Genomic DNA, 127938 nt, shown 5'->3' with positions numbered 1-127938 from the left:
TCTAAGGATAGAACAAGAAGCAATAGGCTTAAACTGCAGCAAGGGAGGTTTAGGTTGGACATTAGGAAAAAGTTCCTAACTGTCAGAGTGGTTAAACACTGGAATAAATTGCCTAGGGAGGTTGTGGAATCTCCATGTCTGGAGATATTTAAGAGTAGGTTAGATAAATGTCTATCAGGGATGGTTTAGACAGTATTTGGTCCTGCCATGAGGGCAGGGGACTGGACTCAATGACTTCTCAAGTTCCCTTCCAGTCCTAGAATCTATGAATCTATGTGTGGGGAAATAATAGCTTGCTCATGAAGAAAACACAGGAATTGATGACAAGGAAAAAATTCACAGATGTAAAATACAGCTACAGAGCATATAATTTTTTTTTAAACACTAGTGTCTACTCCAGTCACACACATCACAGTAAGTTGTGGTGAGAGAGAGTGTGATAAACTGCAGAACCAAGTGATAAAAATTTTGACCTGCCTCTGCGCCCATTAAGCCATCTCCCCTGGAACTACTACTCACCTTCCAAATCTAAAAGCAGTCTCAAACAACGCCTTAAAAAAGAAGCCACAAACAAATCCTTTTCTCCCCCAAGAATTATACTGGTCTGAGGCCCAGGCCAGGTAACATTCAGTCCCGGACCAATGATTGGTGCATGGTGTAATAACATGCAGATTGACAGGGCTAGAAACAGAAACTTTTATCACTGAAAAGGGTGAGAATCCCTGCTTTCAGCCAGGATACAGCAATCTGTTTCTAGTCCTGAGATACTGGACCCTAAAAGTGTGAATTTTTTTTGGTATAGAAAACCTATTTTAATTTAAATTACAAATATCTGCTTATGTAATGAAAGACTGTACCATAAGACATATCTAATTTAGATTGCAATGGTAACTTTAATGCTGGCATTTTTTGTCTTTCTAGTACTAAACTTTGTCATCTTAACTATTAAAAACATTTTTTAAAATAGAATTTCCAGTATCGTGGTGGCAACATTTTAAAAAGAGAACTTAAAAAAAAAATGCCAGCACACGCAACTGTAATATCCTCCTTGCATCGGGTGTCAACTGAGTTTGACCCTGAAATCTTCATATCTGTAGTACAGACCTCCACTATATGAGCTAATGTAGTAACTTGTAGTAACAGAAGTAGTCTGTTAACCTTTATGGACCAGTCACTAGAAGGGAACACGACTCACACTATGTAAGTGGGTTACAATCCAGATCCTCAACGATATTTAGGATCTTAACTTCCACTGATTTCAATGGAAGTAAGGGAGCCCAAATACCTTTGGATCTATGCCTATGTGACAGTTTTCCAGACCACAATGAAATGCTGGCAATCAGGAATCCTGGATTCTATTCCTGGCTCTGGGAAGGGAATTTTCTAATGGCTCAGTTCCTAATTTGCATGCTCACTCATCTGTACGTCAACAGCTTTTTGAAGGAGGATAGGCAGGAGTAACCTCTTCTGGTACACAGCACAGGCAAAAACATAGATTTGCCACCTGTATTCTACGAGGCAGTGCGGCTAAGCAAATAAGACTACAGACTGCCTTATAAAAGACTTGGGATCCCCTGGAGACAGCTCTGCCAGAAGTGTCTTTGTGCAACTGCTCTGAACTCTGATTCTCGTTTACCTTTTCTTTAAGAAGTGGGTTAAACATCACTTCCCTCTACCTTAAGAGGTTGTCATGAGGCTGTGGTCTCTAATGAGGCCTGAGAAATGTACAGAATTATTAACACATGCAGGGCTTAAATTCAGCCAGAGCTGTCAAGAGCAGAGCTCCAGTAAATATTTTCAACCCCTGTGGAGTTTTTATAGCATGTTCTGTGGAGGTGTAAGGGGGGTTCTAAAAAATACTCTATGAAAATTTAAGCCCTGAACACAAATCAGCGGAAAAAAAGAGATTACAGCAGTCTCCTGGCTTCCAGTTTAAGCACACTTCCCTTAGGCTGAAAGGTACTTTGATGAGGAAGCTCAGTAGGATTTAGGAGCGTGCTCAGCGCAGATGGAATATTCAGACAATTGAAGAACAAGGGTAAAAAAAGTTCTATTGAATGTGTGGGGATCGTGATTTTTTTTAAAGGACATTAACACTGCCAAATCTGCACAGCTGTTCATGGAGACAGCAAATGACACCTATCTTACCCCAAGACAATCCCCCTACTCCAAATCCCTGATGGGCTAGAGTTCTTCAAAAACAAATGGCTGGAAACAATTTTAATATTGTCAAAACTATGTATTTTTCACTAATCTCAATCTGAGAGGAGGCTGGATTGTTTTGGCTCAGATTTTGTTTTTTTAAATTAACTTGAGGAAGAGGTCAAGCAAGGAAAATTTCAGCTGGAACAGTTAGTTTGCCATAGCTATAACCCATTTTCAGCTTCTTGTAATAGAAAGTGTTGGGCAACATTAACATATAACATTCCTTTGCATCCTCCCTGTAATAGCAAAACCATGCTAGTGACTACATAGTTAAGTATGCACTGAGAGCTCCATGGCAAACCTTATTTTGACATACTCTAATGATTACCCTCAAAATTGCTTTGAATAAGCATTGCTTTGAATAAGCATTGCTTTGAATAAGCAATTTGCTTGAAAATGTTTAATGTAGGTCAGTAGATCACACTTTTCAGAACACTTCATAACCTTAGGATTTGTAATTTTCACATACTAGTTAATAAAATGTAGTACTTTTAAAATTCTGATGTAATCTCATGATTTTTCCAGTGTTTATTTTCTTAGCATATTCATACTTCCAAATCCCCAAATTAGCACATGAATACTTGGGTCTGTAGATTTGAGCACTTAACAGAACTTTTGGCCTTTTTTTATATAGAGAAAAACAACTGTGTAAGCCAGCAAGTAAAAATGCAGATGGGATTTCACCACCATTCGAAGACATGTACTGGGGGAGAAAAGGGTCTTATCCAGCATGCAAAGAAATACATTCTAGTTAATATTCTCTTTAAATAAGGGGGTTTGTCTCCTTCCATTCCCCCTTAAAACTGTCCTCCCCACTCCCTTAAATACCCATCTGCTATTTAACTCTATTCATTCGGTCTTGTCCCCAACAAATCTAAATAATCTCAGTGGATGTTGATGAGTACTAATTCCATATACCAGAGCTCTCTGCCAACAGTTCTCCCCCTTCATTGTCTTTCAACACGCTACCTCCCTCCTCCCTAGACACTTTTAAAATCTCCCTCAATCACCTCCACTCCCCAATAACCCTTCTGCAACAGACTTTCTCTTGCTTTCCTTGTGCTGTTGTCTACACCTCACCAGTTTTTGGAAACTTGGGAACCTGTCAGCACATGAAGAACAGGTTGGCCGGATTCCAACTAAACAAATTAGCCTTGTGTGTATAGATTTTCAAAAGAGCAGGATTAAATAGGTGTCTCTTTACATCCAGATGCTTTTTGCCCTCCCTTAGGTCAAAAGCCTGGAAAAAAAAAAGATGTGCTTTGAAGGTCAACAGACTTGTGGTCTGTCCTAACAAGGGGTGGGGCGGAGAATATCAAAATTGTGTTTTTATAACATTATTTGGTCTCCTCTTGGTCCCATTATAACAATGCTCTGTATATACCACATCTCCTCACCATCAATAACTCACCTTAAATCTTCTTAATAACAATAGTTCTACTTTTAGAGGCTGTGATTATTCAAAGCGCTTTACAGTATTAAAAGGGCACAATTTAAATATGTCTGAAAATGTTCACATGCTATATTTACAAAAACCAGCTACGCCCTCGTCTACGCTACGAGTTTAGGTTGAATTTAGAAGCCTTAGATTGATTTAACCTTGCACCCGTCCTCACGACGAAGCCATTTTTGTCGACTTAAAGGGCTCTTAAAATTGATTTCTGTACTCCTCCCTGATGAGGGGATTAGCACTGAAATCAACTCTGCTGAGTTGAATTTGTGGTACTGTGGACACAATTCGACAGTATTGGCCTTCAGGAGCTATCCCAGAGTACTCCATTGTAACCGCTCTGGACAGCACTCTCAACTCAGATGCACTGGCCAGGTAGACAAGAAAAGCCCCGCAACTTTCGATCAGCACAGGTGACCATGGAGTCCCATAATCGCAAAAGAGCTCCAGCATGGACTGAACAGGAAGTGCTGCATCTGATTGCTGTATGGGGAGACACATCTGTCCTATTCGAACTCTGTTCCACAAGACAAAATGCTGGAATATTTGAAAAAATCTCAAAGGGCATGAAGGACAGAGGTTATAACAGAGACCCACAGCAGTGCCGCATGAAGCCTACCAAAGAACCAGAGAGGCAAACGGCTGCTCCGGGTCAGAGCTCCAGACATGCCGCTTCTACGATGAGCTGCATGCCATTCTAGGGGGTACCCCTACAACTACTCCACCCCTCCCGGGCTACTTTGGCAGTCATCCCCCCATTTGTGTGATGAATTAACAAAGAATGTATGAATTTGAAACAGCAATGACTTTGTTGCCTCTGCAAGCAGAGATCAAGGGGGGAGGGGAGGGCAGCTGGCTTACAGGGAAGTATAGTGAACCAAGGGGGTGGGTTTTCATCAAGGAGAAACAAACAGAACTTTCACACTGTAGCCTGGCCAGTCATGAAACTGGTTTTCAAGGATTCTCTGATGCACAGCCCGCCTTGCTGTGCTCTTCTAACCACCCTGGTGTCTGGCTGTGTGTAATCAGTGGCCAGGCGATTTGCCTCAACCTCCCACCCTGCCATAAATGTCTCCCCCTTACTCTCACAGATACTGTGGAGTACACAGCAAGCAGTAATAATGATGGGAATATTGGTTTTGCTGAGGTCTAACCAAGTCAGTAAACAGCGCCAGCGAGCTTTTAAACTTCTAAAGGCACACTTTATCACCATTCTGCACTTGCTCAGCCTATAGCTGAACTGCTCCTTACTACTGTCCAGGCTTCATGAGCCATGGGAGAAAAGGGTAGGGTGGGGCAGGTGAGCAGCCTGAGGCAGAAGCCTCCAGCTGTCATGATATGCCAGGCAGGACTGAAACTCCATTAAGCAAAACTTAAAGAGTCATTCCCATTTTTGTCCAGGCACCCCCAACCAACCTCACTGAGGCTGGCTAGGCACCCCTGACCAAGCTAACCGAGGTCGGCCAGGAGCACCCACGGGACAATGTCGGCAGCTAGCAGTCGTATTGTGCTGTCTGCCATCCACAAGGCAAGGCAAGGGGATGCTGCTGTGTAGCACTGCAGTACCACATCTGCCAGCAGCACCCAGGAGACATACGGTGACAGTGAGCTGAGCTCCATGCTTGCCGTGGTACGCTGTCTGCATGAATAACCCAGGAAAAAAGGCAAGAAATGATTTCTTGCCGTTGATTTCACAGAAGGAGGGAGGGAGGCCTGACAACATGTACCCAGAACCATCCACGACAATGTTTTTGCCCCATCAGGCATAGGGAGCTCAACCCAGAATTCCAATTGGCGGCAGAACAGTGCTATGTTCCAAAAGTTGATGCTAGCCTCGGTACTGTGGATGCACACTGATGACTTAATGTGCTTAATGGGGACACACACAATCGACTGTATTAGATAGATTTCTAAAAAAATCGACTTCTATTAAATCGTCTAATTTCATAGGGAGACAGTCCCTTGATCATTATAAAGGATAGCAATTTCTCCTATTTCTGTTGAGTTTGTACATTTGGACAATACTTCCCTCAGTTTCATGCTTTGGCTTGTACTATCACAGTTGTTTGTGCAGACCTTTCAGATAGAGCCAGAGGAGAAAAAAAGCACTTCAGAAAAAAGGAAAACATGACTGCAAAGTCCACAACTGGCCCTGCAACTCCAAGGCAGGGGCAGATTCCGACATTTTATAAAATATATATGTAATTTCAAGTCCACTGTTGTCTCTCATTATCCCCATTTTACAGATGGAAAAATGGAGGCCCAGAATCATAAGTGACTTGTTTAAGATTGCTGTCACACAAGGCCTGATTCACCCACTGCTATGAGCCATGTGTTGCCATTGTCACTGGTGTGAGCTGAGTAAAATACTGCCATGCTGACTTGCAGTGTGTTTTGTTTTTCTTAGTAAGGGCTATGCACAGAGGTAACTGACCACACTAATTGCAAGAGCAAGGATGCACTGCTCCCAGGAAGAGTCTGTGGGAGGGACAGGAACAGAACCTAGGAGCTCCCCCCCAGTACATGCATGCATGCATATACATAGTAGGATACACCCTCTCTGCATGCACGCACACACACACACACACACAGGGTGTGACACCCACTCCCCCCAGCACACATGTATACCCACAAAACAGGTGGGATACCCCTTCCCCCCAGCACGCACACACAGGCTGCACCTCCTCTCCTACCACAAACACAGGGTTCAGTACCCCATCCTCAGCATAAACACACACACACAGTGCAGTACCCCCTGTCCCTAACACGTGCACATGGTGCGATACCCCAACCCAAGCGCACACATGAAGGTGTGGTATCCCCTCCCCACATCTCTCTCACACTCACACACTATGGTATCCCCTCCCCCTGCACACATACAAGGTATGGTAACCCTCTTCCCGCGCGCACACGCACACACACACAGAGGGTTGGTACCCTTCTCCCACACACACAGAGTGTGTGGTACCCCCCCCACAGGGTGTGGTACCCCTTCCCCCACACGTGCGCACACACACGCACACAGTGTGGTACCCCTTCCCCCATGCACACACACAAACGGTGTGGTACCCTTTCCCTCACACGTGCACACACACACACACAGTGTGGTACCCCTTCCCCCACACGCGCACACACACAGAGTGGGGTACCCCTTCCCTCACGCGCGTGCGCGCACACACATACACACACACAGTGTGGTACCCCTTCCCTCATGCGTGTGCGCACACACACAGTGTGGTACCCTTTCCCTCATGCGCGTGCGCACACACACACACACACACACACACAGTGTGGTACCCCTTCCCCCACACGCGCACACAGAGTGCGGTACCCCTTCCCTCACGTGCATGCGTACACGCACGCACACAGTGTGGTACCCCTTCCCTCACGCGTGTGCACCCGCGCACACACACACACACAGAGTGTGGTACCCCTTCCCTCACGTGCGCGCACACACAGTGTGGACCCTTCCTCACAGCTGTGTGCACGTCGCGCACACACACACACGTGTGGTACCCTTGGCCCACGCGCGCGCGACACACACACACACAAGTCGTGGTACCCCTTCCCCGAGGGGGGGGGGGGGGGGGGGGGGGGGGGGGTAGGGGGGGGGGGTGGGGGGGGGGGGGGGGGGGGGGGGGGGGGGGGGGGGGGGGGGGGGGGGGGGGGGGGGGGGGGGGGGGGGGGGGGTGGGGGGGGTTAACTCCTCCGCCCACACTCTCTCATCACCATCCCACGCGAGGCCCAACTGCCGGGGCGCAGAGCGGGATCCTGTAGGCCAGGCCGGCGGCCGGCGGCGCTGTGCGGAGCGGGAAAAGAAGACAGGGCCCGCCCGCAGCGGGAGGATGCGGCGGAACAGGGCCCCGAGCCCGCCCGTCGTCCCGCCCCGATAATCCCAATATTTATCACCGGCAGCAGGCGCTGCGGCCCGCCCGCCGATCCCCGCGCCTCGGCGGGCCGCTGCTGCATGTATTTGCTGCCCTCCGCGCCGCTTCGCCCAGCCCCGCCGCCCTCGCCAGCCCGGCGCGCTGGATGCGAGTGAGCTGGGCGGGGCGGGGCGGTCGAGCGCGGCCTAACCGACCGAGCGCCTCGAGGCGCGCCCTGAGGCGGCCGGGCCTGTCCCAGCCGGGGCCGCTCAGCCGCCCGCGCGTTAAATAAGGGTCTCCCGCCACGGGGCGGCCGGGCCGGCCATGCGCGGCCCGCCAGCCGGCGCCAGGCTCGTCGCCCGCGCGGCCCCCCAAACCCGCAGCTGCTGGCGCCCGGCTGCCCGCCCCCGTGCGCGCGCGGGTGGGGTAACACGTGGCCCGAGCCTCGGGAAGGCGCTGGATGTGGGGGGTTCCCCCCAGCGCGCCGTGCGGCTCTCCGCAGCGGGGGGGAATCGTCAGCGCTCGCTCCTGCTTGGGGGCCTGGAGTTTCTGTTCAGTGGGGAGAAAGACTGGTTTCCCCCCCACCGCCGCAGCCAAGGCTTGGTCCTGAAAGCTGCTGAGAGCCCTCCCGGGGGGACGAGTGTCAGGTGCTCAGGAACTTTTGGGATCAAGTCCCAGGGCTGTAAAGGTTGTCATTTAACCCTAGGTTTTTATACTGCTTTTACTTTAGTTCAGGGGTAAGCAACCTATGGCATGCGTGCCAAAGGCGGCACTCGAGCTGCTTTTCAGTGGCGTTCACGCTGCTCGGGTCCTGGCCACTGGTCCAAGGGGCTCTGCATTTTAATTTAATTTTAAATGAAGTTTCTTAAACCTTTTAAAAACTTTATTTACTTTACATACAACGATAGTTTAGTTTTATATCATAGACTTATAGAAAGAGACCTTCAAAAAACCCTTAAGATGTATTAGTGTCATGCGAAACCTTAAATTAGAGTGAATAAATGAAGACTTGGCACAGCACTTCTGAAAGGTTGCCGACCCCTGGTTTAATTGGAGGCTGTTGGTCCCATGTGTCTGTCCAGTCAGAAATACAACTTTTAGTAGCTGACACTGCCAGTTGTTATCCATAAAACTGTTTCTAGTGAGACCTCTGACACTTATTTTATCTTCAAGCTTGTTTTGTGATACTAAACCTCATAGGGGACTTCATCGTAACCGGTAATATAGGTTTTCTTAGTTCCTTAGTAAAGAAAGTTTTTAAAAATCTTGTTTTTAAATTGTGTATTTGTGTTGATAAATGCAAAGTAATGCACATTGGAAAACATAATCCCAAGTATACATATAAAATGATGGGGTCCACTCAAGAGAGACATCTTGCAGTCACTGTGGATAGTTCTCTGAAAACATGCTCTTGGCAGTCAAAAAGGTGAACAGAATATTGGGAATCATTAAGAAAGGAACAGATAATAAGACAAAGTTTCATATTGCCTCTTTGTAAATCCTTGGTACATCCACATCTTGAATACTGAGTGCAAATGTGGTCACCCCCTCTCATAAAAGGTATATTGGAATTGGAAAAGGTTCGGAAAAGGGCAACAAAATTATTAGAGGTATGTAACAGCTGCCATGCAAGGAGAGATTAATAAAATTGGGACTTTTCAGCTTGGAAGGGAGACTAAGGGGGGATATGGTAGAGGTCTATAAAATCATGACTGGTGTGGAGAAAGTAAATAAGGAAGTGTTATTTACTCCTCATAACACAAGAACTAGGGGTCACCAAGTGAAATTAATAGGCAGTAGGTTTAAAACAAACAAGTGTTTTTTCACACAGGGCACAGTCAACCTCTGGCACTCCTTGCCAGAGGATGTTGTGAAGGCCAAGAGTATACCAGGGTTCAAAAAAGAACTAGATAAATTCATGGAGGATAGGTCCATCAGTGGCTGTTAACCAGAATGGACAGGGATGGTGTCCCTAGCCTCTGTTTTACAGAAGCTGGAAATGTGTGATGGGCTGGATCACTTGATGATCACCTGTTCTGTTCGGTGCCCCTGGCAGTAGCCACTGTCGGAAGATAGGATACTGGGCTAGATGGACCTTTGGTTTGACCCACTATTGCCGTTCTTATGGTCTTGTGTTGCAATAGCAGCCAGAGGTTAGACACTGTAGAAATATGTGGTAAAAACACAGGTCCTGCTCTATAGAGCTTACCACTGAGGCAGTGACAACTCAGGACAAACAGGTGCGAGGATAAGGTGGCAAAGGAGGAATGTTTTTCACTTAGGCTATGTCTACACTCCAGACTATGTGGACATAATTTATTTCGCTCAGGTGTGTGAAAAACACACCTGAGCGACATAAATAACACTGATATAAGCACTTGTGTGTACAGCACTATGTTGGTGGGAGAACTCCTCCCCCTGACATAGCTTCTGCTGCTTGTGGAGGTGGTTTTATTATGCCGATGGGAGAGGTCCTGTTGGCATAAAATGTCTTCACCAGACGCACCAAAGTGGCGCGGCTGTATTGGTATAGCTGCCGTGCTGTATATATAGACACGGCCTTAGATTAGCTTGCCACTTGCCTACCTCTCATCAGCTTGTAGCGTTTCTGCAGGCACTGTTTTGCGGACATCATGGTTAAAATTGAGTCTTAAGGAGAGATTTGGTGGAGGCTAAATTAGCTACTTTTCAGATTTGTAGGGGGAATTTGTGCCAGGCATGGGAGTGTCAGGGAAGTACACTAACTTCTCACTTAATGTTGTAGTTATGTTCCTGAAAAATGTGACTTCAAGCGAAGCGATGTTGGGTGAATCCAATTTCCCCATAAGAACTAATGTAAATGGGGGGGTTAGGTTCCAGGGAAAAAAATTTCACCAGACAAAAAACTATATATTATATAGATACACACACACACGCTCTATACGTTTTAAACAAACAATTTAATACTGTTCACAGCTATGATGATTGTGAAGTTTGGTTAAGGTGGTAAAGTTAGAGAGTGGAAGGGGGAGGGATTTTTTCCGGAGGATGCCTTGCTGCTAAATGATGAACTAGTGCTCGGCTGAGCCCTCAAGGGTTAACATGTTGTTAATGTAGCCTCTTACACAAGGCAGCAAGAACACAAGGGAGGGGAGACAGCATAGAAGACAGAGACAGACACTTTGTGTGTGCGGGAGAGAGAGAGAGAGAGAGAGGCACATTGCCCCTTTAAGTAAGCTGACCCACTCTTTTAAGTGCACTGTCTTTTTAAGTGGATCAGGAAGTTGAGACCACAGCTGCTGCCCCAAGCTCTCTCTGTCTCGGTCGGTGTTCCCTGCCTGGGGGTAAGCAGGGTGCAGGAGAACACCCTAACATTAGTCTTGTCCCCCCCTGCACAGCAAGCAGGAGTCTCTGGGAGCAGCTCCAAGGCAGAGGGCAGGAGCCGCACATGGTAGTGGGGAGGGAGGGACAGCTGAACTGCTGGCAATTGATAGCCTGCCAGGCGGCTGCAGCACAGGGAACTTAGGGGAGTGGGGAGCTAATGGGGGAGCTGCCGGTCCACCCTGGTTACAAGCCCCCACCAGCTAGCTGCAACGGGCTGCTCTTCCTGAAAGCAGTGGACAAAGCAGGTGGCTACCAAACGACATTAGAAAGGAGCGTTGCGCAACTTTAAACTAGCATGTTCCGTAACTGAACAGCAATGTAATAACGAAACGTTAACTAGGACGACTATAAGTGAGGCTTTACTGTACAGAGATGTTTGTGGGAGAAGTTGACTTATATAGTGCAGAGTGGCAGAGATGGTGAGGTAAGATAGTGGCTCTGGTAATAGGCCTGGTTTCAACTATGAATGTCCCTTAAAGTCATGATAATAAGCACGTTTGATGCTATAAGGAGGAGTGAAATGATGAAATGTAAAGACTTTGGCAGCAGCATTTTGAATTGACTTGAGGATGGCAAAGTTGCAGTAGTCGAGGCTGCAGAAAAAGAGACCTGTTGTATGAAGATGTGATATAGAGGACCTAAATAAGACGTATTGCTTCAGCAGTCAGAAGAGAGCAAATATATATTGCTGTGTTGAAGCAGGTTTTTCTGTTACATAGTTGCATACATACTTGAGTCTTGATCCTGCAAATGCTTAAGCATGTGCTTAACTTAGCATGTGTGAGTACTCTCATTGAAGTCTGCATGAAGTTAATCATGTGCATAAATATTAGCAGGTTATGGGCTTTTGCTAGTTAACATGTACAGATGGCTCTACATGTCCCAGACATCTTTCATATTAGAGAGGTGAATTCTCTCATTTATCCGATTCTCCAGAGCAGCCCACTAGAAGGAATTAGCATCACCTTTAAATGACTAGAGGAACACTGTCAACTAGACCAGTGTTTTCTCAATCTCTGGTCCATGGACCTTTGGGGGTCTGCGGACTATGTCAAAGGGGTCCGTGAAGTGCTTTGACTGAAAACTGAAAAAGAATTCAGCTATATATAGAAACAGTAGATTGCCAAAGGGGTCTGCACCGCCAGTCAAATTATTTTAGGGATCTGCAAATGAAAAAAGGTTGAGAACCACTGACCTAGACTTCAGAAACTTAGATTTTGTAAATAAAATGTTGCAAAACCTAATATGAATAGAAATATTTTCACAAATTTTTAATTAAATGAAGACTCTTCTGTGTAAAGGGATATAACTCGTTAGGTTTTTTTTTTAAAGATTAAAAAAGTAGCTTTGATACTACTCTGCTTCTGAGTTCCTCTGACAGTTTTTGTGCTTGATAACCACATTTTCCACATAGCTGGTTATAAGGCCCACATGAACAGGAAGACAATAACAAGGTAAAACATAAACTAAAACAAACCAATTTTTATCTAACCTTTTAGTTAAAATTATCTTAAATGTTACTTGCCTGAGAATATTTTATCTACTATCACAAAGTTCTTAAAAATTTGACTTGGCTGTCTAAGCATTTGCTGCAGGGTGCCATGATTCCAAACAGTGTTCTTGTGCGTAAAAGCTTGAAAGTTAAATTGACAAAGGCCTTGTGTCATGGTATAATTCCCCACTCTGAACCTTAGCGTCCAAAAGATGGGGTACCAGCATGAATTCCTCTAAGCCAGATTACCAGCTTAGGACCTATAGCGCTGCCACCAACTAGGAGTTCCAGTGCCTGGTACACTCTGGTCCCCCCAAAACCTTGCCCGGGGAACCCCAAGACCCAGACCCTCTGGATCTTAACACAAGGAAAGAAAACCCTTTCCCCCACCGTTGCCTCTCCCAGGCTTCCCCTCCCTGGGTTATTCTGGAAGATCACTGTGATTCAAACTCCTTGAATCTTAAACACAGAGGAAAATGCACCTTCCCCCCTCCTTCTCTCTCCCACTCCCAGACTCTCCCTGAGAGAGACAGTAATCCTAACATAGAGAGAAATTAGCCTCTCTCTCCCCCTTCCCTCCTTTCTCCCCACCGATTCCCTAGTGAATCCAGACCCAGTCCCCTGGGGTCTCACACTAGAATAAAAAAAACAATCAGGTTCTTAAACAAGAAAAACTTTAATTAAAGAAAGAAAAACATAAAAATTACCTTTGTAAATTTAAGATGGATTAGGTACGGGTTTTTTAGCCATAGGCACTGGAATACCTCCCAGCCTAAGTATCCAAGTACAAATTAAAATCCTTTCAGCAAAATACAAATTTGAACTCCTTCCAGCCAAATGCCATTTGCAAATAAAGAAAACAAACATAAGCCTAACTCGCCATCTACCTAGTACTACTAATTTGGAATCTATAAGAACGCTGTAGCAGGAGATTGGAGAGAAACCTGGTTGCACGTCTGGTCCCTCTGAGCCCCCAGAGTAAACAACCACCAAAAACTAACAGCACACACAGAAACTTCCCTCCCTCAAGATTTGAAAGTATCCTGCCTCCTGATTGGTTCTCTGGTCAGGTGACAGCCAGGCTTACTGAACTTGTTAACCCCTTACAGTCAAAAGAGATATAGAGTGTTTGTTCTATTAACTCCTTCTATCTGTTTATGACACCTTGTCTACATGTAAAAAAAAAAAAAAAATTTGGTATAACCCTGCCCTGTATAGACACTCTTATTTCTGTATAATATTGTATTTCTGGATGATCTTTAACCTGTTCCCAAGCATTGTAAAGCTAAATTGAAAAAAGCCACTCTTTTACGAGAACAAGTGTGTCCACACAGGGAGATTATGCCTGCATAACTGAAAACCTCCCTGTGTAAACAACGCCTTAATAAAAGTGATAGCAAACAGTCTAATTTCAGCCCCTGCCACCACTTTAGAGAAATAAAAGCAAAACCAGAAAGCTTCAGTGGCAAAAAGTAAAGTTTTTTTTTACTATTTTTAATAATGAAGTTGCTACTAGTGGCAGAGAGGTTTTTTTCCCTAAGGTCGTTTCTAATTTGGAGGTTCAGGAAATGGACAGTCTCAGTAAGCATGAAGTATGGCCACACACAGATACTACTATGACAGTAGGTTTCACTTTTCTGTTCTGTTCCTTAAAATATGCATTGATAGTGAAATTCTTAAGTTTGCAGTAAAATATGACTCTGATAAAATTCAGCTAATGTTTATCTTGGTTTAATTATTTTACAGTTATAAATTATTATGACTGCAATACTTTACACAAGGTAGTTTAAATGCTGAAACACAAGGGTTCGCTTATATTTGTGGCTTACTTTGTGGTGAAAATAAGTGCAGCAACCTGATCTGATATCCTGTGCTTAGCATTTCTCACTTGCATGGTATATTATGCTTCATACATTTGATTTAATAATTATTCAGTGCAAACAACTCATTAAGAACCCTTAAATCTTCTCTGTTTAGTGCAGCAGAAATTTATTTACTTCCTTCTGTGGCTTTGGTAGTATTGATCGAGAATAGATCAAAATGGAGAAACTTCTATGAATTATTGCCCTTCACTGCTCTTGTAGAGATGACTCCACCGTATACATGACCTGGACTTTCATGTTGAATCTGATTCATCCTAATAAAACCCAGATCAGCTCAGGAATAAGATCTACTTGCCCATTATCTTTCAAGATGATTGAAGATAATAATAAAGTAATGACATTTTGCTTGGGTGTTCAAGGCAGTTTTGCAAAGCTGTATTGACCAATGCCTATCTAGTGTACATTATAGCCAGGAGTTTGTTATAGTGAAAGAGCTCCGCTGGTGGTGGTGGTGAGGGGGGTCGGGGGGGGACGGGACTGGCAACTCCTCCAGGCTCAGCTATGGGGCTCGAGGTGGGATCTGGGGAAAGGGTTCATTATAGCGGAAGGTTCATTATTATGAAGGGCGTTATAGCGAGGGTGTACTGTGGTTTGTAATTGTTACACAGTAGCAGGTGAGGCTCGTAATAGTCCTCTTTGCTTGGGGAGCCCAATATATTTGCATCTCCATTTTGCAGTTTTCTTTTTGTTTTTCATCTATCAGGAATGTTTCCTTTTAGTTTAGTTTTGCAGAATTTAATCTGAAACTCTGAAGGACAATGTGAATAGATAATAGGTATCTTGAGAATCTTCAACTATATTTACCCTGCCTCTGTCCTTGAGGACTGAAACTCTATAATGGTAAGATATGAGTGTAAATATTAATCATCTAGTTGTTAGACAAGAGGTACGTTTGGTGATGGCATAGCTTTTCTGCAGCTGTGGGAGTGTGAAGCTTTACAGCTTCTGTTTGAAAGTTCACGTTGTAGTGTAGACTAAAATTTTGCTTGAGGAAAGTGATAGGTTAGTTTGTTGTTTGCATCCTCAACCTCTTCCACTGTAAGTGGAAACTTGTAAATTTTAGGTTTGCAGAATTTTGTTGTGTGCTAACAGCTGAAGTGGGAGATGGTATAAAACTATTGCTTATTTTGAGTGTTTTTATTTCCTTTGTGTCATATAGTTTTTTATTAACTATTAATTTTTCTATCATAATCTTTACAAAGATAATTAATTTCTTAAGTTTGCCTAGCCCAGCACTGTAGTAATGTCAACATTAACATTAAATTCTCACTTGTTTTTAAAAAAATAAAGCATTTTTCTCCAAGCAGTACCAGGAACTAGAATTGGAAGGGACCTCAAGAGGTCATCTACTCCAGTCCTGTGCACTCAAAGCAGGACTAAGTATTATCTAGACCATCCCTGTTGGGTGTTTGTCTAATCTGCTCTTTAAAATCACCAATGGTGGAGATTCCGCAACCTCCTCCCTAGGCAATTTATTCCAGTGATTAACCACCCTGACAGTTAGGAAGTTTTTCCTAATGCCCAACCTAAACCACCCTTGCTGCAATTTTAGCCCATTCCTTCTTGTCCTATCCTCAGAGGTTAAGAAGAACAATTTTTCTCCCTCCTCCTTGATAACAGTTTTCAAGTACATAAAAGATTGTTAATTGTTCTCTCTGTCTTCTTTTCTGCAGACTAATCAACCCCAATAATCTTCCCTCATAGGTAATGTTTTCTGGACCTTTAATCGTTTTTGTTGCTCTGCTCTAGACTTTCTCCAATTTGTCCACGTTTTTCCTGAAATGTGACGCTCAGAACTGGACACAATATTCCAGTTGAGGCCTAATCAGAGCGGAATAGAGCGGAAGAATTACTTCTCCTGTCTTGCTTTCAATACTCTTGCTAATACGTTCCAGAATGATGTTTGCTTTTTTTTGCAGCAACATTACACTGTTCACTCCTATTTAGTGTATGATCGACTATGACCCCCAAATCCCTTTCCGCAGTACTCCTGCCTGGGAAGTCATTTCCCATTTTGTATGTGTGCAACTGATTATTCCGTCCTAAGTGGAGTACTTTGTTTGCCCTCACTGAATTTCATCCTATTTACTTCATACCATTTCTCCAGTTTGTCCAGATCATTTTGAATTTTAATCCTAAAACTAAGTCGGAGGTGGAGTCTTTTGTAGTAAACTGAGGAGAAACATTAGAGAAAATGTTTTATTTGCACTCTGGCGTTAGTAATTTGTTTTACCCCAAAACAGATTGCGATGGGATCCCTGGGGTACAACCTGAAACTGGGGTACTGCTGTGCCCCCTTTACTCTCCAGCATGGGCTGTCTCTCTGTGCTTTGCTAGTGACAAGCGGCAAACTTCTCCAGGTGCTGTTATCACTTAGCACAACAGCCTGTGGAGCCCCACACCTAGATACATTGTGTGAATGCTCCTGGAGCTACTCATGAATCACACAGAGAAAGGCACCAGCAAATCTTCCAGGACCCCACCTTTGCACTCCAGAAATATATCACCTTGCCCTGGTCAGAAATAAGTTCATTACTCAGTCTGCCCCTTCCTCGATGTGGAGTGGAGACATACTAGGGTGACCACACAGCAAATGTGAAAAATTGGGACGGGGGTGGGGGGTAATACAAGAAAAAGACTCAAAAATCAGGACTGACTCAATAAAATTGGGACATCTGGTCACCCCACGACACACTAGCCCAGGAGTGGCCAATCTGTGGCTCCGGAGCAACATGCGGCTCTTCAGAAGCTAATATGTATAGGCACCGACTCCGGAGCTGGAGCTACAGGCTCCAACTTTCCAATGTGCCGGGGGTGTTCACTGCTCAACCCCTGGCCTTGCCCCCTCTCCACCCCTTCCCGCCCCCTCCCCTGGCCTCCTGCATGCCACGAAACAGCTGATTGGGAGATGCAGGGAGGGAGCAGGAGGCTCTGATTGGCAGGGCTGCATGTGGATAGGAAGCATGGGGGGCGAGGAACTGATGGGGGGCTGCTGACGTATTACTATGGCTCTTTGGCAATGTGCACTGATAAATTCTGGCTACTTCTCAGGCTCAGGTCAGCCACCCCTGCACTAGCCTTTGTAAACTGAACTGAGGTTTCCCAAGCACTTCAACCAGCACATACTGTTTTAGGTAAAATGTAAAACAGATTTATTAATTACAGAAAGATAGATTTTAAGTGAATATAAGTGGTAGGCACAAAAGGTCAGAGATAATTACCAAAGAAAATAAAAGGAGATTGCAGTATTGGAGATCTGTCCTATGCACTGCCACCAAACTCCTGATTGACAGGGTTGTCAGTTTGGCATGCTTGACAAGCATTAAAATGAGGCAGGAGTCTGACAAGGTTAAGGGGAGTACTGTGTGTGCGTGTAACTGGACTGTCATCATGCATATGGATAAGGGGACAGAATTAAGACTGCATGGGCAACCTTAATTCTGGCATTTCCTAACTTGAGGGCTTGACTTTGCAACCTTAAACTTTGCTATTTTTTTTGTTTTGCTTATTTCTCTTAGAATGTAGGTACCTTGACATCCCAACTGTGGATAGAGTTTGTTTGAACTGTCAGAGCTCTTATGAAGATAACTGTCTAGCAAGATTTATTTTTCTAATTGTGTATCTCTGCAGTTCAGCAAAAGCAATCTCATGTGTTACTAAAAATATTAGACTCTAACTGTAGCCTAGGGAACAAGTGGAAATACTCATATTTTTTTTTAAAACCTGAACAAAAAACTGACCACTTCTGATGTGCATTGTTCTCCATATGTCTGAAATCTTCCCATGTCCTATTTGTGTTTGCTAATTTTTCCTGCAGGAGGAACCATGTTATGGATGATGCTCCTGGATTTTTACATAATGCCCAAGTGTTCTTGTATAGGCCCTTTCACTCACTGAGAGAGGTGGTTTGAAAATGGAAGTGCTTATTTGACCTCCAAGCATACATTTTTATCTGCTTTTATTACATTTGAAAATACAGAGAAATATAAATTATTGTAGTACTATACTTCATGACAGCTAGGAAAACTTGTAGTTGAACTTTTAAATTATACCACGATAAACTCAGATATCTTTGAACAGAAAACTATACTACTTTGATGATTTGAATTTGTTGGCCATGACTTTTTATTTTAATTTTTTTTAAAATGCAGGATTCTTAGATTGTGTATCAGTGGCTTTTGTAAGTTTGTTTGAATAGGTTTTTTTAAAAACAAAAAAGGCTTGTGGGGTGTATTGCATACAGTCTGTTTAGCAAAACACTGGAGAGGCAATCATATCAATGAAGTTGACCAGTTTGGGTGTGAGGGAAAGGAAAGTGCTATAGAAAACATTGTAAAATAAGTTTAAACCTGTATATATGTGCAGGCCTGTTGGATCTAGTCCAGATTCGCTAGTGGCTTTACTCCTATGGGAGCATGAATTCTTACTCACTCATATGCAAACTTTGGGGTTTCCTAGGGCCATATTGGGGGTTTCCAAAATTGTGTGGAGCGCTGATTAGGGGAAGCCGTGCCTCCCTAAAAAGCCAGGAGTGACCCAGCCCATGCCTCCTATCCAACCCCCCTGCTTTTCACTCCCTGACGGCCCCCCCAGGACCCCTGCTCCATCCAAACCCCTCTTCTCCCTGTCTGTTCCCAGAACCCCTACCCCTGACTGCCCCCCGCCGCCCCATCCAACCCCCCATCTCCTTCCTGACTGCTCCCCCCGGGATCCCTACCCCCCTTCAACCTTCCTGTTCCCGCCATCCACACCCCCCGAACTCACCTGCCCTCTATCCAACCCTCCTATTTCATGCCCCCTTACCATGCTGCCTGGAGCACCAGTGGCTGGCGGCATTACAGCCATGCTACCCAGTGCACCAGGACAGGCAGCCGCGCTGCTCAGCAGGAGCCAGCCATGCACCGCGCAGTGCAGAGCACCGGGTTAGGCAGCCGCGCTGCCCAGCATAAGCCAGCCACGCACTATGCAGCACAGAGCACCGGGTCAGGCCACGGCTCTGCAGCTGTGCTGCCTTAGGAGCTCACAGCCCAAGTTGAGGTTGCAGGTGAGGGGGAACAGCAGGGGAGGGGCTGGGGGCTAGCCCCCCAGGCCGGGAGCTCAGGGGCTGGGCAGGATGGTCCCTTGGGCTGGATGTGGCTCGTGGGCCATAGTTTGCCCAACTCTGCCTTAGATAATTGCATATGACAATACTTCAAGTGTTCTTGTAACCCGCTCTTCAGTTTAACAGAAAACTCCTGCTATCTTTGCCATAGCCATAAAGATGTACATTTAAATTTCTGTTTCTGCGGATCTGATATGTACTGTGGAGTCCCACTGACCTATCTGTTACTCAGACTGGACCAGCCAGTCTGCCAGATTGAGATGCTGCTTGCCTAACATCCATTTATTTTACTTCATGACAACTCATTTGGTTTTCAGGTCTTCCTTTATTCTAAAGAATTGTGTGTGAACTGAAGGCAAATCCAAGAACTGCTCATTCATCCAAGTTGGTCATTTACACACCAAAAAGCAGCAGTGGAGTTTGTCACTGGAGCAGTAAAACAAGGGGTGGTCTTTTTATTCAGGGTTTTGAAGGCCAGTTGTTGTCTTCCACAGGTGTCGTCTAACTCTCTGGTAAATCGTAGTCCTGGCCCTTTCTTTATTTTCCTTCTCTCTATCCTAAGGGAGTTCCTGAAGGTCTTCGTTGTTGAAACATGGAGATGTTTGTTTATCACGCTATCCCTTATATAAAACTTTACCTTAATGAAATCTAGGTTGCAGGTAAATCTGTGCTATCAGTAAACTTTATACAGTAGTGGGTGGTGGGTTTTTTTTTTAAATAAAAAATGTAATGTTAAGATTGCACTCTCATGCAAACCATTTGTGGTGAAACAATAATCACAAACTTAACCCTGCACCAGCACTATTGCAGTCATGTTGAATTTTTGTAAAGAGTAGCACGGTAATAGACTTGAGCTTAAGGAAGTGTTTAGTTAATAGAATATGATGCAATCTGAGTTGTTGACTTCACTTTTATTATTGATTTATGGACCAGCGGTACAATTCTCTTCTATAAATTTGTCCTGAGTGTTTTGGTTTGTTGTCTTAAATATTTTTATGATATAGTCCCACAGATTCTAACAATAGGCCTTCAGTCACTCTGGCAGCTTTGCAGGAGGAGACTTGTTAACACTAGGAGGAAAAGGCTGATTTCCTTCCAGTGGAAAGCCAGATGGTTCTCTCTCCCTCCAGACTAGCAAAGGAGGTAGCAGACCTTTCCTTAGGACAGAGAAATCTTGCCTCCTCCCTTCAAAATTTTTTCTTTGCCTACAGCCCAATTTTGAGCAGTGTCTGATTAATTTGGCTTCAAATTCTGATTATGGGGTAGTTATGTTTTTTCTCTGAGGTGCTGCTGTAGCTTTTCTAAGGGGGCAGGCAGACTCAAAAATGGTAGACCCCTCAGTAAAACGACCAGGGTGAGAAATGCTTGTCCTGTTCCTATTCTCTGCCCGATTCCATTGAAAGGGATGTTTGCTGTTTTTACAACCAAGGGAAAGCCTCATGTTGGCACAGGGTTGCCTTTGGAAAGCCACAGGATCATCATCCTTCCTTAGTCACCCACTGAGGAGAAAAAGCATAAAATAAAATTGCAATTGCTCTGCTTTAAACATTTCCAGGGACTGGGATTCTAAGACAGTCCAAGCCAAAGAGGGTATAATAGAGGCTTTCAGCATCCCTTTGAAACTGGGTGCAGACCCTGCCACAGCCACTCATGGGACTGAGTTGCTGGCCAAATGGTGGGCTCCCCCCAACTCTTCCAATTTGTCAAGGTCATTTTGAATTTTAAACTTTTTTTTTTTAATTTAATGTGGCAGTTAAATATAAACTTGGTGTTTGTTTGGCTAAATGGTTTATTGCTGGATATTTCACTGTTTTCTTGTGTAAGACGTTTCCTAATTATATTTTTTTCCTCCATACCGAGGAATCTGCAGAACATGGCTGTAAAACTCTATGGGATTTTAGTCTTTGGATCCCTAAGGGAATTAAGAAAGGATGTATGGCGTCAGTGCTTAAATTAGGCTCAAAACAACTATATGTACATTTGGTCTGTGGGTTTTTGTTTTTTTGGTGTATTATATGCACAAGTGGCACCAATTTAGAACATTGGTACATCGTGCAGTGTCATGTCAATGGATTCATGAGGACACAGAAAATCGGGAAGGGGAAAACCTAGGAACTGTATATTTCATTTCTTAATCTCTCTTCTCCCCACCTCCACCTCCCAAAAAAAAATCAAAAAAGGGAAAATACTGATTCCTCCCCCTCTGAGAAAATTGGTGTAGCAATGTATGTAGACAGAGAAGAGTAGAGTGTTGTATAAGTGCCTGGAATGCTGGCACAGTCTAAAGCAAGATCAGGCATGTTTATGACTTGATAGTTAAAATTGGCAGAGTCAGAAATAGCTAAATTGAGAACAACATCTCTATAGAAATTCCATATCTGGCTTCACTTTAAGTAGGGTCATGGAACGGCTATATCACACTGTCAATCCCATCTTTTTTGCTATCCTGCCTACAATGGCCAGTGCAAGTCTCTCCAATGGAAAATATGGGGGGAAGGGGGACGGGTGATTTGGGAACAATGGTGTATGTGGTGCTTGAGTAGTGTTTTAGGTAGGAGAATATTCCTTCTGGACCCCTAGAGGTATTGACCTTTAAAATAGTTTCTGGTTTGTATACAGGAGCAACAATTTGGTCATCTTCCATCAGATGTGAGAATCTCCAAAGTGACTTATGAATTAATCCTTTATGCCACCTCTGTGATTATTACCATTTTACAGATAGGGAAACTGAAGCAAATAATATTGTTCACTGCCCTGTATGAACACACAAAGAAGAAACATATCATGCCCCCTTCCTCATCTGTATGTGGGTTATGAATAATGGGAGTCTTTGCAATCAGGGAGTACAGTTGGCACATCACTCTAGAAAGGAGTTGAGAACTATACAGCAGCTATACTTCCCCCTGCAGAGGGAGTCTTCACCACACATTCTTTGCCACAGTCTAGCCCAAGGGTCGGCAACCTTTCAGAAGTGGTGTGCCGAGTCTTCATTCATTCACTTTAATTTAAGGTTTCGCGTGCCAGTAATACATTTCAACATTTTTAGAAGGTCTCTTTCTATAAGGCTGTAATATATAACTAAACCATTGTTGTATGTAAAGTAAATAAGGTTTTTAAAATGTGTAAGAAGTTTCATTTAAAATTAAATTAAAATGCAGAGCCCCTCCAGACTGGTGACCAGGATCTGGGCAGCATGAGTGCCACTGAAAATCAGCTTGTGTGCCACCTTTGGCACCTGTACCATAGGTTGCCTACCTCTGGTCTAGCCATTAGTGACGTATTTGAGGTCATATGCAGTGGTGGTGTAGCCGTGTTGGTCCCAGGATATTAGAGGGACATGCTGGGTGAGATAATATCTTTTATTGGTTTTATTGAACCAATAAAAGATACTACCTCATTCACCTTGACTTTCTAATATTCAGGAAACCTGTGGCAGAGAGATGAATAAAAAACCTCACCTCCTTATTACTAGTCTTTTGCACTAACCACAAGACCATTAATCATTTCACAAATACCATTGGAGGTACATGAAAGGGAGTGAATAGTTCTTACTTTTCAAAAAAAAAATCAAAGCACAATATTTTTAAATGATCTTCAGAGGGAACAAGTTTCATTGGTTCAGTTGACTAAACTATGGTGGCGGGCGGGGGGGCATCACTTTTTAAAGAGACCTGCCAAAGGAGGAAAATGCATTTGAGCCTTTTATTTGCTATTGTAGCAATAATGAAGGCCTGAAAATTGTCTGCTGTGTTGTACCCTTAGAAATAAGCAATATGAAGGCAGAGAACTGTAGTGGTGGAGTGGGAGTTTTCTCATCACTTAAATGGATGCTGTCAACTACAATCTTTTTAAAATTGACTAGAATTAAAAAAAATACCTTTAAGAAAATAATGATGTTTTGTTTTGCCACCCTGTTGATGATGATAAGAAGGGATGTTTGGGCAGATATGAAACCAGAAATGCTCAGCCTTTCCTGTTCTTTTCTCTGCTACTCCTGCCTACTGCTACTTTAGTCTTAGCTCTGCTGCTGCTATTTTTATTTTTTAAAAAGACAATTTTTATCAGGGGGGCGGGGGAGCTAGGGAACAGGGGAGGAGCGTAGAGTGGAATTTTCAGTTTTAAGGTCTGTCTAATGTATTTGCTTTAGTCTAATGAATTTCACAAGTAGAAAAGCCAGTTACACCTCTGCCCTGATGGAAAGTGACCTGATATAACACGAATTCGGATCTAACACAGTAAAGCAGCAGGGAGCCCCAGGCCCTTTAAATCCTCACCCGACTCCCACTGCCAGAGCTCCAGCTGTGATTTAAAGGGACCGGGGCTCCTCACAGCAACTGGAGCACCGGGCCCTTTAAATCCCCGCTGGGGCTCTGGCAGCCGGGGTTCGGGCAGTAATTTAAAGGGCCTGGGGCTCTGGCTGCTGCGAGGAGCCCTGGGCCCTTTAAATTCCTGCCCAAGCCCCATTGCCAGAGCTCTGACGGTGATTTAAAGGGGCCAGGGTTCCCTGCAGCAGCTGGAGCACCGGGCCCTTTAAGTCACCGCTGGGGAAGCCGGTCCTGTCTGGCATGGCATACCGGCTCTTGCCGGTACTCTGTACTGGACCAAACCTGATATAACGTGGTCTCACCTATAAAGCGGTGAGATTTTTTGGCTCCCAAGGACCGTGTTATATTAGGGTAGAAGTGTATTAAAGTAATCTAAGTAAAGATACCTTAATGTAAAAATGACTGTGTGTGTGTGTGTACATGTCCTGATTGTATCTTGTTTAACCTTTCTCCTTCAAAGGTTTGTAAACTGTGTGCACACACTCTGAATTTGGAGATGTGTGGGAAGGTCAGACAAACTAAACTTTCTCTTGTGAAACTTGACTAGGGCCCTACAGATTCACAGTCCATTTTGGTCCATTTCACGGCCTGGGGTTTAAAATTTGTTTTCAGATGTTTATGTCTGAAATTTAATGGTGTTGGAACCATGGAGGTCCCAACCCAAAAGACAGTCGGGGGGGGGGGGGGCATGGGATTGCCACCCTTTCTTCTGACCTCCAGCTGGCAAGGGCGCTGCCTTCAGACCTGGGCAGCCAGAGAGGAAGGCTGCTGGCCGGATGCCCATCTCTAAAGCCCGTGCCACTGCCACGAACAGCACAGAAGTGAAGATTGCAGGGTATAGGGTGATGAGTTACCATATGTCTGGTTTTCCTGGTAGTCTCCCACCTGAGTGAGGGGCTGACAGCTGGAGCCACAGCCTCCCTGTGCAGAGAGGTGACAGCTGAAGCCACCAAGCTTCCTGCAGCCAGGGGAGATCCCGGAGGTGGGTTTGAGCAGCTCAGCGTGCAGCCGCTGCAGGGGTAGAGGAAGTCTCGTCCATCCCCATCCCAGCAGCTGGAGCCCCTGTGCTGGGTAGTAACCCTTGGCTGCATGCCACATTTCACGGGGGAGATCAGATGTCACAGTTCGTGACACGTTTTTCACGGGCGGGAATTTGGTCAGGCCCTAAACATGACCATTTAAATGGAACTCTCTTTGTGATGTGTCTGCAGACTGACCAATGTGGAGTCTCCCCCTTTGTATATCAGGAAGATGGCAACCAACAGAAGCAAAGCGTTTCTGTGCCTTCTAATCAGTATAACTGCTTTTCTTATCACAGGCTAATTTCACTTTCTGCCTCTCTGCAAAGTCCACCAAAAATCTCTGTGTGAAAATGATATTTTGGTGACTTAATCTTTCTTGAGTGGCTTTTGTTCTTATTTCTTGCTTTTCATGTCGTAGGTGAAATAATCTGCTAGGCTGAAGGGGAAGAAAATCTGAATTTGGAACCACTTCATATGCCTTGGTAGTGGGTTCTTATGTTCTTTATGCGGCTAAGCTGAGAAAACCTTCAACTTCTCCAGTTTTCATTTGGGTTGATTACAAATATTCCAGCTTCTGGTGTTCAGTGCCTGGAGTCCAAGGCCCAGAAGGAAATCCGATATCCTCTGACGGAAGGACTTCAGCATGGCTATATTGAGACAATAGGCTGCTTTTCCTGGGTGGACTAGCTATTGTATCCGCTGGGTGTACGAGCTTGGGATGGTTCTCAGGGTACCCAGGACTGAGTCGCTGTGTTACCCTGTGCCGCTAGTGGGAGGAGCCTTGCCAGTGATGACCGGGTTTTTGCCTCCTAACACCACCAACCTTGTAGCCACTCTAGGGCTCTCCTGTGGGCTTTGCCAACTCTGCCTTCACCTTGCAGGTTAACAAATAGGTGCACCCCAGTCCTTGAGATCATTTGACGTCCAGCCCATGACACTGGCTATTCACAGAAATCCCAGATCCTCTGCCCCAAAGGAGCAGTGTACCACACTTTACTCATTTTGACTGTAAATCACTGCTTCTATATAAAGCACAGCGCTTGTAATAAAACAAAAGATTTATTTAAGAAGCAATAGAGATTTAGCTAGAAACGAGTGATGGAAACGTGATTACATACAAAACAAAATCATAAAACATGAACTAGAGTCTACAATTACTAAGAGTTACTTTTCCTATTTAATAAACTAGGTTTCTCCCCAAAGTTCAGTCTGTTGCAGAGCTGGCTGGCTTTCCTGGAACCAGGATCCAAACTTGCATGAAAACACCCCACTCCACAAGATATTTCTTCCAAGTGGTTTTGATTGTTTGCTGTTGTCTCTCCTGATTTTCCATTGGGATGGAGCAAGGCTAGACAAGTCAGCCTTGCGTTATATCACTGGCTAACCAGGAAAAGTGACAACTCCCTCCTGCTTGCACAGACATATTCTCCCTTAGTGACTAACTTTTACTCCAAATCCATAAAGCATACTTTCAGCGTAGCAACATTATTTCTGTACAGACATCTTTCAGTGATTGAGTCTTGATAATTATGAGCTTTCTGTGGATACCTTATCTGTTTCCCTTTATGGATAAATACTGTTTAAGACATGTGTTTGGTACAGTGAGTTTGTCAGGTCTGAGATGAGAGTTGTTTGTTTGCAAAGAATAGGGGACCCTTTGCCAAGGGGCTTCTGTGCCGCACCAGTCTGTTTAGCTTATTAGATAACCAAATGCAGTACCACACTCACCTAAAATTAATAAGTGGTTTACCTCCAGTGGTCTCCTCCAATTAGTTATTCATTTAGCCTTTTAAGTTCTCCTTCCGTGGTAGGGGATTCCAAGCTTGGGAAGATCCTTTTCCCTTCCCACTTCTTTGGCTTTATTATGTCTTTGAGGTTGAAGTGGAACTGAAACCTTCATATAAGAATGTGAAGTTGTCCTCCACAGTCCTCACTGGGCATTTATTCAGGAGAACTGAAGATAGGAACTGTGGCTAGTCTGAGGTCTGGTCTACACTGGGGTGGGGGGGTCGATCTAAGTTACCCAACTTCAGCTACGTGAATAACATGGCTGAAGTCGACGTACTTAGATCTACTCACTGCAGTGAGTCGACTGCTGACGCTCCCCCGTTGACTCCGCCTGTGCCTTTCGCTCTGGTGGAGTACCGGAGTCAACAGGAGAGTGCTCGGTGGTGGATTTATCGCGTCTAGTCTAGACGAAATAAATTGACCCCTGCTGGATCGATCGCTACCTGTCAATCAAGCGGGTAATGTAGACAAGCCCTGAGAGTCCAGCTATTCCTGGAGTCTCAGAGAAAGGCTTGTTCACTTTTTTAGTTGACCACTTCTCCATGTGCACTGCACTCAGACTCTTCTTACACAAGTGAGAAGAGGCTTATCAAAACTCCATCCTTCTGAGAACAGACAGTAAATGTGCAAGTGACAACTGTGATCTGTTAACTGGCAATAGACAGGGAAAACAAAGTCCTCTGATGAACTATTCTCTTCAGATTGTCAAAAACACTCCCCTCCCCTGCTCCTCCCAAATCACAGCTCATCACATTCTGGAGTAATGGAACCTGGCAAGGTGGGTGAGGAAATCCACCTGGACGTGTAGCAGTTAGAGGAGATGGTGGAATAATTGTTGCCTAGTTATTTCATATGCCTAAATGTTGGTTTTCGTTTGTATTTGTCCTAATGTACAATTTTTGTAATCTGCCCTGGAAATGGGAGAGCTAGCACAGGATGAATTCTCCACCCAATAGAAATTTCCACTTGTGAACGCCTTTCCTGTAATCCTTTTTTGTTTTAGAAAGCTTTAAGGAAGGCAAAGGGAAAACAAGGCAAGACAATGTCTCAAGTACTGGAATATAGTCAGAAGTGCCAGGAAGACCTGGTTTCAGATTGTCAGCTGACCTCAATGGAGTGCTGCTGGACCAGCCTCTGTGGATCTGGCCTTTGGCTTGCATATTTTCTTCAAAGTGACCAGGCCCTGCCCTTACGATTCACTGTGTGTCTGGATAAAGTTACATGCCTGTACTTTGACCGTCTTCCTACTCTTTGTATCTAACTGGCTCTTAAGTGGAAGAGTCTGAAGAAGCTCGGATTGTCAGATAAAATGATCAACTTTCAGTTGAGGAGAAAAGAGCACCTCTTCAGGATAGCATTGCGTATTTAACGGGTGTTGCTAGAGCAGGGGTAGGCAACCTATGGCACATGTGCCGAAGATAGCACACGAGCTGATTTTCAATGGCACTCACACTGCCCGGGTCCTGAAACTTCTTAAGCATTTTAAAAACCTTATTTACTTTACGTACAACAATAGTTCTGTTATATATTATAGACTTATAGAAAGAGATCTTCTAAAAACGGTAAAATGTATTACTGGCACGTGAAACCTTTAAATTAGAGTGAATAAATGAAGACTCGGCACACCACTTAAGAAAGTTTGCCGACCTGTGTGCTAGAGTAAGGGAACTTTAGCACAAAGGCCTCCCTTAAATGTCTTATACTAAGAGAAGGCTTCATATACCAAAGCATTTATCTGCTACGTTACACAGCCTTTACAGATATGAGGTGGTATTGTGGCCACCAAAGGAATCCATATTGTTCCATAGATGTGTTTTGGTTTAAGAGCAGCTGACTATATTTTTAGCATTGTGCAGTGAATAGGTCAGTGTACAAAGTTTCTCAGCTTGGGATAGTCAGGGAAGTAATTTATACTCACTGTCAAGTTTAGTCCTTTTGTAGTTATAAAAATGGAACTGCTCTCTTCCCAAACTTTTTCCATGACATACACAAATTATAAGCCAACTAATTATGGATAGGCTGAGGGGTAACTGGGTATAGCTCATAAGCATTTGTTTATCTAGCTAGAAAACAAAACTAGGTGTGTTTAAAAATCAAACCTCCAAATGACCAAAATGTACATTGACTTTTCTCCCTCTCCTTCACCCTTTGTGTGGTATTTGCTGTTTTAGGCTATGATTCTGCAGTGCTTCGATCCCGGTGTCTGTGCATGCCCACGTGTTTGTGATGCATTGGAAGACTGGGTCCTTGGATTACAAATTCTTTGGGACAAATTCTTTCTATGTGTTTATACAGCATCTGGCGCACTGGGGAACTGACTGCATACTTGGAGTGCTACCACAATAGAAATAACTTTTTGAGTCAGTGCCACTTCTCCGTGGTTGGTGGTTTATGTAACTTTACATCAACAGCAAATGACAGTGGCCCATACCGAACATACGAAAAATGTACAATGAAGTTTTTCAAAATGAAGACATGAAGTAAACTATTTAACATCCAATGCCTCACAACATAAAATAATAATAATTAAAAAAAACTGACCTGTTAAATGAATAACAAGCTAAATGTATCTTTTGACTAGCAAATTAAACATATTTTTTAAAAACCAAGTCCTCCAAATAACCATTAGAGGAGGCAGTCTATTAAACCAAACTTAGTTTGACAAAAAAATAGAAGTAAATTTCTGCTTATGCCCCTCTCCAGCTGCTGTGTAGTTCCTCATGTTTGTTGATTTACTTTGTTCTGTTAGGCTAAGAGTAGTGTTACCAGTATTAGCCTGGTACTGAATTTCATTTGATTCGGAGACCAGAATACTTGTTATAATTACATACTAGCTTTCTGATGTTGTATTTACTGGATCAGCACTGTTGTACTCTTGAGGTGAGTTGCCTTACTGGTCTTCATGGTTGAATTTAAATTATTTTGAGTGCTTATGATGCCGATGTAAATAGGATTTTAAAAAAATCTCTTTTGCATATTTCAGATTCATGGTTCCCACTTCTGGCAAAGATTGTTACTTTAACTGCTTTGGGTATAATGTATTTCAGTTTTCTCAGTGTCATATAGCAAGGTAGTTATGACTGTAAGAATCCATGCTGATAGCTTTCAGATCAGTTTTGTGGAAAGACAAATAGGTTTGGAAACCTGGTGTTCTATAGAGTTATAACCTTGAATTAATACAGATATGCAGAGCAATGAATACATGAGAGAGGCTGAGTTGCATGTATCTAAGTTTCTGGATATAAAGTAAGATTTCAAGCTAGAGCAGGTGAGCATTGTTGACTTCCCTGATCAAATAACGAAGATTTCCTCCTTTTAAATATATCTCTCGGGAGGGATTTGTCACTTGTACTACTGTTCTTTCTATTTCTCATCTTCCACCTCCCATTTCTGCCCATTCCCTCCCCGCAAACATCCCAGGCTCTGGGTGGTTTAAACATTGCTGTGGGTTAGTGTGACCTGTTAAGATTGTTCTGTAATGTCAGTTTGTCTAACAAAAAAAGCCTGGTTATTGTGCCAATGATTGCAAAACACAGTTCATTTCAGTATAAAGCTTTGACTAATCTAACTTTATTTAGTGACAGCTGGATCTCTTTGAGTAAGCCTTGGAACTTTTAAGCTGTGTGAAGTAAGGCGGGTTTTTTGGTGACTTCATTCCACGTAGTTAATCATTGCTGCAAAGAATAGATGGAGAGAGAGGAAGCTGGCCATTATCTTTCTGTAACAGAATGAGAGAGAGCTGTAGTGCTGCTGAGCTTCACTTGTTTTATTAATTTTGGCACCGTACAGCATCAAGAGTAAAGACAGCAGTACAGCCTGGGGAAAAATCTCCCTTCTCCCCTTTCTTCCAAGTGCAAATTTTCTTTGAGGGATGAAATGTCACTGATTATTTGACTTGATTATTAGATGGACTTTAAACATTTCTCTCTTTCTGTAAGGTATAGAACATTTTTTATTTTATTTTATTTTATTTTTTAAGAATTGCTATCACGGTGTGTGGGAATTATTCTGAAAACTTCTTGCTCACAGAATATGGATTTCTATTTCAGCCCCTGGGGACGCAGCCCATTAGTGGCCTCGTCAGATATGTCAAGGCAGTCACTCAAGACAACTTAATCAGTGACTCTCTCCTTTTAGTTTAGAATACTTTACCCTACTGAACTCTGATATAGTGGCAGGTCTGTCAGTAAAAACCCATCCCTCTACTGTAGGCCTGTGATTTGCTTGGGAACAGGGCTTCCTTCTTCACTCAGGATCTTCCCAAAGAGAAAAGCTTTTCTGTTCAGGTACTGCCATCGTCAATTGGGAACTGCAAATGTGCTGTCTTGCATTAGAACTATGGACTGTCACTCTCACTCCACCCTCATGGCCAGAGAAAAATTTTTCCTGATGGTGGTTGCCATTGGTCACATGATTACTCCAACTGCCCCTCAGTTGCTCCTGACTTCTTTCTGTAAGTGCTTCATAACTGCAGGTCTAACTCTTAGGCCACTCTGATGTCCTTGTTATATCTCATCTAAAGCCACTAGTAATGCCCTCTTTTTGGGAAGGGTGGGGTCTCCAAACTAGCTATTTAATTGGACAATCCAGGATACTTTTGAATCCTTATGTAAACAGGAGTCTTATTTATACTGACTCTTCCTCATGGGATTAGTTAATTTACAGTCTGATTGGTGGAACACCATTTCTTCCTGCTCAAGAAGTCACAAACATTCAGGCTCCTGTGCATTTAGATGATGAAACTACAATTTCTCATTTGACAAGGCTTATACCTCTCTCTATATTTGTAACCTTCTAGGAACTTACTAAATTTCAATTAAGAAAAAAACGCTTGCATGTACTACATTCTTCATTGTTGTAGCTATTGCCCCTGTGGAAGAGAATAAACACAGCAAACTCTTCTGTGTCTCATTTAAGAGAGATCATGCAGACTGTCAGGATAATGGAAGAGACTCACTTCTTCTTTACTTACTATACAGATAAAAAATAAAAATCTGCATGTAAGGACTTAGGAAAACAAAGTATAAAAACGGAAAAACATAAGTATTTCAAATGGTGTCTGGCATTTCTATGCAGTAAAGGTTTTAATCTTTCTTGTAAAAATGCTGATTGGAGGAAGTGATAGAGGAAATAAGAAAAGGAAAAGGGAGAAATAAAAATCAAGCTGGCTTTACTGTAGTAGCAGGGATGGTTTACAAAATAATTGATTGTTATTGCCATTCATTTAAAGGCAGAGAAAAAAAACATAGTGTGATACAGTGCAAAAATTATGCATTTCCACTAAATGTAATTGCAGATTGGCCCAAAAGCTAAGAGAATAGATCCCCCTGAGGTTTTTGCAACTTTTCTTCGGGATTGGTTTCTATAGTATACTTTTTGTGAGCTTTGTTGGAGTGATAACATGAAGCTGTTTGGAATTCCACCACCATAAAAGTTACTGTCAGCTGCAGATTCCCAGATACCCTGGTGTTTCATGATTTCCTGGTGATAGAATTTCACTACACTTAGGTTTGCACCATATGTCAAGAAAAACACCCCTAGAGTGGGGGAGGGTTGGGGAGCCCCAGAGAATGTGGTTGCTGAATATTGTTGCACCCAGCTGTACATTTTGCTTCTTTTTACATTATAGGGGTTTGACAATATGTTCTTGACTCCACACCAAATAGAGGCAGCATTATAAACTTAGAATACTAGATTTGTTTAGGTTGTTGTTAGAAAGGAAGCTAGCTGTGTAATTTTAAAGTAGTCCTGCTGTTTGTTTCCTAACTAGTCACTTTACCAGATAGGAAACTAAGATGGTGCTGCAGATTTCTAATGAATAGCTCCACAAAGTTTGGGAGGATGTGAAGCATGTTACTTTAATATACAAACAAACAGAATTTTCATTTAGATTGGGGAGAAAAGGTTCATCTGTGTCCTACGTGTTCACTTTAAGTGCTCTCTGCCATGAAACATGAACAGGATATGCATTTTATTGCTGTTTATGTTGAAAACTAACTTGCCCTTTCCACATCAGCACTGACCAAAGACATTCATGATAGTCACCTTGAGCAGGTGAATACAAACCCACTCTAAAATTCTGGATTTAGCTATGCAGAGATGACTTTCTCCCATCTACTTTTGTTTATTTACTATTATGATAATGGTAACTGTATATTGGCCCGATAGAATTCTTTTAAGGCTCTTGGAGTTGTCTTATTTTCTCCATGATAGAAATAATGGGCATAATGCCTGCATTGCAGAGTATCAATGGAAATTACACCAAGGCAGATAGTTTTTAAATTCAGTCTTAGTGCTTGAATATGTGGGGAGGGTGTATGTGCGTGAGAGAGAGAGCAAGAACATGCGGACCTTCCTAAGATAGCCCAGTCATTGAGTTTATACCTCCCTTCCAACAGATGGAGATAGGGAAAATCTCAGTGTTGTGGACATAAGTCCTGTATATGCTTGTCCACTGCTGGTCCTTGGGTGTCGCTGTCTTTACTTTAGGCAGTGGAAAAGCTGCACCTGATGGCACTGCAGCTAGATCTTCTCCCCAGTGACCCCGACTTGATGAGGTACGCAGCAGCTTCCTTGTCCATGACGGCACATCGCCTGGACAAGGAGCACAGAGAGGACCAAGCATCATCTTAAATTCAAGTGCCATTTTCGTTCTCTTCACACATCTTACCTTCTTTCTCCCTGCCCATTCCCTCTAGAGGGAGTTGTGGTGGCTGAGATGTGTGGGAGGAGCAGAGATCTGTCTAGTACTGCCTGTGCTTTTCAGACGAAGGAGCTGGGAGAGACTGCCAGGCCTGTGTAGCTGATGTTCTCCCCTTCCTCCATGGTGGCAAATCACCTCTCAGCAGCCTGCTCTTGGTTTACCCTTGCCAATATAGATCCTGGCTGAGGTATGCTAGTTCTTGTCACAGATCCACAGGTCACTGCTACACCCCAGCTTTTAAATAGTCCCGAAGAAGCCCCACTCTGCTTTACGGGTAGGTCATGGGGCCAAGCCTCCGGGCTCCAGCACTCTTGTTGCACACTGTGTTCGAGCTCCAGTAGAGAGAGACCGCCCATGTTCAGAGACTTTTTGCCTTCTTTAAGGATCAGTGAATCTTAGCAAGTATTTGCAGTGGCGCCAGATAGTTTTTTCAAAACAGAGAAGGATTTATTAATCAAGTGGGACACAGCATCAGGGAGTCCTTAGGTTAGCACAGAAAAACAAAGGTGATGGCAGAGTTCAGGCTGGCCACCATCAGGGCTCTACTCAGCTACGCTGCTGTGGAGTCCATATTTGGCTTGGTCTCCCTCTGTCTCTGTCAGTCCCAGGTGAGATCTCTGGGTCTCTCCAAAGGCCAGCTCCTAATACAGATATCTGATGCCTCTCACCTTGTTCTCCAGGTTGAGGCCTTTACTCTGCTCTTTTGGCTGTTGGCTGCTATTTGTAAATGACCTGAACAATGGGGTTCCTATTGTCTTTCTGGATCCTCCGTTGATATGGACTGATTAGAACAACCCATTCATGTCACACCAGAGAGTTATGTGACACAGCCATCTCCTGTCTCTTTCCCTTTACACTCAGTGCATAACAATGCAATGTAAAGCACAGAGAGAAACTGTAACATGCATAGGAATCATAAAAATTACCAAAATGCCTCACTTTGTCTGTTTACTAGTTGTTGAAAGCAAAGGCTGAAACTTGAGTTAAAGAGGAACAGATTTTTTGGGGCAGCTTGGAGCTGTGGTGTGTAGTCTTAGTGTTTTCGCAGCTGGGTTTCCATTGGGATATGTATGAAGAAAGTAAAATTTTTCTTCTGAAGACACTAAATTTTCATCTGGTAGCATTTCCCAGAGAAGAGTACAGTGAGCTAAATTTCCTCCTAAATCTAGGAGATTATAAATCCCAGAATTCTCCGGGGGAGGATCTCATCTAAGCTTACATGAAGTTGATGTTGGTCCAAGTAAAATGATTTTAATAGGCAATTCTCTCCGATTCTCTTTTGGGGAGTGATGTGGCATTTCTGGGCTAGATGTGTCTTGGACTAGCATGGACTCTTGTACAGCTGATTGTAGTCAGGAAAACTACCATCCTAACAGGAGGTGCAAAATCTTCCAAACATGAACAGATCTTAATATGATGAGGGCTGTCTTCCCATGTATGCAGACAGCTAGCTCCAATGTCTCTCTGCTACTGCTTATAGCTTTGCTAAGTTGCAGTAGAGTGAAAACTGACCAGAGTCTTGTCAGCTTTTACTGCTGTTATTCAGAGCCTAGGGGGCAGCTGTGGAAGTGGTGAGAATTGAGTCAGGTTCACTCTGCTGTTACTTTTGGAAAATTGAGTGGTAGTAGAGCCAAGACCTGGAGCTATTCACTGGAGAGGAACCAAAAATGGAGGTGGAGGGAAGGTTAGAGTGGCAGAAACTCCTTCCTCACAGCAGCCAGAAGGCTCTGAGGTGGAAGCAGGAGAACACAGAACTGTGGGCCTCCTTTCTTCAGAAAAGGAGAGGGATTGCAGGTTGAGTTTCAAATTTATCAGACCCCTCTGAACCGGAGGCTGTTGCAAACCATGGAAGCACTGTGACAGCACCTTTTGTAAGAATCCCTTCCTCTTTCTGAGCAGTGGGGAGATGGTTGCTGATGATTTCTTACCTGGGTATTTCCCCTCCCCCCCTTTTCCCTCCTAGGAAAATCCATTCATATTTGTCTATAACTAGTATAGTCTAGTCTCCTTACTGAGTGTCTGGTAAAATCACAAACACTATAGATGGGCATAGAAGTAAGGGAGACATTGATAGGGAATACAGTTTATGAAAATATTACACTGCCTGTAAAACTGTTTAAATATTTAGGAGCTTCTTGAAATAGGAGAAACAGTTGTCTGAGTTCCTGTGCTGAAGGGAATATATTACAGCAAACCACAAGAGAGAGAGTGACATTCTCATTTCATTTTGTGATGAAGGCGGTGACCAAAAAGTTACTAAACAACGATATGACTTCTTTGTATATATAAAAATACACACACACAAAAAGGGGCCAAGAAACTAAGGTTATGTTAAATGCTTAGCAGTTGGAAGAAAGGTCAAGATCTCTGTCGTGTGTGCTGCTCTGCTGCATACATGTGAGGACAATTGCTAAGGTACATACTTAAAAAGAAACTGGGATGCTATATCTCTAAGTGGCATACTCCTAGGTGATTATTTTAGAGCTCTGTAGTAACATGTAGTGCAGTTCATACTGTGTTGTCAACAACCTTAAGATTTGTCAGATCTCTGTTAAATTGTAGATGCATGTAAAAGAAGCTTCTGACTTTTCAGTATTGGTCCACTGGAAAGGATAACAAGTGTATTAAATTTACTACATATGTGCAGCATAGCCATTTAAGGTTACCACAAGAAACTGAACTGCTAACTTCCTCTCTTGGGTGTAAAATATAAGTACTTTAACATTCTTCTGTTCAGGAAGGTCCTCTGATTGTTACGGGAAGGTCTTCAGCCTGTTCGTGGCTCATCTGGCAGAACCAGACTCAGCAGGGAAGGAGATACTAAACCTGGAGACATCTTTGGTTATATTCTTCCTTTTCAGCTACAAGACAGATTTTGCAGATCATTCTCCGGCAGAGCACCTATTTCTAAAAAGGGGAGGGAGGGAAGATAAAGGCATCTCTCCTCCTATGGCTAGATTGTTTGTTTGTTTCCTGGGCTTGATTTCCCAATGAAAGGGGTTCTGCAGTTCCCTCCTATCGCTTTCTTGCAGGTTGAACGTTCCGTTCATACACGAGTGCTAGGGACCGCTGCCTAGGTTGCTGAGAGTAAGCAGGCCCATTCACAGGTCCCAGGTAGTGGAGCATGCCCTGACTCTCCCTCAGCACTGAGAACCCGTTATTATAAGTCTTAAACTACACTTCAGTCATTGTGAAAAAGTAGGCCTTGTAATACATATAGCTTACAAGAGCTGCCTAAACTGTTTCTGAACCATTTGAACACAGTTTTTGAATACTTAAACTGTTTCTATGTTGAAAGACTTTTCTATGTAGATATTAGCTGCAATATTATTTTAGTCGTGCAGATAATAGCATCGCAGGAAATGTTAGCAAAAGTTTCTGCTGGGTGTATGCAAAACTGAGGATTATACCTGAAAAGTTTCAAGTTTAGAAATTTGAGCACTTGAGCTATGCATGAACAAAGGTGTCGTCATATTTTTTTACTATATAAAGCGGGAGTGGGCAAACTTTTTGGCCTGAGGGCCACATGTGGGAATAGAAATTGTATGTCAGGCCATGAATGCTCACAAACTTGGGGGTTGGAGTGCGGGAGGGGATGCGGGCTCTAGGGTGGGGCCAGGGATGAGGGGTTGGGGGGTGCAAGAGGGTGCTCTGGGCTTGGACTGAGGGATTTGGAGGGCAGGAGGGGGGATCAGGGCTGGGGCAGAAGGTTGAGGTGAAGGAGGAGGTCAGGGGTGCAGGCTCCGGGCGAAACTTACTTCAAGCAGCTCCCAGAAGCAGTGGCATCTCTCCTCTCTGGCTCCTTTGTGGAGGTGTGGTGCAAGCCAGGCAGCTCAGTTCCCGGCCAGGCACGGTTCCCGGCCAATGGGAGCTGCAGAGCCGGCGCCTGAGGTGGAGGCAGCGTGCGGAGCTCTGTGTCTGCCCCTGTGTGTAGGAGTCAGAGGGGGGACATGCTGCTGCTTCCGGGAGCCATGCGGAGCCACAGTATGCATGGAGTGGGGCAAGCCTCCGACCCCGCTCTCTGGTGACAGTTTGAGGGCTAGATTGAAAGGTCTGACAGGCTGGATACGGCCCGTGGGCAGTAGTTTGTCCACCCCTGATATAAAGTCTGTTGTTTTCTCTTCTGTGTAACTTGAAAATAGGTGAACTGATTTTACTCCGAAAATTGTTTTTAAATTGCCTTACTGTAACCTTAACTACATTGTCTGGTAACGAACATTCTATAAATGAATTGTACATCAGGATAAAAATGTTACATGAAGGGCTTTTTTCTTCTGTCATGTACATATCAACTCGTTTTCGCACAAACTGACGACTTCTCTAGAATGTGGAGCTGCTCTGAAATCTGTCATGATCATTAAGGCATATGTTTATGTAGGAGAATATAGATGGTAACTTGTCCCTGTGGATAAATCCAGTCCATTTCTAAGAAGCTTTTAAAAACTGAATGTATATTGACAGTATTTCTAGCTGTTGCTTAAGTCAGACTATATTCAGGTATATTAAGCTTCTAAAATGTTAGATAAACTTCTGCTTTACTTTAAGTCACAGGAGGGTTGCAAGGTGATACAGTATAGCTACAGCTCTACATTGTTGGGCCCCATGCTTCTATACAACTTGAGTATCACTTCAAAACATCAAAATAAGAATAGAGTCTGCCAACAGGTTCCTTTAGGGGCTTAGGCGGTGTAACTGTCTCAACAGACTTGAAAGGAGGTAGAAGGAAGTGATGCACTACACTTCTGAAGTTTTCTTTAATGTTTAACTTATGATTGATTCTCTCTGTTTAATAGTCTCTTCATGCTGGAGAAAAGGAGATACTGAGGTAATTGAGACCTGCCCTTACATTCTGCTCACTTAGGAGAAACATTGCTGCAGGATCAGAATATCTCTGGCAGCATCCTCTGAGAATGGGACAATAGATGGATAGTATAAAGAAAAACTAGCCAGGCTTTCTTCACTAATCCGTTGTTACAGATGTATCCACAGACTATGAAATTTGTTGCTAGATAGCAGACATAATGTTCAAATTCAGTTGTCGTTCCTCGGAGGTGAATATTCATTTAAGAACTGATCTCTGAAAATATCATTTGAAGCATACTATTAATTATTTTATTCTCCTTCTATTAGCTGGTGAATATCTGTTTGAGTTAAGGTCTGATAAGCAGTCTTTTTTTGTGTTTGTACTTGTGATTTAACTTAAAGAGGTATCTAAATTTTAAATTTTTCATAATAGCAGTAACAGTGGCTGCACAAAGGATAAGCATTCCCCGCTCTCAGCAAAAGCTGAAAAATAAGTGTTTCCTTTATTTACTTCATTAATAATCTAGTTTCAACAGAATTACTAGAACAAAAAAGTAAGTGAAGATGAGGACAGAAGAGATGCAATACTTCTGTTGTTGACAAAACCACAGTGTGGCTATTAATTTTTAATTTTTTTTTTCCCAATAAGAACATCAGCTAGGGGAATAGCTGAAGTTACGCTTGGAGGACTAGAAGAGGAAAAAATCCTCAAACAGATTCTGGCAATGATAGAATTTGGAGACAGTAGAGCCAAAAGATGTCCCTGAATGTTCTGTATCTAGCATCCATCTTATGAAAGCCAGAGAAACAGCAAAGCAAACTGTAGTTTTTGCATTTTTTATGAATAAGATCCATAGAAAATCCACTTGAACAAGAATAGTTATCTGGATTATATTTATTCTAACTTTCTGAAGAAGTGGAGAGAGACTGAAGCATCCACACTAATGACTTTCACAAAGGGATTTTTAATATCGATAGAACCTCTGAAGAATGCCTAAGCATTCCAGTAAAATCAGGACACAGGAATTTCATATCAAGCCATATGCTGGCAGTACTACACCCTTTTGTTTGGTTTGTCAGCTGCATCCAAGGGTACTTGAAGATTCTGGGACTTCGTTTATCTGTGTTTTGGCATGCTTGCTGAATTTAGTAGGCAGTTTTACTATGGCAGAAATACAGACCTGACAAAAACAAGCATTTACACTTGGAGCCAGCAAACGCTACTCCAAAAATATCCGATCTGCTTCTATATATAAAGATAGTCTGTGCATGAGTCTGAGTGGATGTTGCTTCAGAGAGAATATATTTACAAGTTTTTTAAATGTATACAATCTTTCCCCTGCTCCTGTCTTAGTGCTGCTAATAATGTGCATCTATATTTTGCCTTTCATTTCAGCAGAAGGGGAAAGAAAAGGGCAAGGCTTAGTCTTGTCTTGCTTGCCAGTAATGCAGCTAGCTTGTGACTGACTGGCACTTTCACTCAGAGATAGCCAGCATCTGTGGATCTTGTCCTTGTGATTTGAACTTGTTAAAGCTCTGTTTTATTGTACTTACGTTCAGAAATAATTGGAAGACTTTTTTCAGTATGTAATTTTGTCCTAATTTTTCCAGACTAAAGTGATATTTTTTTTGGTCATTTAATACAGTGAAATTTAAAGGGACACATACCCTCTTCCTGGCTTATTTGCTGTGTTTTTTGTTTGTATCAATATCTAGCTGTTTAGCCTTAGGGCGGGCATCCTACTTTTGCTACTGATAATTTATCTTGTTGCTGGAAATAGGGTTTTTTTTGTGTTGTTTTGCTTAAATGGCTAATCCTGTTTTCCTCGTGAAGAAAGAAACCTGCAGAATGGACTTGTCTGTTTTGTTTTCTCTAGTAAATTTAAAATGTTTGTCAAATAAATGCGAAAGAACAATAATCTTAGGAGTTGCTTGTAACTGAAAAGTTAGCAAAAACCCTCCCTTTTCAGTTTATGCATTTGATAGCATGGATTGTCAGCTCTTTTAGGGATGAATGGTTGTATATCCTGTCTCCTCCTAGTATAGTGGTCCTGCTCTCAAGCACAGTGATGGGACAGTGGAAATCTGGGGAAGATGTCCAGCGGAGTCACTCGCTTCCTTTTATGGACCACTGAATAAAGCAAGAAAGCATTAGGAGAAGAAGCAAAGCTGGAATGGGGGTGTCTACTCCGTGGAACTGGGAATTCTCTGAAGGTTGGAAAGTAGGAGAGTGAAGAAGGAGTGAAACTAAGTGCAGACATTAGTAGAAATCAAAAGTTTAGCAGCTACATAAGAATAATCTCCTATCCTTGATCTTTCATAGAATATCAGGGTTGGAAAGGACCTCAGGAGGTCATCTAGTCCAGCCTCCTGGTCAAAGCAGGACCAATCACCAGGCAGATTTTTGCACCAGATCCCTGAATAGCCCCCTCAAGGATTGAATTCACAACCCTGGGTTTAGCAGGCCAATGCGCAAACCACTGAGCTATCCCTCCCCCTGAAATTTGCATGTAACTTCCATTTATACCCATGGAAGATGTGTTGTGGAGGTGGATTGAGGTTAGTTTGTTGTCCTGTGTTTTATTATACTCTGGTCCGTGAGCCATAATTAAAAATAGAATTGGGCTACAATATTAATTGAATGTTTTTGCTGGTAGACCAAGTGGTAGGGTTAGTTGTTGGGGGTGAGTGTCTCAGTGCAGTGTTGTTGCTGCAGTAAGAAGGAAGTCGGTCTTGTGGCTATGGCACTCATGTGGGACTTGAGAGAATTAGGTTCAACTTCTGCCCACAAATGAGCTTGGGCAAGGTACTTAGTGTGCCTGGGCCTCAACTGCCCTGTATGTAAAAGCAGGATGCAGTTCCTCTTCTCTCCCACCCTGCGGCTATCCTGCAGATTTAGATCGTATGCCTTCCAGAGCCTTTAGACATTACAGCATTGCTCATATATCTGTAACCAGACCAGCAAGATCTTCCTGCCATTGAAAACAGCCAATATACCGAGGGATTGGTACAAATACATGAAGTTTAATTAGCTTGATTGTGGTGAGTGTCAGTTTCCAGGTAACTGCAGGTGTATTCCCTCCTCTGTGATCCACTCTAGGTGTTCCCAGTCTCTGGGCAGGAACCCTTGTGACCACAGGTTTAAGGCTACACAGCTCCCTGCCTTACGCTATGATATCCCCAGCAAGCCAGACTGCCTAAAGGCCAGCCTGGCTATGTGTTACACTGTTCATAGCCCTGGAGAGAAAGTATGCCATCGCTTACAAGTTACTACACGACTCTATCTAAGCAAGCATCTTCATTGTTAAGGCCAAAAGCATTATAAAAATGTTAAAAATTCCTATATGCATGCTAAAAGCTCAGCAGAGGTCACCCATCAGTGCTATGGGGCCCTACTATGCCAAAGTCTTCCCAACCTTTCCGCATACTTGGGGACGGGGTCCTCTTTAGACAGGAAGTCCTGTCCATTTGCTGGGTCAGAAAAAAGGTCCTGAGTCAATTTAAAGGCAGCATTTTTGTGCCAAAAGCCCATTCTTTGTCTGTTGGTCTGTGGAAAACTCAGTTTGAATCAGTATATGCAAGCCTCCCCAGGAGGTAGCATCTCTCTGGAGGTGTCTACCACCTAGAAGATTCAGCTTAATCATGCCCCAACCAAATTTTGTTCCTGGAGCAGTTGTAGTAACCTTAGTCCCTGGAATTGCACACAGTTTCTGGCCCACGGTGATTCATTAATTCAATAGATTATGATCCCCAAAGATACTGCATGGGATTCCAATATGTGTCACCTGAGGTTTTCGCCTGTGAAAATTTCTGGTTATAATAAGGAGTACTACAGTAGATGGAACAAACAATTTTGTGGTTTTTATTGGGGATTGAGTTCTGCTGGTTGTCCATGGTAAACTACTTGTAACTTGTGGAAGGGGCACCAAAAGCCTTGGATAAGTGACTGTTTTCATAGTATACATCTAAGTAAATATAATTTTGACAAACTAATCTTCATCTCAGGTTTTCTTTTTTTCTCTTTTAGTTTCTCACAGGTTCAGAGCGAAGGGACTGCATGCTTCTTTTCTAGTCCTTGATGATTAAACTGAAACTAATTAATAATTCAGAAACTTTTATTTTCGGCTTGATCACCCCCTATGTCATGCTAGGAGCATGGTTCTACTTCATACCTTTTTGTTAACATAATTGTATTACTATTAGAATTAAGCGTCGTTGGACATTTGTTAATCTTTGTTTTTCTATTAAAAACACCATACAATATGTAAATAATGTAGCACACGCCAGTTTTATGTTCGAAGTTTTGTCTTACAAAGTATTTCTGAAGTTATTATTTCTGACTTCATTCTCTACATTCATGTTGGGAATTGGATGTGTTTGGTGGGGGAAACTTCCCTTCACTTCAAGGAAAACCAAAGCTCTAAGGAACACTGACATCTCTGATATAGGTCAGTGCAGTAAGTGTTAAATAGAATAATTTTAGTACTCCTGGAAATTATTTACTCTTGCTTACAGTATATTTTAATGTATTGATAAACACTCCTATCTTCTTAAGGAAGTGTGGTTTTAATCTCATTTGGCAAGCATTAAATGGGGTTGATGGGCATTAGTCTGTTTTACTTTACAGGGGAGGGAGAAATTATGCAGGCTATCTGCTGGAGAACCTTCAAAAAGCATTCGGAGTTTTACCAAGACTTTGAAAAAATCATGAAAATGTCAGTGTGCTTAAGGCCTAGAAGGAGGTTTTGAATTGTGCCAACATGTTTATGAATAACTTTTACATCTCATTGCAGTCCTACACAGCTTCCGGCTTCCTTCCTCATTAAAAAAGAGAAAATGCATTTGTGTGTTCAAGCATGAAAGAACTAAGACTGAACAATATATGCCATAATGACTCAGTGAGATGGATTTATATTAGATCGTAAGCGTTTTGGGGGAATGGACTGTCACTTATGTTTATACAGTGCACAGCTGGTCTCTGCATGCTAGTGCAGTAGAGATATTAAATAATAATTTTAGGCAGAAGCAAGCTGACTATTCTCTCTTCCCCCTCCCCCAAACACAAATTGGTAACTTCTTCCTAGTCCAGAGTTTCTCAAACAGGGGTCGCCGCTTGTGTAGGGAAAGCCCCTGGTGGGCTGGAACGGAGTGTTTACCTGCCCCGTCCGCAGGTCTGGCCGATCGTGGCTCCTAATGGCCACTTCCGGCAGCTCCCATTGGCCTGGAGCAGGAGTTCCATGTAGGCAGGTGTAAATGGGTGCAAGGGACCAATATTATTTAACCACCTCAACCTCTAACTAAAATCTTAACTAAGACGAGACTCTTCAGGGGGTTTTTTCTCTGGCTTTCTGGGTCATATTTGCATCAAGTACAGCATCAGCATAATCCTACATACAGGACATGGATTTTGTGATATGCCTGTCATCAGGAACTGTTGCTTGACTTGTGCATTAACCCATCACAATCAGCAAGAAGTGCCATCTGATCACTACATTAGAGTAAAGTGTTCAGGCTATAGATGTGAGTATGTTTGAGGAAACCTCCTCTTGTAGGAAATGTGTTAGTACGGATATCTTAGTCATTGAAGGGAGTCTGCCTTGTCCATAAGGGAGTGAATCTTCATTGTTTTCTGGACCGGGCTTCTTTGCTCCTGAAGCGTGTACTGATAATGAAGCCTGAGATGTGGCAGAGACCCTGTATTGTAGTTCTGACCTAGGAAAGATTTGACTATGTATAGTTTTGAACATAGGGTGTGTAGACTTTTATGGCGACACATGTGATAAGGTGAGAAACTAACTGAAATTTTTTTGCTTATCTCTAATTGGAAAGAAGACAATATACAATGGGAGGAGCGGGTCCATTCATTTTATAGTAATACCTGGCTGCCTGTCATTACTAGAACTCCTCAAATTCAGTGCAAGTAGATTTCAGCATCACTTACCTTTTGTATATTTACAGTGAGTAACATTGAACTGGGGGGACTATGTCAATCCAGCAGATTCTGACTCAATTCCTGTTGTTCTGTAAACATGCACAGTTCTCAGTTGTGTGCTCTGGATGGATTACAGCTTGTAAGCCAACGATGAAATATTCTACTGCTTGATGTAATAATGAGATGTGATTCCTATTTAATTTACTGCATTTTGCCTTTCAATGGTGCTAAATTTTAGGAAAGACACACAAAAAAACAACCCTGCACTCAAGTTCCAGGTATTTTTGTTTGCTTGCATAGCTTGCTGACAAGTTAACATAGCATCGCAAGCTTTCATAAAAAATATTCTAGTCCATACTCAGTATCCATTACCATCGTAATTAAGGTAAAGGTAAAGCAGGTGATTCTACTTCAACTGGGTGAACAGCTGAGTTGAAATTTCCGAGGAGGAACTCGCCTCTTATTAAAGGGAACATTACAGTAAAGACACCTGTGCCTCGGGACCTGTATCCAATGTTTAAGTTGCTAGGATTTGGCTGTGTGAAAGCACATTGATGTATATTCTGGTTCTCAGCAAGAATTCTGAACAATTATAAAATGGTAACTTTTGCGTCTATGAAAGTTTCCAGTTGAGATGCATTTAATAAAAAGATTGATATTGGAGCTTAACATTCCATGACAGATGGCTAGCAGCTTGACTTCTGATGAAACCACAAAAGCAAAAACCTAAATAATTTTGAAATATGTTTTTTGTTTTTAATTGAAAAATATGTTTTGAGAAGCAACAGGAAAGTGTTGCCAACCTTTTTTCCCTAAATGTCTCTCTTTTTATATAAAGAAACTTAGTATAAACATAAAAACTGCATGAAGCTAATGCTGTAACATTACCCTGCTCTAGAAATTAGCGCTGGAAAAGACCTGTTGAACATAGTCCATTTCATTGAGCATTCAGCTCCAGGTACTGTAGTTACCATTTTATAATAGTTCAGAATTCTTGCTGAGAACCAGAATGTACATTTACCTGCTTCCACACAGCCAAATCCTAGGAACTTTGCTCCCCAACCTAACAGACACAGGATAAAGGTCGTGAGGCAGAGATGTCTTAGATTTAGACACATTAGCTGTTCTCAGACTGGTACGCAAGCATAACCAGGTTGAACATGGGTTGGTTTTATGTATAGCATTAGTCTCAAACCGAGGATTACAGCTACACTGATTTAATTTATGAATATGTTGCACTGAGTATTCAATTTTAAGCCTGGTATGCTAAGTTTTAAGTAAATATAAGAACCACTGGACCCTGGTACTGCACCAGGCAAAATGCGGGGCTTATGGAGTTAAGGGTAGCAGCCAACTAACCATAGTAATCGCACATTAGAAGAAGGGATGAGGAAGTTTTGGCAAACAGCAGGACCACCTCTCTTATGGGGAGTGACGTGGAATACTTAATGTCCATTTGGAGCCAGAATGGATTGACTTTATTGTGATTTAAGTCTTTGGGCTCCACAGAAACATTTAATTTTTCAAAACCACTACAAATACTTGCTTTATTAAAAATCTGCACTAAACAAATTCCCGTTAAAATGTCTGAAAAAGAACAGTTAAGGGATCCAAATAGTGCCCCATAAATTCTTCATCACTTATTGGCATACCAACAGAGTTGCACTATCCAGCTGACCATATGTTGCCCCCTTGCAGGAATGTACATAAATCCAAACAAATTATTTCTAGGTTATAAAGTTTCTTTTCCTATTAAGGGATCAACTTCAAATAATGCTAACAAATTACAACATTACTCACTGCAGTACTAAACAACAGCTCTTCAAGGCATGGACTGTCTTACTGTGTGTTTGTAGAGCATCTAACGGAGTGGGGCCGTGATCTTGAATTATTGTATGTTGGGGTTGGTGGTATTGTCGTGCCCTTTCCAGCAGGGATTAGAATTTGGGTCTTGCACTCGAAGGCTGGCGGAGCCTGTAGTTTTGAGATCCCTCCACATACAGAGGACTTGGATGCTGGTGCTGATAGAGCCTCATTACTTTGTAGAACCGCTCTGGTTTGCTTGAGTTGTGCTAGTAGAATACAGAAGGAGGTGCATACTCACTGTAGTGTAAGTTCCTGGTGCATGTCTGAAAGCAAGGAACCTTGTAAATACTGTGGAAATACGAGCTTCTTTTTGGAGTCCTGGATGGGACTGGAGGAATCTCTTTATTGGAGCTGGGACAGTGTGCTGTTGTATTGCCTTAGGGGTAGACAACCTATGGCACGCGTGCCAAAGGCGGCACACAAGCTGATTTTCAGTGGCAATCATACTGCCCAAGTCCTGTCCACTGGTCTAGGGGGCTCTGCATTTTAATTTAATTTTAAATGAAGTTTCTTAAACATTTTAAAAATCTTATTTACTTTACATACAGCAATAGTTTAATTATATATTATAGACTTATAGAAAGAGACTTTCTAAAAACGTTAAAATGTATTACTGGTACGCAAAACCTTAAATTAGAGTGAATAAATGCAAGACTCAGCACAGCACTTCTGAAAGGTTGCCAACCCCTGTATTACATGAACGGCTTTGAAGACTTAGCAGTACATCAGTGAAATCTGTAACCTGAAATCAGTCATTAGCAAAATCCTAATATTCAGACTCTGAAACCAGTTTCTGATTTACTCATGACAAATACTGTTTCTTTGCTTAGTCTGTTCAGTTCACGGATGAATGAAATTGGTGCACATGGGCAGCCTGAGTATAGAATCCTCTTAACAGGGTAGCCCTTCTATTGCAATACAGCTTCGTCTGTCAGTGGACGTTCACTGTCATTAGCACTTTGGTTTGCGTACTGCTATGTACCTTGAAGATATTTGAAACCTTTGTTCAGATTCATTATAAATGAAATTTTACTGTGAGTTCGTCATAAGAAAGTTTGTTTTCTGTATAATAACTGAGACGGTTGCTCAAGGAAAGCTTTGATAACTCAGGCCTTGGCCTTTTAAATGGAAAAATTCTATTTTGTGTGCACTGTTGTAGCCGTGTTGGTCTCAGGGTATTAGAGACACAGGGTGGGTGAGGTAATATCTTTTATTGGACCAACTTCTGTTGGTGAGAGAGATGAGCTTTGTAACTCACCCACCTTCTCTCTAAAGTTCTGTTTTGTCTTTTGTACCAATGAAACTCTTCCAAATTCAGGCTATCTTCTAAATAGTGAATGATCAATCAGCTGATGAATCAGAGATGCACAACACTTATTGATTGGACTGGCTGAAATAATTTGAACCAGCTTCCTCAAATTCTTCGTAGGTTTTTTGAGTTGTCATTTCAGCATACCAAAGAAGTTACAATTATTTTAACATTTTCAGATATATTAGAAGCATAATTACTAAGGAAAACATGCATTCCGTAGATGACTTTGCTTAAAATTCCAGGAAATGGAAGTATACATGTGTTGTGTGTAAAAGCAACTCCACAGATTATAATTGTTACAAATCAAAAGCCTTTATTTTGTTGTTCAGCACAGTCTGAAAGAGTGTATAGAGAGAACCACTTCTCATCACATGATACGTAAAATATATTCATCTTTTTTACTGGAATGGAATTTCAGAGCTGCCCACTCTGCTGAAAACATATATCATTTGAACTTAGAGACACAAAGCGGGTTAGGTAATATCTTTTATTGGACCAACTTCTGTTGGTAAGAGCAACAAGCTTTTGAACTGTGCAGAGCTCTTCCTCAGGTCTGGGAAATGTACTCAGTGTCACAGATAAATACAAGGTTAAACAGGTAGTTTAGCATAAGTGGTTAGCACACATTCTAAGGCACCATTCATGGTAAACGCAAGCTCAGTTTGAAAAGACTATAAAGCATGTGAGATAATCAGAAAATCTAATTGCTGGATTGGCTGTAACCCTATAATTAAATAATAATGCTAATGGAAATTTACCTTCCACCTTATTTTTCAGTGTCACCAATTACAGGTAGTGTAAGAGTCTCTTAATGTAAACATTGGGAGGCACAATGCAGAAGAAAAGCGTAAGCATTTACAGAAAGCAAAAATGTGGTTAATGCACATACACAGATCCAAATTACAAAGAATTTTGAATCTGAAGCTTGAAAAAAGGACTTTTATACCTGGAAATTAAATGGCTGTGAATTATACACTAATCTGAGGACTTTTCCTTGTTTGTATCCTTGTTTTCTGTAGGAGGGAGCAGTTGTGTCAGCTGCTTCATGATGACGTGGCCAATAACAGTGCAGTTGTATGGGCTAATAGATCTGGAGTAGCGAGATGGATATTTTGGAATACTCTTGAAATTCTACTAGTCGATCAGTATAAGATAATGCAATTATTCTGACTTTAGAAACCAAACTTCCATGGAAGAAACTCCCCTTTCCTACATTGGCCCTGATTCTGCAAAGACATGAGCACATGCTTAACTTTCTTCATGCACTGTGAGAAGTATCATTGAAGTACACACATTTTTGCAGAAGCAAGCTGATGGAGTATAATCTGTCAGATGGCTTGGCTTTAAAATGAAAATCTGTTGTTTCAGCTATGTACTGTAATAATCATGGCAATCTTTCAGACTAACAGGGATGCCAAAGGAAAAATATGATCCTCCAGATCCTCGCAGAATTTACACCATCATGTCGGCAGACGAGATAGCCAATGGGAAGAAGTCTCACTGGGCAGAATTAGAAATCTCGGGTGAGTTTTTTCAAATCTTGGAATGGCTAAATTGCTGATTAGGAGTAGCTCTTGATGTATAGTAATACTGATATGAACTCTTCTCTTATAAAGGTGCTCTGTTTCAGAGAAGGGAGAGAACATAATTAAGGAAAAACACCTGACTTCTAAGATCACTCAAGAGAATTTCCAGTTTAGCCTCAAAACACTGTCAAGTTTTGAGTTTGAATAGATTTGGTTAAAAACTAACTTGCAAAAAGCAGGCTTGCTTTTGTTTTTTTTTCTTTCCTTTCCATTTCTCCTTCCTACTCAAAATAAGTGTTGGATGGTCATTTAAAACCTGTTAGTGACGAAATGTTGCAGATAAATTCTGCTGAGTGAGTTCAGTTCTTCCTCCTGGGGTATATTTCAGCACTTATTTAGGGTAAGAAATCAAAATTCCATTCTATTACCAAGAGTGGGATTTCCACATCTGATCTTTCCATGCAGCACGTTAAAAGTGTACTCCTCCATTCCCTATGACTTGTGCCTATTGTCTTGACATAATAAAAAGCTGTTTGAAGACCTAGTTCTTTACATTTTCTCTTTTAGGTAGAGTGCGGTGCTTAAGTATGTCACTTTGGTCACTGACTCACTTGACTGCTCTACACCTCAATGACAATAATCTTGTTCGCATTCCACCTGATATTGCCAAGCTCCATAATCTGGTTTACCTGGATCTATCATCCAACAAACTCAGAAGTTTACCAGCAGAACTAGGAAACATGGTATCTCTCAGGTGAGAAGCATTGCCCCGGTTAACTTCCCAAGAGTCTGTCGATGCATATTTGAACAAGTGAACATGAACTTTGTTGTTCAACTTTCTGAATAAATTTTTCTGAAAAACTCTTACAGATTTACAGTAATATAGACATGCAAGGCAAATTAGTTTTATTTTTAAGGAATCCTCTGTAGCATTAAACTTCCAAATCCCTGAATGTTTTATTGTTTTTTCAAGTATCCCCGTGTGTCAGGCTAATGTTTTACATGGATAATTCACTAATTACATTGAGCTAATTTACGTTGCTACAAATGTTCAATGCTGGCTTTCAGCCAGCTTGCAAATAGAAAACCCTTTCAACTAGCCATTGAGCCCACAAGTAGTACTTCTTCCCTTCCAAATAATATGCTTACTCAATTTAAAAAAAGATTTTTTCTTCTTATCCCATTTAAGTGACCTTCAAAGGTCAGTACAAAAATTAATGTAGTTTCATGCTACCTAAACCTGAGACCTTTTGCATGTTTGCTGTCTCCTTTCTCTGATGTATTTTGGTATTTAGTTCCTTATCTCTGAATTTAGAGATGTAAAAGACTATAATCTTATTTATAGAAAGTATAACCATTTGAAAACCAAAGTAGGCATCCCTCAAGAGTATCACAGCATGTAGCGTCATGAGAATGATCCTTCTAAAATGATGCTAATAAACTATTTTTTCATCTATTGCAGGGAATTGCTTTTAAATAACAATCTGTTACGGGTTTTGCCTTATGAACTTGGACGGCTCTTCCAGCTACAAACCCTAGGTTTGAAAGGTAAGTGCACTTCTAATAATTCTCCTGATTGATACTTTTGGGTTGTGTAGCTTTCCATAGTGTTTTAAAACTCCCTTCCAAAGCAAGTTATAGTCTAAATATGTGGCATGCGTGGCTGCTTCTGCTGTATTTGCTCCAGAGACCTTTATCCCATTCCTAGAACAAAATTATACCTAATAAATAAAACTGTATAAATCATACTAAAACATTATTTTATAATAAAAATTCTTGTCCACATTGGGTTTACTAACAGCTTTATTTAGATAACTCTATTGTTCTTGGAGAGAATAATTTTAACACTTGAAGCAGAACAATTAAATTATAGAAAGGCTACCAAATCAGTCTTCATGAATCTGGATACTCTTGTTCTCATCATGTGCTATGAGCAAGAAGGAGGAATTCACAATAATAGGTATGACAGACTGACTGTGACTGCCTGTGTGGAATGTAGAGGAGTTATTAAAGATGTTCTGATTGTAAGTTAATAACAATTTAGTCTGAATTCTAGTCTCCTAATAAACATCAGCATTTACTTAGAAGATGTATAACTTTTGGGGAGGATATATAAAACAGAAAGCAGGCGTTGGAGGGAACAGATCTGGAAAAGAACTAAAAAGCTGTGGAAATTTCCCTTTTCTATCAAAGTAGTACTGCACGGTGTTCTGATAGCACGCTGTCTTTGTCCAATAATACGATCATATTTTTACTTTAAAAAAATATTCTCCTGCACGTGTTCCACTGGAAGAATATTGCACGTTCTCCATATGAAAATAATTCTGCATTCTTAAAAAAACCCAGTATACTTGGCCTTCAACGTACGGGTGCTGAGATGGCAAGAAAGATACTCTAGAGGTAATATGAATGCTTTTAAAAGGGGAGAGTAAATGAGATTTCAGGGCTGTGGAGGTTGTTTTAGAAGAGGAAAATTTGGCTGACTAAGTGAAAATGCATATACTTCCCTGATAAAGAGAATATTTATTACATTAGAGTTTGTATTTTGAGGACTTGCGTTTTTAGGGGGAAAATCCCCAAACTTTCTGAATTTGGCAAAATGTCCTGCAGATTTCTAGTAACCCTATTCATAAATTGATTTATTTTTTGGTGTTTTTTTTTTTATTTTTAAAAAAACTTCTTGTTTAAAACTTGGTCTAAAGTTTGCTAATTTGGAAAATGAAGCAAAATGCGTCCAAAGTTTGCTAATTTGGAAAATGAAGCAAAATGCGTTTGGCCATATTTGAGATAAGCAAGGATGAATGAAGTCTCCTATAGGACAGTAGTAAAAGACTGACTGATCTTTGAAAGTTGAAATTCTGCAAGTAAAATACTCCACACTGGGTAGAAGAGCGTTCTCTGGGTTTGAGGAAAAATCAGTTTTTTCAGTTTGGCATAACTGTCAAACTATGCACTGTGCATGCCCTATACAAAGTTTCAAAATCCTTGAGTCTGGGTACTCTTGGGAAGAGATGCATTCTGCATGCATGAACAGTTAAGAAGTGCATTGTGAGGTTGTTTCTCCTGAAACTTTTCTCTTTTACCCAGAAATTGTTGGAAAGTATAATTGCTGGCTCTTACATTCAGTTCAGATTTTTGAAACTTTTGGGCTTTGTAATATGAAATGCATGCAGCCTGGGAAAGCTTGAGAATTGTTTCAAGCATTTCCCTCAGCAAGACTTAACATTTGCCCCGGAGCAGTGCCCACCCACCTGTGCATGTGTTTTATGGTGCAGTTTGAGTGTACATGTCATAGTGCAATGGTTCACAAACTTTTGTACTGGTGACCCCTTTCACATAGCAAGCCTCTGAATGTGACCCCCCCCTTATAAATTAACCCCCCTTTTTTTATATTGAACATTATTATAAATGGTGGAGGCACAGTGGCGTTTGGGGGGAGGCTGATAGCTCGCAACCGTCCATGTAATAACCTTGCAACCCCCTGAGGGGTCATGACCCCCAGTTTGAGAACCCCATCATAGTGGCACTGCACATTTTGCTACAAGTAACTTATCTGTGGCCTCGAACTGCCCATTTTGTCCTTCCCTCACTATTTTTTTTAAATCAGAAAATGTTTTTATGCAATAGTTAAGTGCATAATTTCCAAATATAAAAATGAATGTTTTTAGTGAGTTTGAAGTAAAAACTATAAACCACTTAAGTTACTGCTCAGTTGAAATGAAAGTATACTATTATCTGTGCTAGCTATTTCTATATCATCTATCATTATTAGATTCTAGAATTTTATAGAAATTGGAAATGGAAAAGACCTAGTGGATCATCTTGTCCATCCCCTCCTGGGGGAGCTCTTCCTCCCTTTCAGGAAAGTCCAGTTGCAGTGCAAGTTTTGATTCGGGTAGCGAATTATCACATTTTTGTTCTGAATCTCTTTCAGGCAATCCTTTATCACAGGATATTCTCAGCCTGTACCAGGACCCAGATGGAACACGAAAGTTACTGAACTACATGCTTGACAATCTAGCAGGTAACAGCCAAAAGTTTAGTTTGATATACATAACTAACTGCCAAACACTTTCACTTCTATTTGATAGCATTGAATTGAGGGTCTGAGTTTCTGAATCACTTGTAGTTGCTTTTATGTTACTGTCGAGTCCAGGGACTCCTGCCACTGAAATAACAAAATTGATGTAGTAGTATTGTAATAGATATAACTTGTGGTAGAGCATGAAGAAATCTAGCTTCCTAGTTAACTGGATGGCTCAGGGTTTAGTATATGGAATATGGTGCCCTTTACTGCTAGATCACTGGTATGAGTCCAGAACTGATCAGTAACAACGGAAAGTTTTGGCTTTCCTAAAGCTCTTCCTGAAGGGATCTGCACATCCAAAAGAAGTTGGTGAGCATCAGTGTCTCCTAAATCTATAAAAACTGGCATAATTGTTGGCAGTCTCAGTAGAGAGAAGGATTAATTTGACAAGGAACCAAACTATCCTTTCATCCAGAGAGGTTGAGGTACATTTGCTGGGTGACGTGGGAAAGGCTTGCATGGTCATTGTCCTTGTTTTAGACCAGGGATAGGCAAACTTTTTGTCCTGAGGGCCACATCGGGGTATGGAAATTGTATGGTGGTTCCATGAATGCTCACGAACTTGGGATTGGGGGTGCAGGAGGGGGTGAGGGCTCTGGGGTGGGGCCAGAAATGAGTAGTTCAGGGTGAGGGAGGGGGCTCCGGGTTGGGATGTGGGGGGTTGAGGGTTCTGGGGTGGGACTGGAGTTGAGGGGTGTAGGACGGGGCTCCAGGCTGGGACCAAGGAGTTTGGAGGGCGGGAGGAGGCTCAGGGCTGTGGCAGGGGGTTGGGGTAGGGGAGGGAGTGTGAGGGCTCCAGTTGGGGGTGCAGGCTCTGGACTGGGGCTGGGGATGAGGGGTTTGGGGTACAGGAGGGTGCTCCGGGCTGGGACCAAGTGGTTCGGAGGGCGGGAGGGGGGTCAGGGATTAGGAAGGCTGTTGGGGCACGGTGGGGCTCAGGAATGCAGACTACGGGCAGCACTTACTGCAGACAGCTCCGGGAAGCATGTCCCCTCTCTGGCTCTGAGGTGCAGCCAAGCAGCTCTTCATGCTGTCCCATCCATAGGCGCCACCCCTGCAGCTCCCATTGGCTGGGAATCGCAGACCCTGACCCTGACCCGCTTCCGTACTGGAGCTGAGGGCCAGATTAAATGATTTGATGGGCTGGCTGTGGCCTGTGGACCGTAGTTTGCCCACCCCTGCTTTAGACCTTATTAGTAAACAGAGGGCTTCAGTTTCCTATTTTGGTACTTTTTACTTTTATTATATTCAGATTACAAGCAGCATGATTTGAAGTGCTCATAAGCTTCAGTCCAGAAATACCACTGTGATTAAGGATCTCACACATTTGTTTTAAATCCTGTCCTTATGGGGTTATAACTTAGCCACTCTTAATTCACTGCTGAATATTTTAGCTTGTGTCCAGTTTCCCTTCTCCAAATATTTGGATGCAAACTGAAACAGAGGTTGGTTGTAGGGTTGTTTTTTATTTTTTTTAAAGCATTTGGTGTATTTGAGAGATTAACTCTGTAGTCCTGCCTACAAACAGACTTTGTCTTTTTGAAGAAGTAGTAAATACAAACCTTAAAAAGATGTATGGGTTTCTTTTGGTAAGACATTCTTTAAACATTAATGACTTCCCTCAACTTTTCTTTAGTGCACTTTGTTAGAAACTGCAGTTTATGTGCAAATTGAATAAAGGAAAGTCAGTCCATCACACCTGGACCTGACTGGTATGTGTTGTAAAACTATTGCACACAATTTCCTTAATACCATTTTAAAAAAAGACTTTTTTCTTGGACAAAGGCCTTTGTAGTTTTATTGCCAATCATGCAGTACATGCAAACTGACTGGTGTAAATAAGGTCCCCAGGGAGAGGGATTTCAGTAATAATACCAGATGAGAAAATTTGGTCAAATGGCAACTTCACAGTGGGGCAGAAGTGTTTCAGTGGCTGCCTTGTGATATATTAAGAGCAACAGAGGATTCCCAGGTGCTGAGAAACCACGGAGAAGCTACATGATTGCTGAATTTGTTATTTTATTGCACTTACAATTTTTAGGCCTTTGTATGATGTTTCATACCCCTCTTTCTTTCCTTGAGCCTAAACAGGCTTTGAAATTTCATGTGACTGGGGCATAGCTCCTCTCTGGGTTTGTCTAGCACACTATGGAGCAATGCTACTGAGCCATCAGCTTGATTGTAAATTAAGATAGTGACTTACATTGATACTTACAAAAGTGATTCATTTAATTTAGTGTTTCTAATTTCAGTTCATCCAGAGCAGCTGCCTTCAAGGCCGTGGATTACTTTAAAAGAACGAGACCAAATTCTTCCCTCAGGTAACTTTGTGGCCTTTTTCCCTCCTTTTCTGTCAATGCTTTGTTGACAAAAACATGTCAAATGTTTGTACTTAACTGACAGTATTAAGCATAAGTTTTATGTCTTTAAAATTTGGGTCAGTCTTAAAAAAACAGCATATTTTTAAACTTTCTACAATTTATTCTATGGCAAAGATCTAGTTAGATTATTGCTAACTGACTGCAATAATCTCTAAATCATACAGAGAATTAAAGTTTAAAAAAAAAAAAGCCGTGAACTGTTTTGGGTTCTTCCCTGTGCCCACAATGTTCCCCTATAGGTGTTTTGTGACACCGGTTGAGAAGAATAACACAGCCTTGCCTGTGCTTTTCACTTGGTGCAAAAGCAGTTACCTTCCCAAGGTCAGAGCTCAGTGTCTCCTAGGTGTACAGCCAGTGACTGCCCTGATAAGGCAGATACCAAATTGAGTTTGACTTGAACCAAGGAAACTTTCATGACTGTTTCACAGAAATAGTGAAAATCATCAAATAACTGCACACAAATACCACAGGCAACACCTCTAGACTGCTACTGAATGTAGTTCCAGAAGCTCTTGGATCTGTTTTTATTTTCCTTTTCTTCTCTCTGCTCCCCTGGGTCCTTCAGCTGCAATAGGACAAGCACAGGAATGCCTGGTACTGAAGTTAGTTTGGTGCCCTCTGACGCTGCTTGTACTGAACTGCAAACATCCACTTTAAGAAAAAAAATTAAAAATGGAACAGCTTTCCTTGGTCCAGTACAAGTTCCTCTCTCTCCTCCTTTTTTTTCTTGTTAATAAAATTTGCTTGTTTTAAAACAAGAATACTTTTTTCTGTTCAAACCGAAATGCATTACTTTAGTGATAACACAGTAGGGTCTTCAGAGAATAATGTGGCTTCAGATGCACAGTATTGCACCAATGCCATTAATGTAGCGAATAATTAAGGCTGCTAGTGATTCTGTGAAGGTTTCTTTTTTTTAATAACAGATTTATAGTTGTAAAATATGGATGGAACATTGTCAATGTTTTCTCCAAAAAGGTTATTCATGACATTTCTGCTATATTTAGCCTTCTGCTGGGCATGCATACATCAACATCCTGTACTGTTTAACTTTTTTTTTTTTTTTTTAATTAATCTCTTGCCTCCTTAAAGTAGCTAAAGCAATAGATATTAGCTCTTGGCTCAATTAGCAATCGTTTCCGCTATATTCCTTGCTTTTCCCAAACAAAAATCCTGTAGAGACCCTTGGCTCCTCTAGATGCTTGCTGAGTCACTTAAGTGAAAAACAAACCCTAAAATAGGGACCTGATTGATGTATCGGTTGCATTTACAACTCCCATTGATGTCAGTGGGAGATGCATGTATGCACCGACCACTGTTCTTTATTTTAACTATAGTTGTTTCCAGGTTTTAGTATGCCCAAAATGGGTAATAGTGCAAACGTAGGCCAAGCAACTAAGAACTTTGCGAACAGTTACCTTTTGCACAAACAAATGCATAATTTGCACATGCAAGTGAGAGGTGCTTTTTCCCAGAGTTTAACCTTTTATGCCAGTTGTTGGCTCAAAGGACTCCAGCTAATTAAACTCTTAGGGGGGAAAAAACCCAGTGCTCTTATTGACATATTGACTTACTCTCCAACACAGGGGATGTAACATACAACAATAGGTATCTTAAGAAAAAAATACTATGTTTTATCTATATTCATCAGTAATTCCCTCTTATGTTTCCTCCTAGCTTCATTCACAGTTATGTGTTACAATGTGTTATGTGATAAATATGCCACTCGGCAGCTATATGGCTACTGCCCGTCCTGGGCATTAAATTGGGAGTATAGAAAAAAGGGAATCATGGAAGAAATCGTGAACTGGGATGCAGATATCATTAGTCTTCAGGTAACAGTAACAAAACAACAATTTTTTGGCTTTTATCTGAAAACAGAATACCACCTTTTGAGACAATATTCTGTTCAAAGCATTTTATCCTCACTGTTAGTGGTGAACCTCAAAGTGCTCGTTACAGAATGCATGCATAGTTGCCTTGTTGTAATTTTAAAACGATAGAAAACTAGCTAAACTAATACATAACTTGCATTAGAATTTCTACTTATTATCTATAAGCCTCCTAAATATTTTACTACTTGGGTTGTTATACAACAACAGGCTTTACTGAGTAAAGGAAGAAATTGTGTTTTAACCAAAAAGCTGTTTCCTCCAATCCCCTGCTGTGACTCATACCCAGCATAGCAGTTGCATATATGCTTAACTTCAAGCATGTGAGCAGTCCAGTTGAAATCAAAGGGGACTACACTCACACTTAAAAGTTAAGCTGTGATCCGCTGAATTGACACACATGTTGCTTTCATGTTGGTAGGAGTTTATCCTAGGTATTGAGTACAGTTAAGTGGTGCTGGCTTTAAAGATGATCTACTTTTTTGTTTTTAAACAAGATATAGTGTATTATAAGAATAAAAACCATCACCCAGGAAGAAGAGAATAGCTGCTTGAATTAAAAAGCTGACACAAGCTGAGTAGCAGTGGTGTTTGGTGTCCAAGAAAATACATTGTTCTAGAATGGGGAGAACCCTTCAGTAAAAGAGAGCTCACCAAGCCGAACACTAATGGCTGCCGCAAAAAAATTTTTAACCTAGGAGAGTATCCACTTTTTAGCTGTCAAAAACAATTGGTGTGGTTTCCTGTTGATGTTCAGGACAACTTCTCAAAATACGCCTGCCACTTTTCCTTCTTAAAACACCCTTTTAATTTTGATCTGCAGGAATCCTAATATGTTCATCATACATCACACAACTAGTCTAAAATGTGATATAATGTTCTGTGTAAACAACATAAATGTGTAGTTTTGGCAACAAGTTATTTGACAACATATGCTTATATTGGTTGGGTACATAGAGTGGTGGGAGCATTTACTTATTTTATTAACCTGTCACTGATTTTCTTCATTGTAACGTTAACTGTATTCAATTCCAGGAAGTGGAAACAGAGCAATACTTCACCCTCTTTCTGCCAGCATTAAAAGAGCGTGGGTATGATGGATTTTTTTCTCCAAAGTCACGTGCCAAAATCATGTCTGAGCAGGAGAGAAAGCATGTGGATGGCTGTGCAATATTCTTCAAAACTGAAAAGTAAGGGGCAGCTTCACAGATCCCTTCTTTTTTTATAAATGTAAAGAATCAAACTGTAGCACTGGAAACATTTTTCCTTAAGCCTGAAAAATATTAATGAAACTATCAGTTTGCTGCAATGGGTGGCAACCAAATTAGTATGCCGTAAAGCTAAAAATTGAAATTAATGTGAAGTACATTTTTTTTTCATTGTCAAACAACAGAGTTGTGCTTCTGTTAGTAGTGTACTTAAAATGGTATCTTTCCATTCACTTTGCAGATTATACACAAAATATTCCCTTGCAAGAAAGGGATATGAACTGAATTAATGGAATAGCTTCACTGTACTGATACTAAGTTTCTAAAATCTACATGCTGTACAGGCAAAGACAGATTTTTACATCTAGAGGTTTCTTGCAGGCATAGGCCCACCGTCTGTATTTTGACTTTAAAGTGGGTATGCTTTTGTAATCTCTGTTTTGTGAAGAGAGCTATAGTTTTGTGCTGTAAATACCAGAAACTGTAGGTCAAGTGGGGAAGGCAGCGCTGTGCGCAATCCTTCTTTTCCTCCTTGTGCAAAATCTCATGAATCATTTGCCAATCTTGCATCAATGAAACTTTATTCTCTCTGATTTATAGTGTGCTGGTGGTTATAACCTGCTGTAATTTAAGGTTATGTGATGGGATTGTAACTCCAATTCATACCTTTTTAAAAAGAAAAGAAAACAGTTTGCCTTTTTGAGTTGAAATGTTCCTTGTTTGGGATGGTTCAGGTAGTTTTGGATAAGGGTTGTCTGTGCGGGATGGATGCACAGAGACCCTAAGAGCAATCTTCAGCACATCTCTACCATGATACCTATAAGAAATCAGAGCCATCATATAATTGTCTATCTGACCCTACATATAGTCAACTTTCCTAGCTATAGTTAAACCAAAACAAACCTCTGAAAATAAATTGCATATATTTTACCTCATCCGTCCTTCATTTTCCCGTGGCCTTTTTTAGGTTGTATGCTTTTGAGGGCAAGAACAGTCTTTTAGAGTATCTGAGTGTGAGTGAGTCAATAGGCCCCGATCTCATTTGGCACCTTTGAGAACTATACAGAGAATAGTAAATTGGATGTTTATGGTGAACTTTAAAATGTTTTTAATGCAACTGCCTACTTATGGAGAATGCTGTCCATATTTGCTGTGTGTTTTGTCTTTACTTTTTACATTGGTGTTTTTTTTTTTGTTCCAGATTTACATTGGTGCAGAAGCACACAGTGGAGTTTAACCAGGTGGCAATGGCTAACTCTGAAGGATCAGAAGCCATGTTAAACAGAGTGATGACAAAGGACAACATTGGAGTTGCTGTGGTGTTAGAGGTGCACAAAGAATTATTTGGAGCAGGTCAGTATAACCACTACTGCTATCCTGTGTATTGATAATAGCAGTATTTGTTCAGATGTAATTTTGTTTTTATAAGCGAATTGCTCCTCTGTAGACTAGTCATGTAAGATATTACTGCATATAAGATTCTTGGCCAAATGTTTGCAACGGAGCACTGTTCGGTAGACTACTTTGATGAAAGCTCTTATAAAGTGGGGAAATTTCTTGATCACTCTGACATTAGATATGACACAAGGAGCATCAGGCATTTGGTATTCTACTCAAGACTGTCATTCTCCCCTACTTTGATTTTACTTTACTTTGCCCCAGGCAGGAGTGCAGACCTCTCTCCCAATAACTGTTAGTGCTGTTCAGCTTTTCATCCTTTTGTCTCTTTCCTCTTCATTTAATCCTTCACGGCATCTCTGTGGCAGTGCTGATGTTCCTAACTGGTTATCAAACAGTGTTTTAATAAAGGATGATTAATTAGTGATGTCTCTCAAATGTCATTCAAAGAATCACGACTCTTTTTTTTTTTTTTTGTCACCTTTGAATTTTGTGGCCTTTTTTGTATAGCCCAGAAATTAGTAGGCAGTCTCTAATTGCAATGCAGGAAGAGTCTTTTAACTTCATCTCCTATCTAGTCTGCAGTCTGAGTTCTTAGGGAAGTAAAAGCCCTAGCTGTACTGTTTCAGCAATAAAACTCTTACTGCACGACCTTAACCAGGAGCTTGGCCTTTTCTTTGCCAACAAATTGCTATACCAATTGGTAGAAACCAGTCTGAAAAACTTCTGCATTCCTATGTTAAAACACTGAATGGCGAGGAATTTTAGGTGGCTTTCTATGCTTCAATTTTATTTTATTTTAAGAGAACCCAAAATTCATGTGGTTCCCCTCTAATAGTTCGGGATTGATAATTTTTCAGGGTAGCAGTAGGTCTGACAATTTATCCCGTTGAGGGGGAATGTGCAATTCTGATGCTAGCAATAGAGGTGAGTTGCCAAAGGTACACAGTTCCCAAGCAGTGTATTCCATAGACAGTCTGTGCTCTCACAAGTGGTGGTATACAACACAGCAGTGGTTATTGCACTGCTAAATAGGTAAGTAATTTTGTCACTGCTGTTGTTTGAGCTTTTATCTGCTGTTGTGAGTAATTCACATAGTTGTACCAGTGTTTGGAAGACAGGGCATGAATTGTAGTTGACACTTAATTTAGTATCCTTTTTTTAGTACCTTTAGAAAGAGTTGTTCTAATTCTCTCAAATTAAACAGTTAATAGTCCTTCCAGTCACCATTTGTCTCATATATTCAGAAGCTCGTATTATGAGACCTGTAACCAAATAAAGTTAATGTGAAATGAAATGTATAGTGTGGGATAAAGCTTTATTTAATTTGTTGCTAGACTTACCTTTTTTTCCAGTTGTGAAAGTAGGAGTATTTCTTTTCTATTTATCTACATTTGTAGCTGATACAGGAGTGGCAGAAATTTTGCATTATCATTTGCAACAAGGTGGAATTGAGTACATTCACCTAATTGACTTCTGAATAAAAACTTTTAATCCAGGTATGAAGCCACTTCACGCTGTGGACAAACAACTGCTTATTGTGGCAAATGCCCACATGCATTGGGACCCTGAATACTCAGATGTAAAACTCATTCAGACTATGATGTTTGTCTCAGAACTGAAAAATGTCCTTGAGAAAGCCTCCATCAGGCCTGGCAGTCCAACAGCAGATCCTAATTCTATCCCTCTGGTGCTGTGTGCGGATCTTAACTCACTGCCCGATTCAGGTATTTAGAAATGGTTCATCACTTTTACTATTGTCTTTTTTCACTTTTGATTTTTATTAGAATGTTTGAGTCAGCCTTCCACCTGACATTTGTATGGTATGCCAGTATATCATAATTATAATTGTGGAAAACTTCCTTCATAAAATCCAGTTGTGGTTCAAAATTCCCAAAAGAGTTAATATAACTCCTCTATTTGAGCAAATATCAAATACTTTTCAGTATGTTGTTAGCACTCTAAGTATTTGTCATGTGCAAGATTTGGTAAATATTGAGTATAATAAAAAAAAGCATAAAAAGATCTAGGGTTGATATATTTTAACTCAAGTTTAATATAGTAGTAGTAGTTATTATGTAGCAGAAGTGTGGTATACCTGTTTTGGACTAAGAGATTGAGGAATGTTTAATATTTAGGAATTCGGAGTTCATGGTTTATTGCCCTCTGGGTGAAAAGCTGACAAAATAAAATGAGGGCAGAAACTTGAGATGGACATACTGGAGTACTTCTGCTATTTAACTCTGTAATCGAGGAGAGAAATACAAGAAAACTTACTCTTAGTGCTGGCTGCTACCGTACGGTTAGTATTCTTATTGTGCTCAGGGTTTTGAAATGCTTATGCTGTCAAAGAAGGCGGTGAGCCCTTTCATTATATAGATGCACTCAGGAAGTCAGACCTCACTAAAGGAGACTTAAAAAAGAAAAAACTGGCTGCTCTCTCTATATATGTCTGCGCCTATTTGGAGACCATGATCTTTCAACGTGGTTCTTAACCTAAGGTATTTAAATACTATGCATGTTGTGTTCAGTAATTAAATAGATCCACTAATTGCATCTTTGTTTTGCAAACAGGTGTTGTGGAGTACTTAAGCAATGGCATAGTAGCTGACAACCATAAGGACTTCAAAGAGCTGCGTTACAATGAGTGTCTCATGAACTTCAGCGGCAGTGGAAAAAACGGGGCTTCTGAAGGAAGAATCACGCATGGCTTCCAGCTCAAGAGCGCCTATGAAAACAACTTGATGCCTTACACCAATTACACCTTTGATTTCAAAGTAAGGGGTGATCTACTGAATTTAATTTCTCATGGACTGAATTTTACTGTGGGAATTACCATGCTGGATCAGACCCAAGGTCCATCTAGTCGTCTGTCCTATCTGTGAGAGTGCCCAGCATTAGGTGCTTCAGAGGAAGGTGTAAGAGCCTTGTAGCAGGCAGATGTGGGATAATCTGCCCCTCCAGCATTAGGTGTTATCCTAATCTCAAATACTTAAAGGTGGGCTTAATCCCTGAAGCATGAGTCTAAAAACCCCTTCCAGAATTTTTTTTAGCATTGACTGTTATAACTCTGGATGTTCTTGTTATCCGTATAAATGTCCAGTCTCTTCCTGAATCAAGCCAAGTTACTGACCTCAGTGATATTCTGTGGGCAGTTTGTTTCAGAGTCTAATTACATGTTGTGTGAAAAAGTACTTTATTTTACAGGCTTTGAATTTACCACCTTTTAATTTAATTGAAAATTTGCTTGTTCTTGTGTTATAAGACACAGTTTGCACCAGCATCTCTTTTTCTGACAGCTCAATCTCTGCTAGTACCTCATTTTTATGACCAACAAAGAGCAGGTTTGGAACAGGTATCTCACCAACATGTCTGGTGGTGAACACTGATACAAATAAATCATTTTAGCTTCTCACTGATTTCCTTATCTTAATTGCACTCTATAATCTGGTGATCCAGCAACTTGTGATTGATTGTTTGTTGCACAGGCTTCCTGCTTCTGATATTTTTACAGAATTTCTTATTGTTATGCCTTTTTAACTATTTGCTCTTTGAATTCCATCTAATCCCTCTAAATTTCCTTCTTGCCTATTGCCTACTGTAGTTATGCTTCTTTTAATTCTTTACTAGGTGTAGGTTTCCAAATTTCAAGACATCTACCTATCTTGAATAATCTCTTGGAGCTTGCTGTCGAGCCATGCTGGCTTACCACTCATCTTTCTGCTTCTCTTCTTGTTCAGCACTGCCTTTTGAGACTGTTCTCTCCTTATGGAACATCCAAAACACAAATCTAAGGATTTGGTTTTCTTTACTTCTGATTTTGCAGCCTTTTTGACTAGTCCCTTCATTTTATTGCCTTCTCTCTTTTTTCTAAAGTTTAGTGTCACTGTGTTTGTTTGCGTTTTGGTACCATCCTTCCCCTTAGGTTGTTAAACTTAATTATATTATGGTCACTGTTCTTTGGAGGCTTAGCTATTACTACTTGAATCGACTTCTTTTGTGAGATGTTCAGGTATGTCGGTTAAGAAACAGTATAATGATGATAGAGGGACAGTACATTTCTAGAGGATTGAAAAAATTGCTTCTGAATGTGCATAGTTGGCATCTAAGGGCTTGTCTACATTTCCCGCTGGATCGACGGGCAGCAATCGGTCCAGCAGGGGTTGCAGCAGCGCTCTCCCATCAACTCTGGTACTCCACCAGGGCGAGAGGTACAGGCAGAGTCGACGGGAGAGCGTCAGCCATCAACTTACTGCAGTGAAGACACTGTGGTAAGTAGATCTAAGTATGTTGACTTCAGCTACCTGAACAACGTAGCTGAAGTTGCATAACTTAGATCTTCCCCTCCCCAGTGTAGACCAGACCTAAGACTTTGACTGTAGCTTAAGCTCCATGTCTTTATGATGAGGAAGAGGGAATACTTCCTCTACCCAGCCTCACAGGTGCAGGGGTTAAGGTGGTTCCCCAAAAAACTGTCATATCGAGGACAGGAAAAACTGTTCTTCAGGATGTCTAGTCAGTGTTTGCTCCATTTTGCAATAGTCTGGAAATTCTGAGCTCATGTAAAAAAAACTTCAGATTGAGTTACTTCATCTTATCAATAGCTTTGCAAAGTAAGTCATCAAAATGTAGCCAAGTGTGCTTCCGCCCTGTTAATGCAGCCTTCAGAAAATTGTCTCCAGCAAAACAGTAGCAACCATAAAAAGGGAAATTTGTCCATTCACGTCCAGTGAGGAGCTATTTAAATACTAAAATTATGCACAGATAATATATTTTAAAGTAAATTAAATGTAAAATATGTTCATTGACCGGCAATGCACAATTAAAATAAAGTAAAGATATTTAGAAAGACAGCACTAATTTGGCCACATTGCACATCCTGTGAATTGTAAAAACATGCTTTTAACATCAGGGAGTGGGAGCTAGCAAGTGTGTGCAGCTGTGCCAAATACATCTTAGGAAAATGTTAAACTATAACTTGTGAGTGTCCTTGTTTTAACGGAATGTGTTTCTCTCTCCCTGTAGGGTGTGATTGACTACATTTTCTATTCCAACACTCATATGAACGTGCTTGGTGTCCTGGGGCCTTTAGATCCTCAGTGGCTGGTTGAGAACAACATCACTGGGTGTCCACACCCTCACATCCCTTCAGACCACTTCTCACTGTTAACACAGCTCGAACTCCATCCTCCGCTCCTGCCTCTTGTCAACGGTGTACACCTACCTAACAGGAGGTAGTGGAGCCCTGCCCCTTTGAGGGGTGGGACCTGTTGTTATGGACCTGTACAGTTGTAAATCAAAGTATGTAGGAGTGAAGTATGGCCAACCTTAAGCTGCTTCTTCAAGCTCCTTTCATTGTGTGTTTTGATATGAGATTTTGCACATTTTGGTGCATGTTGGTATCATTTGGCACTAGGGCTGGAACCAAAGTATTATTCCCTTTCCAGGATTTTAATTTAATTTTTAAACTGGTAAGCTTGTTCTTTCATTAGGAAGCTGTGTTTATAAAATGGGCAAATCAGATTCACAGCTTGCATCGTAATCTATTTAAAATTAATGCTTTCTTCCAAATCACAGCACAACAAACCCTCCTTTTTTTTAAAAAAAAAACAAAAATAAACTGCTAAATACAACACTTCAATCTGTTTCAATTGTAAGGGAGAATAATTAGAAATACTATTTTACTGAACTCAAAATGGAGATCTGGGTTCTGCATCCAAAATTAATTTTGCACATTAGCAAAGCACTTAATATTTAACTGTAAATTATTAACAATATAGCCCTCACCCCACATCTAGCTAATACTGGAAAACCAAAAATGGTTGCATATACATATTGAGGGGCTAAATCATCTCCTGGTGCAACTCTATTGACTACAATGGAATTATGCCATCAGAGAATTTGGACCTGAGCATTTAATGCCACATAGAACTCTTGGTTGGCAGACTTGGTGATAACTTTCTTGGAGCTCTTTTTTTGGTTAAGAGATTCAGGAATTCAAATGGATGGCCTGTTTTGAGAGAAATCTAACAGAGAAATCTCCCTACTTTGACAAACCATGATGGGAAACTTCTGCAACGTAGGTTGGGAACAGGCTTTAGAAGCATAACATTAAGAAATTGCACTCAAAAAATCAGCTGCAAGTTTTCTTATTGATGAGTTCTGGAAGAGCAAATATGTTCCAACTCAATCTGTAGGTTCTTGTTTCTAATGTTAAATTGCAAAAATGATAAAACTTTGGATTGGAGGTGCTGGTTAAGCTAAGGTACAGGAAAAAAAACCCTCTGGAAATGATCTCACTTCTATCTCCAAAGTGAAGGTTAAATAGCTGTCTAGGTGCTTTTTTGTGGGGGGGGTGGGGAGAGTGGTAGCCATAATCATTCCTTGGATTATTTTTCCTGACCCTAGTTGCCAAATAGCCATCGTATGCTTTTAATACTTTGTTTTTGTTTTCCATCAAGGTTGAATTAAAAAGCTGCTGGTTCATTCCCAACTGTTAACACTCATTAGCTGTGTTGCAAATCTTCCTTTTTATGCTCTAGGGGGCCAGTTCAAAATGTTGTGCCTCAAGAGGCAGTAAACATAATGCAATTTTCTGAAAGAAATTGGTCGGCTGCTTAATGTTTAAAAAAATATATATATGGCACCGTAATAGGAAAAGGTTGTGTCTGTGTTTTTAAGTTTTTCTTTATTCTGCTTTTTTGCTGCTATAAGATTTTCTTGAATTTATATTTTAAACTTTTCATGCACTTTACTGTTTCTAGTCTCAAAATGTGATATTTTTAATAAAAAAGAATTTTTCCATGTATGTGAATGAAATTTTTAAACAGATAAATAGCCTATATTTATGTCTCATTCATAGATTTCGAAAGGGTCACATTTAAATTGGTAAATTAGTTTTAAATACTAAGGAGCAATCTTCTGCCTTTCAAAACTAATAGTTTAGCTTGTTCCACCATTCTTTAATTATATATTTCCTTCGTCATTGTTCTTTTCTTAGAAAATCAGGCTCTAGTAGAGAATGTTCCCTGTATTTGTTTAGGGGTGGGATGGGATGCAATAGTTGGTTCAATGAAACCACAACTCCCTTTCAAAAGTGCCTTGGAATGGAGGCATCACCCGTCATCCAATATAAAATTGGAAGTTGTTATAGTTGAGTAAAATTTGATATAAATAAAAAATTTTGTGCAGCACAAGAAAACCCAACCAACCAATTTAAAAAAAACAAAAAAAACCAAAAACCTTTTAAAGATTTTCCTCTAGGTGCAGGTATCTCTTTATATATACCTCAAGTGTTCAAGGCCTAGGCATGCAGATAAATTGAAAAAATAAGTAGCATATAGTACTGGAAAGTAGAATAGCATGAAAAACTTAATTTTGTGGACATTACCTTTTGTAATCAGCTACTGTATTCTTTTTTTGTTTTTCTTTTGGAGGGGTGGGTTCTCTGCTCTGGAGATATGCACTAACAAACCATTTTCCTCCTTTCATACACGCATGTTAACTAGCAATGTGAGCAATATTTCCTACCATACTTCACTCCCAATATTTTTGAGATGTTTGTATAAAATGGAATTTAAAGTTCACCTATGATTGTATATGAACTGCAGAGGAGCCTGTTTATAAATAAATTTAAAAAAAAAAACCACAATCTTTTGTAGTGTTGGGGGAAAATAAAAAAAATTGGGCAACAGAAACAGCTTAAGTTTTATTTTCTTCTGATTCATAATTAATTTGAGGCACTCTGTTGCAGGAAGGTGTTTAATTGGGTTTTCTCTGCTTCAAAATGCATTCTTCAAAATGTCCTTTATCCTGTTACTTTAAAAAAAAAAAAAAAAAATGTAATTGACATTGCACAAAAGCTTTTATGTTGAAATGGGTATTGTTTGTTTTAGTTGGCCCACACACCTGAGCATGATAATCCAAATTTCATGTGTGTGGTTCTCTCCTGCCCCCCTTCCCTCCCCGCTCTGTATTGCCATTTTTTTTCTTTTTTTTTAAACAGAAGGGGCAGTATCTGTATTGAGCTTCCATTTCCGGTGATCAGAAATGCTGCTGTCCTTCGTGTTTTTGTTTAAAATACAGAAAATCTGGAACTCTGTCAATAATAAACTTAAGATGAATGACACCTTTAGATAAAAAAAAAAATGTGTGCACATTATCCAGAAGTCAACGTAAATTGCCATATGTGTCTAAAGTGGAAACTCATGGCTTTAAGTAGAAAACCTACACATTCGAAGTCGAGCTTTTCTGCAGCTGTGATTCTTCTGATTGTGAAAACTGAAAATTCAGTACCCTGTAAAGGGTGTGTGTGTCTTTTAGGAGAGGGAGCAGGCAGGGAAAAGGAATCTGGGAAAGTGGTATCACTAATTTCACAATAGATAAATGTACAACAAAATACACACAATTATTCTCTCCATCACTGATGCTTGTCTCATAGCTTTAAACACTGGGAACACTGCAGCATCCTCAGGACTGGTCACAGGAAAAAAAGTTCAAATTCACATACTGCTGCTTGCTTAGTTGGTTTTGTTTTAAAAATATTGTGCCTGGTGACAACTTCTAAGCAACAGCACTGCCTAAAGGAAGCAGAGAAAAAAATCGAACACTGTTCTACAGGCAACTTTTTAAAATTCGATATGGTAAATCTGTTAGATATGAGGTTTTGTGTGTGTATATAAAAAAATTTTTGTACAATGTAGCTGAATATTTTTGTTTCATTATTTCGATGTAAGGAGTGTGAACGTTTTGTGTACCACACGTTGAAGTCAGGTATGGCACAATGGGTTTTGAGACCAGCTTTTCTTCCCATTTGCCTTGTTCAAAACTTTTCTTTCTTTCTGTTTCTAGCATTCATCAAGAAAATACTTCTTTTTACCAATAAGCTTACTGTGTGTTTGAAGCCACTCTTGTTTCTAGTTGGCAGAAATACAAAACCTTTTTTCTTATTGGTTCCGACGACTGCTGCTTGTTCTATGTTTATAAACCGTAGCCAAAATCTTCAGTCCCTTAAAATCTTCAAAAGCACCTACCCCAGGGTTGGCCTAACTCTGTTCCCAGGGTTTCACCATTGACTTCAGTGGGGACAGAGTCAGGCCAATGCTGAGAGAGTCTGGAAAATCTCCCATCCTGGGTAATTTTGAGTTAAGCTTCCTCTCTCCAGAGACATGGCCCGATGCTGGAATTACTGTGGCCTGTTTTTCCAAGGGGCTGAGGACGTGCAGCTCCCATTTACTTCACATTTTCTGAAAATTCAGGCCAGTTGCATTTTGGTGTCCGAACATGATTTTAGGAACTTAACTTTCAGCACCTTGTTCTGAAGTCTTTGACCTAAATCACAAGGGAGTAAATAAAAAGATATTAAAGGCTCATATCACTTGATTCCACAGGGACTAAGTTTGGTGAGGAGATCACAGGTATGAAGTATAGAGAGGAGACAGCTATAAAAGTTGGTTTTAATTCAAGATTATTCAGTTTTGGTCACACCTAATATATGAGGGAAATATGGTGGGTAACCTTGGGGCATTTACATCCGTTCAAAGATTTCTAAATCACTAGTGCATTATTAATACTCTTTCCATAATCTATTAAATTGAGAAGAGGAAGGTGTGGGCAGTTAATATCAAAATCAGATTTAAACCCAGCAACTGAAACGACTATATTTTTATTATAATTCTTGGCTTTCGGCATCAAAACTTGGTTTGGCAAGATACTTGGCATACAAGATTTAGGAATGGAAGGGGTTTTTTAAATACTAATCAAACAATACTGATTAGATTGCTATTTAAATATCACAAAGGTTAGTTTGATATAGCCTCAAATTCATATAAATTTAAAAAGGAAGTTGTAGTAGTCATTAATCTTCAAATAAATGTTTTTTTAATGGCTTGAGTATTGTACATATTGACATGGTTAATCTAGTATCAGTTATTCTGTACTGCCATGTAGATATTCTTTATTTACAAAAATCTAACTTTGCAAAAACAAGGAAATGTTACATTTTAAGATTACATTCTGGAATGACACATCATCTTCTATATTGGGAGATGACAGGTTGAAACATACATACTTGGAGCATGTCTCACTGTTAGAAGATGTCTAAGCATGACGAAGTGAGGAAAGTGATGTGTCCTGCTTGTGTTAAAGTTTAAATCGCCTTACTCTTATGAGTTTGTGTTCTCTCTATTCTTTTTGTGATTTGATCCTCTGAAGTTTTAATACAATAGAAAACTCTCCTAGAATTGTGTGAATGACTCAATAGACTGCAGAGTATTGTGTACATATACGCTTAGGAACCTGAGTGGTCCATCAAGTACTTGATCTGTTTTATCAGTCTGCAGTAGGAAGCCATTAAGCTAAAATCAATCCTTTTAAAAACATGGAGCCGGACAGCATCATTTGAGAGATTGGTGATGGGATAGCAAGCTGTTTACCTGGATTACCATTTCAGATGTGATTGCTTTTACACAATATTCATAAAATGAGTTGCCTGCTAGGAGGAGAAGTGCTGGCACCACTGAAGTCAATGAGAGTTTTGACATTTGACTTCAGTAGGGGAAGGATTTCACTGCAATTGTCCAGGTTATATAACCACCACCCTTGCTAAAAATTTAACATCTGGATTGATAGTCTGAAGTATCAGCGGGTGAATACATGCAACAACTGGATTACTTCCTTTTTCCTGTAGAGGTGGTCTGTCCAGAACACCATTGAGATGTATTGGCAGAGCAACGTAGGGAAGATTTAATCATCACTACTTGTATAGATGTTGAACAGATGACTCAGTTTGTTAGTACCTGAGAGAGGGGATGTTAAAAGGATTATTAAAAATAGCTGAATAAGTTAGGTGAACACTGGCAACAGTGAAAAGTTCACTGTTAAGGTCTGGGTCTGCTAAATTCATAATGTGAAAGTCATTCCATGTTAGATCGGTAAATATTTTGCAAGAATACAGTAAAAAAAAAAAAAAAAAAAATCAGTAAAATTTTCTATATTAACAGCTTTAAAAAACCCAAAATGTTTCTGGAATCTTTATGCCAAGTGTCAAAATAGAAATAACTTGCATAAGTTTATAAACACTTTAAAATGAGTTTTACATATATACCCCAAAGCACTGTTATAACTGATTGGCGGGAATATTAAAATGCTGAACTCTAAACTGGTGCATCTTTGTCCTGTGTAGTAGTGAGGACATTTTGTACTGATATTTACCAGACTTTATTTAATTTCAAAATCACTGGGAGAAAAAATGATAAAGTTTTGTCTTTGAAAGTGATTCGAAAAGTCACTAACATCTTAGCAAATCTTAAAACATGGTATACAAAGTAAACTTGGCTGGATTGGATTGGCTGGAAGATAGAATACTTCAGGGACAGCTGTTCTTGTTGTAGATTCTAAAATAAGTGTGAAGTTAAGGAAATATATTTGTATTTGTATTTGAACAATTTTGATGGCAAAACCCGCCAAGTGATATGACTCTTTTCAGCATACTACAGTGTGTTTAGCTTGCAAAGTCCTTCACTGTTTTAGTAATGAAAGGTGGAGTGATTCTGATATTACTTGGCCTCATCCTTTTGTTAAACTGTTTCCAAGAGTAAGACATTCACCAAGTTCTTCTTTGTCTCTGTATTTCTATTTGTTTTAAAGCAAAGAATCATGGTCTCTCTCTTTACAAGTGACATTGTTGATATTATTCTGGCTTTGTTTTCCATTTTTAATTATTGTGTAGTATGGTTTTTCCAAGCAATTAAAGTCTTCTCAAAATTTGCCTGTAAGTCACTAAACTCATAAGTTTGACTGGATCAGTGGTGATATGAGCTCAGGCTTTGTTTGTTTGTTTTGTTTTTGAAAACTAGACAATGGGAGTATAATGCTCCTAGGTACATGAACTGTGTCTGGGTAATCTGAAACTGCGCTATAATTTTTCTGTACAAATCTGTTAAAATACAGTTTTCTCATTTTATAAATTCAAACTGAGCAAACTTTTCCTGAATCCTGACTCAGCTCTGCATTTGAACCAGCCTCATTATTGCACAAAGGAAACATGAATTAAGTGCCAATCCTGCTCCCATTGAGGTCTTATTTGAGTTTTGCCTTGACTGCAATGGGAACCAGGTCAGGCTCATAGTCTGCATTGAATGCAAATTTCTTAAACACCAGCTTCTAGGAGTACTGGGGAGGGGGAGACAGGTGCACTTTTGAGATTCTGTATAGTTGTCCTAATGCAACACATTCTTGGATTTTGGAAAAGTTTTCAGAAATGCACCACTAGATTCTGGTTTTTCTCCTTTCTGGTAATACACCGAGTCATAAATTAAATGGGCCTCTTGCATCAAATATAACCTGCTTAACCATAATCTTAAATAAGTGCCAACTGAGGGAATCCGTAGGGGGATTTGCTTTACTGTGAATCCTGCCAATTACATTTCCATCAGAAAAATATTCTCTAACCTTTAAATTTTGTTTCATACGCAGTTCAGGTGTCTCATTAAAACTACATGGGGGTGTATGAATATCTTCATCTAATGGTTGAAAAGCAAAGCAGTTGATTTTTAGACCTGAGCAAAAAAGCTTATTCAACTTTTCCCACAAAATAATTGTAAAACTATTGACCTTCCTCCAAAACAATCAGTTATTTCTCTCCAAATTGAAGTAATTTTTAAAAATGCAAATAATTTTCTTATTTTAAAAAGTGTTTCTTTAAAAGAAACAAAATGCCATGCAACTGTAGCTTCAACTGACTTCCCTGAACCAGTCCATTGAATTCCACATCATTCATAATTCTACCTTTTATTGTGAGACTGTCGGACAGAGATCACCAGCTCTTCGTTTTGTTTGTTAGTTTACCAGTCAGTGAGGTGGGAACTCTTAATTACACAGCTCAGTGGAAGTATTTTGCGCAATATATACTGTACAACATGTATGTGCAAGAGAGAGGTTTTACTTTTACAAAAAAATGAGAACAATATAAAATGAAGACAGTAACTGTACTAAGCAGTCTTGCCTTTTTAATCTTATGGCAGCTCAGAAAGGAGGTGCTGAAAACCTTGAACTATTGTTGTCAAATCAGATGACAAAATACCTTTTTTTTTTTTTTTTTTCTTTTTCTTCCATTACAGAAATTGGGTACTGATCACACATGATGTGTATAGGGCTAAATATCTGCTTGTTTCTTTCTTTGCACTCGTGTACTTTTATTTCCCTCTGTAGGCAATAAATGGCTGTTTTGCAACTGCATTTTCTGTCCTGTTTTTGTTTCTACTCTTGAGAATTGTTGTATGTATCACAAAAGGAGTTGGGGGCAAGGAGCTGGATGTTGCCACATGGCCCTTACTCTTGCTACTTTCTGGTCTGCATCAAATTGTACATCTAGGTGTTTACAAGTCAGTGGCTGCTTCTGGCCACACTGTGGATGGGTCGGACAGATTCCCTGGGTAACGGAGTCTGATCCAAAACCTGTTGAAGTCCATGAGAGTTTCTCCATTTAATTCTGTGGGTTTTGGACTGCTGTATGCTTTATGAAAGATGAGAGGTCTAATTATGTGACTGTCTAGTATCTAATAATCAGGTTTTAATACAAAAGCCACGTCCAGTTCTTCCATGTGTAAAGGTTAACCCTTAAAGTTGCTGCAAGTTCTTGAGTATCTGTGGGTGTGAATGATTAGCCCTGGAATTGGGATTTACTAGAGAATTCTATTGAAGCATAAAGAGGATGAGCATCCGGCTCGGTCCCTTTGTAGCTGGTTTGGCTGTGTGGTGCTGACAGGTTAAAATACTAAACTAACACACACATGAGTGTTACAAAGTGACACAATCAGATATTACCGTGATGCACACGTGCAGTAGATCTGCAAAGGTGCCGTTTTTTAAAGTGCGCTACCACACTTGGCAGGCCACAGCGGCTCACTACCAAGTGCAAGTCTTCAGTTCATCTTCCTTCTGTCAAGAAATCCTGTTTCCTGGTGCTAAAAGGTGAAGTGTGTCCCTCCACTTTCCACTGTGAAGAGTACCAATCCAGTACACTGCTTCTGTGTAGCATGTGTACATCAGAAGCTAGGAGTCAGAAGTATCTCTTGTTACTGTTCTGTAAAGTGGCAGCTCCAGGCACCAGCGCTCCAAGCACGTACCTGGGGCGGCAAGCCACGGGGGGCAGCCTGCCGGTCGCTGTGAGGGCAGCTGGCAGGCCGCCTTCAGTGGAGCGCTTGCGGGAGGTCCGCCGGTCCCACGGATTCAGTGGCAATTCGGCGGAGGGTATTCCGAAGCCGCAGGACTGGCGGACCTCCCGCAGGCACGCCACTGAAGACTGATCTCAGTACGGGCCTCAAGGATCTACTGCCCGCCGTGCTTGAGGCGACAAAAAAGCTAGTGTCCCCCATCCTGGTTCAGTAGCGCCTGTTCACAGTGCTAGAGGGAAGAGTGGCTTATTGTCGTCAACAGTGATGCCACTGTGCGAGCAGTGGCAACGTTTTTTAAGTTCACTGATATAGGTTCAGTGCTTTTGGAAGTTTACAGAGTCTAGAAGCAGTAGCACCCGCCAGCATAAGCGTTTTGACTATTTGTGCTATTACAGTAGATCCTCAAGGTCCGTACTGAGATCAGCGGTACATGCGTTGTGACACGTGCACATGGAGATGGACTGTTTCTTTTGCTTAGACTGCGAGCTGTGGAGGGCAGTATGGTCCTCATTTAAACTGCAGAGTGAACCGAGGCGCAGGGAATAAGTGACTGACTTTTCCCAGATGTCACAGGGAGCCTGGAGTCCCAGTCCAGTGCTTGAACTTTCTGGCCTTGACCTGTAACTAGATAGCAGACTTTTTATAAAATGCATTATTCTGATTGCTGCTGGGCTTCTCCTGCTTCCTTTTTGACCCAGCAGTCACCTCGTGATATTCTGCCTGTTCGAGAGATTAGCTATTAATGTGGTGGCTAAGGAGTACCAGGAGAGCCAAAGTGCAGTACACCACTACCTCGATATCACGCGGTCCTTGGGAGCCAAAAAATCTTACCGCGTTATATTGAACTTGCTTTGATCCACCGGAGTGTGCAGCCCCCCACCCCCGGAGCACTGCTTTACTGCATTATATCCAAATTCGTGTTATATCGGGTGACTTTATATCGAGGTAGCGGTGTATTTAAAGTCCAATGTCAATGCAACTTTTAACATGGTGACTTTTTTTTTCTTTCTTTTTTAAGGTCTGACGTCTTACAACCTGCCGGGACCAGAGTCCCAACTTTCCAGTGATATCAAACATTTGTTTCTCAACCAGATGGCTCATGTGGTATCAGACCTTGTGTTATGCTTATAAGAAGCACACGGGATCTTTTTCAGGGGAAAAAGCAGTACACCGCATTTATTGGAAATACAACAATTAGCATATGCACTCAATCAGACCCACCACACTATTCCACCAGTCGATGTTATAGTTACCAGGCTAGAGTCCGGATCAATCTAGTGGCCAGCTAGGTTGATCATGGGTAGGTAGGAGCCGGGTTCTGTTGGTCCCGACGCGATGCTCTGGGGAAGTCTTGGCAGGATGAACCCAACATTTCATGGCGAGGCACCCTGTTTATATAGTGATTTTTCCTTCTTTGGGGCCAATGAGTTTTGCATCATCCTGCTGTAATCAATTGTTTGAGTGCTTATTTTTTTTACATTGTCCTTTTCATCCTTTATCTTGTTCTTTCATCACGTTTTTCAGGGAGTTACCCCATGCTGGTTTTGATCACAGCTATCTCGTCGCCATTGATAGGTGCCTGTCTCATCTTTAAAGTCGTCAATCTGCCCTCCTCTGACATTTCAATAGGGGCGTGTTGTAATCTTCGGGCACTCTTGTGTCTGTCCTCAGTTCCTCCCTAGAACATCTGGTTCGGTAGTGGCCTACACACATTCATCATTCGCACACAAAACAGAATTGATTTACACACAGTATTTTGAACAGGAACATCAATTTGCAATGCAAAAGAAAAACAATCATTGCATTCTTTTACTTATTGTAAAGTGCTAAACCAACAACCAAGTGGTGACCCTAAAAGGTTTGTTTCTGCCTTGAAACCAGCCCAGACAGATTCTGGCTGATGTATATCTACCAATGGCCCATTAGACCATTCCTTTCTGCTTTCAGAAAGGGTGGCTGGCAGGATATGGTCAAATGGTACATCAGTACATTTAATACATGCTACATTATTATTCTTTATCCTTTTATTCTAAATTATACAAAATAGAAACATAAAATCCTACTACTACACTTGGAGTAGTCAGATTGTTCTGCCTCATATCCCCCGTTGGCATATTTCCGGGACTGAATACAGCAAATCCTGCACTCTCCCTAGGGAAGGAAAGTTTTGCTGGCCTTAAGGGATGGGGAGCAAGAAAAGATTAATTGGGAAGTCTCCTGTGATGTGGTGTCAACAGATGGAATACATCATGATGACTCCATTAGACAAAGCTATGGTGAAAATGTCTCTCTCGGAGACTGAGAGGAATGCCCCTGTGATGGGGGAAGTAAAATAAAGGCAAGCATGTATTGGCAAAAGCCTTGGTCATTATAGTTCTCAGTAATATGGCTCCCCTCTTTATGAAACACACTCAAAAATACTGAAATGTTTGTGCAGCCCTGAAACCAATACAATCAGCTTTGTGGCTTCATTCTGTGTATCAAAGGGAGGGAGACTTCCTCTCTCTTGACCAAATGGAACTGTGGTTTCTGCTCAAACCTCACTCCCAAAGGCATTTGTTAATTAGGGTATTTTTATTCGTAGTGAGGGCCACAGATCTGCAACATTAGGTTTCTCTATGCAGCTGTGGAGGCAGACCAGACTTGTCAATCAGTAGAGAAGTGGCTCCACTTCTGAGAAACCTGTGAATTTTTTCATCTGCCTCCTCTGATGCATGTTGCAGCCGAGCTCCTCCCTGCTGCGGAGAAAAGTTTGTGTTTTTGTTTTTTTTTAAATAACTTTAAAACAATTGAAGTCTCCAAATTCCTGGGTTCTGCCGCTGTTGGCAGAAGGAATTCCCTATTTCCTATAGTCTGTTAGTAAGCTCAGTAACATTTGTAACAGGCAGGTCAGCCTAACCCTTGCAGGGGGACACGCTGGCCTCCGCCTGTGCACAGGTGTATAATTCAATAAAGGTGCCTCAGGCTGTCTGATCAAATCACAGAGGTGGTCTTCTTTTCCCCGACAAGTCAGTCAAACTCTCCATGTGCCCTAGTCACCCAGACAGATTACAGCGTGGTGATGAAGGGTACAACAAGAGGGAAAGCCTGACACTGTGTCTCCTGCACCTGCCCTGCTGACTGAGTGCCTGCATGGAGATCGTACTCTGCGCCTATTCTGTGGAGACCCAGGGCCTTCTCAAGTGCTCAGATTGGTCTAGGGTTTCCTGCAACCTCCCTCACCAAAGCGGGAAAGCTCCCAGGAAACACTGGCTGCACTTCAGCAGCAAAATCCCTCAGGCCTGGCGCAGATGATGGCTCGCTCCCCTTCCTACCGCCATGCAGGGAGAGTGTATGTTGAAGGACAACATCACAGGCCCAGAGAAGTTTCCTGCCTCAGTCACCGTTATTGACCATGAAGCAGCTGCCCAGCTCCTCTAGGGCAGGTATTGTGGTGTCAGGGAGCTACAGAGCAAGGACAGCTTGGTAAGGGGCCCCTGGACTAACCCTGCCCTCTCTTCCACAGTATTGCTCCTCACCCCCAACCTAATGCTGGCTCAGGGCTACTCCCTACCAGCAATGTCAGCTCAGCACAGCAAGCGGGCCAAGAACTTCTTTTTAAACCTCCAGGGTTGGAGGCTGGTGCCCCCAGGTGGGGTCAGCCTAGTCCAGACCACATCCAAAATCCCCCTTGAACAAAGCATGCCTCTCTGAGAAGCTCCCTTCTGGACTCAGTCCATTGCAAAGCTCCAGTATGAGCTGCTCCTTTCTCAGGGCAAGAAAGCTGCTTATAAGTGGTAACAATGAGGGCCTTCTCTCCTCTGGTGGACTCTGTCTGAAATTTCCCTCAGAGGACGAGGAGGATCAAGGGCATCTTAGGAAAAAGGCCTTTCTCAAGGTACGTCTACAGAGCCGGCAACAGCAAGCCTCCCAGCCCGGCCTGACGGACTGAGGCGAGCAGGGCTCATGCTAGTGCTCTGAAAATAGCTGTGTAGGCAGCGCTTTGAATTTGTAGCTCAGGCTGGAGCTGGGGCTCTGAAGTGTCTGGGCTCTCTTCACAGCTATTTTTAGACCACTGGTGTGGTGAGCCTTGCTAGTCTGAGTCTGCGGAGGAGAAGCTTGCTGCCATGAGCTAGGCAGACGTACCAGACGTTCATACCCCTCTCTAGTTGCCTCAACAAAAAAATACAAACAGGCTGTGGACATGTCCCTTCCTTCCTATCATACTGCTCTGAAATGGATGAAAAGAGAAGAGCAAGGCCCTGGTTGACAAAGAGCAGAACATGGGGGTGAAGGAAAAGAGCCCCCAGATCCCCTTCATCTTAAGAGATGCAAAGTGTTTCCCACCAGCAGCATAAATCCCAAGTCTCCTCTTTGAGGAGGGTCAGCTTTCAGATTCTGACACGGGTTGGAAGAAGGAGGAGGAAGATGACTTTCAGTGAGATTTTTGGTGAAAAGTCATGTTTGGAAAACTTTACCCATAATAAATGTCTAGGATTAGGAGTCCATTGTGTATAGGAAAATGTATCTGTGATTTGCGTGAAAGCTTTCTAAATCACTTCTAAAAATGGATCTTGGACTTGAAAATTTTAACCTAAGTGAGGTAGGAATTCAGGTGCCATGCTACCTCCTAGGTGAGATTGCTTTTCTGATACTTAGTATGTTTGTAGAACCAGTGAGCTCCATGCCTTTATATTAAGTGAATGTGGGCATGGTGGTATTTAGTCAGTAGATATTTCTCTGTTCTTCCACTGTATGTATCCAGATAAAGCTTTGCTGAGAAAGTTATGGCTAACACTTTTTGATATGATTTAGAAAAGCCCTGTAGAAAGTTGTTCTCGAAAGAACTATCTCAACAGACCTGCATTTCTCACGATTGTTTATCAGTAGGATTGAAATGGTAAAGGCTTTTGGGGCTCATTCAATCTCTCACTGCCTCTTATTTGGAATTTTAAACCACAGCAGATGAAACAGCAGTGTGAAGGGTGCTTTATCTGATTGTCCCAATGCAGACAGCACTGGAGGGAGATTTGTTAGTCCTCAAACTAGTGCTGCCTTCCCTCTTTGTTCAGTTGCTTCTGGGATCCCAATGTGGAGTGTCTCCTAAATAAAGGCAAAGCAAATTTTCTTGTACGTGGGCTTTGTTTTCATTTCATGTGCTCCAATATCCCAATAGGTATGAGTGATATCCTGGCCCTGTTGATCATTCGTTGGTTGCATCTTAATTAGAGCACAACTCATGTCTTAGAACAAACTTGGTAAGTCTAATAAGAAAAATTTGGGGGAGTATTAGCGCCTCCCAGCTGTAAAAGGGGGAATAATACTTGCTGTACCTGCATCTGATGGGTGTGAGGATTAATTGCTTCAACATACCACGAGCCACAAATTCTTTGTGAAGAATGAGAACATAAAACTAGACTAAATTTATGTTGGTGGGAGTACAAATAAATTGAATTTCCTTGTATCATCTTTTGCGTCAGGCTTGGGAGTTATGAAGTATTATGAGTTATAAAGTGCTCCTTAGCTGATGCTTATAATAGTACTTAGAATTGGTTAGCACGTTTTGGGCAGAAGTGACAAACATCCAGAAAGTGCACAGATAACAGGTGCAGTAGGCTAAATACCCAGGATATCAGAGAGGGGAATGACTGATCCTCACGGGTTACGTCTCTAGCTAGCTCTGCGAAGGATGCTATTGAGGGTTAAAGGAATTCCAGAGCTAGCCTGCAGCAAGGTTAATAGACTGACTGTGGAAGTTATGTGAGACAGCTGGTGCTTAGCTCTAAAGATGGAAGAGTTCACAGTTCATTGTGCAGCATAATCCCGGTTTATTTTAAAATACTTCCTTTGTGAAAATAGCTCTGGGACAATGGAAGCAGACCCACTGACAGCAATTCCAGGCCCTAGGGCACAACTGTCAATAGACCACCTAGAAAGGGACAGCTGAGGTTTGATTTGTGCAGGGGAAGCCTCACACTGCTGCTGGCCCGGCCTGGCATCTCCACACGGGCATGGTGCTGGACCAAGTGCGTCGGCTGGTGCACGCACGCTTGACATTGGGGCGGTGCTACACCTGCGCTGGCTGGTACCCAGTGAGCTGCTGCTGGCTGCACTGCTGGACATGCTCTTGTGGCACAGCCAGGGCTTTCACATACCCACCCAGCAGCCTTCACCGCCGACCGCCAGTATCACCCCATGCGCACGCCTAGGAGTCCTGCGGCCCACCCCAGTGCTTTAAAAGGGCCCAGGGCTCCTGGGCAATTGTTTCCTTAGCCCCCCGCAGAAGATCTGAGTGGAAATGTCAGTTGTGAATTATAAAGAACAAGGTACAGGGCATAGCCTCCAGCAGAGAACACCCTGCAAGCCAATAGGTAATCAGTCATGATTTCAAACACCTCCATGTGTGTCCTGACTTTCCATCTGACCACCACATCATCTTATCCTTTCCTTTGACCAACCTCTTTCCCTTCCCCTCCCCGTGTTAGCTTCTGCTTTTTATTTACATGTGGGTAGGGAATCTGACTCTGTGTCTACCTGGCTTTGGACTTTATATTTCTTTTGGAGGTTTTTCTACAGAGTGGCTTCCCCTCAATGTCTCACTGCAGTTGTTCCAGGGCTGCCACAGGACAGAGGGATCCACCTGTTTAGGTCGCTGAAGCTGTGCTTTAAAATAGGAAATTGACAGATGAGTGAAAAGTCATCCCAGAACCAAGATCGGCTTTGTCAAGTCCTCTTTCCTCTTGTCACACAGATGAGCTAAAACCCCACCAGTCAGCATGCTAAAGGGAGAGATATATAAAATGTTTATAACTGCTTCTACTTTCCATCTAAGCCTTATAAGTGTCTGGTTTGTTTTTCACAGTAAATTCACTGACGCAAATGCTCGGCTGCAGCTAAGGAGCCAGGAGAGGATGAACAAAGGTGACCTTAAACGCTCCCTTGTTGCACTTCCCTGATCCAGGATGCTCCTCCGCGCAAGCTAGAGCAACTTCAAGGCTGTTCTAACTTATGCCAACTTCCAATAGTCCCAAGGAGTTGATATGCCCATAGGGGATCCATCCCTTTTTCCCCAGGTCAAGCTCCCTGCGCCAGCTGCAAGGAGGACGAGGGTGACATTGGGCACTGCTATGCCACAACAGGATCCCCCTATGCTCGCGTGAGGGCTGCTTTGCACTGGTGGCGTTGGCACACAGAGTCTGCACTGCAAAACCTGGGCCATTGTGTCTAAACCAGGTAGGCTGTGAGAAATTGGCACGCTGGTGATCCTGCCACTGCCTTTGGGATTGAGTGGGCCCATGAACAGGCACAGCGCTGCTCTCTGCTTGGAGTCTATTCTGTATTCAGCATCTTTTTTGAAATGGGGCGACCAGAACTGCATGCGGTATTCAAGATGTGGGTGTAACGTAGATTATTGTATGGTGGCATTATGATATTTACTGTCTTCTTATTTGCCCCTTTCCCAATGGTTTCTGACATTTTGTTAGCATTTTTGACTGCTGCTGTACCCAGAGAAGATATTTTCAGAGAACTATCCATGATGACTCCAAGATGTTTGGGTGATAACAGCTGATTTAGACCCCATCATTTTCTGTGTGTAGTTGGGATTATGTTTTCCAATATGAATCACTTCGCATTTATCAACATTGATTTTCATCTGCCATTTTGTTTTCCAGTCAGCCAGTTTAGTGAGCCTTGTAACTTAAAGTCCAAAGCTGACTGCAGTCTTGAGCGATTTCGTTTCATCTTCAAACTTTGCCAGTTCACTGTTTACCCCTTTTTCCAGATCATTTATGAATATATTGAACAGCTCTAGTCTCAGTACAGATCCCTGGGCACACTGTGGTTTGTCTCTCCATTCTGAAAACTGACCATTTATTCCTACCATTTGTTTCCTGTCATTTAACCAGTTACTGATCCGTGAGAGGACCTTCCCTGTTATCCATGACTGCTTAGTTTACTTAGAATATTGGTGAAGACCCTTGTCAAAGGCTTTCTGAAAGCCCAAGTACACTAGATCCCCCTGGATCACCCTTCTCCAAATGCTTTTTGACCTTCCCTTGGAGAATTCTAATAGAGTGATGAGGCATGATTTCCTTTTACAAAAGCTGTGTTGACTCTTCCCTAACGTACTGTGTTCCTCTATAGGTTTGATAATTCTGTTTTTTACTATAGTTTCAACCAATTTGCCAGCTACTGAAGTTATGCTCACTGGCCTGTAATTGCGGGGATCACCTCTGGAACACTTGTTAAAAACTGGAGTCACATTAGCTATTCTCCTGATAGAGGCTGATTTAAGCGATAGGTTACTGTGAAAGTAGAATGAATTATATTGTAAAAATAGAAAGAATTAAAGAAATGCTGGATGTACCTTTAAGCAGAAATAAGGAATGTTAAAATACAGGTGTCAGGAAAAGAAACATTAAGGCATAAACAATGAGTCCACGTAAACTAATGGTGAAACATTAACCATAGTAAGGAAATTAACTATGTATGTCTAGCCTCAGGTAAACTTGTCAGTTCTGCTCCCTTTTGTTATCTTGCTAAGTTTGCACCCTTTTTATCTGTATAAAATAAGGTAGTGTGGGTCTTGCATGGTCCTCACATTATCTGGGTGTTAGCAGAGCGCTGTGCTAATAAACAGAGTGATCTAACAAATTGTGAGCCCTGAGTCTGACTTTGACATTACATACCCCAGTTAGTAGTTCTGCAATTTCACATTTGAGTTCCTTCAGAACTCTTGGGTGAATGCCATCTGTTTTCTGGGGTCTTATTACTGTTAAATTTATCAATCTGTTCCAAAACCTCTGCTACTGACACCTCAATCCAGGACAGTTCCTTTGATTTGTCACCATAAAAAGAATGGCTCAGACGTGGGAATGTCCCTTACATCTTCTGCAGTGAAGACCAATGAAAAGAATTCATCACAACAGCCTTGTCTTCCTTGAGCGCACCTCAGTTGTCCCACTGGTTGTTTCGCAGACTTCCTGCTTCTGATGTACTTAAATTTGTTTTTTGGCTGTTGGTTTTTGAATCTTTTGCTAGTTGTTGTTCAAGTTTTTTTTTGTTTTTTGGCCTGCCTAATTGTACTTTCCTGGTGGCAGGGCTACTGAGTGAGCTCTTGTAAAAAGAGGGGATCAGAGGGGAGTAACTAGAAAGTGGAGACTGTGGCATTTCCTGCCACCTTAGACCAAAGGATGGGAAAGTCTAAGATACCAGCTACAAGAGATAACAGCTTGAACAGCCAAAGGCTTGGGATAGCAGCAAGTCCAGCTCTTGGTCAAGGTTTTCAAAAGTAATGGGTGATTTTAGGTGCTCAAATTCAGACATTAAAAGGCTCTGATTTTCTTCACAGAGCACAGCACTTCTTGAACATCAGACCCTTTAAAAGCGTCTCAGGTTACATATCCAAAATATTTTTTTTAAATCTTGGCCAAGTTCTGTACCTATTTCCTTTAAAACCACAGAATAACCTGTGGTGTGGTCCTCTTTTTTAAGGAGAGAAAAGAGAAATAATTAACATAGAAACCTAATGGTTGTTCTCAGTAAAGACTGAGCATTTAAAAGCAGGTAAGCACTTTTGAGTTATGAATGGGAAAAACATTTGAAAAGAGGACTTAATTAAATGTAAAGCTGCTTGATTAGACCTCAGAAAACTGTAGGCCTAGGTAAGATTTATCTACTGCATACAGCTGTGCAGGTAATGGATAAAGGATTTAATACAAACTTTCTCTGAATGGGAGGAAGGAATACGCATTTTGCAGGAACATGTACTCAGCTGTTTTCATAAAATAGGGAGCTTTTATTTATAAGTACATCTTATGGAGTAATAATTGCATTGGAATGAGGTGGTTGCCTTAGACCAGGGGTAGGCAACCAATGGCACCGGTGTCGAAGGCGGCACGAGAGCTGATTTTTAGTGGCACTCACACTGCCCCGGTCCTGGCCACTGGTCTGGGGGGCTCTGCATTTTAATTTAATTTTAAATGAAGCTTCTTAAACATTTCAAAAGCCTTATTTACTTAACAATAGTTTAGTTATATGTTATAGACTTATAGAAAGAGATTGTCTAAAAACGTTAAAATGTATTACTGGCCCACGAAACCTTAAATTAGAGTGAATAAATGAAGATTCGGCACAGCACTTCTGAAAGGTTGCCGACCCCTGCCTTAGACTGTTTTACCTAATGAAACTTCACCAGCATGTTTGAAGAAAACAAAGTTTTCATTTGAAATCCAAGTGGAACCAATTCTCAAATCTGAAACCACCAAGTGCATAAATGATTTTATTGTATAATGTACAGTACAATTAAAGTGCAGTCAGAACAGAAATGGCAACCCCGGGAAAAGAGAAGCCAGTCTAGTTTTGTATCTGGTAACAGCAGAGCGGGAATCGCACAGCAGTGTGTGCCACCACAAATGACTTGTGTGAGGCGAAAGGCACTGATCCAGATCAGAGTCCTAAATATGTTTCTGCTTATCCAGATAGGTGGCTCAGATAGCATACTAGTGAATGGAACATAAATATTCACCGGAGTGAGAACCTGGACAGGCTGCTGAGACTGGGAGTTGGGACACCTGGTTCTGTTCTCTATGCTGCCACTGACCAGCAGTGTGACTTCCCCTCTCTGCGCCTCTGTCTTGTAAACTGCTTGGGGCACACAGGAGACATAATGTGTCTCACTATGTGTTTTGTACCACACTTAGCACAATGGGGATCTTGGTTGGGACCCGCTGTAAATCAGAGATTGAATAATGAGCGATCAAACTTGCAGTGGGGCAAAGCAGGGAGTTACTCCATGAAGAGTGTTACCTTTTAATAAAGCCTCTTGCTGCCATGTGGCATGTATGAGCAGGAGAGGGAGTAGCACTCGACCATATACTTATTCCTTAAGAACAGGAGCTCACAGATGTGATTCATGGAGTCCTCCCTGGCTGGGCACCAAAGGACATTCTCAGAATCAACTTGTGGAGGAAAAGGGGCCATTGGCCCATAAGAGTTTCTCTCATGAGGTGGTCCCCAAAATGAAAAGTGGGAGAATCCTTGGCCTAGGGTAATAGTCCTGCCCCCCTAAACCCACAGGTGAAACTAAAGTTCCTGGACCACAGACAAGGATCAAAGATCAATTGGAGGAGGTGGCTTCTAGGGTTCTCTCTTCTACCCTGCTGTGTCCTGTACTTAGGTAACTAATTTACGTGTAAGCCAGAAAAGACCAGAAACAAACATGAGGGATGTGGAAGAGGGGTTTGCTACACATAGAAGTTTTACACAGTCAAATCATGTTGTCTGGAAAAATGGGCTCTGCAGTGGAAATGATAGTCTACCTCCAATTTTACCAACACTCACGTGGGTCAGGGTGACAGCCTTAATAAGACTCTCAATCTCTATTGTTTGTGGTAGTGGCTTCAATACATTAGGCTCTTTCTAGACGTACAAGAAGACATGGCCCTTGTCCTAGGGAGCATGCAGTCTAAGAGGCAGGTTGACAGAGATTAGGGAAGGGTTTGGGGTTTTTTTTCCTGTACAGATCTACAACATTCACCATAGACAGTATGGCAGAAGTGAGTTAAGAGGGACTGAAAAGCAGAGAGGCTAGGGCCTGTTACATGCACAATATTCTCTGCTATGCACACTCTAGGGCACCCACCCTTACCCCATTCCTAGGGCTCAGGCATAACCATGTCAATTTAAGTACCCACCTTCACCCAGTTCCTTGGGATCAGGGTGTAATTTTCTGTGGGTTTGCAGGACCTTTTACCAGTGGAAGTGCCTTACATGGTAATATCCTTATCCTCTATTTATGAGCAAACACTAAAACCAGACTGCACACACTACACGTACAGTGCTCGCCAGTTAGGATCAGGTCCAGTTTCTGCACGGTGTCATTGGCAGAGTGTTGAGGTTTGGCAGCTCTGTTCTTGGCACTGGGGCCTGGAGTTGGTTCCCAAAGAACTTTCTTTTGGACCCAGTTTATATAGTGAAACTTGAGCCCTGCTGAGCTAGGCCTTAACCAATTATTTAACTAAAGTTTTACTAACCAATCCTACCGAAATTCTCTAACCAATCATACCCCACCACCTTAATTAATTTACACCTAGCAAAATTAATGCTGTGACAGACAAACAATTAAAGAACCGGCCAGAGATCAGACAGACAAACAGTAGAGAAACAGGGACCATAATGACAAAACAATAAAGAAATGAGGACTTCACAACCACTGCAATTGATACAGCTGTCAAATTATGTTTTCTTTAACCATCTTAAGATCTGTTTCTTTATCTGATGATAGTGGGTGCCATTAGGACAGGGTCTCTTTCTTAACAGCCCGATATTACATTGTTTTAATGGAATAGATGGAATGTGAGGATGCGACTTCCTGCTTCTCAGCTAATGGCTGCTGTTCTTTTAACCTGACTGCAGATGAAGGCCTTACGCCTTGCAATATGGCTGCAGTCAAAGGTCTTGTCCTTACAGCTTTGCAGATGGACTTTCAGAGGTCATACCGTGCCTAGGGGGCCACGTGGAAGACAACACAGAGGCAGTTGTTCAAGACACTGGGTGGAAGCACTGGTGGAGTTGAGGGTCGGGGGACAGAGTTATAGAGGGCTTGAAAGGAGGTGCCAAGTACCAGGGTGAGAGCTAGCAGGAGGGGAGCGATGCACTTTTACTGACAGCTGAAGAAGACGAGTTTTACCCTGTGATATAGGGTAGAGCAGTACACTTACTAATTATTTCATAGTTAACTTATGCAGGAATAAGGAGGGTCCACTTGAATCCTCTCCACAACATATTTGGAGCTAAGCTCATCACAGTATTTGTCTCAATAGAAATATTAAGCATTCAAAGGCAGAGTTCATGCTTACTGTTGCAATCAAAATAGGCACAAATCCATACTCTTTCCCCTGAGGTTGATGAGGGCAACCACAAGTATCTATAGATTTTCAAACTGCAGCCCTTAAACATGCTTAGTAGAGTGAAAAATAGTATAACAAAGAAAAATAGTAGTTGGGAAATCGGTGAAGCGTTGCTTTCCAGGAAAGAAATTTCGGTCCATTAGTAAGCCTGCGTCCGGTCGGTTTCCTTTGCTAGGAAAAGTCAGTCCAAGAATTGCACTGCACTGATGCTGTTACTGTATTGAGAGAGAAAAAAATTTTTTTTAAATAAGGTAGTAAATATTTGTAGTTACTTAAAAGTATCCAAACCAGAAGTCAGTTACTGCAAACTACAAATGGCAATTTATAGTGTGTCTGAACTGGGGGATGTTCATGATCTGTTCCTATCACTGCGGTGCTTGTGATGTTTGAACACTACTTGTGATACGGGGAATTTAAATTAATTATCCAGGCGACTATTTCTGAAGCATAGACGTTAGGGAAAGAAACGTCTTGCACCATCATTTCCAAGCTTTTCTGTTGGTCGATGCCTAGCATTTGCATAATATTTCTCATCCACCTGCCCCACCCTCAAAGTGCTTTACACACAGTAAATCCCCCACTGAAATACTTCTCCCTCAAGTGTAGAATGTAGCAGATGTTTAATGGTTCACAATAGTGTTAGGGGCTGGTCTCTGTAGGAGCAGAGAATTTGAAGTGGCAGAATATAACACATTTGTTAGATTCTTCTGACTGTTGAGTGGCAGCAAAAGAGACTTGCGTATGATTAGACTCCTCTCTGTCGTCTTTAGACCCCTGGCTGTTTTTCAGTTTGAACTGGTGAGCCAGAAAAACAACTATTTTGCTGTGTATTCTTGCATCTCTTTCTCAAGGTGCCCCAGAGGTGAAAGTAAGCCAGTACGGTCCAGTATGCCGTGCTGGACTGGACCAGTTTCTCCGGCAGTGATTTAAAGGGCCCAGGGGCTCCAGCTGCTGTGGGGGGCACCGGGCCCTTTAAATCACTGCCAGAGCTCCAACAGCCAGGTGTGGGCAGAGATTTAAAGGTCCCGGAGCTCCAGCCCCTGTGGGGAGCCCCAGGCCTTTTAAAGTGCTGCCTGAGTCCTGCCGTTGCTGCCCCAGCCCGAGCCCGAGCCCTGACACCCTGGGGTGATTTAAAGGGCCCGGTGCTCCCCGCAGCGGTGATTTAAAGGGCCTGGAGCTCTGCAGTGACTGGTGCCCTAGGCCCTTTAATTCACCCTGGGGCTCCCAGCCACCTCTTCAGCTGGTAGCTCCGAGGTGATTTAAAGACTACAGCCAGAGCCCCAGGGCCTTTAAATCTTGAAAGGCCACGCCTCCCTCAGGACTCCGGCATACAGGTAAATCCTTTAAGTTACTTTCATCCCTGAGGTGCCCACCGACATATACAGTACCTCTGCGTCAGCTTATGAAGCAACAGCTGGATCCATGTTACATTGGGATACACACAGACTTTCTGTTTATTCTTCAGGGTAAGTCTGAAACATAATGGGGTCATTTTAGCTTCTCATAATACCAACTCTTGGGATATCTTCCAGGAGGTCACCTAGCAAGAAGAGTCAAGGCAGACTGCAGTTCTGTGGGGCCATGGGCCCGATCAAGTGGGGAGGCCCCTCCCCACCCTTTTAGCCTGCAGCCCCCTCATTCCCCACCCCGCTTAGCACTCCTGCTGGGGACCAGGGTCAGGGCATGGGGGCTTCCCCCACTCCCTGGCACAGGAGCGCCAGCGGAGCAGGTCAGGGTGCGGGGGCTCGCATTTTTCCAGGACCACCCAATTGGCTGGGGACCCTGGGCACAGGTCCCATTAGCCCAGTGGCTAATCCACCACTGCAGAAGAGTAATCCTGCAGTGTTCAAGTGGGAGCTGGGCTTGGGTGTGTGGAACTGGCAATTTCAGCATTCAGTGTAGTGCACTGGTGCTGACCCCTAAGGGCACATCTTCACTCAGTAACTTGGGTTCTTACATGGGTTCTGCCCCCACCCTCCTGCTGTCCACACACAAAGCTCTGACCCAGGTTTGTTGGTGGTGCTCTAAACCTGGGCTAGCTGGCCCGGCTGCGGGTGTGGGTTAAATCTCAGGTGTTGCTTTCACTCAGGCCGGTAACACACCCACTTTACAGCCAAGGAGCAGGCTAAACCTCTCCAGTGCTGATAGTCCTTAATGCCTTCTCACAATTATCCCTGGGTGCTCAGAAGGACAGACAAGTTCTCCCACAATTCATTGGAAAAGATTCCTAGAGCAGCTCAAACAACATCGTTCTTACTGCAGCACAAGAGCCATGGTCTGGGTGACACACGGGGGAGCAGAGGACCAATGAGGACAGTACATTTTGGTGTGACTTTGCACTGTGGTTGCTTATACCTGGGCATGGCTGACCCAGTTGCTATTCACCCCAGCTCACTCTGCAGTGAAGATATAGCCTAAGGGCATGGCAATACTTGCAGATGTACAGCGCTATGAGTTAAACCCGCCTTCATACAGCTGAGCAGGGAAAGCGCTGCAGTCTGTCCCCGCTGATAGCACACTGGCATGGCCACATTAGCAGTTCTTGCAAAGGCCACAGAGAGCAGTGCATTGTGGTAGCTATCCCAGCATGCAAGTGGCTGCAATGTGCTTTTCAAATGAGGGAGTGGGCAGTGGGGTAGCCAGGTGGAGCAATATAAAAATAAAAGGTGCCACCTGCTGTGGCACTTTTACTCATGCGGTGGCCCTCCGGGCGGGGTGGGCTCTTTGGGGGCGGGCTCTTCATTTGCACTGAAGGTCCCACCACCGAAATGCCGCCAAAACAAGTGAGAGAGTGAAGGGCCTGATGCCAAAATGCTGCTGAAGACCCAGAGCACCGTCGGGTGAGTTTAAAAAAAAAAAAAAAAGTGCCACCGCGCTTTTTTTTTTCTTTTTAATCACTCCCCGGGTGAGTACAAAGGCACCAGGAAATTGACAACACACCACTTGTGCTCAGTGTGGGAGTGGCTGCTGCCCCCGCTTCCCCCTTAGCTATGCTACTGGGGTGTGTGTGGAGTGTGACAGGGGGTGTTATGTGTGTATGTGGGGGGGAGAAAGTGGGTTTTTGGGGTGCTGAGAGCATGTCAGCATGCTGCCTTGTAAGTTCAGATAGCAACAGACTCCCCCTCCCCCCCTCCGCCTCTCTCACACAGCATTCCACCATAATGGTTGCTTTGTCCCGGAGCAGATAAGCTCCTGGCTGTCAAACAGAGTTATCAAAGGGCATATCTGCATTCCTGCAGGAATTCCAAAACAATGACAAGAGTGGCCACTTAAGGGGATTATGGGATGTTTCTGGAGGCTGATCAGAGTGCAGTAATGCAACACCTTGTTCACACTGGCGCCTGGGCATTTTAGCCAAGGCGCACCAAGTGTTAATCTTCTCGCCGAGGTGGAGTACCAGGAGCGCTCTAGCCGTGGAGTCAGAGCGCTCTACGTGCCTTGCCAGTGTGGACAGGGAGTGAGCTAGGGCTCCCGGGGCTGCTTTAATGCGCTCTAACTTGCAAGTGTAGCCAAGCCCTGAATGTAGACAAACACGTACAAGGAACTTTCAGCTAAGCAGGGTTTACCTTATTTTAAGCAAGTTTAAATCCTGACTAGCAAAATTGGTGCAAATCTGAATATCTCTGTTTACACTTAGGGTAGGTACAGAGAGGAGTTTATGGCTGTGTTGTAACTCAAGTAACAATTGGCAATGAACCAATTGAGCCAACTCCTCTGTAAATGCTAGGTTAGATACTCTTTGCAAATGTTTGTTCCAGGACACACACAGTTGTGATGTACCCCAGGCAGAGCCCTACAGTAAACCACAAAAATTCAGTGCAATTGTAACGCTGACCGACCCTGCTATCATCGGTGGGCAGGATTGAACAGGGGATCTCTGGAGCTTAGTGCATGACCCTCTACAGCAAGAGCTAAAAGTCAACTGGCTGGTAGCTAAGGATGTAGAACAGACTCATTTTATCTCTCCATTTAAGTGGTCTCAGACCACTAAATGGGACAGAGCACCACACCCAGGTGATGTGGGAGTGACAGTGTATAAATTAGCATTTACAAAGGTGCGAGTTAACTTGAATTAACTGGCAACTAATTAAGTTGAGCTCCACTGGGGCCACAAACACTTAGGGGTGAACACAGGTGCAGGTGCATGCTCAGACAGAGCTATTCCTGAGTGCAGATGCGGCCTAAATTAAACTGATAAGAGCCATGTCTACATCAAGTGAACACAGTGTCCACAGAGGGGTTTGTGCCAGGGCTTGTCTACACTGGAAATTTATACCACTCTAAGCTAAAATGTGAATTTAAAACATTAAAAGTTTTCCTGATATAACTCCCCATATGCACGGTCTAATTGGAATAGGAGCAGCTTTTTCTGGTTTAGTTTGTCACTTTGGAAGGAGTTCAAACTAAATTAGAGAAAACTACTCTTACTCTGGATTAAAAGTGTCTGTGCAGGGAGTTATACCAGTATGGCTATAGAGGTTTAACTACTCAGATAGAACTGGAAACATTTCGTGTGTAGGCAAGCCCTGAGACACCGACCTTGTCTAGACTAGGAAAAAGCATCTGTGGGTTCCTTGTGTGACAGCTAACGTGTTTTAATTAAGTGCTCTTAAAAAAAAAAAATAAGTTAGCTGGTCATCTTCAACTCTGGGCTCTCCTCTTTTTAAAGAGCTGCTCTCCACTATTAAAATGTTTTGAAATGGCACTTCTTTGAAACGTGGCAGCTAAAGCCTGCCCTTACACACTGAGGCCTTGTCTACGAAGTTGTGCAACTTTACTTGTATAGTCAAAGTACAACCTGCCCAGGTGAGTTATACTGGTATAGCTATTCAAGTACAAGGAATGGGAATAGCCCATACTGGTCTGAGGCATTTTTATACTGGTATGGCTGACCCATACTAGGGCTTGTACTGGTAAAACTATTTCTGTGTAAAAAAAAAAAATAAAAATCACACCCCTTAACTGAATAGCTCTATCTACTACAATTTTTGAGGGTGTACCAGGCCCATGCTGTCCCATTTTAACTAAATATACAATTTAGGGTTACCTCACCCTCTGAGCTAGGGAGACGGGTCCTAGGTCCCCTGAGCACAGGGCAGAGGTTGGTTATTTGACATGCCTGGCTGTTTTTTAAATGGATTTGACAATTGCCGTTAAAATAAATAAATCTGCTGGGTTTTTTTTTTTTTTTTTTTTACATGGGTCTAAAGATCTGCATAATCATCACAGTGTACTGGGATATCAAATAAGAAAAGTTTCAGTGGCCAGCTAAAGATTCTGCAGTGTTCCCACTTCCGCACTTTGAGATAACAGATCGAAACTGCCGAAACACAACAGCTGGTTGCCCACCAACATGCAAGTGCACAGAGCGTGTGTGTGAGAGAGGATCTGAGTCACACAAGAGTGAGTATAGGTTTGGGGGAAGGGGAGAGTGGTTGTGGAGTTGCCTTGTGGTTTGGGGTGGGGTGGGTAGGTGCCAGGTTTTTTGCATTTCAAAGGTGGCAACCCGAGTGTGATTTTAAACTGATGCAAACCCCTCTGTGGATAAGGTGTTAACTTGATGTAAACATGGCTCTTGTCAGTTTAACTTACCACAGTCAATTTACAGGTAGGTCGTACTGGTATAACCAGTTTTAAATCGATTATAAGTGTGTCTTGTAAATGCGCACATGAACTTGCACGGGGCTCAACTAAATCAGGCTTATACTATTTTAGTGAAACCAGTGCAACTTGTGTGTGTAGATGTAACCCAGTGCTCAGTGTGAGTTCATTATGGCCCGTAGCTACATAATCTGGCATTTTAACTCATGCTGTAGAGACTCATGTGTTCAGCTCTGGAGCTGCCCAGTTCAGTACCTGGTATGTTGGCCAAGATGGCAGATGTCACAGAAACAAGACCTAATACATTTTAAAATGCACTTTCCCTTACTTTAGACTAGGCCAGTGCAGATTCAGAGGTCACACCCCATTAAAGTGAATAGAGGCATGTCACATGCTGGTGAGGAGGCAATTCTGCCTCTTCTTGCATGGAGGTCTTGGTTCAGTGGAATCTGTTACAGTTAATCTACAAGAGGTCTGGCAGGATCTCAAGAGCTGAGGCAAGACATGTATAACCAACCCCTGGATAGAAAACTGATCACACAAACTACTCAGTGAATGAATGACAAAAGAAATAGAATAAATTGAGGGTCATTGGAGTTCCCACTTACATAATCTCCTTCCTTCTACACTGAATCCCCTGAGGAATCACCTCAATAAAACTAATCTTCGAAGGACTGATGATATCTGAGGTTTGCTTGCGGCATCTGCATCTCTGGTTGGTTAGAAGGCTTTCCATAGGTAGACCTGCAACAGGAAGCGTTGAACAAAACCATCTATTTGTCTCTGTTAGCCAAAAATTGCCAAGGCCCAAACCCATTCTAAGCTACTACGGAGAGCACATCAAAAATAACCTAGCCTCAAAACCAATAAATACTAATGAAAATAACCGTTGAATTTACATCACTGTCTTTCTATCAGCCATAGCTGTGTGAGGGAAAGTGGGATGGGAGTTAAGGATATTTTGTTGTCCTCCTTCAAACAAACTCTCTCTTTCGTGATACCCACAGAACACTTGACAATGGTTAGACAGCTCTTATGCTATGAGCACCGTTTATCATGTTCAATAGTATCATTTCCTTATGCCGCAGGTTGGTTGGTTTGTATTTATCGGTTGTCTACAGTCTTAAATTTAGTCCCTGCCCTGAAGAGTTCATAATCTATCTCTTTGCTTGTACAGTGCCTAGCACATTGGTGCCCTGACTTCTAGACTCTAACATAAGACAAGTAATTAATAATACAGTTATTCTATGCCCATTACAGGGCTGTGTTTAAGAAGCTTCATTTAAAATTAAATTAAAATGCAGAGCCCCCCTGACCAGTGGCCAGGATCCAGGCAGTGAATGCCAATGAAAATCAGCTCGTGTGCCGCAGGTTGCCTACCCCTGCATTAGAGGTAACTAGTTTGGAAGAAGGTTAAAATTGGAGATAGACACTGAAACGTGGAACCTAAAGGCATATCTACACTGCAGCCGCAGTGCGCCATTATGCAGTGTCGTGCTGTAGCATAGAAGCTTCCTATGTCGACAGAAGAGGTTTTCTGTCAGCGTCATCTCTGTGAACAGCAGTAGAAAGGTCAACAGAAACATTTCCATTGCCCTAGTCCCATCTCATTGGACATTAGATTGCCATAACTATGGCATTCAGGAGTGTGAGTTTTTCACACCCCTGTGTGATGTAGCTAGGTTGATCTAAATTTTAAGTATAGACCAGACCTATTTAAGTGGAAATTAGTCTTCCAAGTGCTTAAGCTGCTTCTTTCCTGTTCTCCCCCAAAATAAACAAGCTCTAACTTTTTCCTTCTGTTCTAGTGAGTTGGATTTTTTTTATAATGAAAATGTTTGCCTTTTGGTTCAGCCAAAAAATCATTGGTTTTGCTACAACAGACTTTTCCATCTTTGAGTTAAATTGTGTTAAGTTTAACCAAGACATAATAACCGTCCATGTAATATTACTTTAAATATTTATTTTAGTTTCAGTAATAAGGGTTTTTATTTCAGAAGCTAAAGGCCCATTTTTAACGAAGCAGGCAATTAGGAGATGAAACTCAATGGGAAACAATCTCTCAAGCACTTAAGGCACTTTTGAATATAGGTACTTCTGAAAATTTACCCAGTGTTTTACACAGTCCATTAATTCTACCATTATGTACAAAATAAGTGACTGGTACTTTAAAAAGTATAATACAAGAATAATTGTTACAGTGATAATTCCTTTTGCAATGTTATTGCAGTGAAGTGGCAGAGTGTAAAAGACAACTGCAAGAAAGGAGAAGGGGTGAGAGGAGTCAGCATTTGGGGATTTAAAGTATTGACAGCGCCAGTCCTACAAAGGTACACGCACATGCTTAACTTAAAATACTGTTAGCAGTGTCATTGACTTCAATGAAGTCGTCTACTCGCAGTGCATAAAGACAGGCATGTGTAAGATTCTGCAGGATCAGGGTCAATATTGCTGATGCCTTGATATTTTCTTTGACTAATTAGGTACCCCTGCTTAGCATGCAGTAGGTTAATTTTTCCAATATCATTACAGGCATTACAGCTCACACAGGACTCAGCGGCAAAATTCCAATTGGCTTCAGTAGTAGCAGGTATCAAGCCCTAACACTTAGTTTAGAATTCCAGGTAAGAAAACCAAACATTGAGGACCCCAGTTTCTGTGGTGATGCTATACGCTAGATATTAAAACTGAATGCTTTGACATCTGTTTCACCAGTTAAATGATTTGAGTTGGCAGCTGACTCCCAGACTGCTGCATGTAATTAATAAATTGTCATATTAAGTTTCTTATTCAAAGTCACTAACAACAAATGGTTCAGACAAATTTGATCAGAAATAGAATTGTGGAATTTTAAAGGGGCTGGGTGGAACATACATAATCTCATTTTGCCCACTTAAGAGGGTAAAAAAGGTGTGGCAGTATTGGTGAACCCAAATGAACTACTAATCTCTCCCTGCCTAGAGTTGTAGAGAGGGAAAATTACTGTAGGAGGCATGAGAGAGAAATATTAATTTACTCCCCATATGAGAAATCACAAGCCTTTTCCCCAGTTACATTGTTTATGTCAAAATATAGTTTCATTGTAATAACATTTAAAACTGGTTAATTAAAAATTCAGCATGCACTGTCTCATTTGCAGTGTTGCATTAATATTTTTCAAAGATGTCTTATTTTGGATGTTACAAGGAGAAAAGCAAAATAAGGAGTACTGTACATGGGTTTGGACTAGAAAGTACTGTAAATAGTGTGTGTGTAGATAGTCTTAGTCTTATTTACCGGTTTGTATATTCCATTATAACACAGTGTGATGTAAAAAGGGATACAAGTATAGGCTCCAGTCTTGCATACCCCCACACACTGAAATGGAGATGTCCATGGTGTGGCACTGTCTGGATCTGGCCATGGGTATGAGAATCTGCCTGAGCAGTTCAGCTTTCAGAATCAGGGCCTTACTAATCGATGGGGTAGGAATTGCATGCAAGCCAAAAGGAGAGTCATAGCTTATAGGGCTTATTGACAGGTTCACGGTGAAAACTGCATCCTTTTAAAAGCCAATTATTGCAAGAGAGTGAAGTTCTAGTAGGAAAAGTTACTCACCAGTCAGGGTAGTGAGGTCAGTTACAATCAGGGATATCGCCAGGACTACAGCCAGCTTCTTCATCTTGGCCTCTGTTAGACTGAGTGCAGTTTGAATGATTCTTCTTTTTATTTCCTTCCAAAAAGGGGAACTTGCAAGAGATTAGCTTTCACAATGGAATTTTCTGTTCAGAGTCCAGTAATATAAGGAAACAATTTCTTCACATTTTTTTTTTTTTTAAGTGTCTTGCCTAGACTTCTCTCATTCCTTCCTCTTAAGAGCCAAATGCGGGAGGTGTTAGGGGTTACAGTACCACAAGCGCATATGCAAATTTGCAATTGGGAACATGGCGTGGCACCCCTTCTGCCTTGCTGGACCTAGCACTCCCTCCTCTGGCACTGACAGGGCCTGGGGTAAATCAGCCCCACTCTGGAGTGTGTCTGTTTTCCCTCTTTGGGGCTTGTTTCTCAGAGCCTTCCCAGAAGGCCTCGGGGCAGTCCAGAGGAGTGTTCCTTTGCCAAACAAAGGGAAACAAGTCTATTATGCACCAAACAAAGGGAACAACTTTCCCTGCCCCTCTCACTGGGGCAGGAGTATGTTGCCCTGTCGCTGGCCCCAGGGTGTCAGCCCTACCCCTAAACAAGCCCTGGGTTTGGGTGTCTCCCCTATGGGGAGGAGCACAGTCTCTCACATAGGAGAAGCAGATCTCCCTCTGCCCCCAGCCTTGCAGCATTTTGTCCCCACCCCTCCCCAGGAGAGAGGTTTTAATAGGTGTCAGGCAGCCATTAGTTGGACTCGGGTGTCCCTAACTGATCTGAAGTAACCACTTCCCAGCTTGTCAGAAAAAGGGCCTTTAGCATTCTAGGGCTAACATACCTGTTTTCCCAGACCCTCCTGCAGCTGCTGGGCCTGACTTTGTCACAGGAATTAGGTGTAATTTTTACTGTGAGGGAACTGTTATGGTGCAGTGAACCAGATAAGACAGAAGAGAATTAGGCCGCAGCCCTGGGACTGTTCACATGTAGAAAGGTGTTAAGAGTAGTTGAACCAGAGATTTTCTGTGTCTTATGTCTGGGCACGTGGTAGCTGCGCAGATATGATATGATAGAAGGTAACTCTGTGCAGTCCAGCTGCCCTCTAATTCCCTTCCTCTGTGCCACCTGCTGGCCTCCTACAGATGCAGAAATGTCCTGTACTGGGGAAGTTCTGTCTTGGTGCTTCCACCATTGTTCTCCATCGAAGCGGAACAAGAGGGGTCAACGCTGGAGCCAGCTGACAAGCTGTGGAGGAAGAAGGCATGAGACGAATTCACTAGTGGGTTACAGGGGAGACTGAGGCCACGTCTAGACTACGTGCCGGATCGGCGCGTTAAAATCAATTGCTCTGGGATCGAAATATTGCGTCTGGTCTGGACGCGATATCTCGATCCCAGAGAGTGCTTAGATCGATTCCGGAACTCCAGCTAGACGACCGGACTTCCGGATTCGACACAGCGAGCCGCATGGATCGATCCCGCATGGTGAAGACGGGTGAGTAAATCGATTTTAGATATTCGATTTCAGCTATGCTATTCTCGTAGCTGAAATTGCGTATCTAAAATCGATTTAATCTCATAGTGTAGACCTGGCCTGAGAAGGGACAGCCTGCAGCTTGCAACATAGCTACAGGTGCAAGAGCCAGCCACAGAGATTGGATCTGGAAAAAGAGGCCTTGCTGCTTAAAATTCTGATGGACAGATTCAGAAATAATCCTTCGACTATCCTTTGCACAGGCAGCCCAAGCTGTAAAATGGGGATACGACTACTTAGCAGCAGTTACCAGGGCTTTGGCAATTGTTATGTATAAAGTCTGTACATCTGTTGTTGTTCTTACTCACTTAGCATGTGTCTATATGTCCTGGATTTCATCAGAGCTTAATTCTGAATAAATCTCAGAAAGCTGCGGCTTCCTTTGAACCATCCCTTTCTCTTTTTTTAAAATAGACTCCATTTTAATCAGCAAACCCTGAGCAAGGGCAGATGATCAGCAACAAGCCAGGCCATGGCTTAGCAGGAAACCTGACTTATTGCGTAAACTCAAATTCAATACCTTATTTTATGCTCCAATATTTTTCTCTTATTATTTGCTTGTGTGGTTTCTCAGTGGAAACTATTACTTCTGAGGTAAGTGGTTTTTCTACTGACTATTGGCCTGATTTTGGCAGAAACGTCTAGATAATGTGCTTATCTCACTCAAACTGTCTCCAACAACTTCTCTGGTTGTGAAAGTCCCAGTTGTGTCCTACACGGCTGTTACATCTCCAGCTTTCCTCCATGAACATTTTTATGATTCAGTTCTGTGCTATCAGTGCAAAATTTATTAGCATATTGAAAATGAAGAGGCAGCTAAAAATGGAGAGTGGTTCATCGCATTAAATATAAACCATACAACCAGTGCAATAGCCTCTCTCTTATTGAATTTTATTATTTAATCTTATGTGAAGCTGCTTCAGATTTTCCAGGCAGGGCTGTTGGTATTAATTTTTATGGAACAAATGGGCTAGGGTCAGGTGCTCTGTGAGCTACCCACATGGGATCCTGGCTGCAGCACTGTCTAACTCTGCTCCCTTTTGAGTTCAGTGGCAAAGCTTGTATTAAATTAAATGGAAATAGAATTGGGGTCCTTGGTTGCTATGAGACTCTCTGTGGTTAGGTGATGTAGACAAATCCATAAGGACTAGAATGTGTGCAGCAAACTCATCTTTATTTTTGACCAAAGGCAGGATTTGAATCCAGGACCCCAGAGGTGCATGAATCTTATCCCTAGGAGGAGAGAAAAAATATTGTCTAACAGTTAACATGCAGACCTATGGGACTTAGGACCTAGATTTCCTAATCTCTAGTCACTTATGCTGTAAATTAGGGACAATTTTTACTTACAGCTGGACTGTGAAGCTCCACTAGTTGATATTTTTAAGATACTTCATGCACTTTGAGTGGGAGAGGCAGCGTTATGACTCTATGTAAAGAATATGCTGGGGTTTGTTAGAACTGATCCTTTTCTTTTTCAGCAACAAGATGCCCCTTTCTTTCCAGGCTAAATATTGTACTACAGAAAGTGACCTGTTTGTACTGCAACACAACAGGGGAGTTCCACCTTCCGGATGCTAAACACATGCTTGCTTGCTTAATGATACACAGGAGAAGTAATGGGAATTTTTTCAAATTCTATAATACAATAACCTATTAACAAATTCCTTTTACTTTCCCATCTTTTTAAAGGTTGCACTAAAGAGCAGATGAAGGGGAAAAGTGGCACAATTATGGAAATGACCAATGTCTAGTTTAAGTATATAGAATAAAATCAATGGGGAAAATAATTTAAACAGGAAAAGAAAACAATAAGACTGTAAGAGCATAAGAATGTTCATACTGGGTCAGACCAAAGGTCCATCTAGCCAGTATCCTGTCTTCCGACAGTAGCCAATGCCAGGTGCCCCAGAGGGAATGAACAGAACAGGCAATCATCAAGTGATCCATCCCCTGTTGCCCACTCTCAGCATCTGGCAAACAGAGGCTAGATACACCATCCCTGCCCATCCTGGCTAATAGCCATTGATGGACCTCCATGAATTTATCTAGTTCTTTTTTGAACTCTGTCTGCTTACTTGTTCTGTCTACTTAACGTTTTAGCACCAGATTTTCAAAGTGAAGCTGACCCAACATTTGCAAATTCTTGGTTAAAGCATGAGTGCCAATTTTGATCAAGGTATTTACATAGCTAGTTATATACTCAGTTAGGCCAAAAAAAATTTAATACTTAAGTCCTCCATTCCTAATTGATGCATACAATTGCATATGCTTTGCTTTGAAAGTCTGTCCCTTAAGGATTTAAATGGCTCCAATCTATGTTACTGTCATTATTTATGTTCCCAGCTGCTCTTTATAATCAGAATCTGAAGGTCTTTGACGTATTACTAGTTATAGTCTTGGGCCAATGGGAAATAGAGATTTTAAAATCATATGAAAAGACTTAGCGGGTACAATTTGAGGGGGGCTAGTTTACCTCCTCATTTAAGGCGAGACTGAAGGAATTGGAACGACAAGTATTGTAAATGGTTTCAGAGGGGCAGCCGTGTTAGTCTGTATCAGCAAAAAGAACGAGGAGTCCTTGTGGCACCTTAGAGACTAAAAAATGTTTTTGGGCATAAGCTTTAATGGGCTAGAACCCACTTCATCAGATGCATGTAGTGGATAATACAATAGGAAGATATATATACATAGAGGACATGAAAAAATGGGTGTTGCCATACTAACTATAACGAGAGTAATCAGTTGAGGTGAGCTATAATCAGCAGGAGAAAAAAAACTTTTGTAGTGATAATCAGGATGGCCTATTTCCAACAGCTGACAAAAATGTGTGAGTAACAGTGTGTGTGGGGGGTGGGGGTGGGAAATTAGCATGGGGAAATAGATTTTAGTTTGTGTAATGACCCATCCACTCCCAGTCTAATCACATCAGCCACATAATCAGAGGCTCGTTCACCTGGACACCTATCACTGTGATATGCCATCATGTGCCAGCAATGCCCCTCTGCCATGTACATTGGCCAAACCAGACAGTCTCTACGCGAAAGAATAAATGGACACAAATCAGACGTCAAGAATTATAACATTAAAAAACCAGTTGGAGAGCACTTCAACCTCCCTGGTCACTTGATTACAGATCTCAAAGTCACAATACTCCAACAAAAAAACTTCAGAAACAGACTCCAATGAGAAACTGCAGAACTGGAATTAATTTGCAAACTGGACGCCATGAAATTAGGCTTGAATAAAGACTGTGTAATGACCCATCCACTCCCAAAGTAAAAACTATTTCCCCATGCTAATTCCCCCTGCTGTTACTCACACCTTCTTGTCAACTGTTGGAAATAGGCCATCCTGATTATCACTACAAAAGCTTTTTTTCCCCCTCCTGCTGATAATAGCCCACCTTAACTGATTACTCTCGTTATAGTTAGTGTGGCAACACCCATTTTTTCATGTCCTCTATGTGTATATATATTCCTACTGTATTTTCCACTACATGCATCTGATGAAGTGGGTTTTAGCCCACAAAAGCTTATGCCCAAATACATTTGTTAGTCTCTAAGGTGCCACAAGGACTCCTCATTCTTTAAGTATTGTAATTCCTGATCCCTGTATCATGTTTACTTATACCACACCCTGAAACACCACTTGTAAAGATACAATGGAACTACTGTGGATACAGATCAATAACTAAACAAGTTAATGGGAGCTCAGGGCTGTTTTACTTAAGTTTATTGCAGTGGGGGCTCAAGGCACATGTCTTTGTTTACTGCTTAGTCCCCAAATAGCTGTCCAGTGTTAGCATTGTTGAGAAGGCTGCCTTGTGGAAGGATAACTATGACCTATGACAGGTGTAACCAAGTTGTGTGAGTCCACACTTGCCCATTGCAGCCATACCAGTGTGAGCAACATTGTAAGCCCCTAGAGGTGCACCAGCTGTCAGTCATCTCTACTCTCTTCTTTTAAGGTTCCCTTGTGATCAGAAAAGCCAGGGGGGAATATGTGGCTCTCAGCCCTATGTGGATCTCACAGTTGTTACCAGCCTCTCTTCCAGGCAAAACATCTGGGCTGGCAACTCCCTCGAGTTCACACAGAAGTTGAACTGCCAAGCCCTGCTAGCTGCTTCCCAGTGCTGCAGCCTTCTGAACGTCACATGACTGGGCAAAGGGGTGCCACTGTACATGGACTGGCTCTGTGCAGCCGTCCTACGTGTTTTATGCCAACAGCAATCAGAATTTGGATCCAGTGGCTCTGCCTTGGAACACATCTGCCTTTGATAGTGGAATAGGTTGTGAATCAGGGTGAGCAGAAGGGAGCAATTTGCTGGGTGCTGAAATCAAAACTAGTATTTTTTTAAAGGCACCATTGCTTTAAAAATATGGTTTAAAAAGGGGTGTTGGTTGGGAAGGGGGGAAGCAAAATGTTTGGAAGAAACCCTAAGGTTTATGATCTGCTTCTGTTACAAGGAAATGCGCTAATTTTTAAAAATTAAGTACTTCCATTCATCCTATGCTAATGCTGGGAAAAATTCCCTCAGTTTTCCCAAAATAGCCTAAGGCAAGAGAACTTCTGTCTGCACTGGTGCTAATCACCCAGGCAGAAACATAACCTGTTATATGTCCCATCAACCTTGGACTATGCAAAGCTGTTGTGGGAGTGCTGCCTTTAAGCAGCCTGAGAGCTGCCTTAATGCTAATAGTCACAGCTTTCCCGAGACTTCAAAACTCTTTGGAGAGGGGAATATCTGCAGCCTATATTCTTTTGGGCTCTTTCTGTATCTTCCCTGCTCCTTTCTTGGACATTCACCCCATCCTTTCTTCTATGAGATGCATCTGCAGCAACAAGAGATCTCAAGGTTTTGGAAGAAGGTCATATGAGGCCTCTAATTTATACTCACCAGTCCTAGAGAAGTGAGAGATGTGGGGGTTCTGTCTTGATGTTGCCTCAAGCAGTCAATTCACATGCAATTCTTTCTCTTGAGTTGGAATATTCCTCCATTTAGCTACAGAACAAGGACTTTACTGTAGCCCACAGAACCCTGAGCTGTGCAAACAGCCAGGAAGGGATACCTATGACACCAATGTAGCTGGACTTTTGCATTTGAATTTTATAGGCTGAAGGCCTCAAGTGTCCCTTAAAAAAATAAATGTTGGATTTGTGATGTTTTGAGGTTCCCCATATGTGGCTGCCTCAACCACCTAATAAGCAGTTTCTATCTCTCTCTTTACAAATTTCATGATCAGGGCTGGTGCCGGTAGGAGTCGGGAGTCTTCATTCAGGGATGTCATTTCCCCCACTTCCCTTGCCTCTTCCTTCCCATAGCTGTAACAATTGTACTGTGGCACCTGACTTGGCAGTCTTGATAGTTGCTGGCAACTTGCTGGCCACAGCCAGTGAGCCTCAAGAGCTTTGGAGTCCGGGCTGGGATTAACATCCACAAATCTGGAGGCTTATTCCAGTCATTCAGCCTGTGATGAAGATTTCTTTCTGAGATTTCCAGCAATGGCTGATTTCTGCTGACATATACACATACCCACACTCCCGATCCAGAACAGATTGTGTTAGAGTATTTTGTTACTTCTGCTTCTGAGTTCAGCTGAAGCCAGGAAACACAGACACATGCAAAAAGATGAAGCACAGCAAGCCCCCACCAAACCTTGGGAAATGTCTATCTAGCTTTCTCCGAGGAAAAGCGGTTCAGTCAGCATTCCATACTTATTGCAAGCACAGTGCAGAGAAGGTACGGTTGCCCCTTCTTTTGACACCAGTGTCATCCCTCTGCCAAGGAGTGGCAGATGTCCTGGGCCCTGGAGGTTGGCTTCTCAGTCCAAAGGAATTGGGATGGGGAGGCTGGCTGCATCCTAGGCATAGCTTGCTTTATTTCCACACGTACATCAGTTCTGAAATGAGAGGGTCAAACAGCAGCTAGGTCAATCCCTTCCCCCAGGAAACTCAACCCAATACCAGTGCCTTGCTGTCGAAAAGCCACCCTGCCTCAAGAGTGGACTAAACAAAGCCTAAGGCAGAGCAAAAACTCTCCACCCAGGTCTGCATAGAACCTAGCATCACCCAAACCTAACAATACACAGCGGGTCTTCCCAAGAGCCTGAGCTTACTCCTACATTAAGAAAAGGAGCCTGAAGATGACCTGCAACAACGTCACCTGCCATAACTAGTTATCTTAAGTGCATGTACACGAACACAAAAGCCTGGGAAACAAGCAGGAAGTCCTGGCACAATCAAGGTACTATGTATGATGTGATTGGAACAACAGAAACTTGGTGGGGCAGTTCACATGACAGGAGCACTGTCATGGATGGGTCTAAACTGTTCAGGAAGGACAGGTACGGGAGAAAAGGTGGAGGAGTTGCACTATATGTAAGAGAGCAGTATGATTACTCAGAGCTGCAGTATGAAACTGCAGAAAAGCCTGTTGAGAGTCTTTGGGTTAAGTTTAGAGGCGAGAGCAAAAAGGGTGGTGTCCTGCTGGGCGTGTGCTATAGACCACCGGACCAGGAGGATGAGGTAGACGAGGCCTTCTTTGGACAACTAACTGAAGTTTCCAGATCACAGGCCCTGGTTCTAATGGGGGACTTCAGTCACCCTGACATCTGCTGGGAGAGCAATGCAGCAGTGCACAGACAATCCGGGAAGTTTTCGGAGAGTGTTGGGGACAACTTCCTGGTGCAAGTGCTGGAGGAACTAACTAGGGGTCATGCTTTTCTTGACCTGCTGCTCACAAATGGAAAAATTGGTAGGGGAAGTAGAAGTGGGTGGCAACCTAGGCAGCAGTGACCATGAGATGGTTGAGTTCAGGATCCTGACAAAAGGAAGAAAGGAGAACAGCAGAATACGGATCCTGGACTTAGACTTAGATTCCCTGAGGGAACTGATGGGCAGGATCCCCTGGGAGGCTAATATGAGGGGGAAAGGAGTCCAGGAGAGCTGGCTGTATTTTAAAGAAGCCTTATTGAGAGTACAGGAACAAACCATCCCGATGTGCAGAAAGAATGGAAAATATGGCAGGCAACCAGCTTGGCTTAAGAGTGAAATCTTTGGTGAGCTTATACTCAGAAAGGAAGCTTACAAGAAGCGGAAACTTGGACAGATGACTAGGGAGTATAAAAATATTACTCAAGCATGCAGGGGTGTAATCAAGAAGGCCAAAGCACAACTGGAGTTGCAGCTAGCAAGGGATGTGAAGGGTAACAAGAGGGGTTTCTATAGGTATGTTAGCAACAAGAAGAAAGTCAGGGAAAGTGTGAGACTCTTACTGAATGGGGGAGGCAACCTAGTGACAAATGATGTGGAAAAAGCTGAAGTACTCAATGCTTTTTTTTGCCTCGGTCTTCACAGGCAAGGTCAACTCCCAGACTGCTCCACAATGGAGAGGAGGTGAGCAGCCCTCAGTGGTGAAAGAACAGGTTAAGGACTATTTAGAAAAGCTGGACATGCACAAGTCCATGGGTCTAGAGCTAATGCATCCAAAGGTGCTGAGGGAGTTGGCTGATGTGATTGCAGAGCCATTGGCCATTATCTTTGAAAATTCGTGGTGATCAGGGGAGATCCCAGACGATTGGAAAAAGGCAAATATAGCACCTATCTTTAAAAAAGGGAAGAAAGAGAACCTGGGGAACTACCGACCAGTCAGTCTCACCTCAGTCCCCGGTAAAATCATGGAGCAGGTCCTCAAGGAATCCATTTTGAAGCACTTGGAGGAGAGGAAGGTGATCAGGAACAGTTATCATGGATTCACCAATGTCAAGTCATGCCTGACCAACCTGATTGCCTTCTATGATGAGAGAACTGCTCTGTGGCTATGGGAAAGCAGTGATGTGTATACCTTGCTTAGCAAAACTTCTGATATGGTCCCACAGTATCTTGCAAACAACCGTTAAAAATATGGATGGATGAATGGACTAAAGGTGGATAGAAGCTGGCTAGATTGTCGGACTCAACAGCTTGATCAATGGCTTGATGTCTAGTTGCAGCGGTATCAAGAGGAGTGCCCCAGGAGTTCAGTTTCTGGGGCTACTTTTGTTTAACATCCTTTATAATCATTCTGGCTGATGGATGATTGCACAACTATGGGGAGAGGCAGATCCACTAGAAGTAGGGATAGGGTCCCAAAGGACCTAGACAAATGGAGGATTGAGCCAAAAGAATCTGTGAGTTCAACAAGACAAGTGCAGGTCCTCTACTTAGGAGGGAAGAATCCCTGCACGCTACAGGCTGGGACCTACTGCTAAAGCAGCAGTTCGCAGAAAGGACTCTAGGATTACAGTGAACGAGAAGCTGGATATGAGTCAGCAGTGTGCCTTGTTGCCAAGAAGGCCACGCATATTCGCTGTTTAGTAGGAGCACTGCCAGCAGATCGAGGGAAGTGATTATTCCCCTCTATTCAGCACCGGTGAAGCCACACCTGGAGTATTGTGTCCAGTTTTGGTCTCCCCACTACAGAAGGGATGTGGACAAATTGGAGAAATTCCAGCAGAGGGCAACAAAATGATTAGGGGGCTGGGGCACATGACTTATGAGGAGAGGCTGAGGGAACTGGGGTTATTTAGTCTGCAGAAGAGAAGAGTGAGGATTTGATAGCAGTCTTCAACTACCTGAAGCGGTGTTCCAAAGAGAATGGAGTTAGGCTGTTCTCAGAGGTGGCAGATGACAGAACAAGAAGCAATGGTCTCAAGTTGCAGTGGGAGAAATTTAGGTTGGATATTAGGAAACACTATTTTACTAGGAGGGTGGTGAAGCACTGGAATGCGTTACGTAGAGAGGTGGTGGAATCTCCTTCCTTAGGGGTTTTTAAGGCCCGGCATGACAACGCCCTGGCTGGGATGATTTAGTTGGTGTTGGTCCTGCTTTGAGCAGGGAGTTGGACTAGATGACCTCCTGAGGTCTCTTTCAACCCTAATCTTCTATGATTCTATTCTATTATAACATACTTCACCCCTCTCCAGCACCCTTGTGGGAGAGATAAATGTGCCATCTCCTCCTCATGGAAGATATGAGAATGAGCTCTCCAGACCTCCCATCTCCATCAAACTGTGTGAAACCCACATGGGGCTTCAAGGAAGTAGTTTTCCCTGCAGCATATTCCATGGCCTTATGGTGACATTCTTTCACTATTTTGTTTCTTGCTTCATAAATCAGTGACCAGAAAGGTTTTTTTCCCCACCCTCCCTGAACTTAACAATAGCAGCACTATCACCATCATGCCTGAGGAAAATTTCCCATGTTCTACCATACAATGGGTCTCTCTATAGTACAAATCTTGAGGTCATTAAAACCAGCTTGATGAGAATGTCTCACAGCGTGTTGGAAAGATAAAGAGTGAACAGATCCCTTTTGAGTCAATTTCTGGGAGTTGCCAAAGGTGTAGCTAATTGTTTGAACGCTTCCAGTTCATTCTTAACAACGTTCAAGAGACCAAATAACTGAACTCAGCCAAAGTGATTGTCTAAAGACAAAGCAGTACGATATGAAAAGGACACCCCCCCTTTTGGGAAGCAAATATTCGCAGTGTGTTCACGTTACACAGAAGGTGTGATTCAAAGTGACCCATTTCAACTAGCAATACATATAGTATGATTTTACAAGTTTGGAAACTTTTTATACATCACTAAATTCCAACCCTCCAGTTTATACCAGTTCCTTAACTTGCTGCTCTGTACCTTCCGTATCTTAGTTTTGGATACTAGCATTCCCGGTTCTGGGCAGTGCAGTACTTCACTATACTTTCCCATATCTTGTTTTGAATACTGCATTCCAAGTGTTAATGAGCCATGAAAGTACTCCCCTGACTGTACTTGGTACAAAGTATTCATCCAGCCTTGCTTTGACAATGTTTCCTATTTTCTAATACCCAGAACTGACTTCAGCTTTGCAAAGGATTGTGAGAGACCCAATATGGGTGAACAGAATAGTGGGAAGAGTAGAATAAATTCAGTTAACATAAATTCCCAACACCCATAGAATATCAATAGTATATTAATACCATGCACATAACTATTAATGTGTTGTGTACTATGCCTAAGTCTGGTTTGGCATTTGATGCTCATGTGCCAAGGCCCATGCTGGAATGCTGATTTACTTTGTCATCCAACATACACCATCTGGTCTCAGATCAGGGCCATCTCCATGAAGTTAGTTCTCTGACCTGCTGTTACAGCAAAACCAGACTGGCCTTTTCAGGCATTATGATCTGCTGGGACTTTGTTCTCTCCCCTGTGCCTCGGAGCTGGACAAACCTCTTTGGCGAAGCAGCGGAATGTACCTTGGTTTTTCTCAAAATGGAAATCTCTGTGCTGTGGGGGAAGGGAGAAGCCAAAACAACAGCTGTGCTTCGTGATGCCCAGCCCTGCAAATAAAACTTCTCTTTAGGATGGAAACAGGAGGAAGCACAACTGCTTGCCAGCCAAAGTCTGAACAAAGGAAGCAATTGTATCTCTAACTTCTAGGGAGTTCATTGCAGCTGGTGGTGGGGGCAGCCGATCCAGCTAGCAAATAAGCTTATTCTGGGAAGGAAGGAAGAAGTGCATGGTGATGCGTGTTACAGTCAAAGGTCAGTGGAGTACTAAGGGCAAAATGTAGGCCTGGCCACTATAGGAAAGCAGTAACCTCATTTGGCAGGGATAACACAGGGAGGTGGTGGCTATGAGATAAATACCACATGGAGATAGAAATCTTCAGGGAACTGGCAATGGCTAAATGGCAGTGAGCCAAGGCAATGCAGGACTCTGAGGACAGAAAGGGCATTTTGGAGGGAAAGCTTGTGGGAAACGGGGGACCTGTGCATAGTGGAAGTATAGTTATGTCAGGGCACTGCTTGCTAGGCTCTTTCACTGTGTGTAGTGGGGTGGCTGAAACTGCTAAACAGCTGTTAGATGCTGGGGGATGGGATCAATGTGTCTGAAAGGGAATCAAAGGGCTGGGTTAAATTTTCTGACAGCCTGGGCTAACCTGTCAGGTGCTTAAATCCCTTTGTGGCTCCGGCTCAACCTTCCACATTTGGTGCCCAAACCCAAAATGCAGATCATCAAAATTCCTGTTCAGCTGCCACCACCCCACCTAAGTACCTACATTTCCCCTGGTAAAATTCCCTAGGTGCCTACATTTCTTCCAATGGGCATGTGCAAAGCCGCTTAAGTACTGACCCCTAGGGCCAGATTTCTAAACGTATTTCAGCACCAAAACTCCCTCGTATTCCCCCACCTATCTCACCTGTGAGGCCCATCAGATTGGTCATTACCCAAAGCAGCCAGTGAGGGTGCCACTGCCCCCATGTTTAACCTTTATCCCAGCGGTTAGCGCACTCACCCAGGATGTGGGTTCAAATCTTCCCCTCTACTAACGTGGCTCCAGATCTCCCACCTCCCGAGGTGAATGAATTGAGCCATGCAGTATTTTGGAGTTGGTCTCTCTCATTCTCCTGTCTTGGAGCGTTCCACTTTGTGCAGTCGTTGGAATTGTCCTGAGGTAGTGCTCCTATACGTTTCCTCATGCATCAAAAAAGGGAAATATAATGAGTGAGTAGTTTGATTTCTGTGAACTGTTTCTTTCAGCGTACAGCTAACTTCATGCTGAGTAAGCTCGGTTTCGTGACAAAAATAACAGATGGTGACAAGTTCGGGTGTGCTGGCAGTAGGGGAAAGTGTTCAAGTCTTTGGTCATTACTATATTTTAATCAACAAGAAAATAGCCCTATGAGATTTTAATGGCATATCACTTCTGGAGAATAGGACAGCTAGGTAATCTGATGGGTATTTGGCCAAATTTCTGCTGCCTACTGTTGCTTCTCTCCAGGAAGAAATGCTCAGATGCTATTAAACGCGCTTGCATAACACTTTGCCCAGCCACTAATGAGCAAGAATGTTGTCTGGAATTCCAGTTTTTGGTAGGAGGCTACATTTGTTGTAAAAGAATTAGTCACTTGGGGAATTCTTGCGTCAGCCTAAGCCTTAAAATTAGCATTGCTCCCACATCAGTTCCATTCAAAGGGCATCTAGACAAGATATCAACAACCACAAAGGCCTTGTCAGATGTGGACAGTCTTCAGGTAAAACGTCATTAATCATGTGCCTATGAGATGGTAAAGGTGTCCTTCAGTGCACTAAGACCTTACTATTTTCTAATGGTCAGAGAAAGGTTTACAAGATTCTAATCCATACATGACTTCAATTTTTTCACACACCAGCACTGCGCCGAGGTGCTTCTTCTCAGTGTGAGCGTAAAGTTTCCAGACAGACCAGGGGTCGGTAACCTTTCAGAAGTGCTGTGCTGAATCTTCGTTTATTCACTCTAATTTAAGGTTTTGCGTGCCAGTAATACATTTTAATGTTTTTAGAAGGTCTCTTCCTAAAAGTCTATAATATATAACTAAACTATTGTTGTATGTAAAGTAAATAAGGTTTTTAAAATGTTTAAGAAGCTTCATTTACAATTAAATTAAAATGCAGATCTCCCTGGACAGGTGGCCAGGACCCGGGCAGTGTGAGTGCCACTGAAAATCAGCTCATGTGCCACCTTCCGCACACGTGCCATAGGTTGCCTACCCCTGAGCCAGACAATGGTCTGGAGCAGCAGGGCAACTGCCTTCAGCTGACTTTGCAATGATACTGCTTAACCACAGTATTTCACTATCTAGGCAGATATATACCCAACTGAGCCAAATCATAGGTAGCAGTGGCTTCAGTTCTCTATTCTGGATTGAGGCACCATATTATTTAACAGCATTTACGTTCTCTGGAGGTAGTCCAACGTGCTCATGCTCCCATTACTTCCCTAAAGACCAGGCAGCACCAAAGTGCTGCTAACAGTTGAATGGGTGTGGGACTGGAATGCTCGTACTTCCACACAAATGTTTGCCACTAAGTGCACAGACTCAGAATTGGGCAAATTATTTGCCATGAATTTTTTATTCACTTTACGTAGCCCTTGTTTTTCTGTTTGCATACTGCCTGTGAATGAGTCCCCTAGTGTTTGTTGCTGGAGATATTTGGCTGAGACTAGTTTGCCAAGGACATTGTTATTTCACTGTGAGCACACCGTCAGCTGTTGATCAAAACAGCTCAGATTTCACGAGTGATTATCAGACAGATGAGCCACAGGGTGCGTTTCTGTTCCCTGATTTGATTAATCTAATTCTTGGGTTCAGCTATTCCCATGGGAAAACTTGCAATTATGAAAGTGCGAAAACAATGGATTTTGAGTGAATACTCCAGAATAGACACTGCAAAATTGATACATGAGGCCCTAGAGTATACAGGGAAAGCAAACTCAGTGTCTTGGTCTGCCCTAGAGCAATTAGTTGCATCTAGACTTCCTACCCTGCTTCTCTTCTGCATAGGTTGGAGGAGAAATGATCTTCCTCAATAGTTTAGGATTTTTCAAACTAGTTGTAGGAAACACTCCTTAGTGTCTCTGACTTTGACTCTGAAGATGAGGGAACCTCCTGGACCACTCAGGACTAATACTAACATGTTCTGACATCTTGTGGCAAGTCACTTATGAAAGACTGGTTAGGTTTAAAATTGTAATGTCTATTCTTACTCAGATACGCTTACTGAAGTCAGAAAGGACCAGGGTGATCATCTAGTCTGACTTCCTGCACCTTACAGGCCATAAACCTCATCCACTCACTCATGTAATAGATCCCTAACCTCTGGCTGAGTTACTGAAGCCCTCAAATCATAGTTTAAAGACTTCACGTTACAGAGAATTCACCATTTACACTAGTTTAAAACCCCCATGGTCTCTGCCAATCTGACCCAGGGAGAAATTCCTTCCTGAACATGTGGGAAAGACCTTTAGTACTGCAGAGCCCACTCCTTCTAGCATCTCATCTCCAGATGGGCCACACACCCTGTCAGACTGTCCCCTCCATAAACGTATCAAGCTCAGTCTTGAAGCCAGTTAGTTAGGTTTTTTGCCCCCACTACTCCCCTTGGAAGGCTGTTCCAGAACTTCACTCCTCTGATGTTTAGAAACCTTCATCTGATTTCTGGCCTAAACTTGTTGATGGCCAATTTATATATATTGGTTCTGCAACGCACACTGATGTTTAACTTAAATAACTCCTCTCCTTCCTTGGTATTTATGCCTCTGATGTATTTATAGACAGCAATCGTATCTCCCTTCAGCCTTCTTTTGGTTAGACTGAACAAGCCATGATCTTTGGGTCTCTTCTCAGAAGACAGGTTTTCCATTCCTCAGATCATCCTAGTAGCCTGTCTCTGCACTTGTTTCAGTTTGAATTCATCTTTCTTAAACATGGGAGACAGGAATTGCACACAATACTCCAAAGGCGATTTCACTAGTATAATGGTACTAACACTTCCCTGCCTCTACTGGAAATACCTCGCCCGATACATCCTAGGACTGCATTAGCCTTTTTCACAAGTGTATCACATTGATAGCTCATAGTCATCCTGTGATCACCCAATACACCCAGGTCTTTCTCCTTCTCTCTCACTTCCAACTGATAAGTCCCTTGCTTATAGCAAAAAATTCTTCTTGTTAGTCCCTAAATGCATGACCTTGCACTTTGCACTTGTAACCCTTCTGCCAGGCCGAATTGATAGCAGCAAGGGCCAGGTTCAATACATAGGAGTCCCTTCCCTACAACGTAATGCAAAACCAGCTTGAGCCCCCACTCAGTGACCTGGGAAAATCTGACACACACCCCTGGCCGCCTCGAAGAAGCAATACTTCCCCTCTCACAAGCACAGTCTCAGTATAGCAGAAAAGGTTTAATTACATGAGCTAAACAAGCATTAAATTGGGAAAACACCTCAACTAGAGTTCATAGACCAAACCGTGAGCAAAGACCCACCCCAGGAAATTGGGCCGTGTTCTTTTCCCTGGGCTCTTGAGTTCAGCAACCCCCAAATCACCCCAAGACTCCAAATGTCCCTAGAGTCCAGCAACCCAAAGATCACTCACGGTCCCAAAAGTCCCACAATCCAAAAGTCTCTGTCCCGGGTCAGTGCAGTCCCAGAGTTCGAGAGTCTATCTGCACAGGTCCCTCCCCACCCCCAGCCTGGGTAGAAAGGGGCACCTTATGTGGTCCGGAGCCAACTGCCCTGCCTCTCCAGGGGGTTCTGCTTCTGCCTTCTCCACGAACTGCTCCACTCTACCAGCCACTCCACTCTGCTCCTCCAGCCATCCTCACAAACTGCTCCGCTCCGCCAGCTGCTCTGCTCAACCAGCCGTCCCGTGATCCACTCCAGTCATCCCCACAAACTGCTCGGCTCCGCTCACTCTGTGGCTCCACAAACTGCTCCGCTGTGCTAGCTGCTCTGTTCTGTAGTATAGCTTCCGGCTTCCCCACTAGTTAGCACAGCACTCAGTGCTCTCAGGTTAGCAATTCCAGCTCTTTAGTGATTTCAGCTCACAGTAGGGGACCCCCAATGTTACTGCACCATTAGCCCTCAGTGAGTTCAGCTCAGTAACCTGTATCTAGATTCTTAAGGAAATCAAAAACCAACTCTGATATTCCACAGCAGAGAAAGAAGTAGGTGGAACTGGTGCTTCTGGCTCACACAAGGGGCCTACACCACCAAGTACAGCTACTTGTCCCCAGCCTCTCTCAATTCACTGGGTTTTGGAACCCATGTCCCTTGTCTAGCAAGTGCTATTTAGTTGATAGTGAAATCCTTTATCATAAAACAGCTTCGTAGTTCCTCATTTACTTAATCAGGGTGACAACACTTTATTCCTTCTGCCCCAATAACAAAGAAATTGGGGATCCCACAGCTGTGAAAGTAACCATTTTAGGCTGCCGTGGGCTATGCTAGGCGGAGTGGGTGTGCCTATGCAAACACCATCAGCCTCTGAAATTCTTTTCCACACTCGCCATAATTCACCACCAGACATCAGGGTAGAGCTCATCCTGACTTTGCTTACACACTATTAAATATAATCCCATTTCAATTACTACAGTTTACAAGGTCATCCAGATCATCTTTTATGATATTTTGGCCCTATTTGGCAATAGTTCCCAACTTTGTCACCTGCAAATTTGATTAGTGTGCTCCCACTTTTTGGCCAAGGTCAGTAATAAAAATGTTAAAAAAAGGTTGGCCCCAAGACGGGGTCCCTGAGGAACGTCAGTAGTAACCTCCCTCCAGTATGACAGGTTGTATTTGCCCTTTTAACCAATTCCTTAGCCGCCTTTCAGTTCTCATATTAAGCCCCAGCTTCTCCAATTTAACTGGGAACTGTACCAAATGCTTCACTGACATCCAGGTAGATAAGAGCTACAGCATTTCCTTTATTTAAAAAAAAAAATCAATGCTCTTCTCAAAGGAAGCTATTAGTAACTTTAACTTTATTATTTTAGGCTACTTACTTTTTGCAGTTCACCAAGCTTGTAACAGATCATTTAACTTTTAGAAACATCCTAACAACCCATTCTTATCTTAATCGCCACCACTCACTCTGTTTATAAACAAAATTCGGACTCCCTGCCTCAGGAGCACAAGCTGGGAGCAACCTCCATTCTCCTCTGCCTGAGGTTTGCAGTTTGCAGGGGGGCAATGCCTTCCTATGCCCTCCCCGCCCCCAACTCCACCTGTGATTTCAGTCTGCAGTTCCTGTGTTCTACTGAGCTGGCAGTTGCCATGAGCCATGGGAGTCACCTGCTGGCACCTTTCCTTGTTCTGGTTCCCTGCTAAAGTGAAAACTGACCAATGGGTGGCAGTGTCTGACTGAGATAGAAAAGCTATACAGGGATTCACTTTTAATCCATCAGTCTCAAATGGAAAGGATGTCCCTATTTTTATAATGCACAGCTTGGCTAACGTGCTTCAAGTTATCAATTCACTAATGAAGAGACAATGGAAAGTGGAGTGGGAGTTAAGCGATGGATCAGATTAGGATCATGGGTGGAAATACTACATGGTCCTATCCCTCCCCAAATGCTAATCACTGTCCCAGGATAGGTGACTATTAACTCTTGAGCTATTGCCGATTTCTGCTAAAATATCAGTAGTGAAATACTGACATTTTAAATTTCTGGTATTAGGCTTAGCGCCTACATAAATAAGATAAACAAGGCTTTTTGTACTGCATCCTCAGTCCTTTAACAGAGCAATGCTCCCAGAAAAGTCATGTAGAGAAAGAAACATCTCATTAGTGTAATACAGGCTTGTACATCAGTTTCAGCAGATTAGCTTTTTCAGGCTCTTATGTCTTATATAGCAGAAAGCTTAGAACAAAGGTGGGCAAACTTTTTGGCCTGAGGGTCACATCTGGGTGGGGAAATTGCATGCAGGGCCATGAATGTAAGGCTGGGGCGCGGAAGGGAGTGCAGTGTGCAGGAGGGAGCTTAGAGCAGGGGGTTGAGGTGTGGAAGAGGCTGCAGAGTGTGGGAGGGGGCTCAGGGTGCAGGAGAGGGCTCGCTGCATGCCTGGAGTGGCTCTAGGGTGGCAGTGGTATGCAGTGAAACTAAGACAGGCTCCCTGACTGCCTTGGCCCTGCACCGCTCCCCTCCCAGAAGCAGCTGGCACCACATCCCTGTGGCCCCTAAGGGCTCCATGAGCTGCCCTCACCTGCGGCTACCTCCCTCAAAGCTCCCATTGGCCACAGTTCCCCATTCCCAGCCAACGGGAGTGGGGGGCGAGGTCTGTGCACAGAGCCCTCTGCCCCACCAGGGTCCGCAGCGACGTAGCGCCGGCCGCTTCCAGGAGTGGCACGAGGCTGGCAATCCCAAGGTCCAGATCTGCCCCCCAGCCCCCAGAGTGCCACATTCCTGCTCCTGCGCCTCCTTCCCAGAGCTTCCCACCTCCCGCCACCTAACAGCTGTTTAGCAGTGCTTAGGATTTTCCAGGAGGAAGGAGGCAGAGAAGAGGCAGGGCAGGGGCAGGAACAGGTTATTATTTGTACTGGAATAGCACCCCCAGCCATAGACCAGAACATCATTGTGCTAGGTGCTGTACAGATTGCAGATAGCTTTGCCAAAACTCCAGAGAGTCATCAGCACTAGATTAAAAGGAGGACACAATTATTGTAAACTGTGAGCTTTAATTGCACTTGCTTCATAGCACACACACGAAGAGACCATTATAAAAAGTTAAAAGATCCCAATCTGTTCAAAAGAATACTTTGCACTGAAAGTGCTTCACATTTATTCCAACACGGGTGGAAAGGGCCCTTTAAGATATATACCAACTGAAGAGAAAGCAGAGTATGATTTAAAATTTACTAGCAAGCAAAGAACAAGGTAGGGATTAATATTTGGGAAGTTTTTAATATGGAAAAAGGACACCGAGGAAATAATGCAGGATCATTACATAATAGCTCACTTCACAAATTCTTCTTATAGCAGATGCCATAATACTTTTTAGTCCATTTATTCCAAGAACCTGAAGTGGTGGTGTTGGAGTTGGTTTGATTTGATGTTTCTCTTCCATGACTCATGAGGCAGCACACCGAAACACTGAACAAAAAATCTGACTAATGTAAAAACAGCTCGAGCTTTTCTGAAAGATCCGAGAGGGGAGCAGCAGCTAACAAAAGTTGCTGCTCGTTTAGAAAGAATGATTCTGTAGGCTAAGCAAGACAAAGATAAGAAGCAGTAAAAGCAAAATTACGAAACAATCAGGTTGTGCCCTCTATCCTTTTTCCTTCTCAGGTTGTTTATGCTTCTATTCATCTTGTGAGGAAGGCAATTGTTCCTTTCTGTAAGGGGAAAATAAGAGTGAATGCAGACAATGTGGGTGTGCTGTTACAGCTGTACTGCTTGACCTTGTGAAAAATCACTGACTCTCTGTGCCTTGTTTTCCCATCTGTAAAATGGGGGATAAAGATGGTCTGAAACTTTATTTAGGACCTGTCTTAATTATGTGAAAAAAACAAACCAAGCAATTGTGATAATTATCATGCGCACAGAGATTTTATGGCCATCCATTGATTGTATATAAGCAAGAAATGGGACAGGCCTGCGGTTTGAGCTAGATCATTGTACAGAGGGTTAGGAAAAAAGAGTAACATCTCTCGTTTGAAAATAGACACGCAGCATGTAAAACTTTCCTGACCGGACTTTGTTCAGATTTATTACTAATGACCAACTTTGTTCTAAAATGGCCTAACTGATAAGATAACATTGTCCCAGTGGACTTTGCCTGACAATTTTCATAATTAAATATGAGTTGACATTACTGGTGTAATGCTTTGTATTTTATTACTCGAGAGTCAGGAATTGAGAAGTATTCTCACAATATCCTTTATCTTAACCATGTTGTATATCTTCTAGATTTTATATTGAACAAAAACTTTAAAGATCTAAAAGTAAATGCTCAAAAATCAGTAAGGGAAATATCCCTGTTAAATGTTAGATCATGAAACGTTGGGTTTTCAAAAGCCTTCAGCTTTGGCTTAAATCTGCTCCCACTGGAAAAAAGTTCATAAGTCAGTATTTTAAAAGAAAAAATTCACAGCTCTTAGCTTTGAGCTTAAAACCTAACTGGTTGCAAAGCCAATCAAGTATTAGTACGTAGTTTACAAGCGGTTGTTCTGGCTTCCCCAAAGTTACCATTTAATTTATTTTTCTAATAATAAAAGAATGAGTCTAGTCCTCAGCGTAGACAGATGGTCTTGTGGTTAGAGCATTCAGCTGGGACTTGAGAGCCTGGTTCTACAGTATACTTGCTTATGCAATTTGACAAAGGTCACAAAATGAGATAAAGGGCTTTCATGAGTCTGTGTTCTAACCTGTTTACAGCTGCAAAACTAGTACTTCCTTACTTTACAGGAATGTAGTAAAGTAAATTAATTTGATGTTCCTGAGCACTCAGATATCACACTGATAGGGACATGGAAATATCCAGAGAGAATAGGCAACCGGAAAGCTTGATTTGTGGAGCTGATCAAATAAGTTTCTTGAAGTTTAAGTGAGGATATTATTTTTGCTTTTCTATTAATTAAAAATGACTGAATGAATCTTGCTCAAACTTTCCAGGATAATTTCTTTCCTGACTGAGACCAAGCAGCGGACTGCAGGCAGGAAGGGGCATTTTTCAGAGAAGCGTGAGCTCGATAAAACAGAGGGTTAGAATAAAAATTCAAATATAACCTTAACTACAGCTTGTGCATTCAGACTGTTGTATAACAAAGAATTAACTTAAAATGAGGCAGCTTCACACAGTTAGGCTTCAAGACCAGGTCTCTTTAGTCTGAACTGCTGCAACTCAGGGGGCAGTTCTGCAAACTCTAATTGCATGAACAGTTTTTACTCATGCACGTGGTACCACGGATGTCAGACTACTCATGAAGAACAGTTGCAGGACTGGATCCTATGACAGGCAAATAATTTAAATGAGACTTACTGGTTACGGATCCTAGTCAGCAATTTCTGCATCCAGGGGGCCTTGGGATTCACACACAGTTTCTGCCCTGTTTTAAGTTTGAGTCTGAAAAACAAGCAGAGTTTAAGCTTCCATTAAATACTGTGCTTTCTTCAGATAATTTATTAGCAGCAATAGCCATCCCTCAAACAGGCAACTTATGGAGCAGACTTCAAAGTACTGAGAATGTAGAGGAATGGGCAAACAGAAGTAATTTCTGCATGACATGAGGACAAGTACAAGTTTTCAACTATTCAAAGCACAACAAAATTTCAGATTTAACTCTTATCATGTGTGATCAGTAGACACCTCTTTTAAAGCCCCGACTCTGCAAAGCCAGTGAGACAACTTGCAGTTACACTGTATAAATTCACACATGCCTCATCAGGGCCTATGAGTAGGGATTTTTCGACACAACACATAACTGGGCAATCAAGATCATTTGTGTGATTGAAGGAGGGAGATCACTGGGCTGATGCAAGTTCTAGCACATGTATTTCTACAAATCAAATAAATCCCACTCCTTTGAAATAACTAGCTATGAGCATATTCTAAAAAAGTGTTAGATGCTTTGGTCACACATGAGCAGCACACAGAAGCTTATGCTCTAATACGTCTGTTAGTCTATAAGGTGCCTCAGGACTCTTTGCTGCTTTTACAGATCCAGACTAACACGGCTACCCCTCTGAAAGCTGTAGCTGTTTCTCTAGAAAACAGAAGAGACCAAACTGAAATACTTTCTCTAGTTCTCAGTCTCAAACTTTGTCTCAGATAAAATGGGACCTGGGTCCCTTTCATTAGTTTGACAAAACCAACACCTGATTGAGAGGTTTTTTCCAAACCAAATCCTAGTCACTCATTTCCATCTCCATTTTAAAGTGTATCCCTAGTTCTATAGTCTCAAAACTGGGCTGGAAATCTGGTGACTTCAAGCTCTTTTGGAAGCTTTCCAGTTCTTCCTGAATCTATACAGGCTGAGAATAGCACAAGAATAATTCCTTGTGGTGTTTTGGTTCTTCCACTTCCAGTCTGGGCCAAAGAACAGGAAGTGCAGAAGCACATGAAGTTAAAAAACAATAAAATTAAAAAAATTTAGCATTTAACACGTTTAATTTGAATCTGTCCTTACTACGCTGGAACCAGTTCACGTAGCCTGGGGGGGATAAAAAGGATGATTCAAGGCTGTAGTTAAGCCAAGAAGATTTTATACTTGATTTTCCCCTGAGTGCTAAGTCAATCCTGTGACTTTGGGCATTAAAACCTACTCTTTGTACATTATTTATATAAATACAAAAAGTGACCCAGTATATAGCTTCGTTATTATATGGAAGCTGAAATGTAAACGTATATCCTGCATCAGTCTCTCTACTTTAGTTATGAAGAGGGCACCAATTACACTTACAATTAGAGGCTTGGTGCATCAAGGCTAGTTAAAAGCAACTTATGTCACTTACATAATTTCTGTGGTTCGGCAGGCACCCCCAAGGGGAATGATCTCAATACTTTCATATCTCCTTGGCGATATGAAGTCTGAAGTCTGCTTTGTGCATCTGCAGCTCTTATAGGAACCGTTGGTTTCTAGGATAGCTGTGGAACAAAAATTCACCAAATTTATAATTCAGGGATAGCAATAGAGTAAGTATCTTACACTTAGCTAGTGAGACAGAGAAATCCTTGCTTTCTAGTATGTTATTAAGGGAGTTTTAACCACAACTAAGGGAAATAATTATTATACCTTGTATTTCTAAAGCCCCTTCCATTGGAGGATCTCAATGCACTGTACTGACTAATGCATTCGTCCTTGTAGTACTCCTGTAAGGTAGGTGGTATTATCCCTATTGGACAGATGGGGAATTGAGGCACAGCAGGTCAGAGTCTGTTGAGTTTACTCCACGAGTAGCCTTATTAAAACAAATGAAGTAATTGGAGGAGTAAGGTACCATGCAGCATGAGTAAGGATCAGATTCTTAAAGGTATTTAATGACAATGTTGATTTCAATTGGAGTTTGGTGCTCTTGAAAAATCCACTAGGTGCCTTTCTGCATCTGTAGTTGCATCTTTTAATTAGCATTACAATAGGGCCTAGAGGTCTCAACAGAGAGCAGGTTCCCATTGCGCTAGGCGCTGTAATACACATAAGAGTTTCTTCTCCCTCTCTTGTCCTTTACGTGGATTGTAAGTTCTTTGAGGCAGAGAAGCACAGAGAGGTTAAGTGACTTGCCCAAGGTCACACAATAGATGTCAGAGGTGGGAACAGGACCCAGGTCTCCAGACTCCTAGAGCAGTGCCCGGTTCGCTGGACCTCACATTGCAAATCTGATAGAGAAAACCATTTTTAATGATTACCTTGCTCTTTCAAGAAGAGTGAGTGTAACCCCTCTTGCCCCATCAAGAAATGAAAGTACTTACCTGCATAAACAGAGTGACAGATCACCAGCACAGAGACCAATAGAACAGCAGTGTGGGATCTCATTCTGGCTAGGGTTGTCAGTTGACCTCTCAACAGCAAGTTCAAGCTCAAAGTTTGTCTGAGGCTTTTGGTGGAGAAGAGGTTCCTATTTATTTGGGAGGTTCACACTGTGGCAAGATCAGCAGGATTCTATTTTTAGAAAGCAAAGCCGAGAAATGGCATCATCACTCTTCACAGGCTGCTACCCAGTCATTCCCCTGAGACTAATTGCTGAATTTGCAATATTGCTGATACAAATCAGCAGAAGGAATTAATACGTATTTTGCTGATTTTAGAATCAGCTAAACAGTAGAGGAAAACACTCCATAATGGAAGAAAACCCAAATTACTTTCCTTACATAAGATATTGAGATATTCTCTGTAATATTTCACCCCCATGTTTACACTAAAGAATTGTATTGGTTTTATGTAATAGTGCCTCCACATGTGAAAGTATTTTATAACCCTACAATAAATATCTTGTCTACTTTTCTGTATTTTACAGTACCAAGCAAAATGCTGACAGACATCTCCTGTCCTGAAGAGCTTATAGTCAGACTCAGACATTACAATTCACACTATGTAGAATCAGTGAAGCACACATTCAAAGGATTAAAAAATGGCTAACTGGCCTATCTCACAGCTTGTGGGGAATCATCATTGACTGGTGGTGTTTCTAGCAGGATTCTGCTAAACTTGGGGATGACAGACTGGTGGCACAATATCTAACAATGAGGGAGGTGACTTGGGCCCATTCAAACAAAGTGCATATAAATATAGCCAAATGTAAAAGTTATACATCTAGGAACCCTATAGGATGGGAGACTGTGCGTTAGAGCATGGTGACACCAAAACGGTGCTAGGGGTCAACATGGACGAGCAATTCAACATGAGCTCCCCGTGTAATGCCATGGCAGAAGCTGATGTGATCTGTGGATGTCAAATCAGGGGACTGGTGAACGGGAAGGTGATTTCACCTCTGTACGCGGCACTGGCGACAGACATTGGAATGACGCAGCCAGTTCAGGTGCCGTGTTTTAGAAAGAGGTTGAAAAAAATCAGAGGCTGCAGAAACGAGGCACAAAAATAATTGGAGGGTGGGAGAAAACACCTTGCAAAGAGATGGAAAGAGCTCCATCTGTTTATATGATACACTGTACGAATTGAAAGGTGATTTGGTAGGTCCCTTCATGAGGAGAGAATACTGGGTAATAAAGAGCTTGAGAATCTCGCTGAGAAATGTAACCACCACCCATGGCTGGAAGCTAAAACCAGACACATTCAAATGAGAAATAAGGCAAAAAAAAGGAACAGTGAGGATGTTGAACCACTGGAACATACTGCCAAGGGAAGTGGTGGATTCTCCACCTCCTGATGTCTTCATGTTCAGACTGGATGCCTTCCTGGCAGGAATGCTTTAGCCACATAATTTATTGAGTCTGTACGGGGATAATTAGGTGAAACTTAATGGCCTGTGGGGTTTAGGAGGTCAGACTAGATCTCATGGTCTCTTCTAGTCCTAAAATCTGTTAAGTAACCTCTGGAATGTGACTAACATTAATATTCAGTTGTTTGAGTCTCCTATTTGGTATCCTTCTCAAAGCCCCACCTCCTGGAGTCATGTGGTGATGGGCAGGACTCAGCAGCCAAGGTGTCCCTCCTAGTTCATCTTATGTTCCTAAAATCTCATCCTTCAGGGCTTCAGTCAGTCATCTATAAAGGTCAAGAAGTAAACTCCTTCTCCTCTGCCCCTAGTCCAACGTATTCATGGGTTTATCCTCTGATGCATCAAAGAGAGCTACAGCTGGAGGTGGGACCATGCACCAGGTGGGCTAGTGCTGTGAGGTGGTACCTGAGAATTCAATCTGTTGGCTTGGTAGGCCTCGCTCACATGCTCAGGGTGTAACTGATCACCGCATTTGGGATCAGCAAGGAATCTTTCCCCAGCTCAGATTTGCAGGGGCCTTGAGGATTTTTTTTTGCCTTTCACTGCCACGTGGAGCATGTCACTTGTTAGGATCGTCCGGGTATCCCACTAAATCAGTTTCCTGCCACTGCCAGAGCCTGGGGCATTGACGCATGTTAGGCCTTCCTGTTCTCTGCCTGTCACACAATCTCCTGAGGGCTGTAATACTTGGGTCTAATTCTGGTGGTTGGGTTTGGTATTATTCAGTGACCTGTGACATAGTGGGTCAGACAAAATGATTGACCATTCCTTCTGGCCTCAGATTAGGTTTATAAGTTACTTGTGTGATCCCCTTGCTGTAGTATCTGAGTGCCTCTGTTTTCAATGGGATTTGTCCTCACAATACTCTGTGACAGAGGGACATGCTATTGTCCCCCTTGCAGTGATACAGAAGAGAGACCGAGAGGTATGGCCAATGTCACTCAGGCACAGCATGGATTTGAACACCCATCTCCCTGGTAGAAGTCTCCTCCCCTAACAACTGGACCATCTTTTCTCAACTTACTTTTGTTTAAAAAGTTTCTAGCCCCTCATGATTTCGTGTGGAGAAAAGTTTGAAAAAGTGACCCCTAAACTCTCAAACCAGAAGGCCACTAAAAAACCAAATACATTGTAGAATGTTAATTTTAAGCCAGGTTCATGATCTGGTTGGGGGCAACTCATGCTATTTCAATGTTCAGGACCAGAAGCACTGCAACAACCTGACCAAAGGACCCTAAGCCAGCAGGGTGCCAGGAAAAATGACGGACTTGGCAGGAAGGGGTCAAGCACTCGAACTCCAGCCTCGTCATAGAGGCCAATTTGTGCCAACTGATGATGGGCTCAATCCAGTTCCCTCTTTAGAGGTGTGCAAACCACAAGCTATCAACTCATTTCAGAGCCTGCTAGGGTTTAAATGCTCCAAGAATCTAACTTCCTACAGGAGGCAGACCCAGATGCTAATGACTTTTGGATACTAATGATATAGGCTGTTTTTTTTAACAGAAGTCTGTGGATTAATGGTAAAATGATGAGAAAGGAAAACATTCACTGGAAAATTTATTACAAAGTATCCCAATTTTACATACACAGAAATATTATATATGGACCTACACAACTTGTACCCCTCCTAATTCCAATGATGCATCACTGTACGTTTTAGTGGTGCCACAGTGTTCATTTCACATCCTACTTTGTGAGTGTGGACCTGCTAATACAACAACATGACCATCAACTAGAAAAATATCAAGGTTTCCTGGAAAGGCGCACAATTCTGCAGTTTTCTGAGGACATGGATTATAATACTCCTTACCACTGTAACTGCATCCTTTGCTGGCCAAGTGAAGCCTTTAAAATGGTGTGTTGGGAAAGCACAGATGCCTTGCCAGCTGCGTCCAATTTTGAGTGTGTCCTGCTGAATCCCTCAGTGTTTCCCTTGAATCTTTTAAACGTGCAATAAGACTAAATAAGGGATGATCTCTCTACTGCAGGAGCATACTTGATTAACTTCTCTTCTCTGCCACGTGGGTGGGTTTCTAGTGTTTGCTGATCTTTAACAGCAATCAGATGTAGACCCTTAACCCACTATTGGAAGAACCTGAAATAGTCCGTTTTATTTCCGTCCGTCTGCTTGTCTAATATCCCAGAAAATCAGCTTTAACTGTGCAAATGTTGAGACCTGTCTTTCATTCCCTAAAATTTGGGGTGAAGGGTGGAAGCTTTAATTCTGATTTCAACCTGTGTATCATGCAGTCACTACTACATTGTTTCATGCTACATGGCCTATTGGGAGCTAATGGCAAAGTGGTCTCAATTAACAACAAAGCAGAGCTGCGTGAGTGATAGAAAGCAAAATTGGATTTTAACAAATCCTTACAACACTGTTGATCAACTCTACCACAGAGCTGTTGGATGGCCAAGTTTGGAAACTAATATAGACCCTTGTTGTCCTTACACAGATGGACTTTGCTCTGCTGTCATTTGGAGGTCTGTCTACACGAGAACTACAGGATTGGACTACATTTAGCATATTTCACAGCTGGGTAACCCCAAAACAGTATTCTGAATTGTAATAATTTCCCTCATCAGACTGGGGACACCCCTACTGGAGTCATTTGCTCATGTGTTTTGGAGCAAAGAAGAGGTCTCAGGTCTGGAACTGACAACTCTACAAGGTGCACAGTAGATGTATAGATTCCCAAATGCATAAGTAAGCGTTCAATTTCTTGGCTGTGATGAAAGTGAATAACTAATGAAATATTCACAAGATGGAGCAGATTAGTCTGACTCATAAGATAACTAGGTCAGCATTTATCAGATGACTATGTTGTATTAGTAGCCTTAAAATGAACCCAAACTTTAGATAAATAAGAATTTATGTTATTGTCTAATATAAATAGGAAAATTGGTTTCCCAAAAATATTTAGTTAAATATTGAACTACAACATTTGTTTGCATTTTGATAGGTCTTTTCAAAATGTGATCTTAGCTCAGAGGACTTAAATTAAAACCCACAGTACATTTCACGAGAGAGAGTTGTCACAGCTCACCCCTTTTACTCAGCATCAGGGAACTATGTAAGCATCCATTGTTTAACTGAGATCTACCCGGACATAAGCCTGAGAAGATGAACGCAGCCTCAAGGCAGCCCCAGCTAAACGGCCAACCATTGATGGACTCAAATGGAGACAAAAATCAAAACACAAACACTTACTCAGAGAATTTTCAAACTAACAGTCTTGTTAAAATGTTTGCTGACTGTTAATGGCTGATGTGGTTGGACCATGTGAGGAGGCCTCTGATTCCTGCAAGTTATCACATCACTGTAGTAAAATCACTGCACTTAACTAGTCAATTTCTAGGTGATTCACTATATTCTGCTGAATAGATTCAGAACAGCGCACTTGTGTCATAGGCCCCAGCATGCTCACAGATTTGCCCACAGCTCGAGATTTGAACCAGAAGGCTCTGGGTTCAGTCTACACGCCAGCCTTGCTGTTCTGAACGGCACTTGTGCAGAATCATCATGTATCTCACAGTACTGCCCAAAGTCCGCAGATGAAGCCTGGGGCCTCACTGGACTGTCACTGCTCCGAACAATTTAAATTTAAAGACAACATGCAATAAGTGAGTAGACGGGGGGCGGGAAGGAAAAGGGGGTTACGCTGATAAGATGATTGTAGAATGATGTGCAGAACATGGTGGTTTCAAGTCATGTCTATGTTTTTTTTTCAAATTAATTCACCATTTAAATAAACCTCAAAGCACTGTCATCTCCCACAATTCCCACCCCTCTCTCAGAGAAAGTGAGTGCTCACCCCTTGTGTGAACCCCCAACTTTCAGCATGCAAAGCCAATCTTCAAGCTCAACAGTTTTACCCTGCTGTACATGACAGCACAAAATAGAATTTGATGAGGATTTACCTGAGCAATTTCCCAATTCCTTCAGAATTTAATAGTGAACGAGAGCCTCATAGTCGGTGCTTATATAGCACCCTATAGAATTTAACAATTATATCCCTGCCGCAGACTGCAGCAAAAGAACCTATCACAAGGCTCTCATTCAGTATGAAATTCCATAGGGGTTTGGAGTAATTTGCATACAACCACATAGGGCTCATTCTTAAATTGTCTGCCTTTTTTTTTTTTTAATTAAAGGAACTGCGACGTAGGGTTGGAGTAGAGGACATGGGTTTGCATGTGATGCTGCCCCCAATTTGGGAGGGAATTGAATTTTGTATCCCCTCCTGCATTGGTTCCCCCAAAGCCTGTGTGCAGGAAGGGATGAGAGATAGCATTTTCATCCTTTGAGGGGAGAGCAGTCTCAGTATTTGGATTCACTCAGGGTTCAGAACCTGAAATATTCTTCTCTTCAGTGAGGACCAGCCTTTAATGAGCATAGATAGCCAATGAACATGGGCTTGTCGCTGGGGTTAAGCATTCAGCAGTGGTCTGCGCTGAAGCTACATTTGGAAAAGCCCCCACCAGCAGTCAGCTTCCTCGGTTTAAAAATAGAGAATAAGTGTGGTAAACTGAAACAGCACTCTCTCATTTCTCCCCCATTCTTATTTATATAAGCACAGTATGTTAGCTTAAGGAAATCTTGACAAAGCCATCTGTTTCCTTTGTGTTGTGATAAGATTTTCTTTGGAATGTCCCTCCTGGCTGCAAAACTGCTCTCTCTAAAAACCGTGACACTTGTGTATACAACAAAATTTCTCTTCCTCGATTTGCACTGCAAGCAGAAAAAGTCAGACATCAGCAGAGCAGAGAGCCGAATCCTCACCATGACTTAAGGCTCTTAACATCTTCTTAGAGTCTGAACTTAAAAGGGGTATTTAATATTGTAAGTATTAGAACAATAGCAGGTAAATCAAAGCTGTAATTAGAACTGGTGGCCTTTTCATAGCAGATAGCTAACAGTTTAGCTGCAGGAGATACTGTGGTGTTTTCAATTATGAGCCTGTTGCATGTGATCAGGAGGAGATAGTCAGCAAATAAAGTGTTCAAAGCACTGTCCAGGGTTTAACTAAGCCTCACAACACTTCTGTGAAGTAGATGCGTCTAAGTATTATATCCATTTTACAGAGAGGTAAACAGACTGAAGTGGCTTGCCCAATGCCATCCAGCAAGTCAGTGAAAAAGGCAGGATTAGCTCTCAGGTGTGAGAGACTGAAGGTCCGGTGCTTTTTCCTCCACGCCCCACAGTCCTTTTCACCTGGAGAACTAGTACACTTGTCTAGTAAGACCAAAATTAGAAATAGGTATGGAAGGATTTAAAGTTAGTGAATAATCCAACTCTTAAAAATTGATTCCCTGAGAGAAGAATTTGGAACATTTAAAAAAATAAGCAACTGTGCCTTCCACTGGAAGACACAATAAATAAGTTACTGTGAGCACTCAGTGGGGTGTAAGATACCAAGCCTCATATTTGCTTGTTCTAAGATAGAGTGAAGTGATACCTAAAGGTCAAACAGCGTATCACCGTCTGAGAACACACTGGACACAGGGTTTCCTCATGTTTAAGCACATACACTAGAATTCAACACATCTGTCCTTTAGACCTTTGCTATGAATGACCGTTAAAGTGATTGTTAGATATTAGTCTTTATGCATCTTTTCACCTGTGTCTCTTACTCTGGTGGGGCCAAAATATTAGCTTTCCTCTCCAGTATCATTCTTGGGCCAGCCATGCTTCTGTCTGGCCTCTTCCCGCCTTTCTGTCCTAGCTTCACTGTACCTTTCATGGATAGTTTAACCTTTCACCCTGTATTAGGGAACCACAGCAGGTAGTGCTTACTCATTTTCATTCCCCTCTGTGACCCAGTGGTACCTAAAGCAGCCCTCACTGGAAATGCCAAGGTCAGGACAGGCTGCACAAGGGAGAGCAGATACTCCCAAGACAGGTGAGTAACCTGAAGTTAAACTCCTAAACCAGTCACAAACTGTGCTTCTGGTCTCCCACTTGTTATCAAGAAGCAAAACAAATCACACTGCCCCCTTTACTGCATTCCAGTTCTCTGGCTCCCAATTAGCACCTAGGTCCGATGCAGAGAGAAGTTATTTTAAACACTGCTCACATATACAAAGTGTTCATCTGACCCCACAGGGTCAGCCACGTTACCAGGACAGTATAGGTTTGCCTCTTACCCAAAACACCACACTGCCAGCCAATCCTTTAGTGTCTAAAATTAAAGGTTTATTATAAAGAAAAAAAGAACAAGAGAGTTGTTAAATGATAAAGCAATCAAATACATAAAGAGACCTCAAGGTCCATATAT

General features: G+C 42.3%; 3 protein-coding genes across 5 annotated transcripts; 1 reads left to right on the top strand and 2 right to left on the bottom strand.

The window, feature by feature from the left end:
* The first annotated feature begins 7540 nt into the window (after positions 1-7540).
* CNOT6L (CCR4-NOT transcription complex subunit 6 like) lies at positions 7541-72839 on the top strand. Of its 2 annotated transcripts, XM_075066088.1 has the most exons (12): positions 7541-7693; positions 48513-48634; positions 49205-49391; positions 50100-50185; positions 52572-52661; positions 54977-55045; positions 56783-56940; positions 58033-58187; positions 59407-59558; positions 61103-61330; positions 62178-62380; positions 64629-72839. In XM_075066088.1, the coding sequence occupies exons 1-12, from the start codon at positions 7623-7625 to the stop codon at positions 64839-64841; spliced, it is 1734 nt and encodes a 577-aa protein (XP_074922189.1). In that variant the 5' UTR covers positions 7541-7622; the 3' UTR covers positions 64842-72839. The 2 variants fall into 2 exon arrangements, with proteins under 2 accessions (XP_074922189.1, XP_032640374.1); XM_032784483.1 differs by lacking the exon at positions 7541-7693 and having other exon boundaries at positions 48563-48634; positions 49209-49391.
* An 11186-nt stretch (positions 72840-84025) lies between these two features.
* Positions 84026-103282, bottom strand: LOC116827163 (C-X-C motif chemokine 13). 2 transcript variants are annotated; one of them, XM_075066770.1, is made up of 5 exons: positions 103161-103282; positions 95866-96029; positions 92877-93012; positions 88056-88139; positions 84026-86882 (listed from the first exon to the last, which is right to left on the bottom strand). In XM_075066770.1, the coding sequence occupies exons 2-5, from the start codon at positions 95927-95929 to the stop codon at positions 86849-86851; spliced, it is 318 nt and encodes a 105-aa protein (XP_074922871.1). In that variant the 5' UTR covers positions 95930-96029; positions 103161-103282; the 3' UTR covers positions 84026-86848. The 2 variants fall into 2 exon arrangements, with proteins under 2 accessions (XP_074922871.1, XP_032640375.1); XM_032784484.2 differs by lacking the exon at positions 103161-103282 and having other exon boundaries at positions 95866-96035.
* Positions 103283-115613: 12331 nt separating this feature from the next.
* Positions 115614-120248, bottom strand: LOC116827164 (C-X-C motif chemokine 13-like). The gene is made up of 4 exons (XM_032784485.2): positions 120174-120248; positions 119219-119351; positions 117747-117830; positions 115614-116100 (listed from the first exon to the last, which is right to left on the bottom strand). The coding sequence occupies exons 1-4, from the start codon at positions 120235-120237 to the stop codon at positions 116067-116069; spliced, it is 315 nt and encodes a 104-aa protein (XP_032640376.1). The 5' UTR covers positions 120238-120248; the 3' UTR covers positions 115614-116066.
* Between the last annotated feature and the right edge of the window lie 7690 nt (positions 120249-127938).

This window comes from Chelonoidis abingdonii, chromosome 5 (genome assembly GCF_003597395.2).
Source record: "Chelonoidis abingdonii isolate Lonesome George chromosome 5, CheloAbing_2.0, whole genome shotgun sequence".
Classification (NCBI taxonomy): Eukaryota; Metazoa; Chordata; order Testudines; family Testudinidae; genus Chelonoidis; species Chelonoidis abingdonii.
This window is presented reverse-complemented; position numbering and strand designations above follow the sequence as displayed.

Bases quoted from the DNA above. Each gene is read 5' to 3' on its own strand.
- CNOT6L (XM_075066088.1), top strand. From the start codon at position 7,623: ATGTATTTGCTGCCCTCCGCGCCGCTTCGCCCAGCCCCGCCGCCCTCG. The intron at 52,662-54,976 runs GTAACAGCCAAA...TTCTAATTTCAG, and splicing joins CATGCTTGACAATCTAGCAG to TTCATCCAGAGCAGCTGCCT. The intron at 62,381-64,628 runs GTAAGGGGTGAT...CTCTCCCTGTAG, and splicing joins ATTACACCTTTGATTTCAAA to GGTGTGATTGACTACATTTT.
- LOC116827163 (XM_075066770.1), bottom strand. From the start codon at position 95,929: ATGAAGAAGCTGGCTGTAGTCCTGGCGATATCCCTGATTGTAACTGAC. The intron at 93,013-95,865 runs GTGAGTAACTTT...TTCCTGTTGCAG, and splicing joins TGACCTCACTACCCTGACTG to GTCTACCTATGGAAAGCCTT. The intron at 88,140-92,876 runs GTAAGTGGGAAC...ATTATGTTTCAG, and splicing joins TGTAGAAGGAAGGAGATTAT to ACTTACCCTGAAGAATAAAC.
- LOC116827164 (XM_032784485.2), bottom strand. From the start codon at position 120,237: ATGAGATCCCACACTGCTGTTCTATTGGTCTCTGTGCTGGTGATCTGT. The intron at 119,352-120,173 runs GTAAGTACTTTC...TTTGTTCCACAG, and splicing joins CTGTCACTCTGTTTATGCAG to CTATCCTAGAAACCAACGGT. The intron at 116,101-117,746 runs GTAAGTCTCATT...TTCCCCTTACAG, and splicing joins CTGACTAGGATCCGTAACCA to AAAGGAACAATTGCCTTCCT.